We start from the raw sequence: 139,674 nt of genomic DNA, 5'->3' as shown, positions 1-139,674 counted from the left end.
ATGCATAATGATATGCAGATACCACACCATTCTGCACAAGGGAGTCGAACACCCACAGTCTCTGGAATCTGGGGGTGGGGGGTCCCCTGTGCATACTGAGGGTTACCGTGATGCTGTGTCATTTGCCTACTTCTGATCGGCTGGGCTCAGGTTCTGTTTTATTGTTAATACAGATGTTTATAAGAAATCGGTCAAGGTCATGTATGAGGCTTGGCTGGCTTTGTATCTGCCCAGGGATTCTTCAGGCCTGTGTTCCTCTTAAATTTCTTTAACAACAGATTGTGGTAGCTACCCCGGAGATGGCACTCAGCCACCCCCTGGTCTCCACCCCGTGTGACCACTCTCAGACACTGCCCAGCTGCTACCCCTTTGTTCTCCCGGCCACTGGCTCTGGGGGAAGCCAGCTGTAATGCTGGGAAGATAAGCAGCCCACCGACAGGCCCCTGGACAAGTTGCGAGCCCTGGGTATGAGCCACAGTGGAGGAGGAGGCTGACACTTGAGTGTTCAGAGTGACCAGGAAGGGGTGAGGCACGCTTTCCTCACTGCAGTGTTTGGAGAGTTCTGACATAGTGCACCTGCTGTTACCCACGAAATCGACCGGTGAAAAGTCGGTGGCAGGTCCTTGCTTGAATCCATCCTATGAGCTGGTGCTGGAGTGTAGCTGATTGGATGCTACAGACAGAAGGCTCTGGGCATTGGAGGATCCATTGCGCACTCTGGATCACCACGTTGGAAGAGATTCGCAGCCTGTGAGACTTCGACCTCCTTGCTATCCTTATTTGACTCCCTGCCATTTTTCTTGTCTCTTGGCACATTAAAGCTCAATGTGTGCCCAGGATGCTGTTCTCTGGGGAGCTCCTCTGCTTGGTTGTCTGTCCAAGCTGATCACTGAGCCCTCCCTTCCACATGAAGCACTCACTCAGCCCAGGCCCAGGGCTGAGCCCTGCACACAGCAAGGAGAGCTCAGATGCTCGCCTCATGGATCTCCCAGAGCCATGGCGGTTCCCTGCACTGCCTCTGTAATACAGGGATTTTCAAGGAGCTGTGGGCAGACAGAGTCCAGAACAGGAAACACGCACCTGCCGGGAAGGACACACAGAAAGATGGTGGCATAGGGCTGGTGCTGCGATGCAGCAGGTAAAGCCACCACCTGCAATGCTGGCATCCCATATGGCGCTGGTTCAAGTCCCGGCTGCTCCACTTCCTATGCAGCTCTCTGCTGTGGCCTGGGAAAGCAGTAGAAGATGGCCCAAGTCCTTGAGCCCCTGCAGCCATGTGGGAGACACAGAAGAAGCTCCTGGCTCCTGGCTTCGGATCAGCACAGTGCCAGCCATTGCAGCCAATTGGAAAGTGAACTAGCGGATGGAAAACCTCTCTCTTTCTCTGCCTCTCCTTCTCTCTCTGTCTCTCTCTTTCTGCCTCTCCTTCTCTCTCTGGGTAACTCTGACTTTCAAATAAATAAATAAATCTTAAAAAAAGAAAAAGAAAGACTGTGGTGTTTAAACTGGGAGGGGCCATTCAGGAGGCACGAGCAGACAGTGAAGAAAGGCAGGAAAAGTTCCCACGTGGAAGCAGGAAGAGCCGAGAGCCTCATGACAATGAGGTACAAGGGAGACAGGCCAGGCTGTGCGGGGCCTCAGACGCGTGCCAGGACATGCAGGCTTTACGTAGGAAATGGGGGTGCCTTCCCACTTTGGGGCCTGTGTTCTGGGTGTAACTGCCATGCGCAGGCTTGAGGATGGCCAGTACTGCTTTGATGCGGCTTACCACTGGCCAGCAGCTGGGCCCAGGTCCGGGGCAGAGAACAGCATGCGGGAGCAGGGGGCCTGGATGGAGAGGAGCCCCAGGTGGAGTCACTGAAAGTCAGGTTGCCAAAGCCGCTTCACACAGTGGGGGTCAGATGAATCCCCTGAACAGAACAGAATCACCACTCTGTGGAGACAGAGGGGAGGCTGGGGCCTGGGCCAAGGTATTACCAGTCACAGGGGCAGGACGGATGTCCACAAAGGGCCCAGAGGTAAACCTCCCTCAGGGAGAACTCCCACCCTCCCACTCATGTACAAGATGGCAGGTTCAGGGGCCAGCACTGTGGCGCAGCTAGTTAAAGCCCTGGCCTGAAGCGCCAGCATCTCATATGGGCGCCAGTTCGAGTCCCGGCTGCTCCTCTTCTGATCCAGCTCTCTGTTGCAGCCTGGAAAAGCAGTAGAAGATGGCCCAAGTGCTTGGGCCCCTGCACCTGCGTGGGATACCTAGAAGAAGCTCCTGGCTCCTGGCTTCGGATCGGCGTAACTCTGGCTGTTGCAGCCATCTGGGGAATGAACCATCAGATGGAAGACCTCTCTCTCTCTGTCTCTACCTCTCTGTAACTCTTTCAAATAAATAAAATAAATCTTAAAAAAAAAAAAAGTTGGCAGGTTCAGATGCAAAGGGAACCTAGCTGTCGAATAAAATAGCCACTGTGTCTCGGAGCAGGGCCTTCTGTGATGTAGAATATGTTTGCTAATAATCCAGAGCTGCTCTGCCTATTTGGGCTTCAGTGTGCTGTTTTGATACACATAGCCAGTGTGTAATAACCAGATTGGATGGACAACACACCTGTATCCACAAATATATATCATTTCTTTGTGTTGGGAATATTCCCAGGACATGGACTCTTACCCCTCTCTAGCTGTTGCTCTGTATCTGAGAACCCCACTCTCTCTTCCCTACTTCCTAGCCTCTGATGGCCTCCACTCTAGGGGCCATCACTGTGGCACAAGAGGTTAAATCCCCAGCCCGCAGTGCTGGCTTCCCATATGGACACCGGTTCAAGTCCTGGCTGCTTTACTTCCAATCCAGCTCCCTGTTAATGCACCTGGGAAAAGCAGTAGAAGATGGCCCAAATCCTTGGGTCCATGCACTCATGTGCGAGACCTGGAAAAAACTCCTGGATCCTGGCTTTGGATTGGTTCATCTCTGGCTGTTTTAGCCATTTGGGAAAGTGAACCAGCGGATGGAATACTTTTCCTTCTCTCTCTGTCTCCACCTCTCTCTCTAAGTATGTCTTTCAAATAAATAAAATAGTTTTAAAAAATACAAAAAAGAAAACATCTCTGGGGGAAAAAAAAAAAAGCCAACAACAACTCCTCTTTGTGAGAGCAACAGGTGTGGTGAGAACAGGCAATGGTTGTCTGCTGGTGGCTGGTTGATTAGTAACACAGAATTCTGGTCCCTTAATTCTCCCTCCCTTAGCCTCCTGCAAGTTGTTTTACAATGAACGATCTGCTTCCTGGAGAAAGTTCCGAAGAGGAGAACACTCTGAGCCCCTCCCCAGGAGAAAGAAACTTCCAGAAAACTGAGCTTGCCCAAGTCCCCAAGCCCCTCGCTTCCCCTTCCTCGCTGCCCCAGCCCTCCCAACGGAAGGCTGGGGTCGTTCCCCCAGGGTGGGGTGGTTCGGGGCTTTTCCACTGAAGCATCCTTGCCTTGGGTTTCCACCTCTCGGCGTCGGGCTCTCCCGCCCTCTCCTGCTCTCTCGTCCATAAACAGTGATATAAATTACCACTTAGCTGGACCTGCCTCGCGCACTCCCAGGTCTCCGTGATGGATTGCCGCTGCCCGAAGTAGCGGTCCCGCCATGAGGAGCACTTTGATGGAAAGCCCGGGCTCCATAACTCAGGAGATCTGAAGCGTCTCCACTCTGCCGAAGCCCGGTTGAACGCAAGAAGAAACATGTGTTTCCTGTCCCTTCCCCTAAATCGATTGAGCCATTTGTCTAATTTAAACACTCTATAAATTACGCACATCCTCCAAAGATAGGGACGGGGCCGAGGCACTTGATGGATGCTTTTTCATACGGCTTGAATCCATCACTGTCTCCCACAAGGCCCCTCGGCTTTCTCCTGAGTGGATGGGGGCCCCATAACTCTCTGATCTCGCCCATTTTCTCCAACACCCCTTAGGGCCCCGGTTCAGACGATCTGGCCAGAATTATAGCTGACGCTCAGAAGGGCTGTCCGTGTCCCCTGTGTTGTCGGCTCAGCCATTAGATTCCTTCCAATTTCCCTTCGGGGCTTTCTTTACGGGATCTGACAGGCGAGAAGGTAGAGAAGGCAGATCGGGTACGGATCCCTGGGGCTGGCAGCCACGCGCCATTCGTGATCAGTTTAGCACAGCTGAAAATCAGGGGTCAGGGGAGGCTCCCCGGAAAGAAGGTCAAAGAGCTATCTCTGGGGTTCAGCAGCCCAGACAGCGACTGGACTTCAGCATGTTTGTGTTTGAATAACACCGACCCGGTTGGCAACTGGAGCCAAGAGCCTTGAGGATCGGTTCATTTCACGGGGGTTAGAAAGGATAATGGAGCCCCCGAGAGAAAGACGCCGCTTACTGGGTGGCATCCCACAGAGGTTCTGCTAAGAAAAGTGGCGTCAAGGCTGCCATTTTGAAAACAAGAGGGGAAACTTTAAATCTCCAAATTGGGAGGAGCCTGGGCCTAGAATACCAAGAGAAACGCTGATTAGATATTAAAACTGGCTGGTGAGCAGCACGCACACCCTACAGACATCAACACACGCTAAGTACAAAGGTAGTAGGAGAAAGCGTCTGAAATAACTCACAAGCCCACAACAGTCCTACAAAATATCAGCAAATAAGATATGCAAATGAGATAGCTATATTATGTCAAATATCTACTTACTATGCAAATGAGATAGCTATTTTCAACATGACATTTTAGTGAAGGCTATCAAAGACCTTCATCCATGAGAGATGCCCATGTTTATGGCTGTAAATCATCAATTCTATCCGATCAGTAGATGCAATACATTGAAATCAAGAAACTCACATGACGTTGAGTGCAACATGACAAGCTGATTCCAAAGCTCTTCTAGAACAGGAAACATCCAAGTTCAACACACACAATTTTGCGATCGAGCTGTATTCAGAGGCGCTGCTGTTCTGGGTATGAAAATGTATTTTGGGAGGCTGGCATTGTGGAGGCACGGGTTAGCCACCACTTGTGATGCTGACATCCCGTACCAAAATGCCAGTTTGTGTTCTGGCTGCTGTGCTCCTGATCCAGCTCCCTGCTAATGCACCTGAGAAGGCAGTAGATATCGGGACAACCCCTAGGGCCCCTGCCACCCAGGAGAGAGACCCAGATGGAGCTCCTGGCTTCTGGCTTCAGCCTGGCCCAGCTCCAGCTGTTGTGGCCATCTGGGGAGTGAGCCAGTGATGGAAGATCTCTCTCTCGCTCTGTCTCTCTCTGTGTTTCTCTCTCTCTTTAATTCTCTCCCCCTTCAAATGAATGAATGCATGAAGGAATGGATTTTTTAAAATATTGAAGAATAGTGATGGAGAAACTGAATTAAACAAGGGAGCAGAAAAAAGAGGAGTGAAATCTTGCTATTATTAAAATTGTTATCAAAAAGCATATACAAATTGTGGAAAGGATGAATTATGATTACTGAACAATGAGAATGTAAATCTCTTTACTTATTATGTCAAACTTATTTGAGAAAAAATAAAGCAAATTCCATCTTAACTATCATTTATAAACCAAATCAAATGGTAAACATGGAATTGTCAGTGAAGAAAAGTCTAAACATGAAATCATTTTTTATAAATTTTAGGGGAAGAATACTGCTTGAGCAAGGCATATAGTCAAGGAATCAAAAGAAAAAGAATACAAGATTTTGTTAGGTGAAATTTAAGTCTCCTGGATGGCAGAAGATACCATAAACAAAGTGAAGGAACAAGCGGCAGTTACAGGAATGGAAAAATACTCCAGACATTATTAACAAACAAGATGAAATCATAACTTCTAGAATAGATGCAGAACTCACACTATACAAAAGAAATGAGGCAAGCATTGGGGCACAGTGGATAAAGTGGCTGCACGGGACACCCACATCCCATATCTGAATGCCAAGTTCAAGTCCTGGCTACGTTGCTTCCTAGGCAGCTTCCTGCTACTGCACCTGGGAGGCAGCTGATGTTGGTCCCTAGAGGGCATTGCAGGCTCCTGGCTCTCACCTGAGCCAGCCCTGGCTATTCCAGGTGTCTGGGGAGTGAACCAGTTGCTGGAAGATCCTCCCTGGGGCTCCTTGGTTGCTGCTGCCTTGCATCATGGGAGAGAGAAGTGCACTGCGCATCCGAGGCCTGGGGACAGAGCCAAACGCAACCTCCTAGGCGTCGTAACTACTGAACACCTTCACACCATCCCTGAGTCGAACCATGGAAGTTGGGGGCCAGCTGTGTGTCCCTTCCCTTCCCTTCCAGGACCATGGTCAGTGTGTACATTCATATAGGTCTTCTTGGATGGAATCACGCCATGTGCAAAGACACAGAATTTTCAATACATTTTGGAGCATTTCTTAAAATCCTCTTTTGGAGTTTTCTCACTTCCAGGCCACTGCCCTGCTCCCCAGTCTTTGAATGCCCATGCTATTTTTTTAAGATTCATTTATTTTTTTGAAAAAGTTACACAGAGAGAGAGAGAGAGAGAGAGAGAGAGAGAGAGAGAGAAAGGTCTTCCATCCGCTAGTTCACTCTCCAAATGGCCTCAAATGCTGTAGCTGTGCCAATCCGAAGCCAGGAGCCAGGAGCTTCTTCTGGGTCTCCCATGTGGGTGCAGCGGCCCAAGGACTTGGGCCATCCTCTACTGCTTTCCCAGGCCGCAACAGAGAGCTGGATCGGAAGTGGAGCAGCCGGGACTCGAACTGGCACCCATACGGGATGCCGGCACTGCAGGCAGTGGCTTTACTCACTATGCCACAGCGCTGGCCCCCACCCATGCTGTTTTTATAGTACATCACACAAGAGGTAACTAAGAACTCCAGTGAAGGCACAGGGGACATTCTCCGAGGACGAGGACAAGTACAGCCACGTGGAAGGGAATGTGGAAGTGGGAGGGAAAGACGCCGATGGCCTTTTGTGTTGGTGCATGAAGAACCCAGCCTAGGTCCTGGCGCACAAGACCCTGGGGTCTGCACAGCCCAGCCCAGCAGTGGCTGTCTTGCCAGGCAAAGGGGACTCTCAGGATAGATCAGGGTTGACCGTGCTGTTGGCACACTTCTCACCTTTCCCACACCCTCCTTACCTTCTCACTTCTCTTACCTTTCCCACACCCTCCTCGTCCCCTCAAGCCTGTGGCCCTCTGCATTGGCGTGGGAGCCCTGAGTCCATCTTGCTCATGCAAGAAGCCAAGCTGCTGTCTCCTGCCCATCTGCAGGTCCCGACAGTGGACCTCGGCTTCCTCTGTGCTATTGGAGCTCCTGGACTCGAACAGCTCTTGCCCAAGAGCTCACCCATCAGCAGCTAGGTTCCGGCTCTTCTCTCCCAGTTCCCTCTGGCCTCTGGCTGTGGCTACAGAACCAGCGGCTGGGATCCAAAGCCACCTGTGGCTTTCCTGGTTGTCCCACTGAGTGCTGCTTTGGATTTCTTACCCAGACCCTCTGTGGATGCATGTTGCCCCCTCAGCCCGTGACACACAGAGCCAATGGGAGCTTCAGGGGCACATGCCTCGGCTCTCTTAAAATCCGCCCTTAGCGCCGTGGAGCCAAACTCCTTCAGAAATTTCCAGCCTTAACTGTGACATGCTCAATAGGAATTGATGTCCGTGGACATCGACCAGAATACTTCCATGGCTTAAATAATAACAAACTCCAAACTAGGAGATGAGGACAAGAAACACTCCCCCCGCCCCGCCCCCCACCCCCACCCCCACCCCCCCCCCCCCCCCGAATAAGGAAGTTCATCCCAGACATGCCAGGAATCCATCAGCAAGAGGTGCCCACCCAGCCTCTGCTTTAACTCCTCGTGTGTCTGGCTGGACAGCAGAGCCTGGACAGTTAAAAATTTGCTCTTCTGGGGCCGGCTCTGTGTCATGGCAGGTAAAGCCGCCATCTGCAGTGCCGGCATCCCATGTGGGTGCCAGTTCGAATCCCGGCTGCTCCACTTCCCATCAAGCTCTCTGCTGTGGCCTGGAAAAGCAACTTGAAGATGGCCCAGGTTCTTGGGTCTCTGCACCCATGTGAGAAACCCAGAAGAATCTCCTGACTCCTGGCTTTGGATAGGTGCAGCTCTGGCCTTTGCAGCCAACTGGGGAGTGAACCAGCAGATGGAAGACCTCTCTCTCTCTCTCTCTCTCTCTCTCTCTCTCTCTCTCTCTTTCTGCCTCTCCTTCTATCTCTGTGTAACGCTGACTTTCAAGTAAATCAATAAATATTTTAAAACATCTGCTCTCCTAAATTCACTCGCATGGTGTGCTGGGTGATGTAACTTCCATCCATCACGGGTGCTTGCACAAGACACTTCACTGTGGAGCAGAATGGAGTGGCCTGTGAGCAAATTAAGTCTCCAACTACGAGACAGAGATTGGCAGAGCTATGACCCTAATACCTTACTGTCTGTAAGAAATCCACTTCAACTAAAACGACGTGGCTAAGTAGGAAACAGAAGGAAGGGAAAATATATATCATGCAAACGTTAACCAAAGAAAGCCGGAGTGTGTCTCTGTTAACATCAGATAAAGTGAAGTTAAGAGCAAAATGAATTACCGGAGACAGAGACTTTCTAAGATGATGAATGAATCAGGAAGACGAGGGGATGGACAACCATAAGTGCACCAGACAATTGAACTACGAAAGAGGAGAGGCCAGGGCAGCCAGAAAGAGAGACAGACAAAACACTTCTCTCCCAAGTGATGGGTAAAATCAACTAGGCTGAAAATCAGCAAGCAAACCTTCCAGCTCAGGAACTCCCTGACATTTAATGGAACACACTGCTCAACGCAGCATACACATTCTTTTCAAGTGCCCACAGGACACGCTCTGGGTAGACACTTAACATTAGGTTATCGTGTTCGTCTCGGCAGATTTGAAATCATTAAAACCACAGGCGGGGATCGGTTTCAGAACAATAACAGGAAAAGTTCTCTAAACACTTGCAAACTAATATGCCCACTTCCAAATATTCTGCGGGTTAAAGAGGACATCTCAGGGGAGAATGAAAGAGAGAACATTAAATAATAAAATTACATAAAAAGTAAATAAACGAAAATGTGGATGTAGCAATTAAAACCTGTGAGACAGTACAGAGCAGCGATGACATTTACAGTGCTACCTGCATCCATTAGAAAACACTCAAAGCGGTCACTTAAACTCCCCCGTCAAGAACCTAGGACGAGGGCCAGTGCTATGATACAGCGGGTAAAGCCACCACCTGCAGTGCCCGCATCCCATATAGGCACCGGTTCCGGTCTCGGCTGCTCCACTTGCGATGCAGCTCTCTGCTGTGGCCTGGGAAAGCAGTAGAAGATGGCCCAAGTCCTTGGGCCCCTGCACCCACATGGGAGACCTGGAAGAAGCTCCTGGCTCCTGGCTTCGGATCGGCACAGCTCTGGCTATTGTGGCCATTTGGGGAGTGAATCAGCAGTTGGAAGACCTCTCTCTCTCTCTCTCTTTCTCTCTCTGCTTCTCTGTAACTTGCCTTTCAAATAAATAAATACATCTTAAAAAAAAAAAAAAGAAAAGAACCTAGGATAAGAAGAGAAAATACATTGAAATTTGGCTTCCAGAAATAATAAAGTTAAAAGTAGAAATCAAGGAAATTAAAAACAGGAAAACAATAGGAAAAAATCCAGGAGATAAAGAGCTTTGGGGAAATCAGTGAAACTGACCAAACTGTGGATGAGAGAGAGAGAGAGAGAGAGAGATTCCATCTACTGATTCATTCCCCCAAATGGCAGCAACAGCTGGTCTGCCCCAGGCTGAAGCCAGGAGCCTAGAACTCCCTATCTGGGTCTCCCACGTGGGTGCAGGGGCCCGAGCAGTACCAGGAATGAGATGGGAGTCCACGGAACACCCCTCAGACACCAGGTGGAGAGGAGGGGACCACCATAAGTAACTCGGCACTCAGAAGCTTGAAAGCTTTAGATTTCAAAGACTAGTTACTTAAAAAGCACAAATTACAGTGGCTTATTTCCTATAAATAGCCTGAAAACTGATTAAGTATTAATGAAATTGAATTTGTAACTTTAACCTACGCCATAATAAATATTTAGACCCAGGGGTTTCTATCAAGTGTTTCAAGAAGAATTAACACCAATCCTACATAGCTTTTCCAGAAAATAGGAAAGGAGGGGATGCTTTCTCCAAACCAAAAACTTTTGTTAAAAGGTGGTAAGACAAAATACTGGGTAAGAAAATATTTGCAAACGACACATCCAGCCAGTGACTAACATATAAAATGTACAAAAAAGTTTCAGGGGCTGGTTCTGCGGCGTAGTGGGTTAAGCTGCAGCACTGGTATCTCCTAAGGCCACTGGTTCAGGTCCCGGCTGCTCCACTTCTGATCCAGCTCTCTGCTAATGCATCTGGGAAAGCAGTAGGAGATGGCCCAAGTACAGATTGAATCAATCGCAGATGGAATGTACCCTAACAAACTACTTCTGTATTGGAAACAACACACACACATGTAGCACGCACCTTGCAGCTGGTATTAAAAGTCACATGGACACCGGCACACTGGGTTCTAGTCCCGGTCGGGGCGCCAGATTCTGTCCCGGTTGCCCCTCTTCCAGGCCAGCTCTCTGCTGTGGCCAGGGAGTGCAGTGGAGGATGGCCCAAGTGCTTGGGCCCTGCACCCCATGGGAGACCAGGAGAAGCACCTGGCTCCTGCCTTCGGATCAGCGCGGTGTGCTGGCCATAGCGCGCCGGCCGCGGCAGCCATTGGAGGGTGAACCAACGGCAAAGGAAGACCTTTCTCTCTGTTTCTCTCTCTCTCACTGTCCACTCTGCCTGTCAAAAAATAAAAAAAAAGTCACATGGAGACAGCGTAAAGTAAGCGAGAGGATGTGCAAAGGTAAAATACGAGCACCGGATGGACTACTGGGCATCCCAATCTCTCTTGGATACTGAGGGACTGTGGTACCCAACTCTCTAGACAAAATGCATGTGTGCCCATGTTCCCTGGAAAGCAGGAAGAGGGGCCCCTCCCCCACCCTGCTAAGGACACGGGTCACCACTGGGAACCAGGAGAGGCCTCCAGGAACAGCTGACAGCACAGCTGAGCAATGGTCAGGAAGAGGAGCGCCCCGTGGACCGCACACTCCTTGGCATTCTTCACGAGCCAGCGGACCCCACTCCATCTCCCTGGGATGCTTTTCCAGCTCACATGACCTGTCAATCCCAGCCAGAGGCAGAGGGGAGAAGAGTCCAGCCAGGGCTCGCCAGCGGGTGAAACCAAAACTGACAGTTGCAGCTCCATATCACAGCTTCTACGCCGTGCATCCAGAACCTCGGTCCCCAGCTAAGCCCCTTGGCCAACTGTTGAGTTAACTTCCAAGTGCTTCCTCCAGGACCCAGCCCTGATCTCCGGGACACCCATGCCTCCTTCCTCCACACTGCCGTGGACAGCCCTGCCTTTGCAAAAGAACCTCTCAAGCTCCCTAATTTCCAAATCAGACTTGAGACTGATGACCGTGGGAATGTCCCTGGGCAGTCTGGGCCCCCGTATGCTGAGTCAGTAGGCAGGCCTGGCAGGTGGCCCAGCTCATCCCTGCCAGGGGAGAAAGGGTGCTGCCCTGGGATCCTAAGCTTTGGGCTCTCGGGGTGCCCCAACAGCAGCCGCAGCCTGGCTCCCAGTCACCCCTGAATACGCCCCATCTCTAAGGCTGGGCTCCATTCTGTCTCTCGCTAATTCCGTGTGCTATTTCCCATTTGGCCGTGTGCTATTTCCCATTTGGCCGTGATCCAATTGTTCTGGCCCTGTCCAGGCCTCTCTTTCCTCGAGGGGTGAAACCTGACTCCTTACCTCCTAGCTACTGACAGCCCAAGATGTCATCACTCACCTGACTTTGAGCTTTGCCAGTTCTCCAAGATCATGTGTCCAGGATGCAATGAGATAGAAAATCTTGTTGATTTTTCTACAAATAACCAGACCCACCAAAGTGGGGGCAGAGAATAAGGGATGAGGGAGGGTAGGAGGGAAAGAGAGAGAGAGAGAGAGAGATTCTGCATCAGAGCTCGACAGAATATTCAGTTCGATTCTGTTCAACACAGATGTCATGTGCCTGGGACCTTCTGGGTTATTGGGGCAGTGTGAGGATGAACCTGACACAGCCCACGCCTGTTAAAGTTAGCCTATCACTGGAAAAACATACATATAAACCCAGCTCTTTGCATCATAGATGACACGGCTGGATGATGTGATAAGATAATACTTGGTGACCACTGAGAGTGGTGCACGGGCCTTCCCACAGGAGAGAAGGCAATGAGGGAGGCAAGAAGAAAAGTAGCAACAGCCAAAAACAGGGAGAAAGCAGTCGCCCCACACTAAAAGGAACCCATCCAGTGGGGCTGTGTGAGTAGCAGGTGCCTGCACCCACCCACTTGCAGCACCCTGACAAAAGACTTCTCACCGACTGCATGGTGGCCTCAGAGATGGCCCCTAGCCCCAGCAAAGAAGCCCCTCCCCACGCCTGGGGTGGAAACTTAGCACTGTGTGCCCGCTAGGAAGCAAGCAAGCGCCCAGGCGGTGTGGCACAGGAGTAATCCCAAAAGCCAGCACAGGCTGGGAAGCGAGTCTTCCCAGACTCCCCTGCTCCAACCAAGACGTGCCCCCTCCCCAGTCTTTCCTAGATCTAGGGGTGGGTGACGCAAACCCCAGTTGTAGAGTTGATTGTTTTCCTGGCAACTCTGGAAGAAGTGGGGCTCAACGCTGAGTATAATCGATTTTCTAAAAACAAAGCTCTATGAACGGTGTGTGTGTATGTGTGTGTGTGTGTGTGTAAGATAGAAACCGCCCACAGCGAGGGGGATGTTGGGTAAATAACGGGAAAGGAAGGGGGGCAGGGGGGAAGCACACGTGGACAGAGAGCTGCAGCAGGCACTCAGCAGAGGTCACAGGAATCTTTGCCCTTGGGTCCAAGGTGACACCCCCTTGGGTGTGGCCTGCTGCTGTCTCCTGGGGAACCCTGAGCTCATCACTGGCCATCTCTCCTCGCCACTAGCCAGGCGGAATATTTGTACTGCAGGGGGGGCTTCTCCTGGGGAACCCTGAGCTCATCACTGGCCATCTCTCCTCGCCACTAGCCAGGCGGAATATTTGTACTGCAGGGGGGGCTTAGCCATGGCGGAGACCGGACGCTGGAGGACTTGGCCTCTGCCACTGTTGTACACCTGCAAATGGGAGAGGTTGGAATCTGCACGCAGGTGCCCTGTGGCTGAACCGAGAGAATGGCGGTGGCTCAGTGGAGCTGGAAGGGGCAGGGCTCCTCTTGTGCTGGGTCCGATGAATCTGCACAGCCCTAAGGTAGCAGACCCGCTGCGGGCTGCGGGCTGCGGCAGCTTCTGAGGGCAGCAGCGTTGGGAGTTCACGGCAAGGTGGAGCCAAGGCAGAAAATGCAGCCAGTGCACTCCTCGTCCAGGGGCAAACCTGCTCAGCCTCAGAAAGGGGCTCAGCAGGCCGAGGAATCAGCGGTGCCTGGCTCCCTCCCCCTCTGACAGCCCCCTCCCACCCCCACTCCCACCTCGCACCCCTCCAGCTCTCCGCTACTGCCATCTAGGGGCCGTGACATAGCAACAGCCTATCAGGGAGCCTTCCCAGGACAGACGCACTGGACCAGACACGTGGCTTTTGTCCCATGGATTGAGACCCTTCAACTGTCCCCCTTCCCGGCCTGCAGCTGGCGACAACACCCCCCGGCCCCAGACCCCACCGCCAAGGGGTCTCCATCCATCATGATTGTCCAGAGGGTGGGAGAATGACGCACCTCTCCCAACGAGGGAGAAGGGGGGAGGCTCCCACGGTGGGAAAGCAGCGAAAGTCTTCTTGTGGGAGACCTTAATGAGAAGCAGAGGAAAAGGGTGGGTGTTTGGCAGAGCGCTGGACTCTCTTGGGACACCTGCATCCCATACTGGCCTTGGGTCTCAGTCAGCTCCTGATCCCAGCTCCCTGATAACACTCACCCAGGGAGACAGCAGGGTGATGCTCAAGTACTTGGGTCCCTGCCACCCACATGGAGACTTGAAAGAAGTTCCAGGCTCCTGGCTTAAGCCTGTCCCAGTCCAGGGCTGCTGTGGGCATTTGGAGAATAGAAAGGATATTCTCTCTCTCTCTCTCTCTCTCTCTCTCTCTCTCTCTCTCTCCTCCCCCCCCCCCCCTTTCAAATAACTTCAGTAATTTTTAAAGGAGAAGGGAGACGCTCGGATAACGCGGATGGGTCCAGTGTGAGAGCCAGGCCAGGCAGGAGTCCCCCAATCAGAGGTGTGGCTGAGCTGGAGAAGGGAGCCTGCACTGCCTGCTTTGTGTTAGGTAGGACCAGAGCGCCTCCAGCAGGTCTCAAAGAAAAGAAGCAAGCAGGCTTGCTGGCTTCTCGTCTCCTAGAAATTTCCAGAAATGGGCCTTTCCGAGACTCTGCAATTCCGGCCTTTGTGTCCTGAGCTACCCATGCACCCATTACCCCGGAAAAGGAAGTCTAGATTCTGCTGCCATGGTTAAATGGCTGCAGTGGGCAGTTCGGAGTTGACAGGTTGGAGGGCGATGTTCAGAGAGCCTGGCTGGCGGCGTGCAGCTGCAGGAAGCCTGGGGCCCCGGGGTGCTGCCACCAGGTCTCCTCAGGGCCCCAGAGGCGGGAAGGAGAGGCATGGAAACCAAGGGTCACCCAGTGTGGCCACAGACTCTCCAACAGGGCATAGCAAAGGCGTAGTCTGACCTCTGCTAACTGACAGAAGGAACTGACATGGAAGAATGTGTAAGCCTGGGTCTGTGTGACAACAGACAATGCTCCTAGCACCCAGTGCTCCCTCTCTCCCTCTCCCTCCCCCCCCATCCACCTGGATGCTCACTGAGGCCCTCCCCCCAGGGGCTCAGTGAGGTATGGGGAGGGGAGGGACAGCAGCTGCCCTGCTCACTCACAAGGAACTCAGGGCCGAGAGGCACCGAGTGGTAGGAGACCTCTCCCTCCAGTCCCCACCCAAGGGAGACTGCAGGTGGAGACTCGGGCAGTGGGATCCCAGCAGACACCACCGCCCGGGGCAGGGAAATGACGCCTAGGCAGAGACAAGGGGTGGACACCGTCCTCAATGAACCCTGGGTGACTGGAAGGCTCGGAGACCCACACAGAGCTCCCAGTGGAGGAAGTAAGGCACGCCCACAGTCCACTCCGACTGAACTCAGCACAATGGGGCTGCAAGCCAAGGCACACCAGTGCCAGGTGAGCTCAGCAGAGGGAGAGGCTATTTCTTAGCAGGCTCCAGGAAGACTTCCTGGAGGAGGGGGCATGGGATACCATCCCTGTAGGGTTAGAAGGGATGACACATGAGAAATGGGCAGGATGGGGAGGTGCAAATCGAGCCGACTGCTCTGTGATGGGAGAGACAATGGCATGGCCAGATCTGGAATGGGCGGGCTGCCCTCGGGAGGGGGAGGCGCTTCGTGTGTGTGTATCCTGTGTCCTCCAGCTGCCATGCTGGAGGTCAAGGTCAAGGTCAGAGATATACCCCTCCCCGTTAGTAAACCAATCACCAGGACCAAAAAGTGTACTTATAAGTAGTGATCTAGGGTCAACCCTTGTGCCCGAGCCCTGGAGGGGGCCAACATCCCCCACAGAAATCACAGCTTCAGTCACAAGTCAGTGAACAAGACAGGAGGTGCAAAGGGCCTGGGGTAGGATCTGCCCTGAGAGGTAGCACCTGGTGCAGAAGGAAGCCTTCTGATTCTGTGAATTATAGGTGTCTGTGGACCTGGGCGGGGGGTAGGGGTGGGTACACAATTGGGGGTCACCAGGCCTCCCTGCAGGTCCTGGAACTGCACCTGCTTCCCTGCCAGCCTCATTCTGGGTGAAGCCTACAGCCCTCCACGGCCCCTGCTGTTGTCCTGGCCCTGCCCCCTGTAAGAGTGACCCATTGCCCCAGAAGACAGGCTGGGGCGGGGACAGGAGGGTCCACACAGCTCACACACATGGGTTCTGCCTCTCTGCCTCCCAACCTGTGCACCAAGCTCCTGGGGTGGAGAAGTTGCTGGTAGCAGCAGAAGGAGCTATGGGGTGGGGGGCTCCTTGGGAAGCCAGTGCCTCCCCCAGGCCCCGCCTAGCTGGGTCCTCTGGCCAGTCTGGTCTCTGACTGCCAAAGCCATCCTCATGGGGAGGAACACAGGTGACCCAGCTCTCCTGGGCACAAGAATTCCTAAGCCTACGCAGACAAACGGGGCCCCAGAAGGAAGTCCCTGGGCACCAAGCAGTTAGGGCTGGGCCAGAGGTGTCTGTCTGACAGTTGGGCATGGCTGTCTTGGCTCCCTATTTGGGGTCTCTGGGAGAGTTCATCTCTGTGATGGTGGGGGAGCCCTGCCTTATTCAAGGGTGCGCAGCAGCCTGGTGCTGCGGACCGGATGCACCTAGGCCCCTGCCCTTCCCACCGTGCCCTCTGCCTCTCCAGGAATTCGTTGCTAGCTCAGAGCTGGGCACAGCTGGGCATGACAAGCAGGCGTCTTTCCAACAGCCCTGCAAGGCTTCAGCCTGCTGTCCAGCTCAAAGGGTCCATTCTTCATGGAATCTCTCTCTCTCTCTCTCTCTCTCTCTCTCTCTCCCCTCCTTCTCTCTCCCCCTCCCCCTCCCCTTCTCTCTCTCTCTCTCCCTCTCCCTCTCCCTCTCTCTCTCTCTCTTTCCCCTCAATTTCTATTTATTTGCAAAGCAGAGATACAGAGACAGGCAGAGGTCTTCCATCCTCTGGTTCACTCCCCCAAGTGCCTGCAACAGCAAAGACTGGACCAGGTCAAAGCCAGACCTCACTCTTGTCTCCCATGTAAAGGGCAGGACTTAAGCACTTGAGCCATCACCTGCTGCCTCCCAGGGAACTGGAATGGCAAGCACTGGAGCCCAGGTCCTCCACCAACCCGGGATGCAGGCACTCAGTCGGCATTGTGACTGCTGAGCCAAATGTCACCCCTCATCTCTTTCTAAAATCCTGGCTTTTGTCTCTAAAGCTCCATGGCACAAAAAAATGCCAGGCAGGGGTGGGAGTGGAGTGGGTACCTGTGCTGGACACCGGCTGCATGGCTCTTGTCTTTCAGTCCCTGGTTTCTTGGAATCTTACGGCCCCTGCCCAACGATGTTCATGGAACAGGACTCAGTTCACAGAGAACAAAGTCAAGTTCAGAAAAAAGGTGACGTCTCAATGCCAAGGTCGTTGACTCTTCCATTCAGCCGAGGGCTGGATCCTATCCCAACCGCCATGCTCACCTGGAGACTGGAAGAATAAAAAGGTTTCTATCTATCATCTATCCATCTAACAATCAGCTCGCTCTCTCTGGTCCCTAAAAGCCGAAGCCGGAAGCCCAGAACTCTTTCTCCAGGGACTGCCACTCCTTCCAGTGTGACTCCCCAAGAACAGCAAGATCTACACAGCCCAGAATCTTCGCAGGGATCGGGGGCTTCCTGGTGGCCCCCTGCTTGGGAGAGAGCTTGGCGGCTTCACTCGGCATCCTCACCCCTACCCACCCCCCGAAAGGAGCAGGGTCCCCAGCAGCCACCTGTCCCAGAAACCAGACCCCTGTGGGCCTGAGGGTACAGGAAACAGGAAAAGGCCGCCCAGCTCCCCACCCATGGGGTCACGCTTACCCCCTCAGGGGGGTGGCTGCAGCAGGGAGGGGTGGAGGGGCAGGAGGGCCCCCGGAGCCCCCCGGGTTCTGCAGCTGTGGCTACAAAGGAAGCATTGAAACTGATTCGGGAGGAAGCTGAGGGGCAGGGAGAGGAGCCCAGAGGGAGGGTCTGCCGTCTCCCCAAGCGAACTGCACAGAAGAAGCCCATCCTTGGGGGAGGGGCCCCTGACCTTGCAGAGTGCCCTGCGTGCCAGGGAAGGGGCAGGCCCCGAACTGCAGCCCCCCACCCCACCCCAGGCTCGCGCCTGCATCTCGTTATTGGCTCAGCCCCCAGAGACGTCAAACACTGAGCTGGTTTGCCAAGTCCCTGCCTTGCAGCTGTTGGCATCCGGCAGGGAAACCTGAGCTGCTGGCACCCCCTGGGGGACGAGGGAGTGAGGCTGGGGCCTGAATGAGGACCCCTACCTCCACCCCTGCTGGCCTCCTCTGTCCGAACCCCCCCACCCCACCCCCGGGTGGCGGGTGGCGGGGGGGGGGGGGGGGGGGGGATTCTGCCTCCCTGCTCCAAGCAAACAGTTGCTCAGCTCTCAAATCCCAGAGGTCCCGGTGTAGAATCCAGGTCCCGGTGTAGAATCCAGGTCCCGGTGTGGAATCCGCCGAGGTCACCTGTGTAAGGCGGGCTGGCTCCGCGGAGGAAGGGGGTGTGCAGCAGGTGCTCCCTCCCTGCCTCCCCTAGGTGCCTGGGGCACAGGTACCCCTATACAAACAGACATGGGACTGGGACCATGGGTGCAGTGCAAGGGAAGAGTGGGCGAGTAAGACAGGGTCTGGAGCGGCACAGGGGAGAGAGAGAAACCCCAGGCGTGCACGGTGTGAACCCAGGCTGTGGCTCTGCAGGCCTCTCCACAGATAGCGAAGTGCGCACTCCCCACCCCCTACACCCAGGGCCTCTGGGCTAGGCGGGGCTGCAAATTGTGCAGCCAATTAGGCTGCTACTTGCTGATCTCCTTATCCAGAGCCAGCGGCCCCCAGCACGAGGGGACCCTCAGGGTCGCGGGGTGGATCCGTGGGGGCTGCTGCCACCTGGCGTCAGGAGTGGGAGCTGCAGGGTGCGGGATGGCACAGGGTGAGGGAACCGGCGTGCACGCACACGTGTGCGCGCGCTCACACACACACAGACACACACACCCCTCCCCCAGCCTCTCGAATGTCTAAAAGGGCAAGTGGTCCTAGTGTATTGAGTTGCACAAAGAACTCTCCATCTGCAGCCATTGGATTCTTTAAAACGACCCTGTGCATAGAAACAGCAAAGCCGTGCGCGGGCTGGCCCAGAGCTAACTCTGCAGCACTCAGGTCATGGGCCGGGTGTGTGAATTCTGCAGGAGGTTTTTGAAAAGCCACCACAGACAGGCCAGTGCCGCGGCTCACTAGGCTAATCCTCCGCCTGCGGCACGGGCACCCCAGGTTCTAGTCCCGGTTGGAGCACCGGATTCTGTCCTGGCTGCTCCTCTTCCAGTCCAGCTCTCTGCTGTGGCCTGGGAAGGCAGTGGAGGATGGCCCAGGTGCTTGGGCCCTGCACCCGCATGGGAGACCAGGGAAAAGCACCTGGCTCCTGGCTTCGGATTGGTGCAGCGCGCCAGCTGTAGCAGCCACTTGGCGGGGTGAACCAACGGAAAAAGGAAGACCTTTCTCTCTGTCTCTCTCTGTCTCTCTCACTAACTCTGCCTGTCAAAAGAAAGAGAGAGAGAGAGAGAGAGAGAGGAAGGAAGGAAGGAAGGAAGGAAGGAAGGAAGGAAGGAAGGAAGGAAGCCACCACAGGCAGGGTTTGAAACTCCACAAACCTACAACAGGCTCATCTTGGAGCTGGCAATTCTGTGTGGCGGCACCTGATGCTGTAAATATCCAAACAGCCCTTGGCAGAAGCAATGCTCCTCCCCCCTACTCTAACCTCTGTGTTTGTGGGAAGGCAATGGCAGATAGGAAGCTGTTCCCGGGTGTCAGGGCACTGGCCCTGCTCTTAGCACACGGCTTGTGTAGGCTCTAGAACTTTCTGCATGGGAACTGAATTCACACTAGTTCCTCAAAACGGCCTGCTTGGAAAAGGAGTCTGAAGCATGGAGCCATTTGTATGTGTGTCATCGAGGTCTCAGGAGAGCAAACTTGGCTTTTTCAAATAAGCAGAGACCCTCCTCCCTGGCTGCCATGATGAGTGTGGACAGAGGGAGGACAGAGGAGCCCTCCATGGCCAGGTCAGATGGAAGCTGTCACCAGGTGTTACAGGTGGAGTGCCCCTGCTACAACCCATGTTGACATTTTTCAAAAACATTTATTTATTCGAAAGGCAGAGAGAGAAAGAAATCTTCCATCTGCTGGTTCATCCCCCACACGGTTGAAGCCAGGAGCCTAAAACTCCCTCTGGGTCTCCCACGTGAGTGGCAGAGACCCAAGGACCCAGGCATCTCCTGCTGCCTTCCAAGGCGCATGAGCAGGAAGCAGAGCAGCAGGGACTTGAACTGTCACTCCCACACAGGATGCAGGAGTTGCAGGCTTCAGCTTAACCCCTCTGTGCCACAACCCCAGCCCCTCATGCTGAAATCGGATGGCCACTCTGCCAGTGTCGAGGGTGGAACCCTTTAAGAGGTAATTACCAATGGGTCCCGTTGCCATGGGAGTGGAGAGGGTGTCTCGGGGGTGGGTGCCTTTCCATCCTTTCCCTGGTGTGCCACCTCCACCTGCTGGTGACAACAGCAGATAGAGCCCCTCCCTCAGAGTTCCCAGCCCCCAGAGCCAGTTGCTAAATAAACTTCTGAGCAAAGCTGACCCGGGCTGTGGCCAGGACGGGCTGTGTTGTTGAGCAAACAAAGCCAGTCTACTCCAGAAGTGGCAGGCTTGCTAGCCTGGGAAGTCCCTTCACCACACCCACCTCCATCTCCAGCATAAGCCTCGGATTTTAAGAACCCCCCCACCACTGAGAGCATTGTTCAGCCTCCCAGGGTCCAGACACTCCTGCTCTGCTCTCCCCCGCCCCGGGAACACTTCCTTTTTTACAGGGTCTTTGCCCGCTGCCTTGTCCATTTCTTGCTGTTCTTGTCTCCCTTCCAGTGAACAGAACATTCTTTGAGGTCCTTTGGCTCTGATCCAATCCTAGTGTGATGCTGGGTGGACGATTAATCCATCTTGGGAGAAGCTGAGACAGGCGGCTGAGTCAGACCCCAGCTCCCGCCAGCCTTGGGCAGAGACCACAAAGCCTGTTTGCCTGGGCTGCCCTTAGCTTCTGTGCGCCTGCTGAGCGCTGGGCTCCCTGGCCACACACATGTGCCCATCACACACCACTGGCCTGGTGCTCCCCAGACGCTGAGCCTTTCTGTCTTTGCCAAGCCGTGAACACTGTGGGAAGCTTGCAAGCATTCCCCAGTTCCAACCCCAAACCCAGAATGAGTGTGGTTTGGGAGCTGATGGAGCCCTTCCCCAAACCCCAGGACTAAGTCCCCACTGTCTTGGGCTCCTAGCGGATCCTCAGCTCCTTTAACACAGACATTGACTCGAGAAATGATCATGCAATCCAAGCTTAAGCCTGCCCCTGAGACTTTAGCCAGCCTGGGAGGCCTGTGCCCCAGTATTGAGTCAATCAAATGCAACAGGGCAGAGGGATTGGAGAAGGGTCTCTGCCTTGTTCCAGAGGCTGGAGCCACAGCAGCTGTCTGAGATACCACGAGGAACATCAGCTGGAGACCAAGGCAGATCGGAGAGGAAAGCAGCCAGCAGGGAAGCAGGTGGCGTCCCCACCCACAAAGCCACCCATCACCCAGGCTTCACACCTCTGCTTGGGGGCCCAAGCTGCTGACTTCCAAGGAGAAGCTAAGCCCACCGCACAGGAGGAAGAGCCGTGGGCAGCCAAGCTGAGAGCTGAGGAGCAATCGGCCAAGGGCAGTGACTAAAGAGAGAGAGAGGTGGCGTGGGAGGGGGGAAAGAGACTAGCCCCTTACACGCCTGGGCCTCTGCTGCCCCCTAGCGGACACTGGCGGCTTCACAGCCTCTGCGGCTGCAGCTCCCAGAGCTACAGACCTAGGAACTCACTGAGTGGGTGTGGTCACCACACCTGCCACCCAGGTCAGAGTGCCCAGGGTTCAATCCCCCAGCTCTGCTCCCGACTCCAGCTCCCTGCAAATGCAGCAGTGATAGCTCTAGTCGTGGGGGCTCTTGCCGCCCCCATGCGAGACCTGGATGGAGTTTCTGGCTTCAGTCTGGCCCAGTCCCGGTCATTGAGACCATTTGAGGAGTGAACGAAAAGATGAATGATCTGTCTCTTTCTGGATTTCCCTCTCTCTGTGTAATTCTGTTTTCAAATAAATAAATAAGTCTCTGGAGGGAGGGAGGGAGGGAGGGGTGGATTTAAAGAGCCAAGAGGAAGGCACCCTCACACTGAAATAACTGTGGGGAAAATGGGCTCAATTACAGAAATAATGGTTCTCAGAACAAGGCCGGTGCCTGGGAGCCGCCCAGGGAGCTTCCGGTCATCGCGCAGAGGCTGCAAGAATCTTGACCCAGCTCGGCAGGCTCAGGAGCCGAGACAAAGCAGAGTCCATGGTGCAGGTGCCTGGGACCTGGACGAGGAGCAGAGACCAGTTCAAACATCTGCAAAGGAAGAGTCCCCGGGAAACAGGCAGCCTAGGGTGCTCCGTGAGTGGGTATGAGGGCTTCCCCCACCCCACCCAAGCCCTGGGAAGAAGCGCCCACAGAGTGGGAGGAAGGGAGTTCAGCACCTACACGGGGCTGGACAAAGCACCTTCCCAACACCGGGGACAGGTGCACCAACCACCTGGTGACAGGTCCACCAGGCAGAGCCTCGCCTTGGGACTGTGGAATCACTCATTATTCCAAATTATTCTAACTACATCTTAAATGCACAAAATGCACAAACTGTTACCAAGAAATAGCTAAAAAAATGCATACAGGAAAACAAAATTGCCAATGACCACATATGCAAAGAGGCAGGAAAATGAGGAGTGAATCCACTTAATTGTTGACTGTGGGAGCACAAAATTGGTGGGATGGGGCTGCAGCAATACTTTAAGGAAAACTTACAGTCCTAAAATGAGTTACAAAGGAAGACATTTCAAATCTATGATTTCAATTTCCTTAAAAAGCTAGCACGAAGTACAAACTGAACCCAAAGTAAGCAGTAGCAAAGCTCAGAGGATACATTGATGCAATAGAAAAATAAAAGGAAATCAATTAAAGCATAAGCTGGAATTTTTGTGTGCTTAGAGAAGATCAGTAAAACTGATAATGCCCTGGTTGGACTAATCACAGGAGACTCAAGTTCATGATATCAGGAACGGGCACTATGGAATCCCTATACATTCTACAGAAACTAAAAAATAAGAGAAAGGGACCGGCGCTGTGGTGTAGTGGGTAAAGCCGCCGCCTGCAATGCCGGCATCCCATATGGGCGCCAGTTCAAGTCCCAGCTGCTCCACTTCTGATCCAGCTCTCTGCTATATATTGGGAAAACAGTGGAAGATGGTCCAAGTCCTTGGGCCCTTGCACCCATGTGAGAGACCCGGAAGAAGCTCCTGGCTCCTGGCTTCTGATTAGCTCAGCTCCAGTCATTGCAGCCAATTGGGGAGTGAACCAGCAGATGGAAGACCTCTCTCTCTCTCTCTCTCTCTCTCTCTCTCTCCCTCTCCTCTCTGTGTAATTCTGACTCTCAAATAAATAAATCAATCTTTAAAAAAAATAAGAGAATGATACTTGAGGAAAACATAGCACAAATTAGATAAAACAGATGAATTCTTGAAAAAAACTATCAGCACTCAAGAGGAACTGTAACTTGAAATAGCCTTCAATCTATTTATTTTACATTGACTGTATACTCTGAAATCTTGCCACAGGGGCCAGCACTGTGGCATAGTAGGCTAAGCCTCTGTCTGAGGTGCTGGCATCCCATATGGGCACTGGTTTGAGTCTCACCTGCTCCTCTTCCAATACAGCTCTTTGCCTATGGCCTGGGAAAGCAGAGGAAGATGGCCCAAGTCCTTGGGCCCCTGCACCTGCATGGGAGACTCAAGAAGCTCCTGGCTCCTGGCTTCAGATCAGCCCAGTTCCAGCCGTGGCAACTGTTTGGGGAGTGATCCAGTGTATGTAAGACCTCTCTCTCTCTCTCTCTTTCTCTCTCTCTCTCTCATAAGTTTTTTAAAATAATCTTCCCATAAAGAAAACTCCAGGGAGCAGTGTTGTGCAGCAGGTTAGGTCACCGCATGCGATACTGGCATCCCACATCAGAGAGCTGCTTCGTCTCCACCTGGCTGTTCTATTTCAGACCCAGCTCCCTGCTAGTGCACCTGGGGAAAGCAACGGAAGATGGTGCAAGGTGCTTGGGCATCTGACACCCAAATGGGAGCCCTGGATGGAGTTCCAGGCTCCTGGCTTCAGCCTGGCCCATCCCCATCCAAACAGACATTTGGGGAGTGAACCAGCAGATGGAAGATTTCTTTCTCTGCTTCTCCCTGTCACTCTGCCTTTCAAATAAATAATATAAATCTGGGGGGGGGGGAGGGGGGAAGGGGAGGAAAAGGGAGGGGAGGGGGAAGGGGAGGGGTCGGAAAGGGGGAAGGGAGGGGAGGGAGGTGTAGGGACACCTACATCCTATTGCTTGTGATATATTTTAACATATTATTTTGTTGGCTTAGTTACCATTTAAACCTTTGCCTTCACATTAACACGTACAAATTGGAGACTTTTCTTAACATTTATGGTTCTTAAGTTACAAATTATAGTGGCCTCGTAAAATGAGCTGGAAAACTTTTTTCTATTTGTAGAACCACTTTAAAGATTGCCAATGAAGCATCCCTCAAAAGTTTTGTAAAATGCATTTATGACCCATCTAGGCTTGGCGCTTTGAGAAAGGGAAGGCTCTCAATGTTGCTTTTATAGCCTTCAGAGTTGCTCGTTGTCAGAACTCTCCTAAATTCTTCATGAATCAGGATTGGCCTCTGGTCCTCCAAAGCTTGATCCAATGCATCCAGGGTTTCAAATGCGCCATTTACATAATGTGAGTGCTCCAGTTACAGGACGAGGGGAAGCCACCAATCTCTGCCTTCGAATAACCTTCTTCTCAGTGGAATACGAAACTGTGTTGTTTGATAATGTGCGTTGCTGTCCCTAGAGTTAGGTACACCTAATGTCTCCAGCAGACGGTCCGCCCTTCGTTCTCCCTGCATCGGTGTGGGTTGTGATAGAAATTTCAAGAACCTGAGTCTTGCCTGGGTTCTCTGCACTACAAGGTGTGGGTGGATCCTTCTCCCTTGGTGTTGAAAGTCACCAAGGGCTGACCCTGCCAGTTCCACCCTAATCCAACCACTCTCTTCCCAGTCAGTGCCCAGTGTGCCGCTCCATCATGCTCATGTAGCAATTGCAATCGAATGCTACCACTGCTACACTCCAATAAGCCCAGGATGAACATGTGGTATACCCTGCGTTTCAAAGTAAGCCGAAAGGATTGCGGTCATCCGCTGAGTGCCTACTACAAGCCCAGCATGAATTGGCACTTTGGAGACACTCCCTAGAAGCTTTACAAAGCCACAAGAGCAAACAGTCTCCGTAGCACTCCTTCATAGATGAAGAAAATGCAGTTCACACGGGCTAAGCGACTTTGCTGGGACCACTCAGAGAAAGAGAGAGAGTTGCAGGGTAGGACTCGCCTTCTCGTTCGCCAATGCGTTCAATCGGTAAGCAGTGACTCCTGATAGGTGATTTTATAGGGCTCCTAGTTCATACCGCAAGTGCCGGATGGCTGTGGTGTTGTGTCCCCTGGGCCGGCTCCCGCCTGTGGTAAGGGGCTTGAGCTGAAGTCGGTGGTGCCGCTGGGTTTGGGGCTGAGAAAGATGGGGCAGACCTGATTCTAGTGCTGCACCCAGGGTCCTCCAGGGAAGCAGGGCCAGTAGCAGCTAGGGTACACAGACAGGGGAATGGCATTTAGGAGTCGGCTCGGGAATTGTGGGGACTGGCAAGTTTGAAATCTGCAGGGCAGACCAGCACTCTAAACCCTGCCAGGAGTGGGTGTTTCGGCCTTGAGTTCCGTCTGCATGTGGAATTCTTCCCTTCTCCGGGGACGTCAGTTATTTCTCATAAGGCCTGATTGGAAGACACCCTTCATGCTATGCAGGGGAAATCCACTTTGCTCTTGAAACCTTAAAAAAAAAAAAAAAAAAAGACCTTGCCACCAGCGCCCAGCCGCGTTTACATGTTTACATATAAAAGTCAGCATTGCCCCATCACAGACCAGGAAGACAGCTGCAGCCGCCCACCCTGCTGTGGGTTCAATGGAAAAGATTGGGGGCGGGGAATCTGGATTTTGGTCTTGGCAGGGGTCCTGGCATTGTCCCCTTAGCAACCTGATAGATGTCAAAGGTCAAACATTAGCAGGTGCAGCACCCCCTGGAGGGGCTGTGGAGACTCAGGCTGCTGCTGCCTGCCAACAAGCTTCTGACCCTGCTCTCTTGTGGTGCTGCTGGTCCCGCACTTCTGAGACCTCCTGCTGTGTGACTCCTTTGTGGCTTCTCCCCGAGTGATGACAGGGAAACGTCAGGAACAGACATCCCAGGAAACACCAGCTTCTGCTCCCTATTCCGAAACCCACTAGAATGTTCCCAGCATCTGCATTTGCAATAAGAGTTTCTTTTTAACCACCAGAAAAATACCCACCCAGCCGGAGCCCTTCCTAAGATTATATGAAGAAGTCATGGTATTTGGTGTGGTCGTTGGGACACCTACGTCTCCTACCAGAATGTCAGGGTCTGTGTCTCGGCTCTGCTGCCTGTTCTAGCTTCCTGCTAATGAGAGGCAGCAGTGATGGCCCAAGTGCTTGAGCCCCTGAAACCCACATGGGAGACCTGGAAGAAGCTCCTGGCTCCTGGCCTCCACCCGGCCCAGCCCTGGCTGTTGTGGCCATCTGAGGAGTGAATGAGCAGTAAGAGCTTGCCGCCGCCGCCGCCTCCTCCTCCTCCTCCTCCTCCTCCTCCTTCTTCTCTCTCTCTCTCTTTCTGTAACTCTGCTTTTCAAATAAATAAATAGATCTTTAAAATATATTTGAAAGGCAGTTACAGAGAAAGAGCGAGAGACAGAGACAGAGAGAGAGACAAACAGAAAGAGAGAGATCTTCCATTCACTGGTTCACTCCCCAGATGGCCACAATGGCCAGAGGTGGGCCAGGCAGAAGCCAGGAGCCAGGAGCTTCATCCAAGCTCTCCCACGTGGGTGATAGGGACCTCAACACTTCTACCATCTTCTGTTGCTTTTTCTAGGCTATTAGCAGGGAGTTGGATTGGGAAGTGGAGCAGCCAGGACATGAACCGGCTCCTCTATGGGATGCTGGCAGCACAGGTGGTGGCTTTACCTGTTACGCCACAACACCAGACGAAAGAGTTGGGTTTTCTTTTTAAACTTCATCCCAGGACTTTGGGCTGGAATTCAGGACTCACGGCTCTCCGTGGTGTGAGGCATGGAAGTGCCTCCTGCCTGCTCTCTGAATCCTCTCTAGGGAGTCACCACCACGCACCTTCCAACTTGGACTCCCCCACGCACGGGGGGCTCACTACCTCACGGAGCCGAGCTCTCTCTCTCTCTCTCTCTCTGACAGCACTGGCTGTCTGGATGCAGGCTCCGTGTTGAACTGGATCAAAAGCTGTGACACCAGAATAGAAAAAACATGAACTCTGGAAAAAAACCAACACCTTCATTTTGCAATGAGGCCCGAGAGAGGGACGTGCCCACAATCAGGAGACCTGGCTTTGATCTGCAGCCTGGGGGAGTTGGGACTTGGCCCAGCAGCAGTGGCCCAAGTCCTGGTGCCCTTCCCTGCACTCCTGTCATGTCCAGGCAGGTCCAAGTGATGCGTTCCTGTGATGGTATATGATGGCAACTTTTACTTTAAATGTCATGTTAAAATACAATGTAGATACCTTAAAAATTGTCTCTTATGTGTATTTATGTGTATTTATGGATGTGTATACCCATCCAGTGGTTCACTCTCTATATAGCAGCTGTTGGCCGGGGCTGGGCTGGGCCAGAAGCCAGGAGCTTCATCCAGGTCTCCCATGCAAGTGCAGAGGTCCAAGGACTTGGGCCATCTTCCACTGCTTTCCCAGGCCATTAGCAAGGAGCTGGATTGGAAGTGGAGCAGCCAGGACTCAAACAGGCCCCCATGTGGGATGCCGGCAGCACAGGCAGTGGCTTAACCCAATACACCACAGCACCAGCCCTGAGAAAAACCATCTCTTAAAGAAATGCAAGAAGGCACCACAGTCGCTATACTCAGTAGGGACGCTTGCTTATCTGTTGTGAGCATAGTATTCATGGAGTTCACGAGTCGTACATGCAGAAATCCAAAACCCTGCTGTTGAAGCTGTTCAGGATTTCGGAAAATAAATGAATAAATAACTCAGAGGTCTCTCCGTTCCACCTCGAGTTAATCTGGAACTGAATGTGACATTGAGCCCTGCCAAGTGTTGGCTGGGTCCCCAGCAGGGAACGGTCTGCATTCCACCAAGAAAAGCGGCTTTGGGTGTGGGAGGAACCGGTGGCCTTGGTGCAGCACCGGCCGGGCAGGTGGGTGGGAGGGTTCCTCCGGGTGGGTGGGAGGGTTCCTCCGGGTGGGTGGAGGGTTCCTGCAGGTGGGTGGGAGGGTTCCTCCAGGTGGGTGGGAGGGTTCCTGCAGGTGGGTGGGAGGGTTCCTCCAGGTGGGAGGGTTCCTCCGGGTGGGTGGGAGGGTTCCTGCAGGTGGGTGGGAGGGTTCCTCCGGGTGGGTGGGAGGTTCCTCCAGGTGAGTGGGAGGGTTCCTCCAGGTGGGTGGAGGGTTCCTCCTGGTGGGAGGGTTCCTCCAGGTGGGTGGGAGGGTTCCTCCAGGTGGGTGGGAGGGTTCCTCCAGGTGGGTGGAAGGTTCCTCCTGGTGGGAGGGTTCCTCCAGGTGGGTGGGAGGGTTCCTCCAGGTGGGTGGAGGGTTCCTCCAGGTGGGTGGAAGGTTCCTCCGGGTGGGTGGAGGGTTCCTCCAGGTGAGTGGGAGGGTTCCTCCAGGTGGGTGGAGGGTTCCTCCAGGTGGGTGGAAGGTTCCTCTGGGTAGGTGGGAGGGTTCCTCCGGGTGGGTGGGAGGGTTCCTCCAGGTAAGTGGGAGGGTTCCTCCAGGTGGGTGGGAGGGTTCCTCCAGGTGAGTGGGAGGGTTCCTCCAGGTGAGTGGGAGGGTTCCTCCAGGTGGGTGGGAGGGTTCCTCCAGGTGGGTGGAGGGTTCCTCCGGGTGGGTGGGAGGGTTCCTGCGGGTGGGTGGAGGGTTCCTCCGGGTGAGTGGGAGGGTTCCTCCAGGTGGGTGGAAGGTTCCTCCGGGTGGGTGGGAGGGTTCCTGCGGGTGGGTGGAGGGTTCCTCCAGGTGAGTGGGAGGGTTCCTCCGGGTGAGTGGGAGGGTTCCTCCGGGTGAGTGGGAGGGTTCCTCTGGGTGGGTGGAGGGTTCCTCCGGGTGGGTGGAGGGTTCCTCCAGGTGAGTGGGTTCCTCCAGGTGGGTGGGAGGGTTCCTCCGGGTGGGTGGGTTCCTCCGGGTGGGTGGGAGGGTTCCTCCGGGTGGCCCACGCAGTGCAGGTGACAGAGCAGTCATGCGGTGTGTGTGGCCAAGGGTCTGCTCCTGCCTCAGGTATAGGCCAGACACAGAAAGACGGATACCACGTGTTCTCCCTTCCGTGTGGGAGCTGAAGTTAAAATAAATAAATAAATAAAATAAATGGTGCTGGTGCTGTGGCATAGCTGGTAAAGCCACTGCCCGTGGCGCCGGCATCTCATATGGGCACCGGTTTGAGTCCCGTCTACTCTACTTCCCATCCATCTCTCTGCTAATGTGCCTGAGAAAGCAGCTAAGGGTGGTCCAAGTGCTTGGGCCCCTGCACCCATGTGGGAGAGCCGGAAGAAGCTATAGGCTCCTGGCTTTGGCCTAGCCCAGCCCTGGCTGTTTCAGCCATTCGGAGAGTGAACTAGCAGATGAAAGACCTCTCTCTCACTCTCTCTTGCTCTCACTCTGCCTCTCCTCCTCTGTAACTCTGACTTTCAAATAAATAAAGAAATCTTAACAACAAGATAACGAATGGTGCAAGGTTTAAGAAAAATAAAATAACATGAAACCTTACGCTACCCTGAAACAATTTTTGGAGCTGCAATGAGTTTGCACTGTTGGAGTTACAAATTCCTGTTGCTGCATCCCTGTGCTAAGACGGGACCTGGAGCTGAGGCAAGCAGGCCTAGGTAAAATTTGGTTGCACAGACTTAAACGAAGGACAGCACATTCCAGCATGTCCTGTGGCCACCTCTCAGGAAACAGCTCTGGCCCCAGAATCGGAGTCGTCCAGGCTCAGCGCCCACAGAGGAGGAAGAGACTGAGCGAGCCCCGGATGAAGGTGGCCCGGGTAGGGTGACCTGGGAGGGTGGACCTGGGGAGACGGGCCTTCTTGCCAAGGGCAGGTGACAAGAGGACCTTCTTGCCAAGGGCAGGTGACAAGAGGACGTGGTTGCAAATTAGTTCGTGCAAGTTCCTTCTACAAATATTTACAGGGCACCTGCCATAAATCAAGCATTGTCTTAGTCTGAACCTGAGGCACAAAGGGATAAAGTGGCATTAAACACACTTCCTGTTTTCCAGGTGCTCGGAGAACAAGAAGGGGGACAGGGACACAAACAAACCTGCCCTGGCCCTGTGCTCCACTCCTGGTGAGCACTCAGAACGTCAGTGGCACTGACACCCACTAGCACCATGAGGGCAAGCACAGGGGTGCAGAAGATGGACAGCCACGCCTGTTGAGGTGGGAAGATGAGAGAGGGGGTGCAGGGTTTCCGAGTGCACTCCCAAGGGCCCTCGGGGTCTCCTGTGGGTCCAGGCGCCCCACTGGAGGACTAAAGAGGTGGCCCCAGGTGCAGGCCAGTTTGCATGCAAAGCTTGCTCTGCAGCTGGGTGTCCCCCTCTACCACAACCCAAGGGTGCTAGATAGAAACGCATACCCCAGACGAAGGTCAAGGATTGCAAAGGAAAACTCCTCTGCCATCATCTGCTCCATGTCTGCCTTGAATCCCACTGGCTCCTCGGGTTTCTTGTGATGGGAACCACAGCATGACGTCTGCCAGCATTTGTCGGCTGCCCGGAGCTGTCCGTCCTCTGCGCTCCACTTTCCATGAATGCAAAGGACGCTCAGGTTCAAGTTTGAATACAGGTGTGTGGTGCTTTGTGTTTCAACTCTTCCACGGATGGCGGTTCTCTCCAATCCCACGTTTCAGCGTGGTCTCAGCCACAGAGAGTCGGACGCCAGGCTATGCCCCCAGCACTCCCCAGTGTCTGGATTCATATCGGCACGCCACTTCCCCAAGGGTGCAGGAGTCCAGTCTGCCCTGGTGAGATGAGGGCACCTGCTCAGCAGGTGCAGAGGCCTCTGGGGCCCCGTCCAACTCCTGAACAAGCACAGGCATCCCCCCAGAGCCTGGCTTCCCTAGAGGGTGGGGGCAGGGTGGGCAGGCCTCTCCTTCCCTCTACCTTCTCCCCCACTCATTAATCTCCCTGGCCTTTTCCTGCACTCCCAGAAGACAGTGTGCAGGCTCAGAGCGGCTTTTGTTTGGTTGGGTTTTGCTTTTGTCTCAAACATACTTTCTCAGGCAGAAAGAAATCTTGTGCACCCCAGGTCCTTCTGGAAGCAAACCGCGCATGCAGAAGGGCCCAAGAGCCAGGAGATCCAAGACCCAGGCCACTGACCCTCCTGGACACTGAACAGAGCCTTTGGAGCCTGTGAGCATGATGGGAGGGGGAGGAAATCGGGGGTCAGACAACCCAGGACCCTGCACAAGAGAGGCCTGTGTACCTGCAGAGCCATAGCTGAGGCCTGACTCTGGGCTGTGACTATGTCCCAGACATACTTAAGAGGAGACTGTAGCTGGAAGGACCTGGAAAACTTCAAGACAGGACCACCTCCCAGGAGCCCTGCAATTCTACTCCAGAAAACAGAGCAGAACAAGATCTTGGATGGGCAGGCTTGGTCCCCAGGGCCAGGGCAGAATCCACATACCAGCCCCATGCTTGCAGCCCCCAAGCTCAAGGTGCTGTGTTCCACCCACCCCTTGTGAGACCAACTCCATCTTCAGATATGGACCAGGGTCAGCTCCAGAGGGCTTGGTTAAATTTTCAGCTGTTGGTAAGACTGAATGCCATCATGCAGAAATCCTTTTCAATGAAATTAGCTGCACGTAACACACAGGGCACTCAGACCCCGTGATGTCCTGATTATTTCATTCCATTTTCGTCTCTGCTCTTGAAATCATCTAACGGACAAATGCTGGCCACTGCATGCTACTTTGCAGCTCTGCCTGCCAGCTCCACGTCCCTGTAACAGGGTGCCAGCTGAACATTTGCCAGCCAAATACCCTTGCCCCAGACCCTGGCAGGGGCCGCAGGAAAGAGAGAGCTGCAGAATTCTTCCACTGGGGAGTGACGTGGTTCCTCCTCTGGGTTGCGGAATCCCCAGGCTGCTGTGCAGAGGCTGGAACAACAGGAAGAGGCGCAGGGGGCAGGAGGCTATCCACATCAGGGGATGAACAGGCAGCGCGGGGCACCAGCCCCAGGCTTAGGGGTAGCATGAAGAAGAAGCAGATGAGAGCAAAGCCAGTGAGAGGAGCCCAGTAGGGTTCTACTGAACTGGGAAGGCCAAGGAAAACTAGAATAAGCGCAAGCTGGCCCTGGAGCTTCGAGCCTGAGTACTGTAGGCTGCTGCTGCTGTTAGCAGCCTCTCCAGGACCAGGATGGCGAGAAGGTGAGTTCCTCCAGGCTGCTTAGATGCAGAAGTTCTGATGGTGCCCATGACCCCAGACACAGAGCAGGCTCCGAGCGGCTGGGGGACAGGGATGGGTGTCCTCAGCAGTTCTCACCTGGTTGTCGGAGCCCAAAGTGTCAGAGCTGCAGGAGACTTGTGGTCCTCAGATCCTCTCATCTCCTTGTACCAGGGAGCTGCAGCAAACTTACAAGAAGCTAAGTGAAAAGATGAGTTGATTTGGGTGCAGAAATTTTTTTTGAAATCCATGCATATGAGGGATCTTTTAAAAGTTCATGGATGGGCTGGCGCCGTGGCTCACTAGGCTAATCCTCTGCCTGCGGCACCAGCACTCCAGGTTCTAGTCCCGGTTGGAGCACCAGATTCTGTCGCAATTGCTCCTCTTCCAGTCCAGCTCTCTGCTGTGGCCTGGGAAGGCAGTGGAGGATGGCCCAAGTGTTTGGGCCCTGCACCCGCATGGGAGACCAGGAGAAAGCACCTGGATCCTGGCTTCGGATCGGCGTAGCACGCCGGCCATGGCGGCCATCTGGAGGGTGAACCAACGGAAGGAAGACCTTTCTCTCTGTCTCTCTCTCTCACTGTCTAACTCTGCCTGTCAAAAACCAAAAGTTCATGGAGGGGGAACCGGCGCTGTGGCATAGCAGGTAAAGTTGCCCCCTACAGTGCCAGCATCCCATATAGGTGCCATTCTGAGTCCCAGCTGCTCCACTTCTGATGCAGCTCCCTGCTAATGCACCTGGGAAAGCAGTAGAAGATGGCCCAAGTGCTTGGACCCCTTAACCCATGTGGGAGACCCAGAAGAAGCTCCTGGCTCCTGGCTTCAGCCTGGCCCAGCCCTGGTCATTGCAGCCATTTGGGGAATGAACCAGGGGATGGAAGATCTTCATTCTCTCTCTCTCTCTCTCTATCTCTCTCTCTCTCAAATATATAAACATTTATTTTTGTAAAAAGTTAATGGAAAATGCATGATACATAAACTGAACACAGATTTCAGTTTTTTCTTGCATCAAAATAAATATACCTTTTATTTCCATTTTTCCACAGACTTTTGGAAACAACCTTGTACAAATGAGACCAACAAGGCCCAGGGGTTCGACCAGAGGTAAACCAGCCCCTAGCTTTGTCCCTCTTTGCCCAGGCAGCCCCTGACACCCTCAGAAACACAGAGCACAGACCAGGATCTGCTGGGAGCAGCAGTGACCTGTTCCACAAGGGGCATCTTGATGTGTAGCCAACACTGACCAGACAGACTCACAGTGCTGGGGAGACAGGTGAGCAGCGAAGGTGAAAGAGACTCCCAGGGCTCGGGCATTGTCAGGAGAGAGGCTTGGATGGAACAAGGACTCAGCTTGGGGTCCCTGGCTCTCAGCCACCATGGAAGGGGCAATCAAGCTTCCCTCCTTGGTCCAGGGCTGGGGTGGGGGGCAGAATATGCCTGGTCCACAAGGCATGATGTAAAAGAAGAGGGTGCCTCTGCCCAGGTACCCTACTGTCACTAGGGCAGCCTTCAGAGATGGTCTGGTGGAAGGCAGAGAGGAATTCTAGCCCCAAAGTAGGGTGAATCCTGGGACCTGCACTGTGGTGCCGGCATCGCATATGGACGCCAGTTCAAGTCCCGGATGCTCCGCTTCCGACCCAGCTCTCTGCTGTGGCCTGGGAAAGCAGTGGAAGATGGCCCAAGTGCTTGGACCTGTGTACCTGCATGGGAAGACCCAGAGGAAGCTCTTGGTTCCTGGCTTTGGATCGGCACAGCTCAGGCCATTGCAGCCAGTTGGAGAGTGAACCAGTGGATGGGAGACCTCTCTCTTTCTCTTTGCCTCTCTTTCTCTGTGTGTGTAACTCTGGCTTTCAGGTAAATAAATAAATCTTTTTTAAAAAAATAGGGTGAATCCGGGGGTGGATTGCATTGCTCCAAGTGCAGCTGCTCTGAGCCTGCTTGCTCTGGTTTGGGGCACAAAGGTCGGGGCTCCCTCCACCCACCCAGCAGGGAGCCAGAGCCAGGAGGACAGGTGTTGTCCTGGGGCCAGCCTCAGATGAGTGAGGTCACTCACGTCTCCATTCAGCATCATCATCTTGTGGGTGCTGGGCACTGAGACTCAGCCTTGAGAGAACACAGATCGTGGTGGAGAGAAAGCAAACACGGAGCAGCTGCACCAGTGAGAACCTGTGCGTGAGCCATGAAACAGACCCGCTGCTGTCCAGGCAGATGAACCCACTACCATGGCTCCCATCCTGCTTTTTGCATTACGGTAAAAACAGACATGAAATTTACCTTCCACCACTTTTAAGTAGCGTTAGGTCCATCTGCAATGCTGTGAGCCTCCCTACCATCTGTGTCCAAAGCTCTAAACCCATGGAATGTGACCGCTGTGTCCTCCCCTCCCCCAGCCCCCGGAGATCCCTGCTTCATTTTCTGTTTGGTGAATCTTCCTATTCTAGCTTACGTCATTGTCCTCGTCCATTCTGCGCTGCTATAACAGACTACCACAGACTGCATAATTCACAAAGAACAGGTGTTTGTCTGGCTTGTGCTTCTGGAAGATGGGCGGCTACAGTGGAAGTCAGGACAGCAAGAGGAAGTGGGAGAGATGGAGGGCGAGCCCAGCTCACCATTGCAACAGAGAAGCAACATTAATCCAGCTTTAAAAATGCACTTACTGAATTATTCAAGGCAGAGAAGACTCGAGACAGACTAAAGAGAGAGGTCTTCCATCCATTTGTTCACTCCCCAAATGGAGCCAGGAATTCCATGCAGGTCTCCCACGGAGACAGAGGTACAAGCACTTGAACCATCTTCCACTGCTTTCCCAGGTGTATTAGCAGGGAGCTGGATCAGAAGTGGAGCAGCCGGGACTTGAACCAGCACTCTGGCATGGGATGCCAGTGTCACAAGAAGTGGCTTAACCCACTGCACCACAACACTGGCCCCCATTAATCCATCTACAAAGGCAGAGTCCTCGTGACCCCATCACCCCCTTAAAGACCCTCACCTTTGAACACTCTTGCACTGGGGATTCCATGTCTAGCAAGTAACCCTTGGGGTGCACATCCATATCACAGCACTCACATAAGGGGACTCTCACCGTGTTTGTCTCTTCCCGCCTGATCTATTTCCTGTAGCTTCACTGGCAAGTGGACGTACCAGACCCCATGCTACTTCCGTGTTTATCCGTTCGGGGAGCTGCCGCATTGCTGTCCATAGTGCTGGCACCACGGAGGCATAAGGATTCCAATTTTCCTCCCCATCCTCGCTCACTCTGGAGATTTTCTATTTTTCTGACAGTAGCCTTGCTGATGGGCATGAGGCTCTGTTTTGCTCTCTGTTATGCAATTACAATGAAATGTTGCCTGATGGCCTCTTGCATACACACCACTGCCTACCAACTTATCTCTATACTTTATTTGTTTCTATAGAGGGTTGGGGACACCAACCTAGCTACTTTAGACTTCCTGGACTGTCCCCAGGCCTCTTTCCTAAGACATAGAGCTGGGGGACACAGGTTGGCAGCCTGTCTAGAAAGCTTGATAATGGTCACTCTCTTGGGCATCTAAGATTCAGTCCCAGCCCTGTGCTAACCCCAATCCTTCTTCCCCATCTGCCAATCCTGTGCACCCCTGGGAGAGAAGCCCAAGACAGTGCCAGAGAGGACAGAACAGCCAAGGGCAACTCACCCAGGCTTCACACTCACCCATCTGGACCATGGTTCATCTTCAGAATGGTTAAACCCAACAGAGCAGATGAAGAACCAGGAAAATAATACACTCGCCCTGGGCAGACTCAGCTGCTCTGCCTCGAGCTGCTCCTCCACATATTTTAGCCTCAGACAATTGAGTTACCAGAGTCTCGGAGCACGACATTTTCACATGCATAATTGATATCTCAAAGACCAAGCGAGCACCACACAGCGGTCAGCACTACAAATATGAATCCAAGCTCGTTGCTTCATTGACATTCCACGGTGTGAAGATAATAAGCCAGAAAGTGTTTCGCCAGGTTGATGGGTTACACACTGAAATCTTGAATGCTAAGGGAGAGTCCTCTTCAAGACCTCAGCAAAGGCTAAGACTTCCTGGGGAAAGACATCAGCAGTTTTGCTAATGGGTCACTTCCCCTGCTCACCCCTGCTATCTCACTGCATCAGCGCTGGGAGGGTGTTTGTGTTCCTCCTCAAACAGATTCCATCACGTAGAACCAGGGGTCTGATCGAAGGTCAGCAGCCCCAAACCTGTCACTCTTGGGCCCCCAAGAGGTGTATTAACACCTGCCATTGGCACCTGCCGTTTCTCAAATGGGTGACTTTATTGAGATCATCATTGACAGGTCTGCTCAAAGAAACTGACATTTGAGTCTCGGCTTGATTTTTCCTGGCAAAAACAAGATATTGATGTGCCTTGGAAGAAGTCTCCCAGCCAGACCCCAGGAGCACACACTCTGCTTACCCAAGCACGTGCACTTGTACCCCCAAGCTCCTATGTTGAGAGAAATGGAGTAAACCCTGGGGAGGGCTCAGCCAGGTTGAGTGGCAGCTCCACTCTGTCACCATAGGTCCCTGACAATGCCCAGGGCACCAAGACAAAGGGAGGCTCTGAGAAAACTGATGCTGAGTCCCATGGGCCCAGGTGACGCTAGGGCTGTCACCCAGCACAGGCAGTGCCTCAGGATAGGAGGAGACAGCAGGACAAACACCACACATTGGCCCACAACGTCCTGTACAATGATGGATGGGCCTGGGCTGGGATGCAGCTCTTCAACAGACAAGTGGGAGAGGACTGGAATCCCCCTACCAAACCCATTCCCCCATCCATGACTTTGTTTTCTGCGGTTTCAGTTCCATATGTGCAGCCACAGATCAAAACTACCAAATGGAAAATTCCAGAAACAAGCAGATTTCAATCACGCTCTGTGCTGAGTACTGCAGGAGTCCCGCTCTGTCCCACCTGGGACGTGCATCGTCCCTTTGTCCTGCGTATCCACGCTGTATGCACTACCTGCCCGGTAGTGGCTCGGTAGCTCTCATGGTCACCAGAATGATTGACATAAAACCACGGCACTTGTATTCAGATAGTGCGTATGTTACTTAATAGGAGCCCAGAGCCCACTGCTGGCAACTTCACGACAGTGTGTTATAACTGCTCTGTGTTACTACTAGTTGTTCTGACCTTTCATTTGCCCAACATATACACTATGCTTTGTTCTGGGTGTGTCTGCACAAGGGAATACGCCATGCTCCCAGGGTTTGGCACTATGCAAGAGTTCGGCAGGCATGCACTGGGCATGGCAACATTAAATATTTGGAGCACAGGGGCGAGCAGCTTAGGCAAGGGCTGCCTCTAAAGAATGTGGGGCCCCTGAAGTAGATGCGAGTTGGCACAGCTCATTCTTTCTTTTTGTCTCTCCACTGGAAAGGTCTGGATGTAGAGGGGCAGTCAGACCAGGGGTTCTCAGCAGGACTTGGCGTGCACACTGGAGTCACCAGGGAAGCCCAAAGCAGGGCCTGAGCCTGGGGCCACCCCCAGGCTGACTTGGTCCGAGGCCTAACCTGAGCGGGTGTGGGTGTTGGAATGGCCCCCAGGCATTTCCCAGGTGATGCCTAGGGGCGGGCAAGCAGGAGCCCCGGTGTCTCAGTAAGGTGGAGGGACCCTAGCGCCTGGTGTTGCTAACCCCACAGCCTCCCGCCTGCCCCACACCAGGCTCCAAGGCCAGCTCTCTGGCTGCAGGGACCCCCTCCCCGCTACATACAGAGCCCCAGAGCCCCTGCAGTGCTGTCTGGAAGCTCCTGCCCCGCCCTCCCCCTTTCTGTATCCTCACCCGGAGCCTCAGCCCCGTGGATTCCCAGGGGTTCCTGCTGGAGGCTTTTCAGCGGCTCCTGGTTGATTTCCTGGGTCATGTTATCTGGCAGGGCATCAGCAGCAGCCTGACTTTGCAGGAAATTGAGGCCTCAGGCCTCCAGGGATGCCCCAGAGTGGCTGGGAGGCTCTGGGAGCCCAGGAAGGGCTCCTTGGCTGCTCTGGCCGGGCCAAAACCAGGGAGCAGCGCTGGCTCTGGGGTCTCATCAAGGCCACCTGGAGGGTCAGGGGCCTGTCCCAGAGCTTCGAATTCGGCCAGCGGCGGGGGGGGCAAGGAATGTGTGTCAGCAAGGCCCGGGAGGAGGCTGGTGTTGGCGGTTCTGAGAGCAGCCTCTGAGATCCGCTGCTCTGCAGGCTAAAAAGCCTCTTGGGTTCCCAGCCCTGACCTTCACCCCGGGAGGCCGAGTGTGCAGCCGGTGAATGCTGTACTGCCAGTCAAGATCGCTGATTGCTGACCGGAGGCTTTTTAGTTCCCCCCAAAAGCAAAGGTCCATGTCTTTTCCTGGCACTTGGACCCCTGCCACCTCCATGGAGACCCAGCTGGAGTTCCAGGCTCCTGGTATTGTCCTACTCCAGCCCCAGCCATGGCAGCCATTTGAAGAGTGAACCAGTAGATGGGTTCTGTCTCCTCTCTCTCTCTCTCTCTCTCTCTCTCTCCCCCTCCCTTTTCTCTCTATCACTCTGCCTTTGAAATAAATAAACGAACCTTAAAACATTGCTCCCACCTCCTTGCAAACTTGAAGAATCCCAAGTCAAACCACCCCGAGCCAGAGACCAGCTTTCAAGCCTCCCCTCATTCTTAGCTCCAAGCCTGATCTTCCCTCCGTGGTCCACGGTCAGCCCTTAGACCTGAGCTCAGGGTGCAGTGCTCACTGCTCTCAGCAACTCTTGGCTGTAGGCAAGGCCGTGGAGCCCCTGCATGCTGCAGAATCAGCTCCCGCTCTCGCAGGCATCCACCTGCACCTGCGGCCCCACCTGCTCTCATCTGTGTCCGTGGAAGGAACACCATTACAGCCCACTCCATTTTGGTGGGGCGGAGCCATACATTACCACTCAGCAGCCGCAGCACTGGGGAGTCTGGGCTTTTTCAAAGAGAAGCCTGTTGTTTAGTTATGCCAAGGAAACACATGTTTTTCTGGGGTATAAAGATGAGCAATTTGGAGATGCTGAGCGCATGAAGAGAACCGAGTGGCTAAAACCCGATTTTATTTTTTAAAAGATTTATTTATTTATTTTGAAAGCATGAGAGAGAGAGAGAGAGAGAGAGAGAGAATCCTTCCATCTACTGATGCACTCCCTAGATGGCCACAACAGAAGCCAGGAGCCAGGAGCTTCATCCAAGTCCCACACAGGTGCAGGAACCCAAGTACTTGGGCCATCTTCCACTGCTTTCCCAGGTGCATTAGCAGGGAGCTGGATGGGAAGTGGAGCAGTGGGGACACGAATTGGTGCCCATATGGGATGCCTGTGTTGCAGGCGGTAACTTTACCTGCTATGCCACAACTCCAGGCCCAGCCTGACCTTAGCACTTAGGGCTGTTTCAAGTGATTTTGGTTGACTTAACAAAATTTACCAACAGGGCATCTTTTGAGAGTGAATTAAATCAAAAATACCAAGATGATTTGGAGTCATTGCCATAGAAAGAGTAGCTCCTCCCTCCTGATGTCACCCCAGCCCTTGCAATCCAGGCCAGAGAGGTAGGTGGGCATTTTCCAGCAGCTCTACCAGGCTGGAGGGAGGGTCCTGTGCTCGAGACCCCTGCCCCTGAGCTGAATATTCAGCCCCAGGGAAGGGCAGCACTGTGCAAGGGGACTCGCCCATGACTAAAATCCCTCCCTGGAGGGTCAGGAATGTGAGCTCCTGAGTGCTACAGACCCAGGCACGTACTCAGTCTCCCTGCGTCCCCGGGGAAGACACCACTTTCCAGAAATCTGCCTTTATCCAGGGGGCCAGGCTCAGGGCATGTTTAAATCACCCCGACAGCTCCTCCCTGGAGACAGGGCTGCCCTGGGAAGAGGCATGGCCAGCTGTCCAGGGAGCCTGGCCCGGCACAGAGGTGATCCCTTGCCGACCCCCGCCTGGCCTCACGACCCCTGACCCTGTCCATCTTCTCTTTCACAGTGGGGCTCCACTGGAATGGAGTTCACTGGGATAAAGACCTCAGCATCAGCACCCTACATGCCTCTTTGCTGGCTCCGGCCTGGCCCAGCCCTGGCTGTTGTGGTTATTTGGAGAGTGAGTCTGCAGATGGAGGAGCTCTGTGTGTGTGTGTGTGTGCAACTCTGCCTTTCAAATAAATAAATAACTATTTAAAAATAAATAAATCAATGCCCAAAATCCATGGCTGCCCAAGCCCATGCTGACCTCTAACCCCAGTTGGAATTTGCTCCCAGATAACCTGGCAACAAGACCACCCCACCATCCTCCGAGCTGGAAGCAGGGTGCTGAGTAAGAGCTGCAGAGCCCCATATCAGAACTGCAGAGGGTGGTCCCTCCCTTGCCCCCCTTCAGGAACAGGTACCCACCCCGCCCCACACAGACCTACACCCAGTGGGTGCCAGGCAGCTCAAAAGGCCTCAGAGGCCAAAGACTGAGTGTCAGTGCAACAGTCGGCGAAGCCCTCCACAACGCCATCCACGGCCCTCCTGCTGTGGAGACCCACGCCCTGCACAGACCCTGGATGCAGCCCACATTATGGGAGGACCTGTGCACGACCCCTAACTCGGAGAAGGAGGTGGAGACGAGAGCCAGAGGGGAGTCTGCTGCACCCCATCCCACCACTGGGCTTTACACTTGACCTGAACATTGGCTAAAGGGACCCCAAGGAACGGAAAAGTAAACACAAGGGACCCTGGACAAGCCTCCGCCATTCATTTCGGACATCGGCCATCCCTGAATCCAGGACTCCGGCCAGCTGGCAGGAGACACCACCACTAATTCAGAGAATTCAGATACGGGCAGTCTGTGACTCCAGGGCGGGTTGACTTTCTCGATCGTTCTGTTTTGCACTTGCCATACAATAGTCCATCAATCACACGAGACGTGCAAAGCTTTGTTATAAAATGGGCTTCGTGCAAGGGTTTTGAACACGATTAACGTAGGCGATCAGCAGCTTAACTGTATTAAATGCCTTTTCAGCTCAGGCTATTTCCAGCTTCTGGTGAGCTGATGGAGAGATAACCCCATGGCCAGCAGAAGTGCGTCTATAGCGTGGGATGCTGGGGGCTGCAGGAGAGAGAATTAGGTCTGACTGTGGAGGTCAAGCTGAGGAGATGACAGTGAATATTGAAGAAGAAAGCAAGACCTCCCGGAGGGGACTGCAGCGGGGGCGGGGGGTGGGGGGCATGGAGCCTGTATCTGGTGAGGCTGCGCCCCAATAGACTGCAGAGGGAGGGCACACAGGATGGAGAGGTGGCCTGGGAGTCTGACTTCACTCCGAAGTTACTCTTTAGGCAATGGGAAATCCTGAGACTGCCAAGCAGGGCTGTAACTTCCGAAGGTCGCCACATCCAAAGACAAGGCAAAGAGCCTGCATTGCGGCTCAGCTGGTTAAGCCCCAGCATCCCGTTGGAGCACTGATTCGAGTCCCGGCTGCTCCACTTCCAACCCAGCTCCCTGCTAATGCATCTGGGAAAGTAACAGAAGGTGGCCCAAGTGAGTGGGCTGTTGCCACCCCCCTGGGAGACCTGAATGGAGTTCCTGGCTCCTGCCTTCAGCCTGGCCCAGCCCCAATGATGGTGGCCATCTGGGGAGTGAGCCAGCAGGTGGAAGATCTCTTCCCCTCCCTGTCTCTTCCTCTTGCTGTCATCACTCTGTCTTTCAAATAAATAAATCTGAAAGAGAGAGATAGAGAGAAAGAGAGAGAGAGAGAGAGAGAGAGAGAGAGAGAGAGAGAGAGAGAGCTAACTCTGATTGGAGACGCATTGCACTGGCCACACAGGAGACCAACAGGGAAGTGCATGTTTGGATTCATAGCTGAGGAGAGGAGGGTGGGGCTGGATCCCGGCTGAGAATCAGCCTCATGTTTACAAAGCCCAAGTCACAGAATCCGAGAGAAAGTGAAGAGCGGATGAGAGGAAGGAGAGCAATAATTGATGCATTTGCTAAGTGCCACTGAGTTCTAGATGACCCTAAAAACTAGCAACTTGAGATAAGCTACATTTGCTACCTTCGACTTTCTGAGGGGCAGGTCTGGGAGCAGCTTATCCCAGAGTTTTGTCTCAGGGGCTCTCAGGAGGTTGTACCCATGTGGTCAGCCCGGGCTGGAGTCTTCCCAAGGATCAAGTAGGACCTGGGCATCAGCCACTCACAGTCTGGGCCTCTTTGTGGGGCTCCCCAGGGCTCTGCAACCGGCCTCCCACTGAGTCTCACGCTCCACACGGCCAAGGCACTATCTTTCATAACCTAATATCAGGACCCACATGCTGCTGCTTCTGCCGTCCTCGGCCATGGAGAGAGGGGACCATGTAACGGTGTGACCAGCAGAACAGGTCTTTAGAACCATCTGGATGCTGCCAAGCTCAAGTCACCACCATGACAAAGAAAACAGACTCTATAGGAAATCGCAAATCCTACTGTGTGGGGGCCGATTGCCGAAGCATAGCACCATGAGGGAGGAGTCCCTGAAGGCAGGGCTGGTTCCAACTACTGGAAAACTCCAAGAAAGGAAGTGAATGAGAACTGAAGCGAAGCCGCCAGAGCTTCCCATGAGACTGGCACGGCCGGCCGCAAGGATGTGGGCCTAGGCAGAAGCCACATCTCAGCAGGTGGACGAGTGCACGGAGAACGGAGGTGGGGTGGCAGGGAGCTGGGAGTATGAACTGATTCCTGCAGTCTCAGTGGTACAGAGAGGAGGGATCACTTGGGTTTTCTGGAGGTGGGGGGAGTGGCGCTGGACACAAAAGCTTGACTGTGGCTGGAGATGACTGGGGGGAAGAGGTGGAGGGGGGACTGTGAGGGATGCCGCGGTACAGAGATTATAGCCAAGGTTCCAGACGTCCGAGAGCAGTGATTGAAAGCACAAAGAGGGAAAGCTAGAAGCTCTTCCTCCAACAGAGCAACAGGTGCGGGTGTGGGTGCAGGTGCGGGTGCAGGTGCAGCCAGGAGGGATACGAGGGGTCGGACAGGTGCCATCCTGAAGTCCTATGTCCTTCGGTTGGTGCTAGAACGAGGTGGCAGAGGCTTGGGAGCGGTTCTGAGGAGGTCAAAGACCAAGATCGGCTGTGTCCCCAGGGACAGCGCTTGCTTTGAGTTATGCCCATGACCATGACAGTTCTGTGTACACTGCCTCACCCCCAACGGCTGAAGCTCAGCGTTTGCCCACATTTCATCCTCTCCTGACTTTGCAGTCTCCCCAGAGCCGACCCAGGCATCTGGAATGTTTGCACAACCATCAGTGGAGCGCAATTTATGTCCACCCCACACGGCCAGGGTTGTCTGCAAATCAGCCCTGCATGGTAGCAAACAGAAGCACGAGGGGCGCGTTCCCTCCCCTTCAGAGAAGGTGGGAGCCCTCTCTGAGCCAGGAGCATTGAGGACACCCATGTGGGTTTCCTCTCAACGTCCTGGGGCCGTGGGTAGAGTCAGCCATGTGCTGGAGACCTCCAGCAAACAGCAGAGAGGCCCATGCTGGAGGCCTGGTTTGGCACACTGATCCCTCGTGTCTTTTCTGTGTGGACTGGAGAGAGTACACCTAACCTTGCTTGCCTCTGCTTCCTTGTCCATAAAACGAACACGCTGGGAAGAATAGGCCACAGGGCCTGGCGCTCAGTGCTTCTTGCCCAACACCAACTGTTCTGACAGTCACCGACATCATCACTCGTTTCCACAAGCCCTGGTATGGGACGGGCCATTGCCAAGTGGCTTGGATTCCCGCAGGTTTTCTGGTTTGCAAATTGGTAAAATAGCGTTCTGGACAAACCCCATCATCCCCCTTAAAAAACAGAGACTCCCTTAACCTGGCTCTCTGTGAGGTCATGGGAGGGCTGGGCTGAGCCCCGGCTTTGGGAATTGACTCAACCATTGGAATCCTGTTATAGCAAACCCTTTGCAAGGGTTGGCCGCAGGCCGGGTGCTCTGCTTTGTTCCCGGATAGTATCAGCTTCCATTTCCTGACACGTGGTGCTCTCAGCAGGTGCTTTGAGGCAACGCATCTGACCCAGGAAGGCACCTGCCCAGCCCCACTGCAGAGACAGGAACATGAGGGCAGAGAGGGGAGGGATTGTCCCAGGGCACACAGCTACTCACTGCAGGGCTGAACTCGGCACCTATCCTCCTGCACCCCCACTGTTCCTCGGCCTGGCCAGGTATCCAGGGGCTGGGGGCAGCTGAGCAGACGGGACCCGGGCAAGGCAGGCAACCCCAGCTCTCTTCCTCCATAGTCCAGAGGCCCAGCAGTAGCTGTCTTCTGGAAGTATTCGCATGGGTTCTTTCTGGAGTTGTAGACCTACTGTGTGTCAGGGCCTGAGAAGCACCTGGGGACTTCTCTCCCCAGCATGCACAGGTCCCAGGAAGCTCCTTACCTCCCACAAGGGCCCACGCCAGCCCCGGGCCCCCATGGCTACAACACCTTCCCCTTCTTTGAGTACAAAGCTTCCTCCCATAGCTTCCACTCCAGCACAGGGCTAGCTGAGGGTAATTCCATCCACGGGACTCCTTAGGAGGAAATCCAGTTGAACTTTCCTAATACCCATGTCACCACCCCTGTGTGCTGGCACACGCGGTGTCACACGCTGCTGTCACCTGAGACTCGCTTTCCGTGGTTCAGGGTACTTTTCCACACTCTGCCTCCCCCAGCCCAGCCCTCAGCCACTCTGCCCTTCCTCTGCCCTTCCTCCTCCTCTGCCTCTCCAGCCTGCTGGGAGCCTAGCTAGCCGCGCGTGTCTCCAGGAAATGCCTCATCTCTCTTCCCCGGGGCCCATTAGTGAGTGCGGGGTCAGACGTGGGTGTCTGGGGCTCCTCCAGCTTCCCAGCTGAGCTCTATTTTAGGGTCTGACCCCTGGCTCCTGGCAGGCTTCTCTCCCTCTCTGCTCTGACAGCTCCAAGGAACTTGTCTGCCCAGCCAGACTTCTCCCTCCCCCGTGGGACTCCAGAAATGGGCTTAATGGGAGCGCAGGCGTCACAGCTGCCAAAGTCCACCTTGTAGTTTCTCCAAAAGGGCGCCCCCCAAAACTGGGTGTTTCCCAGCAGCCCCCTCTTGCACCCCTCGGGGCTGGAAGGGCACCCCTAATCTGCAGCCCCGTTAGCTGTCCACTTCTCCCACCCTACCCCACTGCACAGAACTAAACCTCCTGGGGAAGAGGCTATGGAGAGGGCTCAGTCCAGACACAGCCTGCTCTGCCAGGCAAGACACCTTCAGCCTGAACCGGAAAACCCACACCAGCCCACAACAATCAGGAACAAGTAACTTGAGCAGCTCCCAGTGGCATCCAGGCTTGCTTGTCTTCTGCTGCTCACGCCCTATCCCAGGGCAGGTGCCCTTCCCAGTTGGGCGGGACCCGGGGAGGGGGAACAACCTGGTCTCAGGCCCCCGTGGGGACGCTGGGGCCGGGGCTGTTGCCCAGTAGGCTAAGCCTCCCTCTGCAGTGACGGGATCCCATATGGATTTGAGTCCCGGCAGCTCCACTTCCCATCCAGCTCCCTGCTATGGCCTGGGAAAGCAATAGCTAAAGTCCTTGGGCCCCTGTACCCACGTGGGAGACCCAGAAGAAGCTCCTGGCTCCTGGCTTCAGATCGGTGCAGCTCCAGCTGTTGCAACCATCTGGGAGTGCACCAGCGGTTGGAACTCTTTTCTCTCTGACTATAACTCTACCTCTCAAATAAATAAATAAAATCTTTAAAAAAATAAAAATAAAAAAGGGAGGGATGCTCCTGTCCCTTCTGGGGTCACACGCTCATTCCTGCAGCCTGGAAGAGGTAGCTGCAGCCACAGTCATGACCAGGGGACTGAACAGGCTAGGCCAGGCCCTGGCTTCTGAGCCTGCAGGCATCAAATACGCAGCCCAGTCAGCTGCTCTGGGCCAGGAAGAGGCAAGTGAGCAGTGTGGGGCCAGTTGGAGCTTCCTCAGAAAAGGTGGGATCTCAAAGAGGGTGGGGACACAGGCCTACGCCCACCCTGCAGCTCCACCTGCTTGCTTCCACATGAGCCTCAGAGACGCCAAAACCAGCATTTAGGGGAAGGGGCTCGCAGCAGCAAGACATATGAAAGGCTAGAATTGATAGAGTTTGCTGATAAACAGCCTGCTCCACCCAAGGAGCAAATGTGTCATATCCTGTGTCTCTGAACTCGACCTTGAAGATCATCACATGATCACAGAGGTTCTTAAACTCATTCAAGGGAGGAAATTAAAAAAAAAAAAGAGCCGTCTATGGAACGCCCTGAATCTTAATCACACTAAAATAATGCTAATCGCTTCTCAGCCTTTTGGCTAAGATCAAGTGTAGTGGCTGTTCTTAGCAGTAAAATGATGCTAATGGCAAAACTATCCATTATATGAAGGACAAAGGAAACAGCAAGACAGAACCGGAGCTTCCCATTTAAGGTTGTATTTCTTCCACGTATTTGGTTGTTTTCTTGTCCATTAAACAAAACACTGCTGGAGGAGAGAGCGGGGGGAGGGGGGGGGATTCGCTGTTGCTGTGTCCATTATATCAGTTGGCAAATTAAGGCAAGGAAAGCCCACCCCTGTCTAAAGGTTAAAGGTTAGGGGCGCAGCTCGGGGACACTCACATACCCTGAGAACCACCCACCCAGCCCACACGTCTCACTCACTCTCTGCAGAATTTCCTAAGACTCAGACACTGTGGGACTCCCTCAAGGTCACCCAGTTAATTATTGATCCAGCAGCTCCCCTCCCAAAGACTCATGGGCATTTCCCACACCCTGGGTCAGGATGCCGACCGGGCAAGCAGGTCTGGTCTCAGCCCAAATCCGCCACAGACCTAGAAAGCTCCCTAATCCACCTAGAGCAGAAGAATGAAGGCTGGAACATATTTCAGAAGTTGTAGCTGCTGGTGATTTAAAGACACATCCCTCTCTCTCCTCCACACACGTGTGCACGCACACACACAATCAAGCAGGAACCTGTCCATGCACCGACCCCTGCAGAGAAGGGCTCTCCAGGTCCACTGTAGGTAGGAGGTTCAGGTGTGTCTTGCAAGGCCCTGGCCTGGCAAGCAAGGGCCTGGGCTCGCTGCTCGGCTCCCTCCTCCCATCCAGAAACGGTTAATTGCCAGCGCCAGGCTGCCTGCAGCCCAGCCCTGATCCCAGGCAGCCAGGCTGGGGCTGCAGGGAGCCGCTGTGGGGAGCATTCTTCCAAGGTAATGATTAAGCTAAGCGCCTGGCAAGGGCGCAGACTGCCGACTGGGAAGGTGAGCCCTGTTCACACCTGGGCCAGGCTGCGGTGGCCAAGACTGGTTTGGAAAGGCAGGGCCCTGGGGCACGGGGGCCCTGAGCTGGCAGCCACAGCCTGCTGCCTGTGCAAGGGCACCCGGGAGCATCCCGGTACCAGAGGCTCTGCTGCCTGCCCCACTGGGACTCTGCCCTCGCCCCGGCACCATGAAGCTCCAAGTGTTCTGGACTGGGCTGGAATACACCTGCCGGCTCCTGGGCATCACCACGGCTGCAGGTAAGAGCCCGCCTCCCGGCTGGGTCCCCTGCACTTGGCTGTGGGAGCCAGCGGGCAAGTCTATCTGATTACTTCTATCCTCCAGTTTCTTTCCCAACACCCCCCACCCACCCACCCCCAACCTGAAATGGTGCTCTGCAGGGCAGCAGCAGGTGCGGTGGGGTGAGCCCCAGGCCAGGAGCCCAAGGCCTGGTGCTGGCTGTGCTAGGTGACGACCCCTCCCTCAACCTTGGGAACCCTGAGCATCTTTGTCTGCAGATCTTGGGGTGGGGGTCTGTCCCACCTCCGGAAGGATGCTGTGTGTTGGGGGTGGGGGCTGGAGGTGAAGATGCAGGAATAGGAGACCTTATGGCTATGAAAACCATCAGCTGAGTTCCACTTGCTTTCGCCAAATCACAGCCCGCTCCCATGGAGAGCAAACTCCCAGGCACAGAGCAGCCCCATCCCAGGGGACAGGCTGACCTGGGCAGCTCCCTCCGGCCCACCCAGGGTCCCCATTGACCAAACACCTTGGAGAAACCCCCAGGCTGCCCTCTCTGTGGCCTCTCTGCAGGAACACACTCTGAGTTGGGGGACAGAGCTGGTTCCCTGAACTGGGCCCCTATGTCTCGCCCAGTCAGATGACTGAAAGGGCTGCTGGATGGGCTGGGAAGGCAAGTGGTTAGCGCAATCCAAATCCCAGCCTGCATATGCACCCAACACAGACCCTTGCCGCTAGCCATGTGGCCCGTGCAGAGCTAGGATCTGTGTTGAGGAAAAGAGCAGGGAGCCTTCTGCACCCTTAGCTCGTGACCCCATGGCGCTTGGAGACAAGGAAGAGCCACACACCGCCCACCAAAGCCCATCAGTACTGCTAGTAAAAGCTGACTTGTGAGCCTTGCTAAATGGGAAAGGTCCCTGGATAATTAATGCAGCCCAGCCCTGACACTTGCCCAACGTGTGGCCTTGGGGGAGCTGCCCGACCCCTGTGATGGCCACTTTCTGACCCGCTGGGCAGGCAGAACACAGAGGCAAGGAGCTGAGACAGCTCAGGCGAGCGGAGGGTGAAAGCTCTGGCCCTAAAGGCCCCTGTAACACATCCTGAGCTCAGGGAGGGTCTGGGTCATTCCCAGGCACTGAGGCAGGCTCGTGGCAGGCTGGCCAGTGGGCTCTCCCAGCCCCTGCCCGTGAGTCAGAGCCGGAAGGGCTCTCATTGGTGCTCTGATCCCAGCCCCCGAGCAGCTGAGCCCACAGAGATGTGGTGACCTTGCCAAAGGTCACACTGCAGGTCTGAGTGACACCAGGCCTGGAGCCCCAGCCCCTGCTCTGGCTGAAGCCCTCCCTGCACCCCAGTGCTCCCTCCCTTCCCTGCCCAATGCACAGCTATGCCGCCGTCTCTAGAGAGTGAGTGAGCCTGCTCCAGTCTCCTTTAGAATCTACGCATGATGGAATGCCCACAAGGGAGTGCCCCCTACAGCCCACCTGGGGGGAGGGGGCGGAGGGAAGCAAGCCCTAAGCAGGTGTCCAGGTCAGGGCTTAGAGTCCTGGTGTATCATGGCCACTCTGCATCCACCCAGCCCCTGCAGGCTTTGGGTTATGTATAGGTAAAGCACACGGCTTGAGGCCAGCCGAATCACCATGATTGATGCTCCAGCCATACTCCGTGCAATGCTCAGGCCTCCTCCTGCCTGCCGGGAAGCGGCTTTAAGACGTGAGTTCCTGTTCTCCTAAGGGATAGGCTAAAGACGGTTTAAGAGACTGATTTGTCTCAGCCAATGGCAGGGCCTGCAGCGCCCCGCCCCACCCCCCAGCACCCGGGTGTACAGCGCTCCTCTTAAACACAGCCCTCATCTCCACGCAGAGGGCTGCTGTCAAGACTACAGATGTGCCTCCTCCCGCTTGGTTTTGATACAAGAGCCAGGCTAAAAATAGGCCAGGCTTTCAGATAATCTTGCTTGGGCTTTTCTGGAGTGCTGGAGCCAGCGGGGACACCAGACATGGAGGAGGGGCAGGGGTGGGGGTGGGGAGAGGCATCGGTGCTCTTGGGCAGGTCTAGCGTTCTTTCCAGCATCACTGACATCCTGGCCCGTTTCCAGAGCAAATTCCTGCCTCTGCTAAGCCTCTTTTTGGGGAAATCGTCAGAAGAGCGGGGGTGTTGTTGCTGGAGAGGAGAGAGGACTTGGAACGGGATGCTGGCACTCTGCAGACACCCTAGGGTGCTTCGCCCTCCTGCAAGTTGGGAGACTGGGGTCACAGAGGCCAGGTAGGCGTGTCCAGCCCAGGTCACCTGGTGTGTCGCCTGCAGGGACCAGGCAGCTCCTGAGAGGCTGCAGCTTCTGCTCCGGCAGTCTCCTCTCTGAACCCCTGCAGATGGGACCAGGTGCTGGCAGAGGCAGAGGGCGCCAGGGTGCAGGTGCCAAGGCCCCTGGGCAGCTCACCACGCTGCCCTGTCCTCTCTGCCCAGCTCGCTTGTATGAAGCCGCATCAGGATATCCGGGAGCCCTCCATCCCCCACGACCAGCCCCACACAAGCGGGTCTGAGCACAGAGTCTTGTAGCTACCACATGGTTGTAAGCGGGTTGCAGGCAAACTGCCCCCAGCCACGGGGGGAATTCTAGAATGAGACAAGTCTACTCCTCTAAAACAATCGAGCAGTTTCCAGTCCCCACAGCCCCACTCCCCGCCACTCCCTATTACACTGGCCTCACTGTGCTGCCTCCAGGGCCAGGGAAGGCCCCAGGTGTGTGTGTGCATGTATGTACATGTGTGTGCATGTATGTACATGTGTGTGCACGTATGTACATGTGAATGCACATGTGTGTGGCTGCAATGTCACTTCCATAGCCAGACAAGGCACTGGAGCAGTGTGCATGTGTGTACATGTGTGTTGGTGCGTGTCTGCGTGTGAATGTACATGGGTGTGCAGCTGTGACCTCTCAGCCCCTCCATTGCTGAGTTGTGCCGCCCATAGAGGCAGACACACTGAGGAACGGCACCCAGAGCCTGGGCACGTTGTACAGGGAGGTACCAGCAGCCCCTGCCCGGCCATCCTTCAGAGCAGCAAGCTCACCTCCCTGGTCTCAGTCTGAGCCCTAGGGGATGCCCACAGGCCTGGGAAGTGACTGCCCTGTCTGAGTATTGACTGTGGGCTTGGCTCTGTGCTCCATATTTGAGAGGCCACATTGCACGCCATCCTCCCAAGGATCCCTGCCCACGTCACTGTGCACAACCTGAGACCCACTCACAGAGCCTCGTACGGGGCCGCACCTCGCTGCAGGTCTCACAAGAGTGCACCTGAGGCTGGCCCATGCCTGAGACCCCACTTCGAATCACTGTGCCTTCTGCCGCATACGGGTTCAAGGGCACGCCTCTCTGTGTTTTGATGACTCCTGGCCACAGAGACCTGATCAGGGCCCCCTCTCCCTGTCATCTGTCCCCATGTCCCCACCCACAGGTAGCCCTGGGGTGCACAGGCTCCCGCAGGTGAGGACACAGCACAGGGAAACACTCAGCAAGGGTCACGTGCACTTCCTGAGTGTAAAGACACTGATGTTCCACCCAGCAGCCAGTCTGATGCTTTCACCACCACCACCATGACCATCCCAGCCCACAGCTCCTCCTGGCTTCCATGTGGACACAGCCAATGTGTGCACAGCTCCCATGGGGGCTGGCCAGGTAGGATGTTCTGTGTAGGGGTCCAGACATGCACCACCTAGAGATGTTAGCTTCCTATGGCCAGGAGTGAGGAGGTTGATCCCATTTTACAGATGGGGAAACTGAGGCTTGGGTGTTGGGGTAGCCTCGCAGGGCTCAGAGAGCCAGTAGATCAAGGTCTGCTGTGGGAATTCCACTCTGCCCAGTTGCAAGACCACGCTACAGCAGCCGCACCGAGCCAACAAGGAGAGGAGGCAGGATGAAGGCAAAGCCCCTTGGAGCCGGCCCTGCTTCTCAGGGCCACCATGAGCTTTCCCCCACATCAAGGGCTGACTGGCAGCTGAGACGGGTTCCATTCCATTCCTGGTTGCTGACCCGTGCGCCTGTTTTCCTGCACAAGGCACCCAGTGCCATCCCCACAGCCTCATTCCTGGCTCAGACGGAGGACTGGTTTCTAATACAGATTAGGACACAGAAAAATTTAAACCCCAGGGGGTTCACATTGCTTCTTAAAGAGCAGAGCGAAAAATGCCCGTTTTGACCTTAGCCCTGAGCAAAACCTTTCAAGAAAACTAATGCTTCCGAAACAACCACCTGGCCCCTTCCATGCTAATTTCACGCCTTCAGTGTGGATCCCCGTGACGGCCTCCTGCCACTCAGGAAGGCATCATGCATGATCACCTGTCTCCAGGTGGTTTACGACCACAGCGAAACCTCACTGCCTTTCCAGATCTGCCAAGTTGAATGCTGACAGTTCCTCTTCCCAATCCGAGTAGCTGGGGACCCTCCCCGCCGCCCTCTGCTTTGCCCTCCTGTGGCCGGAAGCCTTTCTTTCCCGGCTTCCTTGTGACAGGATCTCCCTTATTCTGATTTAGAACAAAACATCTGGTCTCCACTTAGAGTTCATTGCTTACTCAGCAAGCGCCCTGCATTGTGCAGTATAAAGATGCCCCAGAGCTCTGCCCCACAGGGGACACAGTCTGATGGGGGAGACAGACAAACCAAGCAAGCTTACTTCCCAGCACCGAGCTCTGTGGCCGTGTCTGGGAGAGTTGTGTCTGTGCACTGCCCCCATCACCCTTGTGACATGCGACCTTAAGTGCATCACCTAAGCTTTTTAAACTTCCATTTCCCCATCTATGAAATGGGCATGACCCATTTGCATCCACCATCCGGCACAAGGAAGCTTAAGTGAAACAAAGATCAAGGAGCGCACAGCCCGGCACACAAATTCCTGCCCAGCGCTCATGAGCAGTGTGCGGGGCACAGGGCTGCACGGACCGAATGACAGCTCTTGCTTCAGGGGAGAGGTTTCCCTGCAAGGATCCGTGGGCTGCAGGCTTGGTCCTCAGTGTGGCAACGTTGCAAGGGTAGGGCCTTGAAGATGCAGAGCTGGCAAGAGATGCTTAGGTCCCTTGGGGGCCCTGCCCTTGGAAGCAACCACGGTGGTTCCTAGGAGATGAGAGTTTGAGCTTAGCCTCACGGCATCTCTGGCTTCCCAGTTGCTTCCTCCCACGCTTGCCCCTGACACTGTCCCCCACACCCAGGCCATCACCTGGTCTCATGACCCCATGGGGCCCGTCTGATCTGGAGCCTTTGAATTCCCTAAACCATCAGCCGGGTGAACCTCTTTGCTTTGTAAAGTTAGACTGCCTCCAGGATTTTGTTACAGTGACAAGAAGCTGACTCAGCCAGGAGGAAGGGGCTAGATTGTAGCAGGTCTGAGCCTGGGTGTCCTTTTGCATCCCATCTGGAGCTTGGGTTGCTCTGATCAGCCCCTGGGGGTCGCTGTCATTTCTACCACTGCGTGTAGTGAGCAAACCAGAAGGCAGATGGTGGTTGTCATGGTTTGGACAGGACTTGGTTCCCTAAACTCCTGCAAATGTCTGAACCCTAAAGTCGTGTGCTAATGGTTAGTGAATTAATGACTGACGGAAAAGGGCGGGAGCTTGATCCAGTGATGGTGCCTGAAGCTGGGGCCTTCAGGAAGTGATTGCATAACACTGGGCCGCTTGGCTGGGGCCCTGTGATCAAACTGCAATGGCGTTCTAAGGGGAGACCATGTAGAGGGGAGATGAAGAATCTGCTCCCTGGGTCTCCGCTCCCTGGCTCACTGTGTGGCTGTCCCTCTGCCACTCTCCAACCTCCACCAGAGGTCAGGCTGACACAGCCATCAGCAGGTGCACCGTGAAAGCTCCAGACTCTAAGCCCAGATAATCCTTCCACCCTGTGGGGAAGCGAAGCTCCTCTCTGGCATTTTAGTTGGAGTTGTGAAGAATGGGCAAAGATGACAGCACCACTTCACCTCTCATGGGCTGACAGCTCTTTAAAGACTGTCCTTGGTTCTGTCCAAGCTTCTGGAGATGGCTATGGAGACCCTGGGCAGAGGGAGCTCAGGAGGCTTTGCTATAGAGCGGGGAAAGATCAGATGAGGAATCCAGGTGTCCTGGGGTGGAGTGGAGGGACAGAGCAGGTGCAGGAGTGGTCATTGTTCTCCTGACATCAAGAAAGCTGCTGTGTATTGAACACAAAGAAATAAGGAGCCAACACCTTGCATGTCTGCGACATGAAGACTTAGAGGAAATTTCTCCCGTGGGAAAACTGGATCTACACATGCAGGAGTCTGAAACAACACCCATACCTTACATCTTATACAAAAATCAACTCACAATGAATCTAGGATTTAAGTCTACAGCCTGGTACCATCAAATTACTCGAGGAAAACATCAGGGAAACTCTGCATGACATTGGTCTGGGCAAAGACTTCCTGGGAAGCACTGGCAATAAAAGCGAAAATAAACAAATGGGATTACTCCCAGCTAAGAGGCTTCTGCACTGCAAAAGAAGCACTCAACAAAATGAAGAGGCAATGGACAGAATGAGAGAAAATATTTCCAAACTATACTCCTGTCTACCCAAGAGGAAAGAAGGTGATGTCCCTACAAAGATTGCACATAAGTATTCATAGCAGCTTTATTGGCAGCAGCCAAAAACTAGAAACAACCCAGGTGCCCATCCACTGGTCAGTTATAAACAAACTGAGGTCCATCAGTCCAATGGAACACTGCTCGGCAATAGAACAGCTTGTACTCAAGGTAGCAACAGAAGCACAATTGCACTGGCCAGTTCTTCAGCACCTTTCATGTATGCACCATTGCCCAGAGCAAGTCCGGAGGGTGGGGAACAGATGTGGCCTTAGTGCGAGGGGATGCAAATTACAGTGTGAAGAATGTGGATACCGAGAGGGGTGACAGTTTGGGGGCAATCCTTGCGGTCTGTCACAGGGTCATCTACAAAGCAAAATAGACTCCTTGGCTGGCTGTCTTTAATCTACAGCTCATGTTCTGAGAACCTGGGAGAGCACAGGTGCACTGTCAGGCCTTCAGGAAATTCTCTCCACACAGGCTTGTGAGGCTGAGAGCTGCCCACTCTAAATTCCTTTCCAATTGGTTGTCCGGACATTTCTACCATGAAATCCAAACCTTTCCTCACAACTGTCTCTGATCTGGTCTCAACACACAGCCGTGGTTAGAACATGAGGCAACTTTTCCGTGTGGGAAGAAGCCAGTCTGTAGCAACCACTTCCAATACCTCCATGTTCTTAGAAACAGAGCAAATATCACTTTCATCATTGGAACTGTGAGCAGGTCTCCTAAACCATCCCAGCCCTGGCCATCAGCACCCTGGCTCCTGGCCCCAGGAAGTCCTTGGACAACCTGCGACCAGTCGGAGTGGTGCCGTACCTGAGGATGAAGAGAAGTGACAAATATGCATGGTGAGTTGCATGAAGCTACCCTCAGCTCAGTGTGGACTAAATCCTCATCTGACATCCGGAAGTCCAGGGCCAAGGTCACTGGCCTGCAAACCCAGCTCAGTGCGGTCTTCAGTGAGCTTTGGGGGGCAAAGGGCAAGCATTGAAACAACCTAGCACTGCAGCCAGCTATGAGGTCAGCCCAGAGGCAAATGCAGAGCCAGTTGGTGACCAAGGGGAGATGTCCCCCTCTCCATGCAGCACCTGGGAACATACCAGTCCGTGTCCCTGTGCTACTGGACTTTCACAGGCACCACCACAAGTGTTCTCATCACGCCCATGTTCTGTAAGGTGGAACAAACCAGATTGTTAGGACTTCCCTGGCAGCCAGGATGTAACCATCTTCTCTCAGCTCTCCTCCACCTGTAGGGTTAGAACCAGGACCTCCAGAGGCCCCCAAAGGGGGCTGCCTCACCCTGACCTGCACCACCAGCCCCTGGCCTGGGATCTCCGATCCCTGCTAAGCCTGCAGGAGAACAAATGGCTCAGAAAGGCACCTCGGAAGCTGGCCCTGGTATCTGGAAAACAAAGAGTTTGTGCTGTGGTTGGATCCAGCCCAGCAGGAGCATGGAGAGACTGGAGAGAAGGGGATGGAGTGAGGGCGGCCAGGCTTCATCCAGGAGCAATGCAAGATGCCTCCTGGAGGAAGTGCAGAGTGGGACCAAGGAGTGGGCTGGGCTGAGGGCAGCTGTGGATCCTGAGTATGGATCACAGGGAGGGGTGGAAGGCAGCTGGCAGCCACCAATGGCAATGCAAAGAGGCACACTGCAGCTCCACGGGGCACCCCTCTGCCTGCAGGGGAAGACAGTGCGGCCGGGATCCAGGCAGTTGTCTGAGGCAATTCGCTCCCACGCAGTGAGGCTGCGGTGCCGGGAATGGGGCCCATCTGAGGCTTCAGCTCCAACTGTTGGCTGCGTTCCCCAGTTCTTGTCCATGCCACACCTGCTGGAGTTGGAATATCCAAGATGATACCTTCTTCCGCAGGTCCCATCCTGGCTGGGACCCCAGTGCTGCTGGGGGCTTCAGACTCCTCCAGCAAGGGCTCCACGTGGCCTGCATGGGCTATGTCACAGTGCAGTGACCCCTCTCTGGAGGGCCAGATGTCCTATGCAATGGTGGCTTCCCCCAGAACAAGCATCTTGAGAGCTCTGGGAAGAAGCTCTTTCCTAAGTAGCTGTAGATGACCCTGACCTTGACTTCTACGTCATTCTACTGGATGAGAAGGCACGAAGGCCAGAAGCCTGTATTCAAGGGGAGAAGTAGGCACCCCCTCTCAGTGGGAGAGTCCTCTGCTGCATCCAAGACCCACAGGTGCACAGCCCCACCCAGTCCTGGGAAATTTCTCTCCCCACCCCATTTTCAGCCACAGTGCCCAGTAATTGGTTCACAGGATTTCAGAGGGTGCTGCCCTCCAGGGGTCAGTGGGTCACTGGTCCTGGGCAATGGGCAACCAGTACGTTGCTGGGAACACTGAGAAACCTCCCGGGAGAGAAGCTGCTGAAGCTCCCGAGGGTACTCGGCTGTATCTGGACTATGGAGGGATGGATTCTCGCCCAGGCTCCAGGGCACAGCTTTCTCCACAAACTTGGCTGTCTTGGGAAAGAGGCGTAGTGAGAGGAAGTTGCAAAGAGAGCCAGACCTTGGGGGTGTGGCCAAGGAAGCTACTCGGCCAGTGTCCCGTGTAGTCCATGTGGCCTTGGCCACGTCTGGCTCTGGTCCCCACCAATGCAGAAGTTGCCTTCTAGACTGTTCCTTGTTCAGCTCTGTCCTCACAACCGCCTCGGTGACCCAGGCAGTCACTCTTGTCCTGTTTCTCAGGGCCCTGGGGTGTCTGTGTCACCTTTGACATCTCTATCTGTGGCGTCCAGGCTGCCTGCCCAGGCTCGCACAGGCATTTCCTGTGCACCCCAGAGCTCTCGCTGGGCCGGGCAGAGAGGATGCACTGGGACTGAGCGTTTGTGGCCCCTGGGGACTCTGGTGCTGCTGAGATGAACCATCCCAGCAGGCGAGAGTCAGCTGCAGCCGCTCTGCACTCAGGAGAGCTCCACCCAGCGTGGATGTTTGGGTGGGCGACAGGCAGGCACCAGGAAGTAACTGAGGCAAGGGGGAAGGTCTGGTCTGGTGCTGACGCAGATATTGCAAAAATCACTCTCAGCTGGGCTTGGGCAGGACTCCGTGGGCCATGGGACCCCTGCTGTGCACCTTACCTCTGTGAGTGACCCCTCCTGGGCTCGTGAAGACCCCCAAGGCAATGCCTTCCCACACCTCCCTTGTTCTCACCCCGGCCCTTCTCCATCCCCTACGGAGGACCTGGAGACCCTTGGTACCCAGACACTGGCTTCTGCCTGCCCCTTTCTACTGTAAATAACCCAGAGTGGCCTGTTCCTGCCTCAACAGGTATGCAGCGAAATGAAATATGGGTTGAGGGCCTGCTATGGTGTGTGGCCTGTGGGGCTGGCCTGCCCAGGGAGCTTCTGAACCCGGATGCTGTGACCAACCCACATCTCTGCCCTCTGCTGCCCAGAGAAAGCAAAAGGCCGATATGTAACAGCCAGGCAGCCCTACCCTTCATGCGTGGGTGGGGGGCCACCCCGTCTGGGTCCCCAGAGAGAACCAACCTCCATTCTCATGGACGCCCCTATTCCCAGCGCCATGTCACGGAGATGTGAGCAGTCCCACCCCCACCCCCACCCTAGGCTTCATCCCCAGCCCTAACAACTGCCCTTGGAAGACCAGATAGCAGCCCCTCTGGCCAAGCAGGGATGGAAGGAAGGACTTCTTGTCGGTCACGGTTGTCTCAAACCAGCCTGATCTGTCTCCATGAACTTGAACCCTGGGCCTGGCAGGTTCCAGCGGAACGTGCTTGACCCCGTGGCACGGGCGTGGAAGGGCCGTGTGGCCTCCCCTGAGGATGTCTCCGGGTCCCTTTAAGGCCCTGCTTATGAGGACCCAGATGCCAGCCCCTCAGGCTCTGCGCCCCCGTCCAGGCCATGGAGAACCCAGGGTTGAGAGAAAGCTTCTGGGAGAGCAATTCCCTTCCCCTTGGTGCAGAATGGGCCAAGGGGAGGCTGAAAGGGGAGGGGAGGGGAGGGGGGAGGGGGGAGGGGAGGTGCTCATATGCCTCAGCCGCCCCACCTCTCTCAGGTGCATCTCAGACACACCGTTTCCTCCAATCTGAGTGACAACTCCAAGCCACGCTACTGATTCTGCCCATGCCACAGATGGGTAGAACCAACCCCGACGGCTTAGATGCTTAGCAGCAGTTCCCCTGGGATGACACACAGAGCCGAGCCTCCGACCCGGCCGCTTCCTTGTTGCTACTGCTTTTGGTTTTTCTAACACAAACCAGCCGCGTCTGTGCAGAGTTCCTCCAGCGCCCCCTTGGCTGCGATGGCCTCCTGCTTCAGTCTGCAGAGTCAGGAGTAAAGGCCCCCAGACAGCTCTCCGTGTGCCAGACGGGCACAAGTCGGGGCGGAGTGAGTTCCCAGGCCACTTCCTGTAGCCAGGCAAACCTGCCAGGACAGCCCATGGGGACCTGTCCGCCCACTGGATCCTCACACCCATAACCACGCGCTTTATGGGAGAGGAAGAACGGGGAAACAAGGTCAGAGGCAGTGGAGACTCCACCGCTGACTGGTGGATGTGAGGACGAAACACAGGCTCGGACCCAGGCCCTGCGGCCGGTCGGTGAGCTTCTATGAATTGAGCAGTAGCAGACCCTTCCCACAAGCCCGCCGGGGCCCAGTCAGTGAGCGAAGGCTGACTGCTGAGAACAGGCCGGATCCACCGTGGGAGCTACACAAAGGCCGCGTGCCTGCAGAAAACACACACACACAGAGTCACACACACACTGTCACACACTGTCACATACACTGTCACACACAGTGTCACACAGTTACACACACACTGTCACACACATGCTGTAACATGCTCACACTCACATACACACTCACACTGTCACACACAGTCTCATACTCACACTGTCACACACAGAGTCACACACACTGTCGCACACACACTGTCACACACAGTGTCACACACTCATGCTGCACATGCTCACACAAATATACACACTCACACTGTCACACACACATACTGCCACACACTCATATACACACTGTCACAACATTGTCACACACTGACATGATCATACACATACTGTCACACACTGTCACTCATATACACTCAGTGTCACACACACTCATACACACTCATATACACAGTCACACACTACCACCCCACATACACATACACACATGCTCACATTCACACACTATCACACACAGTCATACACACTTTCACATACACACACTCATATACACTCACTACCACACACTTATACACATGATCACACTCACATACACACATACACTATCACACATACACACCCACACACACTCACACATGCACACACTCACACATGCACACACTCATACACACATGCATGTATACACACGTGCACACATACTCACACATATATGTACACATGCACGCACTCACACATACATGTACACACACATACACACACACACTGGTGTACAGTGGATGCTGGGAAACTGCCCACCACCTGGCACCAGAAGGCTCAGGTGGGACCTCGGAGCCCTGTCTCCGGTCCACATCTTTATACACTACACAAGACGCCTGTGTGACATGGGGGCAGTAGGAGAGCAGGGGCGGGTGTGCGACCATGTGCCTGAGCTCAGAAGCACTCTGCAGGGCTGGACTCCTCAGTTTAGGCTGATGCCAGGGAGAGGTGTGGCCAGCAGGGCGGCCACAAGACCCTCTGCCCAGCACTCAGAAGACAGCCACCTGCCCTTCCCGCCTGGCTGGAGCACTCTGTCCTTCCCCTTCTCCAGAACATTCCAGCATGCCCTGGGAAGTCAGGGGTGGGGTGCTACTGGCTTCTATGAGGGGCTCCCCTGCTTTTTAGGTGTGGGACACCCAGGGATGGACGCCCACAGGTGTCACTGCAGTGGGCAGAAGAAGCACCCAGGCCTGGGAGAGCAGCCCTCAAGCAGCAGGGGCATGGGGTGGGGCCAGTGACTGGCCCCAAAGCAATGAGGTGAAAGTGCAATGCAGCTGCTGAGTCAGCAAGTAAGGACGAGGTGGCTGTACAAGCAGCAGGCACCTGCCAAGGGGCAGGTTCCACCCCCGGCGTTACCCTGGGGCCAGACACACAGCACCCATGGGCCTTGGGCCGCCAGCATGGGATGGCACAGACAGGATAGCTTTGGATCAGAGTGGCTGGAAGCTAGCGGTGAGGGCAGTCTCCCAGGCACCAAGGGTTGGCTACATGACCAGCATGTACAGCCACACTTCTGGGAGGCTGGATCAGGAGACTTCTGGGGCTTCCAGGACTGATCCAAGAGGTTCCTTGCTCCCTTGCCACCTGGCTCTCAGTCCCCTCAGAGCCCTCAGCAGGGCAGTGTGGCGGTGGGGAGCGCCTGGGCCTCTCTCATCTCTCCTCTTGCCCTACTTAGTGTTGATCGGCGTGGGCACCGAGACCTTACTCCGTGGGCAGTACAAAAGCCTGGCTTTCTACCTGCTGTGAGTATGTGCACAGGGGCCCCTCCCTGTCTGTCTCTACACCTGCCTGCCCAGACTAACCTGGAGCAATGCCTCCTTCAATGCGATGCCTCCATCCTAACCCACGGGAAAGGAATCAAGCAGACTTTTAAGATAGCCCTCGGTTTGGGTAGCCCAGTCATAAGTCAGTCAATAATCCTTCCATCCACCCACTCGTCCACCAACCTATCTACCCATCTACCCACCTATCCACCCATCCATCAACACATCCACCCATCTATATATACATACATCCACCCATCCATCCATCCATCCATCTATACCCACATACATACACACATCTACCCTCCCATCCACCCATCCATCCATCTACCCATCCATCCATCCACCCACCCATCCACCCATCCACCCATTCACCTACCCATCCATCCATCTACCCACCCACCCATCCATCCATCCATCCATCCATCTACCCACCCACCCATCCATCCATCCATCCATCTACCCACCCACCCATCCACCCATCTACCCATCCATCCATCTATACCTACATACATACACACATCTACCCACCTATCCACCCATCCATCCATCTACCCATCCATCCACCCACCCATCCACCCATCCACCCATCCACCCATCCACCCATCCACCCATCCATCCATCCACCCATCTATCCATCTACCCATCCATACATCCATACATCCATACATATACATACATACATCAATATACCAGTAACACATCCATTCATCCATCCATCCACCCATCGACCCTGTCTTCCACTCACCCATAGCTCTCCACACCTGCACACACACCTATCCATCCACACGTCCTTCCTGCCATCTGTTTATACACTCACCCACTCACCCACGCATCCATCCAGGCATCCATGCAATCACATCTCCATTTCACAAATATTAACTGAGCTCTCATCTCAGAGAGAGGTGTAGGAGATCAGGGCAGTATATATATATGTGTGTGTGTGTGTGTGTGTATATATATATATATATATTTGAGCTCTACCAGGCCAAGCACAGAGAAATATTTTGCGCTGTGCCTTTAACTCACAGCACTGCAGGACAAGTGTGTATTTGGCCTAGTTTTGCACAAGAGCACCCAGCCCACATCACCAAGGTCATAGCCAGCAAGACCCAGATCTGAGTCCAGGATTCTGTATTTCCCCTGCCAAAGTCTCTCCCCAGCTGCCTATAGGGAGGATATTCAGGGAGTCCTTGCTGGCTCTGAACCAGAGTCTACTCTGAGGGGCTGCCGGGAGGAAGCCTGAGTGTTCCCAGATGAGAGGCAGCGGGTAATGTCCAGCCAGGCTGCCCCACGCGAGCCCAGGCCCTGCCTGCCAGCTCTCCAGGCTGTGTCCTCTCTCCTCTCCCTCCTGGAACTCCACCTCCACTCGGTGCCTCAGGGCCAGCTCAGCTAAGCCCCAAGCAGCTCGCACCCAGCACCCCACAGCGGCCTCTCCAGATCTCCAGTGCATACCCCTAAGCCGCCTCCTGGCCTCCCCTTCCCCAGGGCCTGCTGTCTCTCAAATTGCCGGTGTGGCATGGCTTCCAGGCTGCTGTGCCCGCAGCTGAGCGCCAGAGGGCTTCCGGCCCATACTGACATTTCCTTCCCGCTCCCCCAGGCCTGAGGCTGCTTCCAAGAACTCTGCCCTGGGGCAGCTTGCCCAAGCCTGGAGCCCCCTGCTGGCTGCAAATGCCTTCTGGCTCTGCACGCCCGCACATCGCCCTGACCCTGTCCTGGCCGCTGTGCTCCATTTCTCGAGATCCCAAGTGCAGGGCCACGCAATCTTCCTGTGCAAAGGTGCCAGGCAGGCCCGTGGCAGGGTCATGCCAGCTGTCTTCTGCCCGGGCCCTGCCTCTTCCTGACTGCTCTGTTCCTGTCTTAGGGGATCCCGTGTCCAGGGAGTCCCTCTGTCCAGGCCACCTGCCCCTCCAGTGGAGGGGTTGTGCTCTCTAAGCCCCCAGAGAATCGGCAGCCACTGCCCGCCCTGGCTGTCCCTTTTTGCCACTGACCAGCACCAGACAGGAAGTCCGAACGAGTCACGCTGCTTCTGCAGCCTCAGTTTCCTGCTCCTTCCCAGGATATAGAAAAAGGCAAAGGCAGTGATTTTGCCATGCTTTTTAAAGATTTTGTTTATTTATTTGAGATTCAGAAAGAGAAGGAGAGAGAGAGAGAGAGACCTTCCATCTGCTGGTTCACTACCCAAATAGCCACACAACCAGATCTGAGCCTGGCAGAAGCCAGGAGCCTGGAGCTCCATCCTGGTCTCCCACGTAGGTGTAGGGGCCCAAGTACTTGGGCCATCTTCCACTGCTTTCCCAAGTCATAGCAGAGAGCTGGATTGGAAGTAGAGCAGCCGGGACTTGAACCGGCGCCCATATGGGATGCCAGCACTGCAGGAGGCAGCTTTACCCGCTACACCACAATGCCAGTTCCACCATGTAACACTGTTATTGCTGAGTCACTATAATACCACCCTGACCCCGAGCCCCCTTCCTCTTCCTCTGTTCTGTTCTTATTTGTTCATCCCAATGCACGCTCGTGGGGCACTTAGCAATAAGCCTACTCAGGGTGGGCCCCAGACCACAGAGCGTTAGAGAGCACCAGTGTACAGACTGATGGCTTTGGTCTCTACAGAGAAGCAAGTGGTCAACCAGATGGACAGAAGGGGGAAGAAGGAAGCTTTCAAACAGGACTAGTTTGTGCAAAGGCCCTGAGGCACTCAGTTGCTTCCCGCACCGACCAGGAAACACAGACATTCTGAAGGGTTGTAAAAGACGTGCTAGGAAATTTGAATTACATAGGTCAATGAGATCCTCCCAAAATAATGTAATTCCCAAAGACTGAGGAAATCAGGGAGATAGGTTCTGGAATCCCTGATTTTACCTATTTTTTTAAAAGATTTATTTTATTTATTTGAAAGACAGAGTTATAGAGAGAGGTCGAGACAGAGAGAGAGGTCTTCCATCTGCTGGTTCACTCCCCAGTTGGCCGTAATGGCCAGAGCTAGGCCGATCTGAAGCCAGGAGCTAGGAGCTTCTTTCAGGTCTCCCACGCGGGTGCAGGGGCCCAAGGACTTGGGCCATCCTCTACTGCTTTCCGAGGCCATAGCAGAGAGCTGGATCGAAAGAGGAGTGGCCGAGATTAGAACCAGTGCCCATATGGGATTCCAGCATTTCAGGCCAGGGCTTTAACCTGCTGTGCCACAGCGCCAGACCTGGATGTTACCTATTTCTTAGGAAGGTTCTGATCCAGGGGCTCCTGGAGCATGATCAGCCTTTGACGCGTTCTGGATGGGGAGGGATATGATCAGAGTTAGGTGTTGGAAGGAGGTAGCAACAGAGTGGAGGACCAGGAAGGCCGGGGTGGGGGTTGGGGGAGCTGGTGCAGGGACAGTGCCTGAACCCAGACGCCAGTGAGGCCAGAGGGCGTGGGCATGATTCTGAAGGCACTTAAGGAACCCAAGCAACTGGCCTGGCGACAGGACGATGGAAAAAGGGGGAGGGAGTCACAGGGTCTTGAAGGGGTGGGGCTTGGAGGCACCAGACAGTGGGTGTTAGTCCTGGTGAGCAGCCAGCAGACCGATGCACCTGCCAGGGTCCACAAGAGGGCACTGGTTGCAGCTTCCTCCTTGCCTGTCTCTTGTCTAGCCACTGCCCCCTCCAGCTTGTGGGCTAGCCCAGCTCCAGGCCTGGGCTGGCTCAAGACAGCGCCGGGAGGGTGGCTGTCCTCTAGGAGTCAGTCTGCTGGCTGCAAATGAGCAGGAGGCCGCGGTGTGGAGAGCGAAGCTCAGTGAGGATCAGAGACGGCCCTGCCTGTCTCTACCCGCAGGTTTATAGGAGCTGCCATGTCCCTGTGTGAAGGCGCCTACTTCGCGGCTCAGCTGCTGGCCGTGTGCTTCCGGTAAGTAGCCCTGGAGTGGTCCCTGTACCACTGCCCAGCCCAGCTCCAGACATCCCCAGAGGTCTGCACCCCTGAGGCCATGGCTGGGGGCTGTTCTGCTCCCAACGCCACTTCTGGGCCGGTGGGGGTGGGGGGGTGTCCATCTACAGTGTTGCAACCCTCAGCACAGGCATGGACCTCCGTGGTCCCCAGCCACCAGAGCCTACAGATGCATCCATTCAGGACCCGCTCCCACCCAGAATCTCCCAGAAAAGTCCAGCCCCAGCCCTCCTCCCCAGGAGCAGGGCCCCAGTGTCCAGGCCACCTACCTGGGGTGAGGATGCTGGGGAGGGCACAAAGCCACAGGAGAGAACTGGCTCTACCTCCTGCAGGATCCGGGACAAGTCAGGGGCTGGAGGGCCACAGAGCCCGCCCCACCCTGGGCTGCCCTGCTGGTGTTGAGCATGTGGGAGCTGTCGTCAGTGTGGCCCAGAGCGGAGCCCCAAGTCGGCAGCGCTGAGAACTTGGGCAGTCAGTGAGGGAGCAGGGCCTCGTGTCCAGCTGTCCCTGGCTTGGCAAAGCCACCAGCTGCCTCCCAGCCTCCATCTTGCCAAGGGATCCCTGAAACTTCAGGAGGTGCAGAGGGGAAAGAGTGGGGAACTTAGGGTGGTAAGGGACATGTCACCTGTTCAGGACTCCACACACACACACACACACACACCCATACACATGAATGACCACCAGGGGGCACCAGCGAGCCATAGTGTACAAGGCCTGGGCGTGGCAGGCCAGGCTCTGGGCCTTGTCTGCCCATGGCTGGATTCCTGCCTGCTAGCCCATATGGCCAGACTGCTTGTGCAGTGCACAATCCACTCAACTGTCCCAGCCTGGTGGCTCCGGTCCACACACCTCTGCTCCACTGTGTGATTCCCAGTGGGCCCTGAGGCTCCTGGTCTCCTCACCGCCTCTTGCATCATAAGCACATTTCCCTTCCTCCTCCTGGACCAGAAAGACAGGACAGGGCCCTCTGGAAGGGCTCAGGCCAGCCTCCTAACCATGCAACCCACAGCAAGAACCCCCAGGCCTCCACGGCTCCCAGATCCTGAAGAATGTGCAGCCCGGGGCCCTGCAAAGAGCATGCCCACAACAGGACCCCCCACCATGTGGCAGAGGCTTCCCTGGGGTGCTTCCTGCTCACCCTGGACTCCCTCCCTGCCAGGTGCCAGCCAGGGTCTCTGGCCCACAGAGCAAAGGAGAAAGCCCACTGGCTGGGCTGCTTTCAGAAGTTCCTGGCCTACATGCTGCTGTCAGTGGCCTGCTTCCTCCACCCTGTCCTGGTCTGGCACGTGACCATCCCAGGTAGGACCCCGGGGGAAGGGGAGGCACGCAGCTCCCACCCCAGCATGCAAAGCTGCTAGAGCCGCTCTCCCGGTCCCCACCAGCCCCGCTGCCCTCTCTGGCCCAGATCTGGGCCTGGGGACCTACCCAGAACCATCCATACAGACCAAACATCAGGAACCTGCCAGGAGGGGCTTCCGGAGCCCACACCTTGGTGGGGCGGGGGCTGGGCTTTGCTGTCAGTGACCGTGCAAGGTCCAAGCCTTGCAAGGATGCTCACGGGGACCAGCAGTGGCCACTTCTCTGCACAAACCCTTCTGTGTGTTCTCGGTGCCTACAGATTCCTCAGCCAGGTTTGAAAGCCGTCCTGTTTCTACCCCACCTGTGCACTTGCTGGGCAGCCCGGATTCTGGCTGAAGAACCAGGGTTTCGATGCTCACGTTGTGGCTTTTTTTTTTTTTTTTTTTTTTTTTTTTTTTTTTGACAAGCAGACAGTGTGAGAGACAGAGAGAAAGGTCTTCCTTCCGTTGGTTCACCCCCGCAAATGGCCACTAAGGCCGACACGGTGCGCCGATCCGAATCCAGGAGCCAGGTGCTTCCTCCTGGTCTCCCATGCGGGTGCAGGGGCCCAAGCACTTGGGCCATCCTCCATTGCCTTCCCGGGCCATAGCAGAGAGCTGGACTTCAAGAGGAGCAACTGAGAGAGAATCCGGCGCCCCGACCAGGACTAGAACCTGGTGTGCCGGCGCCGCAGGCAGAGGATTAGCCTAGTGAGCCACAGCGCCAGCCTGTGTTGTCTTTTCCTGTGCTTCCCTGTGAGTGTTTTCCTCTTCTTTCCTACCCTCCCCGAGCCCCTTCCTTGAAACACCCAGAAGCCAGCCTTGCAGGGGGCACTGAGTTGGAAAACAGCCCCACAGAACAGCTGCCTCGCACGGCCTCTTCTTGGGTGCGGGCGTCCTGACCTCTCAGCTTTTTCCAGGCACCATGCTCATCATCACAGCCGTGGCCTACTTCCTGCTGAGCAAGCGGAAGAAGAAGAAAGGCACCCCCGAGGCGCCACCCCCGCCCCCGCCCGAGCAGTACACGGACCCCTCCAGCAGCGCCGTGAGCACCACGGGCTCCGGGGACACGGAGCAGACATACACCTTCCACGAGGCCCTCAGGGAGGGGCCAGGGTCCCTCTTCACTCACATGAAGAGCATCTTGAAGGGGACCAAGAAACCCAGCGCCCTGCAGCGCCCCAACACTCTCACAGAGCTCACGCTGCAGCCGGCCGACTCCCCAGCCAAGAAGAAACAGGTGCACTTCGAAGACAACGTGGTCCGGATCATCCCGACCCTCGCTGAGGGGCTGGAGGAAGGTGACAGCGAGTCAGAGGAGACCACCTCTGATACGACGCCCATCATCCCCACCCCACAGCCCCTGCCCCTGCTGTCTTCACTGTCGGCCACCACTGGCCTGTTCTGAGCTGCTCACCGAGGGGTCTGCGTGGATCCGTGTCCTGCCTAGGTCCTCTGGGAGTCCCAGACGACCCCACAATGGCCATCAGGGTGTGACGGGCCAGCCATCAGGGAGGCAAATGAGGCCAAGGTCACTTGGAGCCAGCGCCGGCTCCTCCCTCTTGGCCAGGGGTGGGGGGAATCCCAAAGAGCCCAACACCCCCACCTCACGCAAGACTGCAAGTCTGTGCCCTCTGCTCCGGTGGGGATGAACGATGTCACCTTAACAGAAACCTGCTGTAGCTGCTGACACTGATCCAGCACTCAGCAAAGGCCCTGAGGACGGGCTGGGACGGCCAGGGGTGCCTTAACGTCTTAAGCATCTCAAAGCAGGTGTCAAAGAGGGCCACAAAGGGAGGAAGAGCAGCCTGGCAGGCGGTGGGCCGCATTCTCTGGGTGCTCCCAGGCTGGGCAGAGCTGCAGGCGTGCCAGCGGGGCTCAGGGAAACAAAGCTGTTCTGTGCGCACCACAGACAAAGCCACGCTCTTTCCGGAAGCATGGCTCGGGGCTCCCTGCAGCCCCACAACCCGGCCTTCCTCAGATGCCATGTGAGTGACGCAAGCTCAGAGATGCCGAGTGCCTATGGCAAGGCAGCAGGGGCTGGGAGAGCCTGGACCGTGGCGTCAACCGTGTGCAGGGACCAGGAAACAACACGCGGAGCAGGCACGCTCTGCCACACTGGGGGCCCTGGAGGATGAGCATTTCTGGATCCAAAGTGGGAGGGAGGGAGGGTGGGTCTGGGGAGAAGAGGGGGTAGGAGGAGAGCGGGCGGGAGGGCAAGTTGTCTGTCACAGCCGGAATGAACAAGGGAACGGCATTGTCCTTTGGCCATGAGGCTGTGGCCAGGAAGGCCAGACATGTTAATTGTTTTGTTCTAGTGAATGAGAAATCAGAAGAAGGAAGGGATCACTCCCCAGTGCAGGAGAGGGGGCTGACCCCAGGGCCCCCCGCGAGCGCTCGCTTTATGGTCCCTATGAGAAACTCACGTGGTTCCTGCACACTTTGTGACATCCCCCGGGAGGTGTTTGTGCAGCTGTATGGACGTCCACAGCCAAGCAGAAGTCGCCATTGCCTGGGCCTTCTCTCAAAGCGGCGAGTGGCAGGCGGCTAACGGTGCCATCCCGTGGGCCCTCCGTGGTGGGGCTGTGGCTTTAGCTGCCACTGAGGAGGGAACTCAGGAGCTGCCTGGGAGTGAGGGGGGAATGGATAACATGGTTCCTGGAACAAGGTGGGGGGCTTCCTGGGTCTAGGAAGGCGGGGGTGGGGTGTGCCCCATTCATGACATGCCATGTGTTCCCTGCGGGCCACTGTGAACAGAAGGAGCCCCGGTATGGAGGAGCCACCAGCCTCGGGCATTGTCCCCAGCTGACAGGGGACACAATGGCCTGAGGGTCGCTGGGGAGCTCCATCATCACAGCGGAGTAAACCGGAAGACCAGCACCATCCTGCTTTTTTTTAAAAAGATTTATTTATTTATTTAAAAATCAGAGTTCACAGAGAGATAGGAGAGGCAGAGAGAAAGAGAGGTCTTCTATCAGCTGGTTCACTCCCTAGTTGGCTGCAACGGCCAGAGCTGTGCCAATCTGAAGCCAGGAGCCAGGAGCTTCTTCTGGGTTTCCCATGTGGCTGCAGGGGCCCAAGGACTTGGGCCATCCTCCATTGCTATCCCAGGCCATGGCAGAGAACTGGGTCAGAAGAGGAGCAGCCGGGACTCGAACCAGCGCCCATATGGGATGCGGGCACTGCAGGTGGAGGCTTTACCCGCTACGCCACAGCGCTGGCCCCAGCGTCAGCCCCAGCACTGTCCTGTTTTTAGGAAACACTTCTGCAAACCCAAGGCCTCAGCACCATGGCGGCATGTCTCAGAGTTGAGGAGGCATGGGTTGGGAGTCCCTCCCCCGCCCCGAGGGGTGGTGATGTGCGTGTGATCTTGACACATCCAGGCTTCCTGGTCTGGGAAGAAACACTCTGCGGGGTGTGAGTGCTGCAGGACTGTGGGAATCTAGCTAGGGATGAATTAAGGCACCGACACTAAACTAAGCTCCCACGAGCTCACTACAAGGGCCATAGACCCCTCACCCTGGCCCCTTCCCTGTAAGCAGCTCTGCTTGGTTCTCGGCCCGAGCCCTCGGCAACAATATCCTCACCCAATGGCACCCCCACAAATGTGGCAGTACCTCCCACCTTTGCTGAGAAGCAAAGGCGATAAGGGCTGGCACCATTGTGGCCTCCTCCCTCCCTGTCTCTCTTGGCTGAAACGAAAGTGGATGCTTTGCAGGATGGAATAGAGAACTAACTAGGCTGGGAACCCTGCACCTGCCATCAGCATGCTGAGGGAGCTTGGCCGTGTCTCTTCGCTTCTCTGGTTCCAATGCTCCGCTCAGTGGGAAGAGCAGCAGTGGCTCAACCAGCCATGGGGTAAGCGCTGGGGAGTACACTATGTCCCTATCACCGTGGGACCCCCACAGCGCAGAAGGTCTGAGGGTAGCGCAATGCAGGTCCTGTCTCTGAGTCCCAGAGCCAGCACTGGGGCGGACACAACCCCCACCCCCAGCTCAGACAAATAGCACAGTGGGCCAACAGGTGCCCTGGGGGCATCTACCACCACCCCCTTCCTTCAACCCTCAGTGGCTGAGGTTTGTTTGTTTTTTAGATTTATTTATTTGAAAGCTAGAGTTACAGTGAGGGAAAGAGAGGGAGAGATGGGAGAGAGAGACAGGTCTTCCCATCCGCTGATTCATTCCCCAAATGGCTGCAATGGCCAGAGCTGGGCTGATCCGAAGCCAGGAGCCAGGAGTTTCTTCCACATGGGTGCAGGGGCCCAAGCACTTGGGCCATCTTCCACTGCTTTTCCCAGGCTGTTAGCAGGGAGCTGCATCAGAAATGGAGCAGCCAGATACAAGACAGCACCCATATGGGATGCTGGCATCACAGGTGATGGCTTTGGCTTAACCTAGTGCACCACAGTGCAGGCCCCCTGGGCATCTTTTTAAAGCAATTATTGGCCTGTGATCCTCTTGCTTTCAAAGAGTCTGTTCAAATGTCTTGGCTGTTTTTGAGTTGAGTCCTTTGTCTTTGTATGCTTTAAGAGTTGTTTATATATTTTGGATAAAAACCCTTACGGGTGTAAGATTTGTCAATGTTTTCTCTTATTCTCTGAGTTACCTTTGCACTTTTCTCATAGTGTATGCCCTTGGAAGTTCAGCAGATTAATTTTTGGTGGACTCCAATTGTCTTTTTTTTTTCTTTTGTGCCCAAATCTTGGAAACCATTGCCTAGCCAAAGGTCTTGAAGATTCATTCCTATGTTTTCTTCAGAGAGTTTTTTGTATTTTGGGCAATGATAAACTGAGTATTTTTAGCATGATGGGACATAGGACTTTAATCTCTTACATGTGGATATCCAGTTGTTATAGCACCATTTATTGAGTCAACTTGTTTTGGGATCTCTGTCAAAAAGTCAAACATTGTGGAAGAAGGGGTTTAAATCTGAACTTGTATCTCTGTCTCATTGGCCTGTGTGTCTGTCCTAATGCCATCCCCGCACTGCTGCCATCACTGTAGCCTTGCAGGATTTTTTTTTAAAGATTTATTTTATTTATTTGAAAGACAGAGTCACAGAGAGAGGAGAGCCAGAGAGAGGTCTTCCATCCATTGGTTCACTCCCCAAATGACTGCAATAGCCAGAGCTGTGTTGCTCTGAAGCCAGGAGCCAGGAGCTTCCTCCAAGTCTCTCATATGGGTGCAGGGGCCCAAGGACTTGGGCCATCTTCTACTGCTTTCCTAGTTCCACAGCAGAGAGCTGGATTGGAAGAGGAGCAGCCAGGACTCAAACCGGTACCCGTATGAGATGCAGGCACTGTGGGCAGAGGATTAACCTACTGCACCATGGCACTGGCCCCCTGCAGAAAGTGGTTTTTTTTTTTTTTTTTTTTGACAGGCAGAGTGGACAGTGAGAGAGAAAGAGAGACAGAGAGAAAGGTCTTCCTTTTCCGCTGGTTCACCCCTCAATGGCTGCTGTGGCCGGTGCACCGTGCTGATCCGAAGCCAGGAGTCAGGTGCTTCTCCTGGTCTCCCATGCGGGTGCAGGGCCCAAGCACTTAGGCTATCCTCCACTGCCCTCCCAGGCCACAGCAGAAAGCTGGACTGGAAGAGGAATAACCAGGACAGACTCCGGCGCCCCAACTGGGACTAGAACCCTGTGTGTCAGTGCCACAGACGGAGGATTAGCCTAGTGAGCCGTGGCACCGGCCCCTGCAGAAAGTTTTAAAAGCAGAAACTGTGAATCCCCAGCTTCGCTTGTTGTTTGCAAGATTGTTTTGACAATTCTGAGTTCATCACACTTCTGTTTGATTTTTACGATCGGCTTGTCAATTTCAGCAAAAAAAAAAAAAAAATCAGAATTTTAATAGAGATCTCCTTGACTCTAGATAAATTTGGGAAGTGTCCCATCTTAACAATATGAGTCTTCCAACCCAGGAATGCGGGCTTTCTGCTTGTTTATATCATCTTCAGTTTTTGGTTAAAACATTGACTGTAATGTCTCATAGCTTCCAATGTGCAAGCCTCACACTTTTGGCCAAAATTATTTCTAAGTATTTTATTCTTTTTTTCTTTTTTCATGGTTTTTGTAAATGAAATTGTTCTCCGAATTTCATGTCAGATGCTAGCATGCAGAAATACAATTTGGTTTTCTGTATTGGTCTTGTATTTCATAAACTTGCTGAACTAGTTTATTACTTATAACAGGTTTTTTTAGATTGATTGATTTATTTGAAAGGCAGAGTTACAGAGAGAGACAGAGAGACAGAGAGATCGTCCACTTGCTGGTTCATTCCCCAGATGACTGCAACGTCCAGGGCTGGAGCCAGGAGCTTCCGCCAGGTCTCCCCACATGGGTACAGGGACCCTGGCACTTGGCCACCTTCCTCTGCTTTCCCAGGCATATTAGCAGGGTGCTGGATGGAAAGTGGAGCAGCTGGGACTCGAACTGGTGTCCATACAGGATACCAGCATTGCAGGTGGTGGCTTTACACCACAACCCTGGCTGATTACAATAGTTTTTTTTAAATATATATATATATATATATATAGATTTATTTATTTGAAAGGCAGAGTTGGAGAGACAGAGAAAGAGAGAGAGAGAGAGAGAGGGTTTCCATCCTCTGGTTCACTCTCCAAATGGCTCAATAGCCAGGAGTGGGCCAGGTTGAAGCCAGGAGCCAGGAGCTTCTTCTGAGTCTCCCACACTGGTGCAGGGGCCCAAGCACTTGGGCCATCTTCTACTGCTTTCCCAGGCCATAGCAGAGAGCTGGATCAAAAGTGGAGCAACCAGGGCTCAGACCAGCGCCCATATGAGATGCCAGCGCTGCAGGCCGGGGCTTTAACCCGCTAGGCCACAGCGCCAGCCCCCGGACCTACTTTTATAACAGACCCATTCTCCAGGAAGGAACCCACTGCGTGACTGTGAGGTCAATCCACTGATGAGGCCAAAGCCCTTATGGCCTGGTCACTCCCCAGTACTGCTGTGCTGGGGCTTCGTTTCCAGCAGGAGAACTTTGCAGGGGACATGCTCAGCCCAGCTACAGCGAGGAAGGGAAGTGCACTGATAAGAACTTGGTCATTCAAGTGCATGAGCCAGACGTGAGCCGGACATCAGCTGCTCGCCAGCCGTGTGACCAGAGGGTGGGGGACTCCTCTGAGCCTCCCCTCACCCACTGGTAAAGAGGGTGACTGAGGATTGAAGGACAATGTAAACGGGAAACCTCCAATGCTCCGACAGCTGCTGCCACCCAGCTCTCTCTGCAGGCGGTGAGTTACTCTCATCCACTCTAGCCTGCTGCTTGCAGCTCAGCCTGGAGCCTGCACCTTGCTCACGACACGTTTGTCCAAGAAGCAAGCCTGAGCCTCAATTCCCAGGGCCCCACCCCTTCCTGCTCCGCACTGGTCTCTCAAAAGACACCATATCCAAGTGGGAAGACCCTTGCCCCATCCCGTGTCCACAAAAGGGCACTCATCCAGCTGATATCTGTCCTGCCAAGCCCTGGCTCAGCCGCTGGCCCATGGTGTGTTGTCAGCTGTTTGAGTGCTTGGAGAAGACAGGGAAGGCTAGCATTCTTGGGAGACAGGGAGGGATGGCCCGGGTTGGCTGGAATCGGGCTAGCCCTGAGGGACCCTCCTGGTTGGCTGAATGTCTTGCCGTGGTCCAGAGAAGAGGGCTCCCACGTGGGTGCAGGGGCCCAAGGACGTGGGCCATCTTCTACTGCTCTCCCAGGCCATTAGCAGAGAGCTGGACTGGAAGGGGAGCAGCCAGGACTCGAACCAGCGCCCATATGGGATGTTGGCACTGCAGGCGGTGGCTTTACCCGCTATGCCACAGCACCAGCCCTGGACGTGGGACTTTAAGTTGCCTTTTGAGGAGCAGATAACAAGGGCAGAAAGTGGGCCACGCCCCTGATGCCTCATTCGTCCCTGAACAGCTGCTTCTGTATGAGGCTGCGCATAGCCCCTGAGGCTTGGCGGTGTCACTCACCATGAGTGTTTCAGTTTCCAGCCGCCAGGAACCTGCGTGTGACACTTGCAAGCCCTGAGTCTTGGGTTCCCCTTTCCACAGCACAGAATATTCCTTTCTGTTAAGACTGGGGCACGGTACAAACTTGGAGACCAGGTTGCTAAGGACAGACATCAGTTTAACCCAGCAAACCTTTTTTTTTAAGGATTTATTTATTAATTTGAAGGTCAGAGTTCCAAAGAGGGAGAGACAGAGAGATCTTCCACCTACTGCTTCACTATCCAAATGGCCGCAACAGCAGGGGCTGGGCCAGGGTGAAGCCAGTAGCCAGGAACTCCATCTGGGTCTCTCAAGCACTTGGGCCATCTTCTGCTGCTTTCCCAGGCGCATTAGCAGGGAGCTGGATCAGAAGCAGAGCAGCCGGAACTTGAACTGGAGCTCATATGGGATGCCAGCATTAGAGGTGGCAGCTTAGACCCCAGCACCACCAACGCATATACGCACATATTCATTAAGGACCTCCTGTGTGGACCAGGCAACACACAAGGTGCCTAGGCCAAGGAGGGTCCCAGCGTGGTGCCTGATCCCACTGAAAATGTGGCTGACATGACACATTTCAATAAAATTGGAACCAGTACGCAGGAGACTCTCTACCCCTTCCTCTGCCCCTCTGCCTGCTCATCTGACCGGGTGACCCTACAGTCCCGTCTTAGCGCCGGCTGCCGCAGCCAGCATGGACAAGTGGCTTAGCCAGCTCTGGAGGGTGGATCAGGCTGCCCACAGGGTCAGAGTCTGCAGGGAGCCCCTTGCTGGTTCAGACAGCTGCCTGTCTGCTGTGTCCCCATGTGATGGACAGGGGTCATCTCTCTTGGGTCTCTCTCTTTTTTTTTTTTTTTTTGACAGGCAGAGTTAGACAGTGAGAGAGAGAGAGACAGAGAGAAAGGTCTTCCTTCTGTTGGTTCACCCTCCAAATGGCTGCTACAGCCAATCTGAAGCCAGGGACGAGGTGCTTCCTCCTGGTCTCCCATGCAGGTGCAGGGCCCAAGCACTTGGGCCATCCTCCACTGCCTTCCTGGGCCACAGCAGAGAGCTGGACTGGAAGAGGAGCAACCAGGATAGAACCAGTGCCCCGACCGGGACTAGAACCTGGAGTACTGGCGCCGCAGGCAAAGGATTAGCCTAGTGAGCCGTGGAGCCAGCCTCTTGGGTCTCTTCTTACAAAAGCTGGAATCCCACCAGTGAGGGTTCCATGCAAGCAATCTCATTGCCTCCCAAGGGCTCCGCCTCCTGTTTGCATCCTGTCGAGGACCAGGCATCAGCGTGTGTTTCTGGAGGGGACACGCTCAGCCCACGCTGGTCCCTTCCAGCCAAGTCACCAAATGGGACTCTAGTTTGGGGGTGGGGCAGTGGGCAGTGGAGATGGAGAGTGAACAGGACAGAAGACGGTGGAGATGGAGGCAGAGAGGCAGTGAGAGGCTGGCGGCACTGGCTCAGGTGTGAGAAGGCACAGGGGCCAGCTCCCGGTGTTGGTTATCTCATGACGACTGCCGCTCTGAACACCAGGCCACCCTCCCTCAACACACACAGCCCCGGGGTGGCCTTGTGGCCCTGCTGCTCACCCTACAGAAGCCTGGCCCTTCTTCTGCTCACCCTGGGCAGCTGACAGGCCTGAGCAGAGCTGGGCCCCAGCAGAGCCTGGGAGCCGTGTCCACCCCCAATCCCATCCCTGCCAACCCCGCTGTCTGCAAGGCCCCAGCCCAGGACAAGATTCCCAGCCACACAGCCTCTCCCCCTGCCCCACGCAGCTAAGAAGTGGCTCAGAAAATGTCATCTGGATGCCTAGGGACACGGCATAAACATTGCACCCCCCATGGGTTTCCTTCCAGGAGTCCAGCTCTGCTGCTTTCCTGCTGGCTGCCCTCTCCTGCCCAGCTGGTTGGCAGGGGGATCCCAGTGCACAGCCTCCCCCTGGGGACCCTATTCCTGACTCTGGGGTTCACTGGCTCCCTCCTCCAATCTGCAGCAGCCTGGGCGGGGTGGGGCAAGGGGCCTTCCTCCTCCGTGGGCACTTTCAGTTCCCGATTTTTGGGCATGGGTGGCTCCTTGGCCCCCCGGGTCACACCGCCTCCATCCGGGTCCTTTCCTGTGTGTGCAAGGAGCCCTGCCCCTTGGACTTCTCTCTCTCTGTAGCCTGCCCTGTCCTCCACTTAAGGCCCTGCTCACTCATCGCAGCCCTGAGCTTGCCTCCTGTGATGAGGAGCAGGCACTGTTACATGCAGGACACCTGGCTCCTGAAGATGACTTTGAGAATTAACTGATTTACCCAACCTTGGAACTGCCCACTCCCAGGACTTTTCATGATGTCGCATAACAAAGTCCCCTGTGTTTGGGTTTTTTGGTTCTTCCCAGGGGAAAAGCCCGGCCACTCACAGAATAGCTTATCCACTCCCCCGCTCTGCAAGGCCAACAGCAAGATAACATCTGATGCCCCTATTAAGTCTTGTGGTTTTATTTGTTGTTGTTGTTTTTGTTTTTGACAGGCAGAGTTAGACAGTGAGAGAGACAGAGAGAAAGGTCTTCCTTTCCGTTGGTTCACCCCCCAAATGGCTGCTACGGCCGGCGCACTGCGCCAATCCGAAGCCAGGAGCCAGGTGCTTCTCCTGGTCTCCCATGCGGGTGCAGGGCCCAGGGACTTGGGCCATTCTCCACTGCACTCCTGGGCCAGAGCAGAGAGCTGGACTGGAAGAGGAGCAACGGCACAGAATCTGGCACCCAGACCGAGACTAGAACCCTGGGTGCCAGCGCCGCAGGCGGAGGATTAGCCTAGTGAGCCGGGGCGCCAGCCTACCATTAAGTCTTTATCCGTAGACCCAGTCGGGCCTGTTCTGGTAAATAAAGTTTTATTGGAATACAGCCACATTCTCTCATTTGCATATTGTCCATGGTTGCTTTTTTTTTAAGAATATGTTTTTATTTTGTTTATTTGAAAGGCAGAGAGACAGAGAAAGAGGGACAGAGAGACAGACAGAGATCAGCCCTCCACTCAAATGCTCGCAACAGTCAGGGCTGGGCCAGGCCGAATCCGGGAGCCCAGAGCTCACTACAAGTCTCCCACATGAATGGCAGGGATCCGAGCGCTAGAGCTGCCTCTCAGGGTGTGCTGAATTAGCAGGAAGCTGGAATCTGGAACAGAGCTGGGATTCCAAGGCCTGGCACTCCCATACAGGATGTGGGTGCCCCAAGCCCAAGGGGCAATTAGCTGCTATACCAACATCCATCCCTTTTTCAAATATTTTTGGTTCTCACTGGGTTGAATCCATGGATACGGACTCAGAGATACGCTGGGTACTACATATATGTACTCGTGTGTGTGGTGTATGTGTGTGTTGACCATGCATGCATGGTTCTAATGTCACAGCTATAATCATTGCAGCAAAACTGGTGACATGAGTCTGGGGCCATGTCCTGGTGTGGGTGACGATTTACGAGACCGGACACAATGGTGAGAGTAGAAAGTAAGGGAAATCGAAGATCTGAACAATACGATAGATGGGAGGGGCTGGCAGAAAGAGACACCAAGCGGCCAGCCGAGGTCTAGGGGTATTTGTGCGTTCTTAGCACGTTATCTCCAAAGAGCAAATGCAGTGGTTACACACTAGGCTACTGTGCAGGCAGGAGCAGTCTTTTTTTAAGATTTATTTATTTATTTTAAAGGCAGAGTTTGAGAGAGAGAGAGAGAGAGAGAGAGAGATCTCCCATCTGCTGGTTCACCCCCCAAATGACTGCAATTGGCTATCACAGGCCAGACCAAAGCCAGGAGCCAGGAGCTTCTTCCGGGTCTCTCATGCAGGTGCAGGGGCTCAAGGACTTGGGCCATCTTCTGCTGCTTTCCCAGGTGTATTAGCAGGGAGCTGGATCAGAAGTGGAATGGTCGGGACTTGAACCAGCATCCATATGGGACGCACTGTAGGAGGTAGCTTTACCCACTACGCCACAGCGCCACCCTGATGGAGCCTTTTCTAACTGGTTTCTGCTGAAACCTCAATCTTCTTGTCAGTTGGCAAATATTTGTGACAGGGGCTTCCATCCTGATTTGTTTAGTGTGCACTTGCTGGCCGAGAGCTGCAGCATGGAGCCAGCCTGGCCTTCTTCTAGTCCCCAGCTCCTCATCACGGTGGCAACTTATTTGTTATCCTCAGAGAGTTTTCCAAGTGAAAAGCCAGAGAGGTCTCCGAAGTGGTGACCAAGCTCGAGAAGGTTCGGCCATCCGACAGAAGGCTCCAACCTCCCTTAAACACACAGGTCCTCAGTTACAAAACTCATGGAGGCAATTTGGGGGGCGGGCCATCCCCATCAGGCCTGGAGCAGCACAGAGCTGGCTTTGATGCAGCCAGAGAGGAGAGGTCAGCGGGAATGGGACTTGTCTAAAGCACAAGGTTCATAGGTCAGGCCTGACTGCCCCTGGGGAATGCTTAGCATTCCTGGAAGCCTCACTGGGAAATGGAGATAATGGAGATGGTGGAAGATCAGTCTTCCCTCTCTCCCCAGGAGCAGCCTGGCTGGAGCACTTCCCAGAATGCCCTGAGGAGGGTCTGTCCAGAAAGACACAGACCAGGGGCTGCACAGACAGCCCCTGTTGTAGGCAAAATGTCCTGCGCGCTGTCTCAAGCTTCCACTTTGCCACCGTGTGGGGTGTCTCCACTTCCTGTGGCTGTGGTACATCCTGGCTGGGGGGGGCCTAGCTCCCAGCCTTACTTCTTGCTGTTCAAGGAACTCTCTGTCCATGCAACAGCAGGCTCTTTGTGGGACAACCATCTATCTCTTAATACCTTCTCCTGGAAAAATGCTGCTCTCGTACAAGCCTGCGTTTCACGTTCCGCCTGGCTCCCCCAGTTCAGCACACAATCCCCACACTTGATCATTGAATCCACCCGGCGAGCAACATAAGGTGGTGTTCTGATCCCATTAAAATGTTAGTTATATTGAACATGTGCTTTGTGCAGGAGTCTCGCATTGCCATAGTCATTTTCATCTTACCATTAAGATAACATCTGCTTGAAACCAGTGCTGTAGCCTCTGGCACCAGCATCCCCTGTGGGTGGTGCTGGTTCAAGTCCCGGCTGCTCCACTTCCAATCCAGCTCTCTGCTATGGCCTGAGAAAGCAGTAGAAGATGGCTCAAGTGCTTGGGCCCCTGCACCCAGGTGGCAGACTCGGAAGAAGCTCCTGGCTCCTGGCTTCAGATCAGCGCAGCTCTGGCCATTGCAGCCACTTGGAGAGTAAACCAGCAAATGGAAGACCTCTCTCTCTCTCGCTCTCGCTCTTGCTCTCTCTGTCTGTAACTCTGCCCCTCAAATAAATAAATAAATAAGTCTTTAAAAAAATATCATCTGCTCACAATAAATCGAATTCCAGCAATAATGATCAACTTCCTAAGAGACTGCACCCAGCTGCACCCCACCCCCGGGAGCACAACCCAAGTTGCAGGTTGTGAGGATGGGTGGGGAGGGACCTAGGTCCCAGGGGAGGCTGGGGAAGGCAGGAAAGCCTAGGGAAGGGGAAGGATTCCCCCTCCCCAGCTTTCCATGTGCACTGTTGGGTAAAACCTAACAAGTGTGTATGTCCAATCTCAGGAAGATAGGAAGGAGAGGCAGAGAGAAAGAGCTCCTGGTCACCAGCAAGCCAGGCCTTGCCGTCGTGTACTTACTGCTGTTACTTATTATTAATAATGACAGTGCCCAACGCGTAGAGTTCAGAAGATTAAATGAGATATTACATGGGACGCCGAGCACTCTGTGAACCTGAGCCCAGCTCAGAGCCGGAAACAGTCAAAGTTCTCAGCTTTGGCTGCTCAGCAGACTTCCAGGTGGGACTTTATAGAGCACCCATCCAGGGATTTGCCAGGCTGGACCCAGGAACCATTCAATCCATTTCTCCCACATGGGCGGCAGGGACCCCGCCACGGGAGCCATCACCACGCTCCCAGGGTGCCTTAGCAGGGAGCTGGAAGCAGGAGCGGAGGTGAGAACTCGAATCCCGGGACTCTGACTGAGACACAGGTTTCTTAACAGGTGTACAACCTCAACACAAAAACACCCGCCCCTTTCCAGGTAACTTTATAATCTTCAGCCCAAATACGAGGAACCACAGGTTTGCATCAAAGACCGGCAACCCAGAAGCTGCTGGCCACTGTAAAGAAAGTATTACTGGAAAGCTCACAAAGAAACAAACAGTCCTGCCAACCCTGGCGACCTCCCCGCCCTGACGTCCTGACTTAGGCCCTTCGGAGCAAACATGGTTTGGGCAGTCACACCCAGGAGGACAAAGGGCTGGAGTCAAGCACTCCTTTCTCCCTAAAGGGAAGATCCCTTTTTTTTAAGCACTTGTTAAAGGACAGGAATCACTGTACCCAAACTCATTTCTGCACAGTGGGAGAACAAGGCTTTCCCAAAGCATAACCATAAAGGACCAATAATGCATAAAGTGCACCTGCACGTGTGTGTGCGTGTGTGTGTCTGTGTGTCTCTGTATGTGTATATGTGTGTGTGTCTGTGCATGTGTCTGTGTGTGTCTGTGTGTACATGCGTGCATGTGTGTCTTCTGTCTCTATGTGTGTGTGTCTGTGTGTGCATATGTCTGTGTCTATGTGTGTGCCTGTGTGTCTGTGTGTGCCTTGTGTCTGTGTGTGTCTCTGTATCTATGTGTGTCTGTGTGTGTGTGTATGTGTGTCCGTGTGTCTGTGTCTCTGTGTGTGTCTGTGTCTCTGTTTAATAGGAAGGCACTTGTACAGCACCTGCCATTGAAATCTATGTCCATTTGGGAAATAAGTGATCACTTGCAGCCTGCCTGTCTCCAGTACCTGTAGAAGAGCTCCATCTACCAATCGGAAGTTGGTCTTGATACGCTCATAGGTGGAGTTCATGAAAGCCAATGAAAGTCCCAGGAAGGAAGGCTCAGTGGTCACTGATGGCTAGCCTCGCCATATCCGAGCGCTGCTTCAAGTGCAGGCAGCTCCACTTCTGACCCAGCTCCCTGATAATGCACCTGGGAAAGCAGCGGAAGATGGATGTCACTTGGGCCTCTGCCACGCACTTGGGAGGCCTGGAGGGGGTTCTAGGCTCATGGCTTCAGCTTGGCCCAGTGCTGGCCATTGCAGCCATTTGGGGAGTCAACCAGCAGATGGAAGCTACCACTCACTCTCTCTCTCTCTCTCTCTCTCTCTCTCTCTGTAATTGTCTTTCCAGTAAATAATACATCTTTTAAAAATAACTTAAAGAAAATGGTCCCAGTTATTAATATAATTTATCTTAGAATCAGAAATCTGCAATGCATCTCAACAGGATGGGGTTGTACCCGAGTGTTTTCAGTTGTTACCCCTGGAAGTGTGGGGTGGGAGAGGGGCACAGAGGAAGAGCAGCATCCCCCCCACCACACTCCAGGCTTCAGGCCACTCCAGAGCAGAGCAGGCTGCTCCACAGTGCCCTCACCAGCACACCAAGGCTCAGCTCCTGAGCCCTTCCTCACTGGCCAATCCTTTCTTGGGTTGTTTGATAAGACACTGGACCAGGACTTTTCCTGTTGGCTTTTTACAGGACTACCAGTCAGGCTGGAAAGTTCACAAAAGAAAGACACTTTTTTGTTTCTTTTGTTTGTTTAAGATTTGTTTTCTTATTTGAAGGCAGAGTTACAGTGACAGAGAGGACGAAAGAGATCTTCCATCCACTGATTCACTACCTGAATGGCTTTAACAGCCAGCATTCAGTAAGGCTGAAGCCAGGAGCCAGGAGCTTCTTCTGGGTCTCCCACATGGGTGCAGGGGCCCAGGCACTTGGGCCATCCTCCACTGCTTTCCCAGGCCATAGCAGAGAGCTGGATGGAAAGTGGAGCAGCCGGGATTCAAACTGGCATCCTGATATGAGTTCTGATGTCTACTGGCGGCTTAACACACGAATCAACAGGGAGGGGCATTAGACAGGGGGCAAGTGATTTGTGAGTGAAGACCTGATGGAGGTGAGGGAGGGAGTCCTGCAAAGATCTCAGGAAGAGCCTTCCAGGGAGCGTGAGCAGCTCATGCAAAGGCCCTGAGACAAGAGGAGGAACAGGGTGACCGGGACATGGAGGACAGGGTGGGGGGACAGAAAGACAGGAGGTCAGAGCAGGGGACAAGGTCGCCTGGGGAAGGCATTGGCCACCCAGTGCCCCCGGTCACCTGTGGCCTATGCAAACCGTCTTTGTTGGAACTGCTGCCATGCCATGTGGCTGTTTTCAAAAACACTGCCGGGAAAGCTGGCCCCTCCTCACGTAGGAACCAGGGCCCCTGACCACACACGTGGATTCTGTGTGAGCCAGCAGTGTTGCAGGAGCTGCACGGGGATCCTGCTGGGCACAGGCAGCAGCGTAAACCAGAGCAGGAAAGTGAATTCACACTCAGGTGCTCAAGATGCCCAGGGAGCTGTCAGTCACCCGGAGGCTGTGTTCACCTCTCCTGTTGGTGCCCGTGAAGTCTGGGGGTCTGATGCTGGCGGGTTGACAGCTCCGCTGAATTTTACCCTCCGTCTCCTGGATCTGAGCAAATGTGTCCTGAGCGGACATCTGGTCAGCAGCCACGGGGACCCCCCTGAGCCGGCAGTGGGTGGGCCCCGCTCCAGGAATTCGAGGGAGGCTCCCCAGCTGCTCCCATTCAGGCCTCTGTATTTTGCAGGTGTGGCAACAGTTGCAGGGGGCAGAGCCTGGCCTTCTCGGAAGTGGGGGTCTACAGGCCCCTGCGTTTTTCCAGAAGCTCTGAACCCACCCCTGCCCCAGGAAGACGGAAGAGGACACGCAGGCTGGCGCAGGCCAGGTCGCCGCGGCCGGGACCCAGGGCCGCACTTATTTTCCTCCAAGGCCAGGTCTGCAAGGCCACACCAGCTAAGAACATCGAACACTCCAGCGTCCCAGAGAAGCTCCCAGCCCCACGCCGGCCCCAAGGCGATGACTGGAGGCACAAGGGTCTGCGCTGCCCCGGACCCCCGGACTCCCCTCCCGGCCTCGGCTCTCCGCGCGTCCCAGGGACCCCCAAGGCGGGCGGGACGCCGACGCCCCAAACCAACTCCGAGCGCCTGGGCTCGGACCCAGCTTCTAGTGCCTGGGGCTGGGCGGGGCGGAGTTGGACGGACGGACAGGTGCCATTGGCTGCTGAGGAGTAAGGGGCGTTCCTGGGGCGTGGCGTTGACCGGGGTGGGGGGGGCGGGACGGACGGGACGGCGCCATTGGCTCGTGAGGAGTTAAAGGCCTGCCTAGGACGGGGAGTGGCCGTAGCGGGGCGGGTCGGTAAGGCGGGGCGGTGCCATTGGATGGTGAGGAGCAAGGGGCGTGTCCTGGGCGGGCTGAGGGGCGGGCCCGAAGCCCCGAGCCGAGGCTTGGGGCTGCGGGAGCTGCCGGCGCTGCTCGCTTGTAGGCGCGGATCCGGGGCTGGGGGCGGACACCACGCCGGCGGCGGCTTCTGGAACGCGCGATGACTGCACGGTGAGTGATTTGCGCGCGAGGGAAAGTTCGCGAGGGGTCCGCGGAACGACTCACGCCGGCCACCAGACAGGACTGCGCGAGAGCCTGGACACCTGTGCCGTTTGGCCGGCGCGCGCAGCGTCTCCCCCAAGCCCCCAGCTCCTCCATCCTGGCGCATTGCGGGCTTCCGGCCCATTGCCGTGAGTGGGCTCGCGCCTGACCCGTCTCCCAAGGCGCCGGCACTCTGGGAGCGAAAACCTTGCGGTATAGGTGAGCTGGGCCCCAGGCTACACCTGTGCTCTCCTTGGCCAGCCTCCTGGAAGCCCTGGTCTCTGAGGGATGACAGAGCTCCCCAGGCACAGCTCTCTGCTCTCACGGTGCAAATGAGCGCCGAGGTAACAGCAGGCCTGGCTCACCATCGCTGTGGATGGCAGCTTTCCCCTGTCCCGGACCCTGGGCTGAGGGCTTTAACACACTGAGACTGATGCTACCATTATCCCCATTTGCAGATGGGGAAAAAACAAACAAACAAACAAAACCACTGATGGTTAAAGAGTATCGCAGGTGAGTAGCTGGCAGAGCTGGAATTGGGACTCAAGGCTTGCTGTGCCCTGAGAGGAGGCGGCCCACTTCTGAAAGACTCCTGGGAGCCTTCCTGAGTCTGGCCGGGTGCCCCGGGGGAGAGAGGCCTCCTCTCACTCCAGGGCACTGTCAGGAGAGCTTTAGCAACTGCATTTCACAAGGGAATGAGCTAAAGTCATGCAGAAGACAAGGGCTGCGACTCGGGCGGTCAGACCTGGGCGGGTTAGACCACACTGTCCTGTGGAGGAGCCCCTGGCTGCATGGCTGCATTCGCTGTGGCTTAACTGACTGCTTACCGCCCCCCCCCCCCCGCACTGAAGTGGCCATTGGGATTTGTTGCCTGAAGCCCTGGAAACAAACAAAGAAAACGCTTATATGTGACTTGGTAGAACCGATGACGTCCCTTTTCTCTGTACAGTTCCTGGGTCACTGCTACCTGGGCTGGGGGTGCTAGGGAGGGGGAGGGGAGGAGGGGGAGCAGAGGGGAGGCTGGGGAAGGGCTAGAGAAGAGAAGAGGAACTCTGGGTGAAAGGCTTGTGGGCTGGAAGTTGCAGCTCCTTGTGGATGTGGGTCATGTCTGTTTTCCTTCTAGTTGGAACCCAGATGGACCTGGGGCCAGGACTTCTTCCATGGGCGGACTCAAGGCTGAGCACAGAATTAAGACCTAGGGCCCCCCCAGGGTCAGGGCCAGGAGGCCCATGACACCTAACAAGGAGCGCGCACAGAGCCTGGGCTGCGTCACAGGGCAGGTCCTGGAATACAGTCTTGCCAGGGAGACCTTGACAATGAGGTCTAGTGGAGAGCACTCAGCACTGGATCCTGGGGTGTGCGTCCCGGGCTCAGGGTAAGCTCGGCCTCTTTCCTCCCTGCTGCCCGCTCCTGCAGGGGCCTCTGAGTCCTGTCTCCAGGGACCCTGGCACCCGGAGTCCACAGTGACAGTGCCGAGGGCATCTGTTTATCATGCACAAGCCCCCATCACGCCCCTTTCCTCCTGTGCCTTCCAGAAAGTCACCCGGAGTTATAATTATGTGACTGGTGAGTCCGAGGCTCTCCCAAGGTCACACAGCCAGAGAGGAGCAGAGCTTTGAACCCCGAGTTTTGCAAAGGCTGGGTGATCGTCCACACCGAGGAGCAGGAAGTGGCTGCCCTTCCCGAAGCTTCCGCAGTTTTCTCGCATCTGTTAAAGGGGAACTTGTTGCTCCCTGCTCTCTTCTGCTGGCTGCTGGGTCTTCTTCCCCAGGATGGTTGCTGAGGGCAAGGCTCAGAGCCCCTCCCCTGACACTGGGAAGCAGAGGGGATGGGTCACACAGCCCCGTGGCCGCAGTGCCAGGAGAACCCTCCATGGACACTGTAGATGGGCTGCCATTACCCCACTTGAGACCACAGGCCAGCTTACTCCATCTCCAATGCCCCTCTGCCTCCTGCCTCTGGCTGTGACGTGTCTCTGCAGAGACAGTGACCCTGGCATCTGGGGGACTAGGGACACACGTACAAGGGTCCCTGGCCCCCTGCAGTGGTGAGCCCACACATGCATCTTTTGCTAAGGGGGAATCTATTAAACCTTCAAGAACATCCAAGGGGCTTCGTGACCCAAGGATTCCGAGACCCTCCAGGGAAACCACACCAGCAGCTGCACTTGGCGGCAGGGCCTGGGGCAGGATGGAGAGACAGGTGAAGCCGGAGAATGCCAGGGCGGCCCAGCCGCAGCTGGGACCCAGTGATCTGAAGGGCTGGCCCTCTGCCCTGCAGGCCTGGCCCCAGGCAGTCGGAATCTTGGCCAGGGGCAGTTCTGAGCACTTGTTTGGCTCCAAACCATCCTTGGTTCTTCAGATCTCCTCTTCCATAGGTGGGAGGTGAGGCTGGGGTGGGGGTGGGAGTGGGCAAGGCCAGGGTTTGTGGGTGTCAAGTGTAAGGGAGAGCAGGAGGCTTGCTCACCACTTTCGTGTCCCAGCACATTGTGCCCTGAAGGCAAGGGCAGAAGCCTGCAGGGGTCTGGCTGGGTGATCAGAGAGCTTTGTGGGGACAGTTGGGGGTGGGGAGTCAGGCTCTGCCGAGGAAGCAGAGGTTACAGGGGTATCAGTCAGTGGGAGACCAGGACTGGGGGTGGGAGAGAAAGGGACAGAGAAAAGTCTTAGCCAGGCCAGCCGGGTCAGCTGAGGGCACGTGAGGAAAGGAGGTGGCAGGTGGCTCTGTGGCCACCTCCCCTGCACTCTGGGCCTCTGTCACCTACCTGGACCTGGACAGCAAGGCTGAGGCTGGCGTGGGGGTGGGCTGTGGCTGAGCCGCAGGGAGTGATGGTGGGAGGTGCACCTTGGAACTGGACAGCATGGGAGGAGGCGGGGACCGCAGCTGCTGAGTCACCACCTGCCATCCACACATGAACAACTGGCTTTGTCCACAAGAATGTGCCGCCCGTCCACGGCCATGTCCAGCCAGGCCCCCTCATGGAGGCAGCTGACTGCTTCCCAGGGCCCAGCCCCTGCCATTTGCTGGCTGACAGGTGCCAGGGGCCCCCCACCCACCCCACAGGCAAAGGCTCATTGTTTCATTGTTTTCAGCGCCTGGCTACTGCCCCCTGGCTGCTGGCATTTGTGCCCCCTGGCTGCTGGCATTTGGAAGCTGGAGCTGCACGGGCGGCAGGGGAGCCAGGAATTTAGGTTTCCCAGGAACCCAGAGCAGGGTGGCCTGCACCTGCCACCCTCCTCCTTCTGGTGCCGAGCCTTGGCCGAGAGCCTCCCAGCTGCGTCCCAGCCACTGTCTTGCTGTCTTCGGCTTCTCAGGTCAACCGATTGCCGGTTGGACTTCAGTCCTGCCTGGGTAAGAAAGTAAGACTCAGAACGTCAAGGGGTGTCAGAACAGAGGCTCCCAAGCTCGCAGATTTCCCAGGCGCACTTAGAAGGTTTTTGCCAAGGGAGGGCCCCTCCAGCTGCGTTGGCCACGCAGACAGGGTGTAGCAGGGCTCAAAGCCAGGCAGTCATCCGCACAATCTTTGCGTAACCAGCTTTCCTGTGCGTGCATGCAGTTTAGCTGCAAGAAGACACAAGTCAGTCATCTTCTGGTTCACTTTTTGCCATTGGCAGGTAGCACTGGGCCCTCGAGTGACCTGGAGAGTCACAGATGGGTCCCCTGCATCACCACAAAAAAGAAGAAAGTGCCCTGGCTGAGTAGGTGCACTGCTCTCGCTGGCCTTTGTCCCTCGGTCGCCAGGACAGGCTGTGCTGCCGGCTGGCACTGTCCTTGCTGCGCCCTGGTGGACACAGAAGCCGCTGAAGTGGAAAATGCAAACAGCCTGTTCACTGGGGACAGGTAGCCAGGGCTGGCAAGCCGCCCTGGGGCCCTTCCTCTGGGGGACGGGAGCCTCCTCCAGCCAGGGGAGCAAGCAGGAGGCCCAGTGCCCTGCGGCCTGGGGCCTGGGGGCGGAGACGGCAAGGACAAAGAGGGAGGAGGAGGGGAGCCTGCTGCATGTGGGGTGGGGGGAGGAGGAGGGGGATTGGGGCTGTCCCACTGCATCTGTCACTCTGGTCTTCTCATTGTGCCTGGTGGTGGCCTGGCCCAGCCTCATCTTCTCCCTGCTTTCTGCTTCCACTAGAGTGGCAGCCCGTGAATCCATGTGGGTGCTGGGCTTCTGCCTGGGATTTAATGTCAAGATGTGATCCATCACTGTGTATGGGGCTTCCAGTGCTCAGGGAGATTGGTTCTGCCACGTGGGAGGCGGGCGGCTCCCGCTCCTTTCTTATTGGGGGTTGGGCATGGGCACAGCCCCCTCACTTAGCAGTGTATCTTGGCCATGCCCCTAGAGGGACCTGGGAGGCTCCTAGCAGGACACTGGGGGCAGGGGATGAATGCAGTGAGGTCACAGCGCTGCTTGGATTCTGCCAGTCATCCCTGCACTCCAGACCAGCTCGGGGGGCAGAGGACTGAGCTCAGTGTGACAAGGACACAGGGCAGTGCCTGCTGGACCCAAGAGAGGCCAAGCGACTTGCTGAGCGCCCCGCGGCTGATGGCAGCCAGGGGTTGCGAAACCACGAGGTTCTCTCAAAGGAGCACTTTGGGGCTGAAGTGCTCAGCGGGAGATTCAGTGTAGCCCCCAGCAATTGGAAGAGGGAGCCCGGCTCGCTGAAGTGGCCATTCACCATTGCCCACGCCCTGCACTCTCCCCTCCCCTCAGATGCGGGACGGGTTCCCTGCCCGGCCAGGCACACACGCATGCACCCTCACTGCCCCCTTCCCTTCCCTTTGCCGTCTGCAGCCATGAAAGCTGCCCTGTGTTCCTCCTGACCCCTCCCAGAGAGTGGAGGGGACTGCCTACAGCCCACCGTCAACCAAAGCCACCTCCTCTCCTGATATCCACCTCCTCTCCTGATATCCACCTCCTCTCCTGATATCCGACAGTTTCCATCCACCCTTCACCCCTTAGGGAAGAGTCTTCTATGGCTAAGGAACCCCTGGGGGACCCACGGGGAACCCCACTGCCCCACCCCCTGCTCCCCAGGGACACAGAGCAAAGGAGCATTCTGCTGTGCAGGTTCCTGTTGCACGGGGTGGGCGGCAGGGGGCTCTGGTCGAGAGAGCCTCTCAGGGACCCAGGCTGACCATTGAGTGGCCATACCCCCCCCCTTTTTTAAAAGATTTATTTATTTATTTAAGAGGCAAAGTTACAAAGAGAGAGAGAGAGAGAGAGAGAGAGATCTTCCATCTGCTGGTTCACTCCCCAAATGGCCGCAATGGCCAGAACTGGGCCAATCCAAAGCCAGAAGCCTGGAGCTTCTTCCAGGTCTCTCACGTGGGTGCAGGGGCCCAAGTTCTTGGGCCATCTTCTACTGCTATCCCAGGCCACAGCAGAGAGCTGGATCAGAAATGGAGCAGCCAGGACTCGAACCAGTGCCCACGTGGGATGCCAGCATTGCAGGCAGATGCCCAACCTACCATGCCACAGGGCTAGCCCCAGCCTTACTGCTTTGAACTTGTAGCCCCCTGGACAGCAGGAGGCAAGAGAGCTGGAAGGTTGTGCTCTGCTTCTTGAATATACTGGCCAGGAAGTGGCCGTAGCACTTCTGTCTGCAGCCTGTGGGTCAGAATTAGTCACAGGGGCCTGGGGAAGGGGCAGTGCAGGCCTCTGCCAAAATTCCCGGACTTTCATCCTGGGGCTATGGCTCATCAAGACCTGGCTCCTGGCTTCCTCTGAAGCAACAGGAGAGCTGCCCCAGGCGAGAAGTGAGCCCCCGACTTCCCTTCCCAACTTCCCTTCCCGTGGAATCTGGGACATTCCCTCAGCTGAGTCACCTGCTTGGCCCCTGGAGACATTCACATGTTTAGTCCTGCTGTATATGAGGGTATTTCAAAAGGCTCATGGGAGGGGCCGGCATAGTGGCACAGCAGGTAAAGCCACCGCCTGCAGTGCTGGCATCCCATATGGGCGCTGGTTCGTGTCCTGGCTGCTCCACTTCCCATCCAGCTCTCTGCTATGGCCTGGGAAAGCAGTAGAAGATGGCCCAAGTCCTTGGGCCCCTGCGCCCACGTGGGAGACCCAGAAGAAGCTCCTGGCTCCTGGTTTTGGTCTGGTCCAGCCATGGAAGTTATGATCATTTGGGGCGTGAACGAGTGGATGAAAGATTTTCTCTGTCTCTCTGTAACTCTGACTTTCAAATAAATAAATCAATCTTTATAAAAATAAAACAAACAAAAATACCCCAAAAACTTCATGGGGAAAAAATCAAGTTGTACTAATGAAATGCATGACGTTTGTAAAAGGTTTCTTTAGGGGTGGGAAATAGAGTTAGTTGAACATACAATAAATAAAATTTTAAAAAATCGAAAAGATGAGTTTATTTTGGTGCAAAAAAATATTGGAAATCCGTGCATGGTTTTTCTCATAATGTACATTCTCCCTGAATTTTTTCAAGATCCCTCATGGATTTTAATTTATTTCTTGCTTCCAGATAAATACATCTTTTAATTCTGCTCTGCCAGGCTGGGGTGCAGATCAGCGAGAGTGTGCAGACAGGAATGGGGAAGAGTCAGGGCAAAGCAGACAAAACCCCCCTGTCATTTCTGGGTAAATCCCGCCCTTCCTGTGGTGCAGCTTGCTTCAAGCCAGGCGGACTACAGAGACCCCGTGAGACTCGGGCCCCCGGCTGCAGCAGCTTCTGCCTGGTCCTTGTTTGAGGAACCACCAGAGGAGTCTGACCGACCTCTGCTTCCTGGGGCACCGGGGTGCTGGGGAACTGAAACCCTGTGGCCAGCCTTGGCCAAGGAGAATTCAGCAGGAGGTCTCCACTTGCAGGTCCCAGTGGTGGCACTGCCCAGTAGCCCTGTGGCCCTGGGTCTCTGTCCCGGCCCTGACCTGCCTCCTCCTAGTGCAAGACAGGGTAGGGGGGTACTTAGAGGATGATCCTGAGGTCCAGGAAGCCCACTACTCACTAAATCATTCCCCTTCGTCCCATCCCGGCGGCTAAGCCCCTTATGTGAGGTTCACTTGAATCGCCCCTTTGCGCAGCGTGTCCGTGCTGTATGCACTGCCCGCCCGTGCGTCACTGGGCAGCTGTCTCTGCCCTCAAAGGGACCGTCTATCCACTCACTCGGCAGTGTTTGTGTCCAAGTGGCCTTGATTTACTTAATGGCATTCCTCAAGTTCAAGGGTCACCATGCTGGCAGTTCCTGGATGCCAAAAGGAACCCTAATGTGCTTCTTTAAGGAAAAAAAGGGAAAGTTCTCAGCTCAATAAAATAAACAAAATCAGACGTGGAGGTGGCCAAGATCTCTGGTGAGAACGAATCTTGGATCCTTGAAATTGTGAAGAAGGCAGAAAATCGTGTTAGCTTCGGTGTTGCACCTCAGACTGCAAAATCACAGCAGCAGCAGGGTGAGATCGATGCTTAGGTAAGATGGAGAGAGGGCGTTAAACTCGAGAGTTTTCTACCACTGGTGGTTTCTGGCATGCACTGTGGGTCTACCTTGTAGCAGGTACCTGTGCATGCGTAAGGTGGGGGACTACGCCTCCAAACTCACTGGATGCGAATGCAAAGAGACAGACAGATGGAGACATGTGTGAATCCGCTAGTGGAGCTGAGATGACCCCACGATGCAGGTCAGAAAAGGGAGGTTTGGGGGGAGATGGGGGTTAAGTCATCATCCAAGACCCATATGGAGAAGGGACCCATACGGAGAAGGGATGAGAGACCAAGACCAGGAGTCCAGGTGCCCGTGCTGCCTACTCCCTGAGTGATCTGCGGCAGAGTTGTTCGCACAATCACAAAATGGCATGGTGATGATCTTTAACCTCTAGATGTCGCTGTGAGGACCAGATACGTTCACTGGCAGCAGATTCTCGGCAGTCTTGTAGTGACCAAGGTCCCTTGTTCGCCTCCAGAACTGGGCAAGCCGACTGCAGCCTCAGGGATGGGGCTGAGGCCCCCGGCTCAGCCGGAGGGAAGTGGGAGGCTCAAGTTGCCATGCAGGTGAGGGGCTCATGGAGCCACTGGCTTAGCCGCTCTGACCCTGGCTGACCTGTAGCAGGTGTGAGTCTAGACTTGCTCCCCTTCAGCTGCGGCTACTCTGCACCCAGGCAAGTAGGAAGCCGGTTTCTGCTCCAGGGCTGGGGATGCCGGGGCCACCACTCTGGCTGGTGCTCCTCCCAGCTCACCTGTCTCTGCACCTTTCCCCACAGGTAACCCTCTAACCCACAGACAAGAGGAGGAGAAGATGAAGGAAGATTGCCCATCCAGCTCCCACGTGCCCATCAGCGACAGCAAGTCCATTCTGAAGTAAGCCCTGGAGTGCAGGGAGGGGCTGTGCAACCCCCACCGCGTGCTGGGCAGCCTGCGGTGGAGGGCTCCGGGGCACCTGCTCACAGACCTGACCGTGTGCCCTGGGCACAGGGCCGTGGAGCTTGTTAGGAGCCCATGTCTTACAAGGTCAAGGTGTTCTCAGGGTTTGACTCCCATCTCCGGTTCCTCACAGGAGCAGGACTCTGCCTGGATGGCGCTGAGCTCCTCTAAACACTAGAGCGGCACTTACGTTCATGCTTATGAGAATCATTTGAGGACAAGAAACCCCAGCTAGGTTGTGAGTTTGGAATGAAAGCAGCGGATTTGATTGATGGGATGACTTTTTTTTTTTTTTTAACTTAGCTCCCATTATAAAAATTATTTTTCTTTTTCTTTTTCTTTTTTTTTTTTTTTTTCCAAATTCTTTTCTGAAGCAAAGTAGCTCTTTCGTTGTATCTTGTTTCTGGGATCCTGAGTGTGAAGGTTTTCTGAGGTCCAGGTTTCACAGCCCAGAGCCACCCGCAGCTCCCATTCCTAAAGTTCATAAATAAGAACAATGGGACGATATGGAGCATGGTTTTAGAAAAGTAAAGCTCTTGGAAAATGGAATGAAAAGATAACCTTGATTTTGGTGCAGCAAAAGAATCTGATATCCAGCCATATGAGAGAGTCTTCAAAAAGTTCATGGAAAATGCAATTTATGAAAAAGCAGTATATGGATTTCAGAATTCCTTCCACCAAAAGTAGCCTATTTTTTCATTCTGTTTTCCCATGAATTTTTTTGAAGCACCCTGGTATATTTAAAAAAAAAAAGCCCCTTCTTTTGGGGGAGGCAACGCTGTGATGTAGTGGGTAAAAGCTGCCACCTGCAGCGCCAGTATCCCATGTGGGCGCTGGTTCAAGTCCTGGCTGCTGCATTTCCAATCCATCTCTCTGCTAATGACCTGGGAAAGCAGTGGAAGATGGCCCAAGTTTTTGGGCCCCTGCACCTGCATGGGAGACCCGGAAGAAGCTCCTGGCTCCTGGCTCCTGGCTTCAGATGGGCCCAGCTCCAGAGTGAACCATTGTCTGGAAGACCTCTCTCTTTCTTTCACTTTGCCTTTAAAATAAATAAATAAATCTTTAAAAAAAAATCACGACCAGAGAAACATTGCCTAATAATAATTTAAAAACTTTTTAAAAAGACTTTTATTTACTTATTTATTTGAAAGGCAGAGCCATAGAGAATGAGAGAACAAAATAGAGAGAGAGAGAGAGAGAGAGAGAGAGAGATCTTTTATCCACTAGTTCACTCTCCAAATGCCCACAATAGCCCGGACTGGGCCAGGCCAAAGCAGGAGCCTGGAACTCCACCTGGGTCTCCCATGTTAGGGGGCAGAAACCCAAGTCCTTGAACCATCAGCCTCTGCCTCCCAGGGTGCACACTGGCAAGTAGCTGGGTCCAAAATGGAGGAGCTGGTGCTTGGACCAGGCACTCTGATACAGGATTACAGACATCCCAGGCAGTGGCTCAACCGGCTGTGCCACAATGCCCACGCTGATTTCCTAAACATTTTGTGTTCAGCGTCTGTGTCTTTATAAGCACGGTGACCATGCCACATTGACTCCTGCATTGCTGATGCCGTGCAGTTATCAATCCGGTCCCCTGATCCCCAGGTTGCACACCTGAGCCATACACCTGAGCCCCAGTGCCTGCAGGTAAATGAAGGCCCTGCCTGGGAAGCTGCTAGAACCACAGGCCCCGTGCGAAGCCACGAGGCCTCCATGACTGTAGCTCGGGAGACACCGTTCATGTAAAAGACACTCCAGATGGCAAACACTGCATACCAAATACCAGTGTGCAGGGTTTCTGCTGGGTCCCTGTGGACTGCAAGATAACGTAGGGAGATGGGGTTGAATGCCTGTGTTACTGATTCCACCTGTCTCGTGCTCCCTCTTGACGTAGCTGTTAGAAGGCTGAAGTGGCCCTTAGTGGCTCACCCTGTGTGCCTGTTGACCGGCATTACCCTGCAGAGCTCAGCCTGGGTCAGCAGCGGCTCCATCTCCAGCACCTCCCGCTGGTGCTGGGTGTGGAGGTTGGGAGGGAAGCCCCTGCATCCCCTGACTGTACCTCTGGAAGGTCAGGCTCCCTGCCACAGGGTCCCCACCCAAGGCAGCAACGGGAGGAGAAGCCAAAGTCTCGAACGTGGGCGTGAGCCAAGCCCAGGGGACTTCCACTGAGGAACTAAGAGGTGAATTCAGGGAGTTGTCGGGGACTCCCGTGTATAACAAAGAATACGTGCACACCCTAGGTGTCCTCCTGGGAGGGGCTTGTTCCTCCTTCTCAGCCCTACCCTACACCTCCCAAGAGGAGGACCTGCCCACAGAACCTTCTAGAAGATGGCAGGTGTGTGGCTGGCGATGCCCATTTTACAGATGAACAAACCGAGGCCAAGCATCTGAGCCCCTTGCACACGTCCCGAGCACACGGTCTGTCTGTCCATTTGCAGGTCAGAGCTGCTAGGCCTGCTGAAAACCTACAACTGCTACCATGAGGGTAGAAGCTTCCAGCTGAGGCACCGGGAGGTGAGCCCGTCGCTCTTGGGGGTTGGTGGGGTCACCGTGTACCCTGGTTTGCCGCCGACAGCCCTGGCCTTGTTGTTACGGGGTCCCTGGGCAGCCCGACCCTTCGCTCTCAGCACTTTGCAGAACAAGTTACGTGACTGCCATTGTCACTCAAGCTGTGGGCCAGGGACTAGTGACCAGCAGCTGGGGCAGGGTGGGAGCATCCCCTTGGAACGGGTGGACTTTCTCCCTGCACCTGGGACCTTCGTCCAGGTGGATTTCTGGAGTCTGAGATCCTACGGGCTGCATAGCGCAGTCTTGCCTCCCCCCAACATGCCACTCTGAAGTAAGGACAAGGAGGGGTCACTCTCCTACCTGCCCAGCCAAGGGTCCCGGACCTTGTCTCCTGTGTCTCCTGTAAGTGAGGTTCTGAGCTACAGGAGGATGTGAGCTCAGGTACCCACAGGGCCAGGCAGGGCAGGTGTCGGGGAGTGGGTGAAGATGGCGGCCACTCCTCCCAGCACACCCATTGCCGCTGGGCAGGAGTGCGGGCCCAGTATAACCAGACCCTTTCTAATCTCTCAAAAGAAGCCCGGCGTCTGGAATTTCATGAGGAGTTTCCCAAATCCCAGGACACCATGTGGGCCCTGGGGCACCAGGCAGACGCCACCGAGTGTCAAGTGGGCCCCGGGCTTGGGGAGCCTCCACTGTCTCCCACGGGAGCCTGGGACAGGGCCTTGTGCCCCTGTCTGGGTCTATGCTGATGTCTTGCCATGAGTTTTGGTGTTGTAACTGTGGGAAGGTTTTACCAGGTGGGGGGGGGGGTGTCTCCATGGCTGAGATGGAGTTGGTTCCCGGATGTGCCCTGCCCATGAGTTTTGCATTCCAGTTCCCCTTCTTGGCGTTTAACTTAGGAGCAGGCACTTCAGGTTCTGGGGACCCACTCACTCACTAATCTCCCTCTCTTCTGCGGTCACCATACGAGAGTTAGCCCAGGGATCCCAGGAGCTCCAAGCAGCTGGGGGTGGCCAGCCAGTGGCAGGGGGGCGCCCCATGCTCTGGGTCAGCCCCCAGAGGCGCCCCGTCAGCCAGACCAGAGCCTGCCCAGCTCAGGAGCTCTGCCTGCCCTTGCCTCCCCTCCTCCCCACACTGGTACCAGCCCTGAAATCTCCTTCCTGGTTTCCTTCTCTGCTACATAGCTCCCCCTGCCTGCCCCAGCCCACTCCGTTCCAGCCCAGCTCTGCCCTGGCCCTGACCCCTCACTACTCCTCCCTCCCTGTAGTTATGCCAACAGCCAACTTCTTCTGCACCAGACTGGTTAGATTCTGCCATCCTTTTTCTTACTTGAACCTCAGAGCTGGGGCCGAACCTGCATACGTGTGCTCCAGGCCAGACAATGTGGTACCTGTGTGTATGGTTGCTGGGTGGGTAGTCAGCAGGTGCAGGCCTGGGGTGACTTGGGATGTGTTCTGAGTCCTAAGCTCAGGGTGCTGGGCACCAGGGAAGGGGAGGGAGTGTGGCAAATAGGTCCAGAAGGGATCTTTGATTTTGTTTTTTATTATTTGTTTATTTGAGAGGGAGAGAGAGAGAAAGAGAGAGGGAGGGAGGGAGAGAGGAAGAGAGAGAGAGAGAGAGAGAGAGAGAACACTCCTATTTGCTGATTCACTTCTCAAATGCCTACAATGGTCCCTGGCTGAGCTGGGATCCAAAGCTGGGAACCTGGAACTCAATCCAGGTCTCCCATGTGGATGCCTCCCAGGGTCTACATTAAGAGGAAACTGTAGCTGGCACCGCAGCTCAACAGGCTAATCCTCTGCCTTGCGCGCTGGCACACCGGGTTCTAGTCCCGGTCGGGGCGCCGGATTCTATCCCGGTTGCCCCTTTTCCAGGCCAGCTCTCTGCTATGGAACGGGAGTGCAGTGGAGGATGGCCCAAGTGCTTGGGCCCTGCACCACATGGGAGACCAGGATAAGCACCTGGCTCCTGCCTTTGGATTAGTGCGGTGCGCCGGCCGCAGTGTGCCGGCCACGGTGGCCACTGGAGGGTGAACCAACAGCAAAGGAAGACTTTTCTCTCTCTCCTGCCTGTTAAAAAAAAACAAACGACAAAAAACAAAACAAAACAAAAAAAAACTGTAGTTGGAAGCCAGAGCCAGGTATGGGAGATGCTCTAATGTGGCATGTGGGTGGGTGTCTTAACTGGGAAGCCAGGTTTTCTTTTAAGATTTATATTTATTTATTTGGAAGGCAGAGATATAGACAGAGAAGGAGAGAGAGATCTTCCATCAGCTGGTTCACTTTCCAAATAGTGGCCACGCTGAAGCCAGGAGCCGGGAGCTTCCTCGGGGTCTCCCATGTGGGTGCAAGGGCCCAGGACTTGGACCATCCTCTGCTGCTTTTCCCAGACCATTCGCCTAGAGCCAGATGGGAAGTGGAGTAGCCGGGACTTGAACTGCCGCCCATGTGGGATGCTGGTGCTGCAGATGGCGGCTTTACCCACAGCACCAGCCCCACCGGAGGGGTTTTGATCTGATCTGTGCTGCTGGGGGAGGAGCTGGTGCCCGCTTCAGCTCTGGGTGTGACTGGAGGGCCTGCTTGAGCTGCCATTCTCCAGCTCTGAGTCTCTCAGGGATTGAACTTGAGAATGGTGGTTCCCAGAAGCAGAGGAGCCTACAGAGGCAGAGGCCTGGGGAGAGTGGGTGGAGACTGGCCTGTGGGTACCAAGTCACAGGGAGCCGGGAGTGGGTGCAGGCATCCATCCAGGGGTCTTTGTCTTGGCAGCTTCTGCCTGGCTTGGAACTGGTGAGAAATGCACCTGCTCACCAGGCCCCGCCCCCAGGGCTGCTGGAGCAGGAACTCCTGGAACTCCCACCCGTGTTTAATGAAGCAAGCCCTTCAGGGTGTGGGGACAGAAGGTCAAACCACTAGTCAGAGAGAGGCATGAGGGGTTCCCTGGGATAATCCCCTGTGTGTGGGGGGGAGCCCCCAGCCTTCACCTTGCACTTCTGTGTGCGGGGCAGTCCGCCTGGAGAAGTGGGCTCCACCTGCGGTAAGAGCCATTCCCGGCAGCCCAAGGTGGGAGGTACGGGGTTTTAGGTCAGCAACTCTAGAAGAGGGAGGGTGCGAGGAGCCCACGGGGTCTCCATGGAGACAGAAAGTAGCAGAACTCTCTTCAGCCCTGACACCAGGGGGCGCCAGCAGAGAAAGTGCATCCACGGAGACCAGGCTGAGGGCTGGGGCACCATCCTGGGGGCCTCTTGGCTCTGTGGCCCCTACAGCACCAGGGCACCCGTCACCAACGCCAAAGGCTGGGCAGGCAGGAGGAAGTGCCTCTCCCTCCCGGCTCCCGGGGAGCCTCCAGTGCACCAGGCCACAGCCACCCCCCCCTTTGATTGATTGCAAGACAAAACTTTGTCCGTAGGAATGCCCATTTCCCAGGTGGAGAGACTGAGTCTCCCACGGCTCAAGTCCACAGTCACACGTTGCAGCCAGTGTCGCTGCTCACAAGGCAGGCTCTGGTGCAGATCCCAGAGGGTACAGGGAGGCTAGGGGCCCTTCATGCTCCTGGGTGGTGGGGGAAGTTCACACCCTGTGTGCCCGCGCACGCAGCTGCCTGGAAAAGAGTCCCTCTCGCTCCCCCTCCGTTGTCGCTGTGCTCCGAGCCCCCAGCTTGGAGGGCACCTTCTCCTCCCCTGTCCTCCCCCCCACCCCCCAGCGTCTGCAGACTTGGAGATGCGGAGTGCATGGAGGCAGGGCCACGCTCGGCGAGTGTTTCCCTCGTTATCCTTTTCCCAGCTCCCTAAGCGCTATGGAGGCTTATGCCGAGCGGGTGTAGACCTCTGCATGCGCAGGGCGCCGGTGGCTGGTGTGCAAAGGAGCGGGACCCCCGCCGGCCCAGCTCTCTGTGGGCCCTGGCGCGCCCCCTGGTGGCCGCGAGCGCGCACCACACCTAAGTCCCGCTCATCCGCCCAGCCCTCGCTGAGCAATGCTCAGAACTGGCCCCAGCTTCACCTTGCCCGAGGTCTCTGACTCTCCCACGCATGTAGAAAAGCCAAGATTCTTCCATGGCAGGCCGGCCCCTCCCTCTCACCTGAGGCCTGCTGTGATCGGTCAGCCCTGCTCCCTGGACATCAGCTTCAAGGAGCTCAGAAAGTGCTTCCCAGGTCGCTCCTCTGGGAGGGGCCCTGTGCACCAAGCCCCCAGCCCTGCTCTGCAGTCCAGCCACGTGACTGCTCACCAGGGACCTCCACCAGGAGGACTGGGTGTGCAGGGAAGGGTGCCATGAGTATCCTCCTTAGAGGGGAGCCCCAGAGCACCGGGGGAGTCCTATAACATCACCCTCCTTTGTCAAAACCTCCCTCTGGCCCAGGTATCACACGGCATCCCACGAGGGGCTGCAGTGGCCTGAGGGCACCCACTCGGGAGTCATCCCTCCCTGTCTTCCAGGTGGCTGCCCACCATGTGAGAAGGTCGGGGGTTTGCAGGTTTGAAGCTCCCAGGATGCACAGTAGCAGGTGCAGGCTCATCACCCCCCACCAAGGGCATCTGGAAAACAGGTCCCTATGATCCCGGCAAAGACACCGAGTACCTGGCTTGTCTGAGGCTCTTTTAGTGTGCGGCTTGCATTCTGTCTTCCAGAACACATTGAATAGGTCTGAAGTGATTAATTAAAAATACCCGCCCCCCTCCCTCCTCCACCCCCTGTGCACACACATAGGAAGTGGATGGAGACGTCATGAGCCAGGAAGTGGCTGACACGGAAGCCAGCACACTCTGCCTCTGCCTCTCCACTCTCTCTGTCCGTCCGTCCTGTGCAGCCAGCTCTGGCCTGGCCCAAGGTGGCAGGCCTGATTCTTTTGGGTTGTCTGAGGCCACACCAGCCTCACTAAGGAAGGAAGGAACTCCCCCACCCCTTCCCTATCCCCATGACACCCCCGCTTCTTGTTTTCCAGGTGCCTGGGGTCTTCCAGGTCAGAACTCAGCGCTGACCCACTGCCTGGTCCTTCGGGCGTGTGCAGTGAGCCCTGGGCCCGGGAGTTGCCTGGTGCATGGCAGCAGGCCGATGTCATGCTCTGAGCACAGGTCGGGGGAGAGGAAGGGCAGGGACTGGGCCATCAGGTGCAGGCCTCCCACCTTCTGTGGGCTGAGCAGTGCAGATTCTGCCCTGGCCTGCAGCATGGGGGACTCCCCTGGGGCCTGTGAGTGGGGGTCCTGCCCCCACCTTGAGGCTCCCCATGCCAGGACCCCCAGGAGTACAGAGGAACATTTACTGAGACCCCCGTCTTTCCTCCTGAGCCTGTGGAACAGGGACTCTGGGGAGGGAGCCAAGAGGTTAGCGTGGGATCTGAAACCACATTGGGGGCTGAGACCCCTCCCCCAGCCCCAGGTCTCCACCCACCCGTGGTGGATCAGAAGCTGGGAGGCAGATCCCAGCACCTACCCCAATTTTACCCATGTAACAATGGGGCAACAGAGAGGGAAAGAAACTTGCTTGCGGTGATCAGCCAAGAGGGCACAGAGCCAATGGGGAGTCTGCCCACAAGTGGGGTCTCACTGTGACTTGTCCCCGCCCCTTCTAGAAAGCCCCTCCCCCTCCGTGTCCGCCACGGAGACAGAAATAACGAGCACCGGCATGCTTGGCGCACATGCCTTTATTGGGGCGGGCTCAGAGTTCGTGGATCACGGGGAGGTGCAGGTAGAAAGTCCTCAGGATACTGCTGGGACGAGGGCTGTAGGAGGAGTCCGTTGTACGGCCGCGCTGCCCAGCCATGTGGCTTCTGAGGTTGGCGCTCTGGGGCCCGTCCCGTGATGGTCTCGCCAGAGAGTGCCCAGGAGCCCTGGCTTCACAGAGCTTCCCCCTGGGGACGGCCCTGGTCTTGCCGCTGTCTGTTTGCCTGTGCAGACCCCCGAGCCCAGCAGAGGCACCAGTCCTCCTGTCTGGCTCTCTCCTACTTGACTGCTTTTCCTGGGACTCCCCAAAGAGCCAGTCCAGGGGGTCTGCAGGGCCCGCCGTGGGCCGTGGGGGCTGCTGTGCGTCGAAGCGGGCGATGCTGTCCTGGAGGGTGGCAGTGGGGCAGGTCTCCTCCAAGCCCCAAGCTGGCCGGTGGGGTCCGCTGAGTCTGTCTTGGACTGTGGCCTTGTCCAGGACGCAGGTGGGCTGTGCCAGCTGACAGATGGACCTTATGTAATCATCCAGGCTGGGGGAGGCCGGGGGCTCCTGCCCAAGCCCCCCGGGGGGCAGCATCTCCTCTGAGGTCTCCCGAATCGTGGGCAGAGGAGCCACGGAGAGCAGAAGCCGGGACCTCATGGCACCAGCAGGGGGCGCAGCAACCTGCCTGTGAACAGAGAACAGGGAGTGAGAGCCTGCCTTGCCCCCTCTGTGTCCCCTCCCTCCTCCAAGGCTGCCCTGGGAAGCAGGTGTCCTGAGAGCAGTGACTTCCCTGCACTGCTGTGCTGTTTCTCCTGCTATATGAGAACACGCACAGATGAGAGAGTCCAGCGGAGTGAAGGTGAGGTCAGGAGAAACCCAGGTTTAAAACCAGGTTTCAAAGCCACTCACTGACCCTGGGCCTTGGCGGGGTCCCCTTTATGCAGCTCCACTTACCCAGCCCCACAGAGTGGGGTTATTCGCGTCCCAAGACACACGTGAGTAACCCCTTTTGTGCACTCTCTGAAAGCTGCGTCTGCTTTTTAGCCGTGCATCCCTGGTCTACGGGTGCAGGTGCAGGTGCAGGCCGACTCTCGCCCCCTCCAAGCTAAGCAAAGTCTCTGTGGTTGGCTCAAGCCGGAGGGCAGTGGCCGTCTCTTACCTGTTACGGACAGGGTCTAGGGACAGCAGGGAAGCTGTGCCAGCAAGGACAGTCCTGTCCAGGGGAAGCCCCCAGGAAGCTTCGGGGGGCAGAGGGTTCTGTCCAGCACCCGGGACTGAGAGCAGGAGGAGGACAGCAGGGAGGTGCTTGAACCAAGGCTCCCGGACCAGGCAAAGCAGGAAACTCCTCCCGGGGCCTGCCTGCCGCTGCTTTTATACCTTTCCCCCTGGCCATCCAGAGCCAAAAATAGCCGTGCTCAGGAAGGCTCTGGGAGGAAAACAGCCTGGCGGGCGGGGCTTGGCCCAGCTGCCAGCCTGGAGCCCTGTTTGTGCCTGTGGGAGGCTCTAGCTGTTTACACTGAAGGGCGGGGGTAGAGTAGCCACTGTTCTGGCCACCTAAGGCCACTGGAGGTGGGGGGGTCAGGGAGGGGAGAGGCAGCTCCACAGCCAGCCCAGGCTAGAAGCCTTCGGAACTGTGTGTTCCCCCAGCACCCCAGGACCCACTCCAGCTGTGTGCTGGCTCCCACAGACCCCTGGGCCTGTGGCAGTGAGGCTGGTGGCCGGACCCGCCAGCGACCTGGGCTGACATCAGCCATGCCCGACCCCAGCCTCAGGCCTGCTCAGAGACAGGGCATGGTCGCCTTGGAGCGGGGCCAGGGCAGCCCGTGGGGTCTGAGCCTGGTGTTGCTGAGGCCTGGATCTGGGGCCTGCATATGACAGTCTGTTGGCTCAGTCATTCGCCAAATAAACGGTGCCGCTGTGGGCCTCTGCCTGCTCTGGGCACAGCAGACATAGCAGTGATCCTATGCATGGCAGTGGCCTCCGAGACGCCTGGAACTCACATTCTGGAGTGGGGCGGGGGGACTTGGAGCTACAAAGTAAAGCCCAACAGCATGCAGTGTCTTCCCTAAGACAGGCCGATGGAGCATGCGCAAAGGCCCTGTGATGAGAGTGTGCTGGCCGTGCTCAGGGGACCTGGGACAGGCCCAGGTGGGAAGAAGGCAGGGACCTCAGCGTGGATGCTGGGTTCCATCCAGGGGGTGGTGGAGTGGACACTGCGTCATTTAAACAAGGGTGCTACAGTCCTGGCCTCTGCTTTAGAGGGTTAGCTCCAGCTGCTGGACCTGGACTGAAGGGGCTAGAGGAAGCCACTTCCCACACGTAGGGGCGAGCACCAGAGCTCAATAGGCCACTCAGGACAAGGTGGGTGGCCCGGTGAGCGTCTCAGACCCCAGATCCCCTGCCCCAGCCTTGGCCCCACCTGCAACACACTTGCTTCGTGCCTGTAGGCAGGGAAGAAAGTGAAGTCACCAGGAAGAAAGAAGGCTGCCCAAGCCAGGGTGTGAGTGTTGGACAGACCCCAGACTCCCAAGGCAGAAGCTGGTCCTGGGGTCCCATGTGCCTGTGTTCCCCGGGGGCCTCTCCCTGTCCCGGGGGCATCTGAGACCAGTGAGCATGCAGCAGCTCCCGCCCCAGTAGCCTCTGCAGAGCCCGTGTCTGTTCTCTGTCCTGTCTTGGGATTACTGAGTGCTCAGCAAATGAGTGCAGAGACGCAGAGACTGGAGCATCTGACGTGGGACTCAGAAATAGAGAGCCCAGGGTGACGTCCTGCCACGTGGGATTCTGGGGTCCCCTGGGCTGCTGGGACCTGCTCTGCCTGCACGCCATGCCCCTCCTGCTTGGCGAGTGTGACCCAAGTATGTCGGGCCAGCACCTCCCCGCAAGTCTGCCCCTGACCTCAGGCGGCCCCCCGGGTCACCCCTCCTTTTCTGGGTCTCCTCCTTTCCCCGTGCCCCCTGCCTCAGTGTCTCATTGGGCTGTCCCTCACACAGTTGCTGATTAACCCCACTCACCATCCGCTCCCTGGTCTTAGACAACACAGCGCACCTGCCCAGGAGTGGCCAGCCACCTGACTTCCCTGATTGGCTGCCTGCTGCTTCCTGCCTCTACCCCTGCCTCTTCTCAGTCAGTTCCTGCCGCCAGGAGCACCTGTCGCCCATCCTCTCCACCTGCCTTTAACCGTCACCTTGTCCAGGAAGCCCCCTTGTGTCTATTCTGTCCAAGCCTGAGCCCCCTGTGGCCAGGTGCATGTCTGAATTGCCAGGATCCAAGGCTGTGGGTCTCAGCAGAGCAGCCATCCCTACGAGCTGAGATGTTCCAGGTGGGGGCGCTCTGTGCTGCCAGAGACACCAGACCTGCACCCCACCTTGGGTTTTCATATGAACCCCAGATGGCTGCCAGCCCTTGCTTTGTAGGTAGGACAAGTTGCACACCTGTGTCTGTGTCCTATCAGTGGAAACAGAAAACAGCGCTGGGTTTTTCTTGTTTGCTTTCTTTTTTTAGCCAGTAGTACGGGATCATATCAGAAAGCTGTGTGTATTTTTGATAACCTGAGAGTCGAATGTTTTCTCCATGGGTGGTGGGGTGTTTGTCGTCCGCAATGGACCATGAGATCCTTGCTGGGCAGGACATCTCTGTAAGTGCTGCCAGGGACGGCAAGAAGTGCCCATGACCTGGTCTCCCTGGACTTTTAAAAATGCCGATAAAGAGAGAGAAGTGGGATTTGTGAATCTGAATTCCACGTACATGAGGAATCTAAAATGATCCAATGAAGAGGCACAGAGGGGGTGCAGACGATGCAGCTGGGCCAGGCCCGTGGGAGGTGGGGCAGCGGGGCTAGGCACAGAGAGCCTGGAGCGGTAGATCAGACACGGAATTCAGCCAACCGGGTGCCTGCAGAGGACTGGGTCCCTTGGGCGGGGAGGTTTGGCAGAGGCTGGGGGGGGCACATAGACCTGGGGAAACTGAGGCTGCTTGGGGATGCAGGGTGGGGGCTGTTGCAGAAATTCTAGTGGGAGGTGAGGCTGGCAGTGTCCTGGGGTGGTGAAAAATACAAAGCCAGCTGTTGGGAAACAAACTGATTTGAACACCAAGGGGCGGGGTCAGCCCAGGGAGAAGGAAGCAGGGGGTGGGGGCGGAGGGTGAGACCTACCCAGAAGAGCAGTTGACACTGCCCTGGTGGATGTGAGACCCCCTGCCCCCGGCACAGGCTGTGCTGAGAGTGTCCTGAGTGGCCAGACAGTGCTTCCCTGGCACGTGCTTCCTCATGAGGGGTGGACGTGCCTGCCGGTCAGTAGCGGGTTCCTGTGGGACACCTGACTCAGCCCCTGTGTCCCGGCTGGGCTCCTGGCCAGCAGTGGGCCCAGGGTGGAAGGCACGCTCGGGCTTCCTCCTGCACTCCTGGAGGAGGAGGGGCGGGGCTGAGAGTTCTGGGACGGTGGGGTCCCCAAGGGTGGCTGCCGCAGGGGGAAGGAAGCTGACCTCTGTGGTCCCCGCAGGAGGAAGGGGCTCTGATCATCGAGGGGCTCCTCAACATCGCCTGGGGTCTCCGGCGGCCCATCCGGCTGCAAATGCAGGACGACCGGGAGCGCGTGCACCTGCCCTCTGCCTCGTGGGTGCCTGGACGGCCCAGCGGCCACCTGTGAGTGCCCAGCGGGTGGAGCAGGGCTGGGGGCCTTGGTGATGCCTGTTCAGCCTCAGCTCTGCCATTTGGGGTGGGGTGTCCGGGGCCTGAGGGTGGAGGCTCTGGTCCTCTCTGGAACTCCAGCACGGGGACATGGGCCAGCATCATCCCCACAGTCCGTGGCCATGGTGCTCCGTGGCCTCACTGCCGAGACACGCCACCTGAGAGCAAGAAGAGAGGCCAGCAGCCACAGGGTTCCATCACTGCTGCAGGCCATGCTTTCTTGGCATATCCTGCCTTAAAAAGTCACACAAATGTAGCCTTGTACTACTCTGCTTTAAGATCAGCTTTATCCTAATATTAGCGTGGGAACCATAGTTCATAACTATGCATTACTTGTCCAGGGATAGGCAAATAGCAGAACAAAATAGCTTTTTTAAAAAGCTTAGAGGCATTGAATATTACCTCTTAGCTTTTTTTCAGATTTATTTATTTCAAAGGCAGAGAGAGAGATCTTCCAACCATTGGTTCACTCCCCAAAATGGCAGCAACAGCCGTGTCTGGGCCAGGCCAAAGCCAAGAGCCTGGAACTTCATCTGGGTCTCCCACGTGGGTGCGGGGGCCCAAGAACTCTGGTCATTTTTTCCACTGCTTTCCCAGGCACATTAGCAGGGAGCTGGATTGAAAGTGGAGCAGCCGGGACTTGAACCAGTGCACCTATGGGATGCTGGCATTGTAGGTGGCAGCTTAATTCATTATACCCCAATGCTAGCCCTCAGAATAGGCTTTTAAATAAATGGTTCTGCTCTCCATTTAGAAAGAGATAAAGCTAGATCTCTTCTTCACACCACACACCAAAAGCAAGCTCAGGTGGACTAGACTGGCACACACCAGTAAGTCTACAGCTGAGACACTGGTGAAGAGGTGGGGAGACACGGCTCATCCACAATGCTAGAGGGATGTCTCCTTCTGGAAGCCACGGATTCTTGTGTATTTTACTGTTTAACAGACACTTACCTCCCCTACCCCCAGCCCCAGAAAGGGCAGGCCACGGCTAGCCCTGCTTGCCCAAGAGACAGGCATTCACAGCATTGCCCCTTTCAAATGAGCAAGTGGAATTAAAACTCGGAGAGCGCTTAGCAAGTGGGCACCCTGGACATCGCCGGGGTGGCCCTGTCACTGGAGCAAATTGTGAGCCACAGAGGTGTACAGGGTGAAGTTGCATGCCCCAGAAAAACTGCATGATTTTTTTACCTTGGGGTAAAATCAGTCACAGGTACAGTCACGGTCAGCAGCCACCGTGTGCCTACGTGCCCTTGTGTCCACGCAACACAGCCCCTGTCTGCAGAGCCGGACTCACGCTCCTCCCAGCAGACGTTGGGCAAGGCTTTTCCTTGTTTTATTGTTCGAAGTTCACTTTCTTGACATGAAACCCAGGCTTCCACGTGGCCTGCCCCTCCTGCTTCTCGCCTGTGTGTCGTGCCCCCCAATCTGCCGGCCTCGTGTCTTTGGCCTCAGGTGCTCCCCCCACCCTGCCCTCTGAGCCCTGCGATTGTGTCTTTTCAGGAAGGAGCCTCCTGCCCAGGACGGCCGGGTCCCCAGCGAGGAGCCGAGTGCCCAGCCCAAGGCTGAGAGTTGCAGAGACGGCGCAGGTGAGCCCAGCCTGTCTCACCTGGGGCAGGGACAGGAGACGCGGATCCCGAGCCGGCTCCCTGAGAAGATTTGCAGCGTAGCCCAGAGCGGCTTCATTTGTCTTAGGGGCCACCCTCGCCAAGTCCCTAACTCAACACAGGGCGCACAATGCGCATTGTCATTTACACCTGTCTGTGGGAAATGACTCAGGGACTTGAAGGTGACTCAGAGTGTGGGACGGAGTCCCCCCCGCCCCGTGTTGTGTATGCTATGGAAAGAAGCCTCAGCAAGCAGCATGGCGCCCCTGGCCCCAGGTCTCTAGCATCTCCCCCTTGCTCTCTGGGACCTGTAGCAACCCACCTGTCCCCTCTATGCACCTTCTCTCTGCACTCAGCCAAGAGCTTGACCCACAGTGGTACCCAGAGGACAGGACTGGGGTCCCCAGAGACCTCCATGAGTTCCCCGCAGTGGAAAACAGGAGGCTGATGACCTTGTGAGGTTGTGACTCAAGTGGCCCCACAGAGGTGGGGGGGGGTTCACCTTTCCGTGTACAACTATGGAATCGCCCGGCCTCCAGCACAGGAGTGACACCAACGCCACCGCGTGGCTATGGAGCCCGAAGAGCTGGCCGCTGGAGCCCTGGCCGTGGCTGTCACCACCTTCCACCCATGCCCAAGCCGCTCCTTGTCTGTTTCCCGCCACAGGGCCCCCAGAGGAGGATGAGGAGGCCCCACAGCTGATGCGTACCAAGAGTGATGCCAGCGCCATGATCCAAAGGAGGCCCAGGAGCCGCGCGCCCGGTGAGGCCCAGCGCCTCCGCCGGCACCGGTTCTCCATCAATGGGCACTTTTATAACCACAAGGTGACGTCCTGCCCCTGCCCGGGCCCTCCCTCGGTCTTGAAGCTGAACGTGCAGAGTGCCAGTGCCAAGCACAAGTGTAGCAGGTGCAGCAGGTCCCATAACGGTCACGTGAGGGCTCACCCCCATCATGGTCCCATCAGGGGGCCTGCCGCCATCCCTGGCCCAAGGCCACATCCATGAAAGCGTCCCGTGTTTGCACTCACTGTCAGTCCATTCTCAGAAGCCATGTGGAGTTTGGCCAGCAAGCCTTAGGCTGGCAGCAGGGAATGCCAAGTTCATCTTCAGTGAGGCCGTTTCCTGTGAGCTCAAGGGATGGCTCGCTGGGGACACCAGGCATCCAGGGGTCACCCCCGCTGGGTGAATCGAGCTCACAGGAGCAGAGGTGTGCCCAGGGCACATGGCTGTGTTCCCAGAGAACCTGGCCAGCCTCCGATTCCCAGCCTTTGTCTGAGATTGCATTGTCTGGGCCTGGGGCAGCATCGCCCTCCCCAGTGACATCATCCCACAAACAAATCCGACCCGAAAGGAGATGTGGATTGTTTCTATAAATGGAGTGAGTGGCAGCTGGGGCGAGACCCAGCGCGGAGTGTGCTGTAAGAGGCTGCATCCGGCTGCTCGGGAGCAAAAGCTGAGGTTTTCCCCTTTAAGCAGCTGCCCTGCTGATAGAGGAAGACTCTGGTGGGGGGGGGGAGGTCCAGGGCCCTTTGCTCTTAGGTGTGGGGACAGAGAATGCAGCTGAGCAAGCTGAAGGGACCCAGCTCAGGACCTCCCTTTTGTCCTCTCGCCCAGTTCCCAGCTCCACCCTAGGCAGGCTGCTTTGCAGTGAGGGACCAGCCTCCCGTCCCAGGAGGCTCCTATAAAGTGCTAATGAATGACAATGGCCCAAGGATTGTCTTTACTAAATCCAAGAAAATCCTGTGGTTTCCCTGGAGAGTGAGGGGGAGCCAGCATTGAAGTTTAGCAAAGACTAAGAACAGTGTCCATTGCCAAAGGACTTGCCATATGGCTTGAATATCCTGGCTTTTTTTTTTCTTAAGATTTATCTAATTTATTTGAAAAACAGTTCTAGAGAAAGAAAGGGAGAGACACACAGAGAGATAGCTTCTATCTACTGGTTCACTCGCCAAATGGCTGCAACAGCCTGGGCTGGGCCAAGCCAAAGTGGGGAGCCAGGAACTTCATCTGAGTCTCCCACGTGGGTGTGGAGGCCCAAGCATTTGGGTCATCTTCTACTGCTTTTCCCAGGCCCATTAGCAGGGTGCTGGATCGGATGTGGAGCAGCCAGGACTTGAACCGGCATCCATATGGGATACTGGCATTGCAGGCAATGCAGCTTAACACACTATTCCACAGCACCGGCCCCCAGCCCCCACTTGGATATTCTTTAAATCTTGCTCTGAGATGGGTTTTGTTTCTAAAAGTGTGAAGCACCAATGGTTAGTGTTTAAATACATCTTGATATGCTATGTTAAGGAATTCCTCAAAATTTTTCAGAGAATCTTTGTGTGAGCTAAGAGTCCCCTCAGTAGAACTCAGCAAGCTAATCATGGGGCAGTAGGGTGGTGGAAGAAAGTTGGTGTTTATTTGCAAAGTGTGGAGCAAGGAACCAGGCAGTGGACACTTAATTCCAGGGTCCCTGAGAGGGTTAGGGTCCAAGTACTTGTAGACTGAAGTTGGGGTTGAGAAGTGCATGTCCATCACATGTGCAGATCCCAGGGTGGTCTTCAGTGCTCCACTGATTGGTCAGTCGTGTTGTGTTCTTTTAGGAATTTTGATGATGGCAAAGCAGGCTTCAGTTGGCCCGGGGGTGGTAGTGACTTCTTGCCCCGGGTCTGAGGTTCCTGGAAAAACCCTCGAGAGAAGACCAAAAATCCAGATGGTAGCTACAGGGGAGAGGAATGACCCCAGAAGTCTTGTGATCTGAGACCTGGCTGTACCAATCCCTCCATTCCGTGAATTGTAGTAAGAGGTTGATTGCAGTCTTAAAAGCAGGACAAGGAAGCCTGAAACTCAGGCAGGGAGGCTGGGAGACCACAGGACACTGGGAGCTGACGGCACCTGGCATCTGCAAAGGGGCGCTAGGAACCGGCTTGGTTTCCTGGCGGCTCCAGGTGCCATACGCTGGGGCTTCGCTGTGCTGTGGGCTCATCCATCTCTGTGAGGTGTTCGTAGATTCAGTCATTGCAGATGTCACAGGGGCTGCAGCACCATGTGACCTTTGGAAGAAGCAGAAATGAACAGTGGTCTTTGAGTTCCAACGGAACCAACAGTTGCTTTTCTTAGCCAGTGAGAGAGAGCGAGCCCTGGGCCTCTGCCTGCCACCCAGTTGGGGCACCGTTTCATCCCAGTAACAAATGCACCTGTGCGGTGGGTATCTGGGACTCCAGGAGGCCATACCATCTTCCAGGGTGTGCAAGAGCACCTTAGGTGTGTGGGACATTTCCTGCTCATCTCCTGCATGCTCAAAGGGCCCCCAAAGGGAAGCCCTACACAAAAGCCTCCTTCCTCACCCCACTCTGCATCTGTACAGAATTCTTGTCCTCAGAAATTAGGGTGTGAGTTTCTTAAGTCATAGTTAACAATTAAAAAAAAAAACAAGAAAAGAATTCCTAGCATTGCCTTTCCGGGTAATGGTTCTGAGTTTTATTTCTTAGAACTATGCACTGTGAAGCCACTTAGTCATCTTCCAAAACTGTTCTGATTTACAGTCATGTTGGTTTGCCTGCTAGCCCGGGTTAAAGCTTTATGGCTGTTCCCACTGTGATGGGCTGGCCTGCTGGATTCGAATGTGTTCTCTTAGGGAGGAACCCACTGTGGTTAGAAGCAAAACAGCCTGGGACCTTTGTTCCCACTTGGAGCTGGACGGGATCCATCTGAGAAAAGGCAGAGGCAACACTGACAATGCCTCGCTTGACAAGACTTCTCCCCTTTGGGAAGTAGCCGGATTCCTCTCCCCAACGCCGTATTTCTTGGGAGCTAAAAGCCTAACTCAGCACTCAGCTCTTCTGAATGCCCCAGAGCCACTGCGTGTCCCAGCTGTGGAGGAAGCAGGTCTGAGTTTGAGGCCGATGCTGGCACTCACTGGAGTGATGGCCAGCTGGGGACACTGAGCCCCAGCCCCTTGCAGCACCCTGAGCTGAGCCAGCTCCCTGGGAAAGCAGATCTAGGCCCACACGTGAACTTGAACTTGGTTTTGCAGAGGGAGGAGAGGCTCCTTGCAGAAGGGTCCCATTGGCTGGAAGGCAGCAGCACCAGGGGGCTGTATGTGGGGTTCCAGACTTCACAGAATCCTCAGCGGCGGTGCTGTCTGGATGCGTGCCCCAGACAAGCCTCGTACTGACCTCAAGCCTCTGTTTCCTTTCTAAGAAGAGACAGCTAGGTGGGGGTATACTTCAGGGAACTAAGTTAAACACTGCAGTTAAACACTGAGCAGGTTCAGTGCAGGGCTAGTATCATTGACAGACTTATTGTACATCAGACAGTGTCCCGGTGGATTTTTTGAGGCTCCTTGCCTTACGATGGGGTTGCATTTCCCCCTAAACACTTTGTTAAGTTGAAAATGCACTGGATGGGAAGTGGAGTTGTGGTGTGGCCAATAAAGATGGCTATATGGGCGCTGGTTTGTGTCCCAGCTGCTCCACTTCCAATCCAGCTCCCTGCTAATGGCCTGGGGAAAAGCAGCGGAAGATGGCCAAGTGCTTGGGCTCCTGCCACCCACATGGGAGACCTGGAAAAAGCTCCTGGCTCCTGGCTTCGGCCTGGCCCAGCCCTGGCCCTTGTGGCCATCTGAGGAGTGAACCAGCAGATGGAAGACTTCTCTCTTGGCTCTTCCCCTCTCTCTGTAAGTCTGCCTTTCAAACATATAAATAAATCTTTAGAAAAAAAAAAAAAAGAAAGAAAAGGCACTGGATGCAGCCGTCCCTGGAAAAGATCAACACGCGAAGCTGAAAGCATCGTTTTTGCCGAATTTGACCGAGTTGCTTTTGCACCAACATAAAGTTGAAAAATCACAGTGGAACCACCATAAGCCAGGGGCCATCAGTGAGTGGCAGGCCAAGGCCAGATCCCTGAAGGGTATTGCATGCTCCCCCAAGTTGTGGAGAAGCCAGTGTGGCTGGAACACAAGGCTGATTGTGGTGTCACCTATGTGTGTACAGGAGAGGAGCTGCCGCTGGTGTTGCACAGGCTGCGTGCAACCTTCAGATATTTTTAGCTGGAACCATGCTGTGGAACAGCACTTCTCATGATACGGAGAGCATGGCCCCATGTTCTGCAAATGCAGGGTCTGATTTGGGGGGTCTGGAGCAGAGAGGAGGGGTGGGGGCCTCCCCATGGCCGTCCATGGTGGTCCAGTGCACACCTGGAGCTGTAGGTTTGTTTTTTTTTTTAATAATTTATTTATTTACTTGAAAGAGTTACAGAGAGAGGTAGAGACAGAGAGAGAGGTCTTCCATCTGCTGGTTCATTCCCCAAATGGCTGCAAGTCAGGAGCCAGGAGCTTCTTCTAGGTCTCCCACATGGGTGCAGGGGCCCGAACACTTGGGCCATCTTCTACTGCTTTCCCAGGCCACAGCAGAGAGCTGGATCAGAAGTGGAGCAGCTGGGACTTGAACCAGTGCCCATATGGGATGCCAGCACTGCAGGTGGCAGCTTTACCCGCTATGCCACAGCGCTGGCCCCAGCCGCAGCGTCTTGAAAGGTCGTGTTTTTGAGCTGTAGTGTGGAGGGTGGGCCGGCAGGGTGGAGATGAGGAGGGGGCGTGTCGGGGGCTGCTCAGGCACTGCTGGGAGACTGTGGAGGAGGAGACACACTGGAGAACTTTCTGCCTTAGAATCAGCAGACACTGGCTGATTTGATTGACAGAGTGAGGGAGAGGCCGGTCCCCCTTACGAGTGACTCCCTTCGTCCTGGTTCCCCGGTCCAGGTGGGTGCCCTATGCATGTGGGGCCCTCTGAAAGGCCAGTGGCATTTCCGCTGCCCCCAGCAGCCCTCGTGTCTGGGCACCAACAGCCCAGGTGTGCCCGAGAGCCTGGGTTGCCAACAGGATGGCAGCCCGTTGTCCCGCTCCAGGCCCGTCCTGAACTGCCCTCCTCCCTGGCACAGACCTCCGTGTTCACTCCGGCCTACGGCTCCGTGACCAACGTGAGGGTCAACAGCACCATGACAACACTGCACGTGCTCACCCTGCTGCTGAACAAGTTCAGAGTGAGTCTGGCCCTGCGTGGCCTGGACCCTGCGTGGTTTGTCCTTGTGTCGGGCGGGGGAGAGCAGAGCTTCCTCTGCTGAGATGACTTCTCGGAGACTGTAAGGAGAGGGCCCCTGGGGACTGGTGCTCATGGCACTGGGGCGTGGTTACAGCCTAGGTCCTGTCATCTCTAAACGCCCTGACCCCCTCCCCCTCCCCACCGTGACTGTCACCTGCGCAGGTGGAAGATGGCCCTGGCGAGTTTGCACTCTACATTGTCCACGAATCCGGAGGTAAGGGTTTGCCTTCGCTCGCCCATTGTAGAAGCAAAGTGTCTCTGTCTGTCCAGTAAGCTCGCTGGCTGGGCCCTTCCCTGAGGGGCCTGGGCGCTGGCCAGCATGGGTGGGTGGGTGGGGTCTCAGGACGGCCGACCCTCCTCACTTGGCTGCCTCCCACTTATGCACATCATGCCAACCCAGACCCATGCAGGCTCCTGTCTGCCACCAAAGCTGTAGAGGAAGCCACCTCCCCAGTCCCAGCCCTCCTGTCTCTCTCTGCGGTACTCATGGCTGGGGAGCAGGCCCAGCCTCTGCTAGGCTCCTGCTCCTCGATGAGCTGGGTCTTTGTGAAATGACACCAGCAGAAGGAAAACAACCTCTTGTCCCTCCCTCCCCAGGTTCATGATGCTCTGTACATTTAGGTCAATAAAAGAGAAAACAGTTTAGTAGGGCGTGCATTGCAGGGAGTGGTTAAGGAGTGGATGGATATGGGTGTAGGTTGCCTCTTAACAGAAGCTTGCTATTAGGGGAGTCTGGAGACACGGGAGTGGCTGGTGGCCTACAGGTCAGCTGTGGGGACTCCGATGGCAGAGGCAGCTTCAGCAACACTTGTGATTCGGGTGCCTTCCCTGTGTGACAAGGGCCTGGGGTGATCTCTGCTGATTCAAGTCTACGCACCAACCCATATGGCTGTCCTGCTTTTAGGCACACAGGGGAGCATGGAGAGTCTCCTCTGCTCACCGCCATCCTGGCATGCTTTGGGGTCACATGTCTGCACCCCTGCAGCACAATCACACCCGTCCCAGGACAGCAGTCTGGAGAAAGTCCCCTGGGCCCCCGCCCTGGAGTTCCCTTTTCTATCGCGTACCTGTCCTGGTCCGAGGAGCATTAGTGACCCGGATGGGCCAGGAGCCGTGTAAATGGCCTTGTTTTCCAGAAAGGACGAAGTTAAAGGATTGTGAGTACCCACTGATTTCCAGAATCCTGCACGGGCCGTGTGAGAAGATCGCCAAGATGTTCCTGATGGAAGCAGACCTAGGCGAGGAGGTGCCCCACGATGTGAGTAGGGGCCGGGAGACACCGTGGGGGACCTCCCACGGGCTCCGTAGCCCACCTTGGCCAGAGTCCAGGGCACACAGCTGTCCCCAAGCCCCCCTGCCCAGCACGGTGATGGCCCCAGCCCTCCCTCTGCCTGTTACTGGCTTGGGGGAAAGAAGAACTTGGGGTCTAGAAAGCCACAGCCCTGTCTTTTTCCTCTCTTTAGTGTGCCATCATCTCTCAGTGTGCACAGGACCCCCTGCAGACACCCAAAATCTGCAGGTGTCGAGTCCCATGTGTTACATGGCATAGGATCTGCATAGAGCCTATACAATCCTCCATATTCTTTTTTTTTTTTTTAATTTTTTAAAATTTGTTTGAAAAGACAGTTAAAGAGAGAGAAGGAGAGACATAGCTAGAAAGATCCTCTATTAGATAGACTGAGAGACAGAGAGATCTTCTCTCTCTGCTGGTTCACTCCCCAAATGACCCAACAACCAGGGCTAGGCTAGGCTGAAGCTGGGAGCCTGGAACTCCATACGAGTCTCCCATGTGAGTCTCCCACGTGCTTGGGTCATGAACTGCTACCTTCCCAGGGAGCTGGATCGGAAACAGAGCAGCTGGGACCCGAACCAGTACCCATGTGGGATGCAGGCTGTGGCTTCGTGGCTTAACTCACTGTGCCACAGCGCCAGCTCCTCTCCCATATACTTTAAACCACCTCCAGACCCTTAGAATACCTAATACAATGTATACATTGTGTACAATTGTATATGTTGTATACATTGTATTAGGTATACATTCTACAATGTATTAGGTATGCATTGTACAATGCACAATGCTGTCAGAGTAGCTGTTAATAATAACAATGCACATGTTCAGCACAGACACAATATTTTTTTTTTTCTGAGTATTTTCAATCCCGGGTTGCATAATGTGGAGGCCAGCTGCCTTTGGCTGTCTTTGCACAAATGAGCCATGTACAGGACTCCTTACCCAGGACTACCTGGGGCTTATGGAGGAGGGGAAGGAGGCATTGGAGTCTCTGGGTCACTGCCAGGATCCAGACTGGACAATGAGCACATCCCACACCCCCTGTGCATGGAGAGACCCAAGTAGGATGCTTGGAGGCCCTGTGTCCCTTGGCTGTTCCCAGGGCACCCTTTTCCCAGGGCTGGTGCCGTTTCGCTCCATTGTCAGGAACAATGGTGTTCCCACCAGTCCACCCCCACCTCTCCATGTGCCAGCACTGCGGGACTAGGGCGTTTCCTAATATTCCAGCTAACATTTCCCCCCGCCCGGAGATAATGGGTTGCCTTTGAGAAAGCAACAATTCCCATTCTCCTGGCTTCGGCACACAGCACAGGGCAGCGTCAGGGGTTGGGTGGGAAGCAGCTGCTTCTGAGGCTGCAAGATGTGGCTGCCTGGGCTCCCGGGGAAGCCATGAGGATGACAAGACGGCGTGTTATTGGCTTCGATTTGAAAGCACATTCAAATGTTCTTGGATTTTCTAGGTTGCTCAGTACATTAAGTTTGAAATGCCGGTGCTGGACAGTTTTGTTGAAAAATTAAAAGAAGAGGAGGAAAGAGAAATTATCAAACTGACCATGAAGTAAGCGGCACCTCACCTGCCGGGCGGGCAGGTCTCTCTCCTCCATTGGCACCGACTGCCCCTGCAGTATAGGGAGACCTGTTGCTAACCCTGGTTCCCAACCTCGCCCTCTGACCCCTAGCTGCCAAAACATCAGGGGTGCCATCCAGCCTCAGCACCCCCACACCAGCACGAGACACAGTTGTAGCTGGGCAGGAGAGGAAGAGGGCAGGGTGTGGCGGGGAGGGGAGGGTCTCGAGAGGGGGCGGGGCTGGATCAGGGTTTTTGAGTTCCACAGGAATTCTGAGCAGCTGTTGTTGCAATCCCCAGCGCCCTTTCACGTTTGCAGGTGTGGGAGACCAGCTGGAGGGAAAGGAAGGGGAGCAGGTGTCACCTGCCAGCAGCAGCTGGAGAAGCTGTGTTGGGACCTGGCTTTTTGAGGTTCGCCAGGCTGGGTCCTGGTGACCTGTCTCACTTGTTCGGTGAAGTATGGAGGAGAGCAGATGGAGGTCATTCAGCCTGGGGTTGGGCAGTTGGTTTGACTTCTGGCTGCATGGCCCTTGGAGAGCCATGCACTCTCCCCACCCCTACACACACACACACACACCCAGGCAGGCTTCCTGGCTGGGCCCCACCCAGGGAGTCAACAGAGACCCTGATCAGTGGGAACTGTCCACTCTAGGAGTGGAGAGCTGAAAGGGACCCAGGGACCGCCTGGTGAGTACGCTCAGTGCACAGAAGAGGAGGCCCCAGGTGGGGGAGGTTGCAGCGCCGATTCTGCAGAGCCTGCAGGGGAACACAGGCTGCCTGAGCCCACCCCTGCTCGCTTCAAGTCTTTGGAATAGAAGTGGCGGTGTCTGTTCGAATGACGCTCTGTACAGTACATGGGCAGGCCGGGTCTTCTCTCTCCTGGGTGGCTGCCGATCAGCCATTCGGGAGCAGAGGTCTCCCGGGCCAGGCCCCGCCATGAGCCTTGCTCAGTCACAGGCTCCTGGTCCTCTGCAGCAGCTGTGGTCCCCTTTGCTGTGTCTCCCTCCAGGTTCCAAGCCCTGCGTCTGACGATGCTGCAGCGCCTGGAGCAGCTGGTGGAGACCAAGTAGCTGGCAGGCACCTGCCTCTTCTGACCCCTCCAGCACCAAGTGCACACGGAGTCCCAGCGGCTGGGCCCTGAGCGGTCACTCTCACTGATGGCCACCACCTGAAGAGCCCAACACCTATACTTCACCTGTCTGAGGCCTCAGTACCATGAGACCCACCTCCCTCGCTGTTGGCACACACAGGAATCAGACCCAGCCTGAGGAGCCAGGGACTTGCTTGCTGGGGTTTGCATGTAAGGCTGGTGGCAGCAGTGAATGGATCTGAGACTGTAGCCCTGGCCACATTGTGTGGCTGGTCGGTGTGGCCAGTTTTGTCCACTCCACACTCTCTCTGCTTAGGAGAGCAATATTGGACCCAGTCCCTAGGGGGGCATGGGTTTTGTCTGGCCCAAGAGACCATGCAGGCCTCCATTAGCATCATCATTCTTGTGAACCAAGAAACCCTTATTTGCCCCTACATCGTAGCCTTCCAGGAACTCTGCTGGGAAAAGCAGGGGCTTCCCACAGCTGCGGGAGGTAATGTCCTCAGCCATTGCTTCACTTCCACATCCCTGGCCTCCAAGCCTCTGACGTCACCCGTGAGCCTGGCAGAGCCCAGCACCCCTGGTGCAGAGGGCAGATCGGGGATAAACCCACAAGCATCCTATCATCCCACTGCAGAAGTTCGCCTTAGCTTCTCAAGGGGGCCTGAAGGAATTCTTAGAAGGAGCTCACTGCCTGCTGGCTCACAGTGTGGAGGTGGTCCACCTGTGTGGGTGAGTGAGACTCCGGGGGCTATACCCAGACCAGTCACCCCCACCCTGGATGCCTGTGTGGCTCTTACTTTTCCCAGGGTCTCATGATTTCCCTTAAAAGCCTGGTAGGAGGAGAAATGTTTCTCTGGGAAGAAAAGGCATTGAGCTCCCTGGGGTCAGATACTGAACAGTTTGTGATTGTCCACTAGTGGAGAATTTCTGGCACGAACAAGAAAGACTTTGCAAAACTATGCAGCAGTTTATACTGGTCGCGAGGGTGTTTGTCCAAAATGGAGCAGACAAGCCCAACACTCGCAGAGACAGGACAGAGTCCACCTCCAGTGCATGTAAAGTGGGGAGAGCAGAGCCTGGGAGCAGCCGTGCCCTGTGGAGCGGCTCACCAGGGTGTGCGTCACGCCAGGATCTGCACAGCCCAGTGTCATTGTCACAGAGACACACAGGGAAGGGGCAGAGGCCTGGCTGCTGTCCTCCGTCTCCTCTGATGGCACGGTGTCCTGGGTGCTCAATAAAACGGAGCTATCGCGGACTGAGGGAGTGAGGGCTGACTTTCTTTTTCTTCCCTTCTTTGTCTTTTTTCCACGTCCACTGTGATGGCTTCGCTTCTGGAACTCTTGTCCTGCGGCCTGTGTGGCTGTGGTTGGCAGATGGACTATCAGCTCTTCAGGCTAATGTGATTTTTTCACTCCCGCCACATGTCCTGGGGGGACTAAGATGAGGATGCCAGAGGGCATGGAAGAGGAGTCACGCGTGGGGGCCTGAGGCTGGCCTGGACGATGCCCAGTAACATCACCTTCAAGGGCAGGATCTTAGCATCAGGAAGGTGTCTGGGACCCTCCAAGGCTGGGTCAGCTGGGATGGAGACAGAGCCCAGGAGAAGGTGGGACAATGATTTAAGCAGGTGATTTGACTCCCCAGCCTGTACGTGCAACCTTGGGTGCAGGACAGCTGCTCACCTATCGATGGGCAGGAAGCAAGCAGCGCCTCGTGCAAGCTTGGGTTCAGCCCTGGAGGGACAAAGACACAGCGGCCACACTCTGCCCTGTACTAGACACCAGGATGGCCAGGACACCAGCCAGGCCTGGAGTGGGGCTAAGACGGTGCATGTGGTAGTGCAGGCCAAGAGAGGCCTGCCTGCCTGGGAGCAGGACAGGTACCAGTACGAGGTACTGCTGGGACAGGAAGCCCTCCGTCAGCCCGGGCTGCTGCTTTGCCGGCTTGCTCTTGTGAGTTATTACAACAGTACTTAAGGTCTTTATAAGCAAGCGATGCTTTTGGAATAGACACTACCAGCATTCACTTTTGAGAAAAAAAAAAAAAGATTTATTGATTTGATAGGCAGAGTTACAGAGAGAGAGGAAGAGAGAGGTCTTCTATCCACTGGTTCATTCCCCAAATGGTCACAACATTTGGAGCTGGGCCAGTAGGAGTCAGGAGCTTCTTCTGGGTCTCCCATGTAGGTGCAGGGGTCTAAGCACTTGGGCCATCTTCTGCTGCTTTCCCAGGTGCATTAGCAGGGAGCTGGATTAGAAGTGGAGCAGCCCATATGGGGTGCTGGCGCCAGAAGTGGGGGCTTTACCTACTATGCCACAGTGCTAGCTCCCATCATTCACTTCTGAACATTACAGCTCAGAATTACACAAGCAAGTTGGGGAAACTGCCTCTTTTGCAGTGTTCTGGGGGTTCACAGATCTTTTTGTCAAAGACAACACCGCATTTGAAGAGGTGCTCATTCAGAGCACCCCAACACCACATTTCAAATTTCAGATCTGGTAGTTTCCTGCTGGCTTCTGTTGGGCAGGGGCGGAGGGTGCAAACTGCAGCTTCCTTTCTCCCTGGCGTGTACAGCCCTTGGCTAACCAGGATGAAAAGTCATAGAGGGGTCTGGAGCTGGAGCAAAGGAGAGCATCGTCTCCTGCAGTGGGGCTGTCTTCCCAGCAACCAGAGTAAATGATGACCAGCACAGGACAAAATCAACAGGATTGCAAAAGGACTGATTCGGGAAAAAACAGCAGCCTTGCCCAGAACAAGTTATCAGAAGGGATCAAAACACAGCTTGTTTTTCTGCAGTGATAGCCATCCACTGCCAGTACATACACTACCTGTCAAAATAAAGCTGTTTACTCCAAGGACATCTGGGCCCTTCGTTCTAGGGAAATGGACCCAAGGCCTGTCCTGGCTCTCAGGTGATTTGTGGAGGAACTGGGAACGCAAAATGCCACCCCCCAGGGTGTGTGGGACACAGGCACCCTGCAGCTGCAGAGACAGCAGGGCTTGGCTGTCAGGTGCAGTGGGAACAGCACCCGCCCCTGCTCCGAGTGGGGGCCAGGCAGGAAGTTCAGTCGGTCAAAGCCGAGCAACTCCGAGTGTAAAAACAACCAGATGCAGGCACTATATTTAGGCCTCACGAACTGCCTCTGTGTGGCAGCGAGCCAGGGGCTGACATGCTCTGACTCACAGCGAGCAGGGTGGGGTCCTGTGCCCCCACCCCCCATCCTGCCAGGCTTGCAGAGGGACTTTTCTGCAGGCCTGGGAAAGGGAATTCCCAGAGCACCCAAGAGAAAACAAATCTGAGCCTCAGGCGTGGTAGACTGAACCACTGTTCAGGGTCCCTGGGCTGAGAGAGTCCCCTTCGTGGGAGATGGCAACCAATCAACCACTCGTTACTGCACTGGGGCCATGCGTTGTCACTGCCTCCCTGCACCTGGACTTGGAGCATCCATATTGCCAATGGAGACCCAAGACAGCAATGCTGTCTGTCGAGACTGTGTGTGTGTGTGTATCTGTCTGTGTGTCTCTGGGTATCTGTGTCTGTGCCTGTGTCTGTATGTGTGGCTCTGTGCCTGTGTCTGTATATGTCTGTGTATGTGTGTCTGTGTGTTTGTGTGTCTGTGTGCATGTCTGTGTGTGTGCGGCTCTGTGTGTGTCTGTATCTGTGTATGTGTATGTGTGTCTATGTGTCTGTGTGTCTCTGTGTATGTCTGTGTGTGTGTCTGTGTCTCTGTGTGTGTCTGTGTCTGTTGGTGTGTCTGTGTGTCTGTGTCTGTGTGCATGTCTGTCTGGTTGTGTGTCTGTGTGCATGTCTGTCTGTGTGTCTCCATGTCTATGTATGTGTGTGTGTCTGTCTGTTGATGTGTCTCTGTCTGTGTGTGCATCTCTATGTGTCTGTGCTTTTCTGTGTGTGTGCCTCTGTGTGTGTGCGTGTTTGCTTATGTGTGTCTGTGTGTGTGTCTGTGTCTCTGTGTGTGTGTGTCTGTGTCTCTGTGTGTGTGTGTCTGTGTATGTCTGTATCTGTGTCTGTGTCTGTGTGTGTCTATGTGTATCTGTACCTGTGGGGGGTGGGGTGGAGGGCGGAGGCTCCAGGCGTCTACAGGACAATGGGGCAGGCACCAAAGCCACAGAAAAGGAAATAGTCCTGCCAGCATGTTTCTCAGCCCAGACTCGTCTTCCCAGCATGAACCTTTCAACTACCATGGGGCTCTGGGCACACGGGCCCCTGCCCAGTTTCTTCCAGAAGAGCCCAGCCGACAAGGGGTCTGGGCCCTCTTGGCCCAGACTCCCAACCAAGATGCACTGTTAGATGCCCCGACCACTATCATCCCCCTTTCTCCTTTGCGTTTCATAAGTGCTACATGTGACCATTTTCAGTTTCTCAGCTTGCTTAAGTCACCTGCAATTCCATTTGCAATGCATGGTGTGATATAGAGGCTAAGAGCGTAGGCTGTAGAGTCAGGGTCTGGCTGCAAAGCCTACTTCTGCCACTCACAAATGTGTGACCTCAGGTAGACTGCTTGCCGCAGTTTATCTATAAGGTGGGGATGATAATAGTTCTCATCACTTAAGGTTGGTGGGAGGTGTATCAGTCAGCTTTCCCACAGTAACACACAACACCGAAATCTCAGTGCGACAGTAAGAGCATTTATTTCTGTGCGTGTCCCATGGGACTACGTGGCCCTAGGTGAGCCTGGGGGCTCTGCTCATCCTGGGTTCTAGACTGAAGGAACAGCCTGATTTGGGTCATGCTATCCTGGAGGCAGTGGGAACAAGCAAAGCTGGCAGGAACACAGGACTCAGAGCTCCTTATGAGACACGTTGTGCCTTGCACCTGCTCATGTGCAGGTCATGGCCAATGCAAGTCACACCGTCAAGTCAACATCAGCGGGCTGGGCCCGGAGCTCACTAGGAGGCCCTGTGAGTCACACCACGATAGGCAGGGATGGAACATCAGAGAAGGGTGGAGCAAAGTGTCCAGGAACAATCACACCACAGGACTATTGGAGAAGAGCCCCCAAGTACTTCCAACAGTGCCTGGCACACAGTAAGCGCCCAGAGTTAACTATGATGGTAGCATATACATCCAGGGTGTGGAACCCTGCTGCTTCTCTCTCCTTCTCTAGTCCTTCTCTTCCGTCTCCTCCCCGACCCCCTTTTACGCTATCGCTTCTCAGTCTTATCGCCCCCTCTGTTCATTCTTGGACACCTACACCCTTTTATCCTTTTATCTTTCCCATTTTAAAACTGCATCAGGGGGCGGCACTGTGGCATAGAGGGTAAATGCAATGCCGGCATCCCATATGGGCACTAGTTTGTGTCCCGGCTGCTTCATTTCTAATCCAGCTCCTGATACAGCCTGGGAAAGCAGTAGAAGACGGTCCAAGTCATTGGGCCCCTGCACCCACATGGGGGACCTGGAAGAAGCTCCTGGCTCCTGGCTTCGGATTGAGCCAGCGGATGGAAGACCTCTCTCTCTCTCTCTAACTCTGCCCTCCAAATAAATAAATTTTTTTTTAAAAAATAAAACCGTATCAGTCTTTACCTGATTCTATTTCTACATATCTCTAACCGACTGGTTTCAGGTGCGGAGAAACGGATAACCTATCTTTATGTGGGACTCAGACAAGGGTTTCTGTTCGCTTATGACTATCTTGTTAATAAAGTATCTGTTTTGAAGAAAACAAACTCTTTTTAATGCAGTGCAAACAGTCCTAGAAGGTCACTGCTCTTGAAACTTTTCCTAAGGCATCTCTGGCCATCGCCCTTCCTCCCCAGCCTCTCCATCCACCACCATCAAGATCCTACAACATCATAACAACGGTTCACAATTGTTAAATGCTATGCATTGTGCCAAGTACCTCACATTGTCTCATTCGATTTTTACAGCAGTCCGTGCGTGCGTTCCTTGGATTATTGGCTTGACCTTCCTGGTTCAGACCTCGTCCAGCCTCTCGCTTGGCCATCTGCAGAAGCTGCTCGCTGCAGAACACGAGGCCGCAGCCTGAGAGTTTGAACCTTTCGTCTACTTGGTCTCCCCCTCTTCCCTCATTTTACAGCCTCTTCCCTCATTTTACAGATCTGCAGGACTCAGACAATCCCCTGCCTCACCAGACCATAGTAAAGATGAAAGACCAGAGGCCAGGTGTGAAAGCACTTTGTAAACAAGTCATCTTCCATGTTCATTCATTCAACAAACATTCACCGAGTGCCTGCTACCTGCTAAGCACTGTCTTTAGCACTAAAGGTGCAGCAAAAGCCAAAGAGACAGACCAGGAGAGGCGTTGTTGGCAACTGCAAAGTTGCTGGATTTTGCGCCAACAAGACCGAGAGGACTCTAGGAGGTTTTGGACAAATGAACCGTGTGACTTGGGTTTGAAGAGGATCACTCTGGGGCCGTGGAGTATAGGGGTAGGTAGGCAGGTCAGTAGACAGTGAAATTATCCAGACAGGAGATGGTGGCCGCACAGCTGTTCAAAGTGGCTTGATTCTGAATATATTTTCAAGACAGCCAATAGAATTTTCGAATGGATTGGATGTGGGTTTGGGTGAAAACAGAAGAAAAAATTTAAAAAAATCAGGGCCCACAGTGCCATCAAAGTGTTTGACTCGAGCAACTGAAAAAAAAAAAATGGGGTTGTCACCAATTGCTGGGAGGAGGCATTTTGGGGCATGGTGGGTTTGGGGTGTCCATTACACATGCATATGGTGCCCTGGACTGGATTTCAGTAATATCTGCCCCCAGGATCAGTGTGGGTCACCCAGGCGAGGGTCTTCAACACATCCAGTTGGTGGATGCTGGCCGACAGGAGGATGGGGACCCCCAGGAGCAGGAAGCGGACCCATGAGGGAGCATGGCCGGGCTGGCTGCCTGCGGCGGGGAGCCACAGACAGGACACTAGTGAGGGGGGCGCCAGGGGCTCTGTCCGTCCCAGCCACCGGCAGCGCCGCCTGGGGCCCGGCCTTCTCGGAGCCTGGTTTCCCTCTGCTGGCCATTCTCCTGTCGCAGAGGCTCACGGGAGCTCTGCTCAGCTGACCGACAGGGCGACTCCGGGACACTCCGAGGCGCGGGGCGCGCGGCCCGTGGTCCGGGGGGCGTGCGGGTTTTGTCCCTTTCGCGGTGGGCCAGGCTGGCTTCAGAAGCCCCCGCAGCGGCCACTCGGCCGGCCTCCTGTGGGCCTGGGGTGTGGGGGCGTCACGGGCGCCGCTGAGGAGCGGGGGGCGTCCGGGGGTCCAAACGCCCACAGGCAGAAAGGACCTGAGCGCGGGCGGGTGGGCCGGTACCATAGAGGGTCGCTCCTCCGGGTGGCTAGAGCGCCCGCGGCGGGCGAGCGGCGCGGCCCGCACTTCCGGCGGCGCGAGGGGCGCGCGGCGAGCGAGGGCGGCGGCGGCGGGCCCGGCGCGGTGAGTGGGCCTGAGGCGCGGGCGCGGGCGCGGGCGCGGAGGCCTCCGAGCTGGGGCCTGGCCTGCGGGGGAAGGCGGGCAGGGGCGGCCCCGCCGCGGCCGCGGGGAGAGGCCTTCCCGGCGCGGCCCCCAAGGCCAGAGCGCCCGGCGGGCCTCGCCGCGGGGTGCGGGCTGCGTGGAGGCGGTGCGGGGTGCGGGGTGCGTGGAGGCGGTGCGGGGTGCGTGGAGGCGGTGCGGGGTGCGGGCTGCGTGGAGGCGGTGCGGGGTGCTTCCGAGCTGGTTCCAGATAACGCTCGAACGTCCAGCTCCCCGGGGGATGCGCCGCCGAAGGGAACCCCGAGGCCGCTGCCCCGGAGCAGCCTGGCTTGGGGGGATGAGTGGCTCCTGTCACTCAAATTGACCTTTGCCTTCGCACGCAGCTGCTGGCAGAGCCCCCGGGGCCCGCAGCGCCAGGGCGGCCGTGGGAAGCCGGGGCCGCGGACAAAGCTGCTGCCGCCTAAGCACAGACTGCACGGCGAGGGGTTGGGGGCACCTGCGTCGTCTTAGCTCTGAGCGGAGGTGAGGGCCCAGAGCTGGCCCAAGGCAGCACAGTAGGACGTTTAGCAAGTCTCAGAGTCGCCACCCAGATCCGACTTGGGTAGTTAAAAAAACATGCACGCGCCTTTAAAAAATAGGTAATTCCCATTATGGGTGTTTGTTGACCACCAACAGCATGTGCCTAACACAATGCGTCCTTTGCAGTTCCTGTTTTATAAATATTTGCCAGGATTAAGGACTTAGCTGTTACGGAGCAGTTTGGTCTTTGTGCATCACGTGTTGTTGTTCAATGTCCCGATAAAATCCTGGGCACTGTTAGCCTCAGAGTCTCAGTTACACAGTCAGGTGAGGGAAAGGTAAAGAGAAATGATGTCATGTCTTTTCCTGTGTTTGTATGCATAGAAACCCGGGGTAATTAGTCCCTTCTTAAAGTCTTCTTTCAGACACAGGGTTTGGGACATAATAACGGTGTTACTTTGGCAGTCACAGCCTCTCCCACATTGCCACCTATTTGGAGTTTGTGGGGTCTTTGGTTGTTTGCCTGGGCTATTTTAAACAGCCTCAGGACAACCTTCTAAGTAAATACTTGAAGCTTTTTGCAGCATGTGGGTATTTTAAGAATCTCATCCTATTTTTACATGTGAATTTATTTTTGCCACTTCTCTTTTTCTTGGGTTCTTCTCAACTCCGTTTTTTATTCCTCTATCAGGTAAAAGTGAAACTTTTCTTTCTCATTCTTGAAGCAGTCTTTGTTTCAAGAACCATCCTCTTTTTTGGATCATTAGACTCTAGGAATAAAGTAATAACAGAGGCCCCCGTCGCTGGCAAGTTCTCAGCTAGTACGTGTTTATCATCAGCTAGACTCGAAGTTAATCTACCACTTCTTATTGAGTAATTTTTACATTCAGCATGATTTATGTCACAGAGTTAGAGCCACGTTGCCATCAACAGCTGTGGAAGTACAATGGCTAAACAAATGAGAATAAACAGGAATGAATATATCATAAAGTGGCATGCTTTGTCATTTCATTCTATTTGGAAACCTTAGAGAGTCAGGGGAGTATATTTTTTTTAAAAAATATTTTATTTGTTTATTTGAAAGAGCTACACAGAGAGAGAGGCAGGGGAGGGGGGAGGGAGAGAGAGAGAGAGAGAGGTCTTCCATCTGCTGGTTCACTCCCCAGTTGGCCTCAATGGCTGGAGCTGTGCCAATCCGAAGCCAGGAGCCAGGAGCTTCTTCCGGGTCTCCCACGTGGGTGCAGGGTCCCAGGGACTTGGGTCATCATCCATTGCTTTCCCAGGCCATAGCAGAGAGCTGGATCCGACGTGGAGCAGGCAGGACTCACCAGCACCCATATGGGATGGTGGCGCTGGAGGGAGCAGCTTTAGCCACTATGCCACGGTGCTGGCCCCAAGGGAGTAGATAGTACAATGTAATGATATTTTGTTTCATAAACTTTGTTGTCTTCTGGAATGATTTCTTCTATTCTTTTAAGGTGTTATCTTGTATCAGCTTTTTAATCCTTCAAAATGATACATTTATATGCTAATGGCTAAAAATTATATCTCATCTCCTCACTTTTTTTTTAGTTCTGTTTCAAAAGACACTCTAAAAGTAAATTCAGTCAACATGTGATGATGTTTATTAAACTCCAGAATTGTTTTGCATGTATTTCTACATCTGTTTTTTTCCCCTGATTGTATTCATCAGTCCCAAATACATTTTTATTTTAAACATGGTCGTGATTTGGTGGCTTGAAGAGATGTTAAATTTGAATAATTAATAGGATTTGTATTTGTATTTTTTTTTCTACTTGCAGAAAGTTCTGTGTAGCTCTAGGAAATGAAGCATTAGTTTAGAAGAGGACCATAAACTTCCTTCTGATTGCATCTGGCTGTTCACCATGAAGTTAGGAAAACCTAAAGCGGGCATTTCTCGGAGCTCAAGCCAGGGAAAAGCCTATGAGAACAAGCGCAAAACGGGCCAGCAGCGGCAGAGATGGGGGATGACCATTCGTTTCGACTCGGGCTTGAGTAGACTGAGGAGAAGCTTGGATGAGAAACCCTACAAATGCACTGAATGTGAAAAGAGTTTCAGTCAGAGTTCAACTCTTTTTCAACACCAGAAGATCCACACTGGAAAGAAATCTCACAAATGTGCCGACTGCGGGAAGAGTTTCTTCCAGAGTTCCAATCTCATCCAGCATCGACGGATCCACACTGGGGAGAAGCCCTATAAGTGTGATGAGTGTGGAGAGAGGTTCAAGCAGAGCTCCAATCTCATTCAGCACCAGAGGATTCATACCGGGGAAAAGCCCTACCAGTGTGATGAGTGTGGCCGATGTTTCAGCCAGAGTTCTCACCTTATTCAGCATCAGAGAACGCACACCGGGGAGAAACCCTACCAGTGCAGTGAGTGTGGCAAATGCTTCAGCCAGAGTTCTCACCTGCGACAGCACATGAAGGTGCACAAAGAGGAGAAGCCTCGGAAGACCCGGGGTAGAAATATCAGGGCAAAGACGCACTTGGTGTCCTCTTGGAAAGCTGGCACGGGAAGGAAGTCGGTGGCCGGCCTCCGCTAGGCAGATGGCACTGCCTCAGCTCTCTACAAAAAGATAAAAGCTGTAAAAGGCCGAGATGCTTTATAGTGGAGCAATTACTGCTGGATCTTTTCTCGGAAGACAGATAATAGGAAGTTAATGACTTGATTGGGATAAAAGAAATTACACAAGCCTAGATGCCCTTGTTTCTTGTCTGTGTGACGTGGAGCAGAAAGAATTAAAAGTATGCTTCGAGGGAATGGAAGCTTTCTTGACCTCATGGAATTGCTTCCTGCTTCATTCTAACAACAACCATCATGCTTAATGACACATTTGTGAAAGCACAGGCATGCCAGGCGTTACTCAAGTTTTAGGACTTCCTGTGGAAGAGATTTACTTAGAAGGGAGAAGAATTTCTGTTGGCTTTGAAGTTCTCAGTAGATGAGGGGATTTTATGTTTAAAGTTTTGTAGTATATTAACCATTGGTGTGTGAATGTGACTCTGTATTCAACATGTTAGAATCTATTCATGTTCACAGATTCTGAATCAACAGGGCCATCGTTGCTAGCATTCTTAGGTTTTTTTCCCTTCTGCTTATGGCCAGTTACGAATTGCTTTTCACCAAAATCTTCATAAGAGATACCATGGAGTCTAAAGTAAGAACTGAATTAGACCGCAAGTGTATTCCTACTAATAACTGTTCTGTGTGATGGTGTTACTGCCATGTCACTTGTTTTCCAGGAGGTGGGGTGAATGTATGATGATTCATTCCAATATTGATGATCACTTTTGGCATTTTTGCTCCCGCTCAACTGAACCAGCCCTTTAAGAGCTACAGGAATAAACAATTTTAAGAACAGACTTAGTTTTTCTCTTGCTAATTAGAAACCTACAATGTACATGCCTCACCATGTTCAAGAGTGTAAACTTTAGATTTAGCTTAAGTGTTTGTGAACAACATAAGTCATTTAATGTTAATGTCATTGTATTGTAGCTCCTTGGACATTTAACTTTCTCTGCATTACAGGAGTTAAGGCTCGTAAACCTGTAACTTCTGTCAGAGTGGTGCCAGTTGTCGGTTACCCTGATCAGCCTTCAGCTCAGGTTTTAATTTCTATTGAATACTAACATTCTTATACTTTTTTTGGTATCTTTTATAATCATGTCAGTTTCTGCTATACTAATGACAGTTATCCATAGAAATAAAAAATGAAGTATTTTGCATACTACTGCCTTCTCTTTTTTTGCTGGGAAATTGTAGTGATCTAGACAACTGATCTAAGTTTAAAGACCAAAAAAGCACAGCTTTCGATATAATCGCTTGTTTTGTCTGTTTTTTGATTTCCTCGAATTTGAACTTTGCTTCCTCCTCAGCCTTGCGTTAAGTGCAGGGTCATAGAGTATGGCCTTGTTGACAGCAGTTTCACCCAGTGGGAATATCCAGAGTGTTCTGTGAGGTGATTACAGACAATGTTTATAGTGGACTTGATCTTTGCCTGTTAGAGCCAAGTCACTCTGTGGCAGGGGCATGGCTGTAGGGCCCTTCTGAGGACCTGTGAGTATTGTTTTATTATTGTATCTGGAGTAACTTCTGGCTAGGACCAAGGCAGCTTGAATTTCATGAATTTGCTATTTTGATAGCAACCACAGGGTCCTGCAACAGAGGGTCCTCTGTACATTGTGAGATTTCATAGTTGACATTTCTATCTTTGACAGACTTACATATCCTTTATAAAAGTAAAGCTGATACTCTTTAGATTTTAATGTATTCTCAGTTTTACTTGAATTGCATTTTGGGAAAGATGAGTAATGTTTATGGTAATTAACATGTGGTACCAAAGCCTTATGCTTCTTTTATGAGCATTTTATGAGATAGAAAAATAACAGCTGCTTAAAATTAATAAAGTTCCACTGTTAGAAACATTAGTAGGTGTCACCTCCTTGAATAGAAATATGCTGTGCCCTCAAGGGCCCCACCCCAATTCTGCTGAATTTCCAACATACTTCAGATGTTTACTGCGCACTGAATCCTTCATTCCTTTAGAAAACTCCTTTCTTATATAACCTCCATATATTTTATTTGGGGAAATAAAAAGCTCAAAGGTTGTGTGGTTAAAAATCATTTGGCTCCTATATTGTTTTATTAATTTATTCAGTCATCAAAAGTGGTAGAAATAAAACTGAGCAAAACAGTTTTAGCTTCAAGGAATTTAGGTTAAGTGAGTCAAACACATTGGAAGCTAGTAAATTAGGTAAGCACACAAGATGCTGAGGGAACTGAGGTTAATCTGAGCAGCCCCATCCCCCAGCACCTCTACCCCTGCCCAGGTTGCTGGTCCGTTCAGTAGGTCTGTCCTTGGCTGGAAATTTTGCATTTCGTGGAGGCTCCCAGCAGATGCTGGTATGCTTCTCCAGGACCCACTTGGAGAACTACGGCTGTAACCCATTACTGAGAGGTCAGTTGTGAGCTTATGCAGAGTGGTTTAAGTCAGCTACATCATCCTAATGTTGCATGAGCGTCAGCAGGATTTAGTGAGGAACACTCTGGGCCCCGGGGGCTGTGCTTGGTGTGCTTCCTGATTACCTACTTGCACTTTGGAGTGGCAAAAGAATGACTCCTAGAAATGTAAGTTCACTTTTCTTTTGGTTCAGTCAAGACTGTTGGCGAGAAAGGAAGGAAAGCAACCACAGGGTCCTATGAAGGAAAGAGCCCTCAGTTTCTAAGGGACACTTAAGCTTCCCAATGAGTTTTGGACAAGCAGTGAGGTTTTAAATAGAAGCACATAGCCACTGACGTGTTTGTCCCCCACGTTAGGGGGACAAGGGGTCCTTTCTTTTTTGTTGAGATTTGTTGAGCATGGTCATGTGTAAAATGCTGATGAAAAGGTAAATTATGTTTTTTATGTGAGGCGATAAACACACAGTGTGGTTGGCATTGAGAATTAAGAGAATTCTCACTCCGTTTGAATTGCCATCAAGTTGGCTGGGGGGGAGAAAGAAGTAGTCTTGAAAGGGGTGGCGTATTTATACTGAGTGGGGGCTTAGAAATTAGAAATCTGCAGAGACCCTGCAGCAAATGTAAAGAAATGGGTGAAACCTAGAAGAGACAGTGCTGCAAACACATTTAAGTTTCTGAAGGAAAGGCTAACATTGACCCAGTTTTGGCAATTGGTTTGCTAGCTCTTTGATCCACTTTGTTTTTTTAAAAAGATACAGTGTTCTTAGGTTGCCAGCTGTTGACTATGTTTTCTAGCTGCTTTAAAGTTTTGTGTGTTTGGAAGGGAGAGACAGAGGAACAAAATACAATGGGAGCTGAAAGCACCAAGACCCTGCTTAGAGAACAGCAGCTAGTAACTGCTTGACTGGCATTCTGGCTTTAAGGAAGACAGTGGTGGGAGATAAGGCTGGAGTGAGCCTCCAGGTGAACCTTACATACCCACCTTTGAAATGAAGCATTTTGGTGAGATGGCATGCGTGGAGGGTTCTGGGCGTAGGTTGGAAGGTGATGATCCAGCGAGAAATACCGACATGCTAGAAGTAACTGCCCAGCAGAGAGCCCACTGAGGAACTGCACCTCCAGGGCTCATCTCCTCCCTTGGGCGGCAGGTCTCACCTCTGTCTATACCCTGTCCCAAACTCAGTGGCAGCCGTTCCAAACTGTTGCCCATTTACTTATACTGGTTTGACTAACACCTGTCCTGAGAGAGCTCCGGGAACTTAGCTTTGCGATTTCTTTAGAAGTTGTTTCTTCAAGCTGAATTCTAAGGAGCCATGTTTCCATATCTTCTCCCTCTCTCTTACTGGACTGTGAGCTCCTCACTTGTAGTAATCATTCAATTTAAAGTTTCCTTGGAGAAAGTTCAAGCAAGAAGTTTAGTAGAAGACTGATGACAGAGATGAGAAGTTAGTTCTGGGCAGTTCCCAGTCTGGCTGTCAACTTTTGTGCCTGTCCAGTTGAGAAGTCCTAACTTCCCTCTCTTTCCCTTCAGTCTGTGCTTTAGGGACTCCCTGCTCATTGTATCATTCATTCTTTATCCATGCCTGCGATGCTTGTATTTGTTGAATGAAAGAAGAGACTTATAAAATGGATCAACTTTTTTTTTTTTTTTGACAGAGTGGACAGTGAGAGACAGAGAGAAAGGTCTTCCTTTTCTGTTGGTTCACCCCCCAATGGCCACTGCGGCCAGCACGCCGCACTGATCCGAAGCCAGGAGCCAGGTGCTTCCTCTTGGTCTCTCATGTGGGTACAGGGCCCAAGCACTTGGGCCATCCTCCACTGCCTTCCCGGGCCACAGCAGAGAGCTGGCCTGGAAGAAGAGCAACCGGGACAGAATCCGGTGCCCCGACTGGGACTAGAACCCGGAGTGCTGGTGCCGCAGGCAGAGGATTAGCCTATTGAGCCACAGCACTGGCCGAAATGGATCAACCTTTAATAGATCAGAAATTCACTTGGTCTGACGGGGTCTTGAAAGGTTATTTTCCACACCCCCCCCAAGGTGGATGGTTAGTGTTTCATGACTCGGGTGATTATTTCATGTTCTTTGAGTTATACACACAGAGTCTGTATAGTTGTAGAAAACTAATGTCATTTCCAACCTTTAAACTACCCAAGACTGTTTCCTCTTAACTCCAGATCTGAAGCATTTTATGGACTTAAAAAAAAAAAAGTTTATTTGAAAGAGTTACAGAGAAGGGAGAGACAGAGAGATCTTCCCTCCCTGGGTTCATTCCACAGATGGATGCAAAGGCCAGGGCTGGGTTTCATGAGCCAGGAGCTTTACCCAGTCTCCCACGTGGATGGCAGAGGCTCAGCCCCTTGGGCCTTCTCCTTTTTCAGGCCATTAGCAGGGAGCCAAACCCATGCCCATATGGGATGCTGGTGTTGATGGAAGTGGCTTTATCCACAATGCCACAACTCTGGCCCCCATTTTATGGACTTTGCAGACATTAACACACACACACACACACACATTTCAAAGTATTGATTCAATAATCAAGAAATTGCATTTCCTCCAAAATTGGAAAGTCACTGAAGTTTTTGGAAAAAACTTTTAGATTGGCAAAAATTTTAAGTTGGTTACCTGTGAAGACTGCCTCTAGGTCAGCTGAAAGGTAGAGACTTGGGTCACGGAAGCCTTTTGTCGCCACTGAATATCAAGAACACTCTTCCCAGCACCAACAATGCTTGCAGTAGGTTCTGGAGAGGAGGAGCAGAAGTGGGAGACAGGTACCATGGCGACCGAGAGGCACCATGGCCACCAAGTGGGCCGAGTAGACTGAGTGGCCTGGGGACACATCAGGCTTGAGGAACAGACGAGAGAGAAACAGCGTGATGGAGGTTTTTTAGCCCAGGCCATTAGAATGATAAGGTTTTGGAGAAATGAATACTTTGTAATAGGAAACCCTGATCTTCTGGGAATGTCTGGGGAAGAACTCTAACAGGAAATTGAATATCTGTATCTGAAGTGTGGAGGATGTGGAGGAGGGAAATAAATACTTGAATGACTACAGGCCCGATGCTTTATATACATTAGATACTTGTGTTAGTCTGCTTGGAACTCCCTGACTAAATACCAGAGACTAGCTAGCTGAAACAATAGAAACTTACTTTCTCACAACTCCAGAGGCCAGAAGCCCAAGCCCAAGGCTCTCGCAAGTTTGGTTTCTGGTGAGGCTTGTCTTCCTTGCTTGAAGGTGGCTGTCCTCTCACGTCCTTTCCGCTGGGTGTGCTTGCAAGGATTCAGTCCCACTGGATTGAGGTCCTGTCCTCATGACCTCCTCCAACCTTCACTCCCATCTCAAAGGCCCTGTCTCCAAAGACAGTCTGACTGGAGAAGGGCTTCAACACACAATGAAGATCCCTAACAGATACCTCTCCGTTTTCTGGATAAGGAAGAAGCTTAAGATGCAGCGGCTTACTCAGCTTAAACAGTAACAGAAGGCCCGTGGCCAAAGTTTGGATGTCTGATGAAAATCTTGTTACTCCAGCCTATCGTGTCTTGTCAGCATTCAAACAGCTATCAGAAATGTTACCGACTCGGCTGGTGCCGCGGCTCACTAGGCTAATCCTCCACCTTGCGGCGCCGGCACACCGGGTTCTAGTCCCGGTCGGGGCACCGATCCTGTCCCGGTTGCCCCTCTTCCAGGCCAGCTCTCTGCTATGGCCCGGGAGTGCAGTGGAGGATGGCCCAAGTGCTTGGGCCCTGCACCCCATGGGAGACCAGGAGAAGCACCTGGCTCCTGCCATGGGATCGGCGCAGTGCGCCGGCCGCAGCGTGCCTACTGCGGCGGCCATTGGAGGGTGAACCAACGGCAAAAGGAAGACCTTTCTCTCTGTCTCTCTCACTGTTCACTCTGCCTGTCAAAAAAAAAAATAATAAATAAAGAAATGTTACCGACTCCAACTTTGTAGTTCTCAAAGAAAGAGGAGACTTCCCAGATAGATGCTACAAGAGTCTGGGCTTTACATATGGTCTCTGAATTCTCTTCTCCCTGTGCGGAGAACCTTTTCTGCCTTGGTTGGATATCTATCCAGATGTCTGGATTTATTAGTCCCTCGAAAACCAAAGGAATCAAAACCAGATGTCCCAGGAAGCCTGGGCTGCTATAACAAGTATCCTAGTCTGGGTGGCTTGAAACCAACAGAAAGTCATTTCTCGTGGTTGAGCAGGCTGGAGGCCTAGGGTCATGTTTGCATTCTCATGAGAGCTCTCCAGGGCTGCAGATGGTGACTTCTCATCACGTCCTCATGTGGCAGAGAGAGAAGTAGCTCTCTGGTCTGTTCTTGCGAGGCATTTGTCCCACTCAGGAGCTGATCACCAATGCCATCACCTTGGAGCTCAGGGTTTGCATCTGTGGATTTGGGGGCAGCACAGACCTGGCATCCATAGCACAGGTTTCTGCTTCCTGTGTGGAGCTAGTTCTCTCTGCTCTTTCTGAGGGCCCAGTAAAAGGGCCTGGTGTCCTGGGCTGCCCTCTGCTGGCAGGTTGGGAGAGGATGGTGAAGTCATCCGCTGGCTGGTATGTTGGCAGGACTAAAAGGCTATTTGACTGTGATGTTGATATGGTGTGAAACTTGGCAGTGAACGCAGTACTGGGCCCTGCAGGAGCTAAGCATAAAACAAATTACAGTTGCTTCCCTCTGTTGGCTGGGCATCCATAAGAACCAGCAGGAACCAGACACCCAGGGCCCCAAAAGAGACTGAGAAGTAGGAAGTGGATCCATGTCGATCCTCTTTGCTAACTCCCAGCAGGGAACCTTCTCTGGTGCTTTTTATTTTTCCTTCTGATGTTGAAAATCATTAGGTTTATTAACAAAAGATGAAGCCGTTTTATCTCAGTATTCAGGAAGCAAAAGAGAGAAAGGGAGACTAGAATAACCATTTTCACAACTGCTGTGTATTCCAGGTCTCCACACCTAGAGAGAGTGCACACCTCTCTCTCAGTTGTCCACAAAGGGATCCATGGGGCTGCAGTAAGCTGAAAATGCTGGCCTAGATACACTAGCTGTTAGCTTAAAATATTTCCATGCTGCTTGGCAATTGCCCCTTGCTGCCAGTCAGCCAAGTACTCCCACCACACTCCCGTCAGACACCCTAGCTCCTTCCCATCTCTCCCAGGCCCTCTTTAGAAGCATCACTGAAAGAGTTAATGTCTGAACGCAGGGATCCACCTCAGGATTGGACATGACCCTATTAATTACTTGGAATGCCATCCGTGGCAAATGGTACCTCCAGTAGAGACCTGTAGAGAAGAGGGTCTGTCAGGGGATTAAACATGAAGGAGGATTAGAAGTTTTCGTTGGAGGCAGAGAAATAAGAAGAGTCAGGGTCTTGACAGGTTTTAAGTGTAAAAGGAGGAGAGATTTGTGGGAAAGAAATAAGAGGTGATTGACAGCACTTCATCCCACTTCAGCACCCCACTGAGCCAAGTGGTGTAGCTGAGGAAAGATGCTGGCCCTGGCCAGCGCCGCTGCTCATAGGCTAATCCTCCGCCTGCGGCGCCAGTACCCTGGGTTCTAGTCCTGGTTGGGGCACCAGGTTCTGTCCCGGTTTCTCCTCTTCCAGTCCAGCTCTCTGCTGTGGCCTGGGAAGGCAGTGGAGGATGGCCCAAGTACTTGGGCCCCTGCACCCGCATGGGAGACCAGGAGGAAGCACCTGGCTCCTGGCTTTGGATCGGCGCAGCGTGTCAGCCATAGCAGCCATTTGGGGGGTGAACCAATGGAAGGAAGACCTTTCTCTCTGTCTCTCTCTCACTAACTCTGCCTGTCAAAAAAACAAACAAAAAAAAATGATGCTGGCCCTACCTTCAAGGAACACATATAGTTAAGGAGAAGATAAAATGTACAGAAATATTAAGAGTGAGGAATATACAGCATTAAGAGTAATAACAAGCTGTCAGTGGCACAGGGCAGAGTTGGCCAAAGTCCTCTAACTGTTTGAGAGCTGAACTATTTGTAGAAAAGTTTTTTATAGAGTAAGTTATTTATAGAGCAATTTTATAGGAAAGTTATTTATACGGCAAAATTACAAAGTATAGTTTGTCATAGCAATAATATTCCATTTTAATATAAGGAGAGTAGGATGCATTCATTCGGTGGCATGTCTGGGAGGCAAATTCTAAACAAGGGAACACTCCTGGCCCCAGGTGGAGGCTGTCAGAGTGTCTGTCCTGCAGGACAAGCTGGTGTCCTCTGGGCATTTCTTAGCCTTAGTGTGGTGATGTCCCTCCACCATGTTGGGGGTGTGTGCAGAGGAGCATGGACATTGGATGGCTTGGGTTCACAGAACTCTGGGCACAGGGAGACAGAGGCAGGCCCATTACAGAGACAGTGCATGGGTCTGGGGTTTTTGTAGCGGTGTCTGCATGGGATTTGGAGTTGACCTCCTTGGAGAAAAGGTGAACAGACAGGGATGTCTGATAGGAAAACACCCAAGTACTCCCCACACTCCCCTCTTGCAGTTAGTGGGGAACATGACCAATTCTGGCAGTTAGAGAGACCGGGGCTTTTTAAAGGTTTGTCTATTTATTAGAGAGAGAGAGAGAGAGAGAGAGAGAGATCTCCCATCCAGTGTTCAGTCCTAAATGGCCACAACAACTAGGGGTGGTCCAGGCTGAAGCCAAGAGTCTGGAGGTGCAGGGGCCCAGGCCCTTGGGACGTCTGCTGCCTTCCCAGGTGCATTAGCAGGGAACCTGACTGGCAGCAGAGTGTCCAAGACTTTGATGTGGGATGCCGGTGTTGCAGGCGGCAGCCTAGCCCACGGTGCCACAGCTCTGGCCCCGTGACTGAGGCGGTTAGCAGCTGTTGGATGAGTTTTCTGTGCTCCCACTTGCCCAGCCATGTGGAGGGGTTGTTCCAGATGGTTCCGGATGGTTCCTGAGGACCTTGCTAGCCTGCCTTGGACACAAAATGTGAGTGAGAAATAAACCCCATTTGGTTAAACCACTGACATTTAACAATGAACTTGGTTCCACAGCATGACCCATCCTCCTGGTTTTGTGCCTGTCAGGACCCAGTCCACCAGTGCCCATGGCCTGTGAGGACCCCTGGCTAAGACACACTGCCTCCTCGCCACCCCTCTCTGTTTGTACCAAAAGTTGCCTCCGGGGCAGTGTGGGGAAATTAGGCACAGGAGGCAATTCAAAGATGGCGCCCAAAGGAAGTAAGGTGGAGGGTACCCAAAGTTGTTTACCACCAAAGCTGATTGGCCGCGCAGCATCAGGGGAGGTGACGACAACTGATGATGAGTGTACAGACATATGGCTGGTCCTGTAAAAAGTCGCCCCGTAAAATGACCTTTTAAGTAATTGGTTGGTCCTTATGCCCTGCCCCAGTAACCCTGCGGTCTTGTGCTTTAAAAAGTTTTGCTCTGTGTGCAATAAACTGAGTTCTTGCTTGCTTGCCTTGACTCCCTGCTGCGTCGGTCTCTGGGATCGGAAGGCTGGGGAACAGGCGAGCGGCGCACTTACCTTTCTTCGGACCCAGTCCATCCTCGTTCGGGTGGACTAAGACCCAGCAGGGCAGAATTTGATCAGACCTTTCTCTTGGGTGGAGAAACTTCCCCCATTGTCCCTGACTGGGCCTGGAAGGCAGCCTGGAATCTTGTTGTGTTTTGTTTTTCGCATCCTGTGAACCTGACTCTGGAAAAGCCCACTCGTCCCGAGAGGCCAGATGTGCCGGGACATCACCCCTGGAATTGGAAGTGGGTCCTGAGACTGACATGCTTTCTTCAGACACAGGCGAAGGGGACGACCGTCCCTCCGCCTCGCAGAGCCCGAGGGAGGCAGGACCAGGGAGGGTGCGGGGAGTAGCTGCCAGCCGCCCTGAGGACTCGCCTCACCAAGGTAAAGGGTCCGTGTCCACACCTGTATTCGATAGGCCAACCAGCATGGACGGCGGGTGCCCCACCTGCAGCCATCACGGACTGAAGCCCAGAGGGCTTTCCTCGACTCCCAGTGCCGTGTGAGACCCGAGAGGGCAGTGCCACGCTAAGACAGTCCCAGGCTGGGTTCTCCACAACCCTGGTGACTTGGAGTTTTCCTCTTACATCATGAAGAATGGCCGCTAGATGGCAGCAAAGGACACAGAAAGGAAAGCAGTTGCGTGTGTGTTTTTCCCTTCGCGTGCTGAGCACAGGAAACCACTACGGGAGAGCCGGGTAAGGTAAAATGTCTTCGAAGGCACACCCATGACGTTAAGAAATTGAGCATATGTTAGTCCAATTACCTGAATGCCGTTAACATTCCCACTATAAAATAGATAACAAATAACTGAAGAGGCATGGAGATAAGTAAGTCTTTTCTTTAGAGACCTTTTTTTTTTTTTTTTAAATGAGTACAAATTTCTTAAGAAACTTTAGAAATATAGTGATTCTTCCCACCCTACCTGCCCTCCCACCCCCAGTACCACTCCACTTCCTCCTCCCTCATAAGTCTTTCTTATCAAGGCACAGAAATAAAAATCACCAGAAGTGTTCACTAAACATACCGTAGTCCTTTCCTGCGCTCCTCTCTGGCTGTCCCTGCAAGATCTGTCCTATCCCTTACCAGCGTTCTCCCCAGCAAGCTGTCATCCGCCACTCGGCTCAGCTACACTCTTCCCAAGCTTCTCCAAGAAGACGTGTGCACATGAGGGGCACAGGGGCTCTGAGACCACCGCCGAGAAGCAAGGCTGTGCCCCTGGGGGGATGGACCCAGGTGTGGACACTGATGCAGGGGCTCTGGGCTGGGAGGACTGTCCACTTCTCATTATCATAAGCTGCTTGATCTTCTTACCATGTACATACGTTATATTTATGCTTTCAAATATACATGCAAAGTAAATTGCAGTAGCAAAAGGGAGGGGGAACCTCAGAGCAACGGCTCCATGCCTCGCCGCCTTTGCCTGCTGGGGAGAAGTCCTACCTGGCATTGCATCTCACTGCAGTTTCGTCAGGTAACTTACTCCCTGAATCCCCTTCTTCTCGCCCACTTCCAAAGGGCTGGATTGTGTTACAGAGACTGTGCACAATCTTTGTGTTCCACAGCTGTGTGCATCCCGGGTGGGGATGTAGAGTGTAAGATGCCGTGTGATGTAAAAGACATCTGGATTGGAGCGATTCGTCCTGAGTTCTAGATCCATGTGCCCTTAGACAAATCATTTCCCTCTCTGCATCTAGGGCTTTTTGTCTATCAAATGAAGCCAAACTTGGCCATTAACCTGGATGTTTCATTTATGACTCTGGCTGCAAGCTGCTGAAACCAACTTTGGTTAACAAAAACAACAAAAAGGGCAGTAATGAAGATGGCTGAAGAAAGACTCGAGCGACCAGGCCTTGGGAAGGGGGGGAACCATGGCAGCCCCAGGTATCTGGAGAGTGAGCGGGTTCCCTAGGGACCCTGCCATCACAGCCACAGGCTCCTTCCTGCCTTTGAGTGGGTGTGTTTTGCACAGGGAAAGAGAAATGGCTTTTCCAGCAAGACAAAAGAAGGAATGACGGAAAAGAAGGAGAGAGGCAAGTGAGCCAAAAGACAGGGAATGGAACAAATTCACACAACTCACAAGTTGGCTCTGGAGGCAGCTTCCCAATGAGTCATCTAACAGCCTGTGGTAGTCAGCATCGTAATGAGCGCACAGCTTTCTGATACAAGTACTTTCAAAGAAACCATAATTTCTCTGGTGTGTATGTGTTTGTATCCACTCTTACAATGCTATTCAGTTTTCTTATCTATTGAACCATGTCTTCTAAGGATGAGCCGTAAGAAAACCTTACTACCTAGAAATAATAAAAAAAATCAGGGCTGGTGCCGTGGCATAACAGGTTAAGCTACCACCTTCATGTGGGCGCTGGTTTGAATCCCAGCTGCACCATTTCCCATCCAGCTCCCTGCTGGTCCCCTGGGAAAGCAGCAGAGGGTGGCCCAAGTCCCTGGGCCCCTGCACTCATGGGTCAGACCTGGAAGAAGCTGCTGGGTCCTGGCTTCAGCCTGGCCCGGCCCTGGATGTTGCAGTCATTTAGGGATGACATCCAGGGTATGGAAGACCTCTCTTTGTGTCTGTCTGCCTCTCTGTAACTCTGGCCTTCAAATAAATAAAGTCTTTAAAAAAAAGAAAAGAATTTAAATTGGTTTTTATTTATACTTAGTTGAGAAAAGTTCCTCATAGGCAATTTTCTCTTTCAAAAATGTACTCCAGTACACGGGCAGAATTATCAAACCATATTCTCCTCACTTCGCTCTTCAGATTGTGCATGTCT

The 139,674-nt window shown here is 54.5% G+C and overlaps 4 protein-coding genes and 1 pseudogene across 8 annotated transcripts; 4 read left to right on the top strand and 1 right to left on the bottom strand.

The window, feature by feature from the left end:
• The first annotated feature begins 46,668 nt into the window (after nt 1-46,668).
• On the top strand, nt 46,669-46,775 carry LOC133776458 (U2 spliceosomal RNA; annotated as a pseudogene).
• A 1,043-nt stretch (nt 46,776-47,818) lies between these two features.
• TMEM72 (transmembrane protein 72) lies at nt 47,819-67,566 on the top strand. The gene is made up of 5 exons (XM_062213908.1): nt 47,819-47,888; nt 60,813-60,879; nt 64,711-64,782; nt 65,981-66,120; nt 67,079-67,566. Exons 1-5 carry the CDS (start codon nt 47,819-47,821, stop codon nt 67,564-67,566), a joined length of 837 nt encoding a protein of 278 aa, XP_062069892.1.
• Nucleotides 67,567-83,510: 15,944 nt separating this feature from the next.
• RASSF4 (Ras association domain family member 4) lies at nt 83,511-117,711 on the top strand. 3 transcript variants are annotated; one of them, XM_062214082.1, is made up of 11 exons: nt 83,511-83,611; nt 91,839-91,935; nt 94,428-94,503; nt 104,628-104,770; nt 106,319-106,404; nt 107,089-107,246; nt 112,350-112,451; nt 112,673-112,724; nt 113,647-113,768; nt 115,262-115,359; nt 116,378-117,711. In XM_062214082.1, the coding sequence occupies exons 2-11, from the start codon at nt 91,874-91,876 to the stop codon at nt 116,436-116,438; spliced, it is 960 nt and encodes a 319-aa protein (XP_062070066.1). In that variant the 5' UTR covers nt 83,511-83,611; nt 91,839-91,873; the 3' UTR covers nt 116,439-117,711. The 3 variants fall into 3 exon arrangements, with proteins under 3 accessions (XP_062070066.1, XP_062070067.1, XP_062070068.1); XM_062214083.1 differs by lacking the exon at nt 83,511-83,611 and adding an exon at nt 84,106-84,154; XM_062214084.1 differs by lacking the exons at nt 83,511-83,611; nt 91,839-91,935; nt 94,428-94,503 and adding an exon at nt 103,871-103,951.
• Nucleotides 100,115-101,488, bottom strand: DEPP1 (DEPP autophagy regulator 1). The gene is made up of 2 exons (XM_062214452.1): nt 101,291-101,488; nt 100,115-100,816 (listed from the first exon to the last, which is right to left on the bottom strand). The coding sequence occupies exon 2, from the start codon at nt 100,786-100,788 to the stop codon at nt 100,147-100,149; it is 642 nt and encodes a 213-aa protein (XP_062070436.1). The 5' UTR covers nt 100,789-100,816; nt 101,291-101,488; the 3' UTR covers nt 100,115-100,146.
• A 6,058-nt stretch (nt 117,712-123,769) lies between the features above and the next one.
• On the top strand, nt 123,770-129,062 carry ZNF22 (zinc finger protein 22). Of its 3 annotated transcripts, none has more exons than XM_062214753.1 (2): nt 123,770-123,862; nt 126,220-129,062. In XM_062214753.1, exon 2 carries the CDS (start codon nt 126,304-126,306, stop codon nt 126,979-126,981), a length of 678 nt encoding a protein of 225 aa, XP_062070737.1. In that variant the 5' UTR covers nt 123,770-123,862; nt 126,220-126,303; the 3' UTR covers nt 126,982-129,062. The 3 variants fall into 3 exon arrangements, with proteins under 3 accessions (XP_062070737.1, XP_062070739.1, XP_062070738.1); XM_062214755.1 differs by lacking the exon at nt 123,770-123,862 and adding an exon at nt 124,174-124,420; XM_062214754.1 differs by lacking the exon at nt 123,770-123,862 and adding an exon at nt 124,428-124,536.
• The last annotated feature ends 10,612 nt before the right edge of the window (nt 129,063-139,674 follow it).

This window comes from Lepus europaeus, chromosome 17 (genome assembly GCF_033115175.1).
Source record: "Lepus europaeus isolate LE1 chromosome 17, mLepTim1.pri, whole genome shotgun sequence".
In the NCBI taxonomy this organism is placed as follows: Eukaryota; Metazoa; Chordata; class Mammalia; order Lagomorpha; family Leporidae; genus Lepus; species Lepus europaeus.
Note: the sequence above shows the minus strand (reverse complement) of the source record. Positions and strands in the feature narration are given on the sequence as shown.

Bases quoted from the DNA above. Each gene is read 5' to 3' on its own strand.
- TMEM72 (XM_062213908.1), top strand. From the start codon at position 47,819: ATGAAGCTCCAAGTGTTCTGGACTGGGCTGGAATACACCTGCCGGCTC. The intron at 60,880-64,710 runs GTGAGTATGTGC...CTCTACCCGCAG, and splicing joins AGCCTGGCTTTCTACCTGCT to GTTTATAGGAGCTGCCATGT. The intron at 66,121-67,078 runs GTAGGACCCCGG...AGCTTTTTCCAG, and splicing joins CTGGCACGTGACCATCCCAG to GCACCATGCTCATCATCACA.
- RASSF4 (XM_062214082.1), top strand. From the start codon at position 91,874: ATGAAGGAAGATTGCCCATCCAGCTCCCACGTGCCCATCAGCGACAGC. The intron at 104,771-106,318 runs GTGAGTGCCCAG...GTGTCTTTTCAG, and splicing joins GGACGGCCCAGCGGCCACCT to GAAGGAGCCTCCTGCCCAGG. The intron at 113,769-115,261 runs GTGAGTAGGGGC...TGGATTTTCTAG, and splicing joins GCGAGGAGGTGCCCCACGAT to GTTGCTCAGTACATTAAGTT.
- DEPP1 (XM_062214452.1), bottom strand. From the start codon at position 100,788: ATGAGGTCCCGGCTTCTGCTCTCCGTGGCTCCTCTGCCCACGATTCGG.
- ZNF22 (XM_062214753.1), top strand. From the start codon at position 126,304: ATGAAGTTAGGAAAACCTAAAGCGGGCATTTCTCGGAGCTCAAGCCAG.